This window comes from Oryzias latipes, chromosome 7 (genome assembly GCF_002234675.1).
Source record: "Oryzias latipes chromosome 7, ASM223467v1".
In the NCBI taxonomy this organism is placed as follows: domain Eukaryota; kingdom Metazoa; phylum Chordata; class Actinopteri; order Beloniformes; family Adrianichthyidae; genus Oryzias; species Oryzias latipes.
The window spans coordinates 25,194,158-25,329,875 of record NC_019865.2 but is presented as its reverse complement, the minus strand read 5'-3'; the positions used below and the strand labels follow the sequence as shown (position 1 = coordinate 25,329,875).

The window sequence follows — 135,718 nt, the reverse complement described above, 5'->3', positions numbered from 1 at the left end:
TTGTACCTCTTTTCTTTTGTAATTTATACTAAACGTTTTAAAATTAATTTCATTTGTAACAGTTTTTGTTGGACCGGACGAAAAAGAAAAGGAAGGAAGAAGAGAGAGAAATGTTAGAGGGGGGATAGGTGGGTGATTATAGAATGGGGGGGGGGGGTACAATAATAAAGCATCATAAAGCAACAAGTTGCTGGATGTTTATGGTCATTGGACTTAGGTTCAGATGTAATACAAGTCGGGGAGTTTGATTGGCTTACGGAGTTTTTAGAAGTACATTTTTTTGGGGGGTTATTTGTCTTTGCTGGCCGGCGATCTACCCTCATGTCCATGAAGATCGACCGATCGCAATCGGCGTAATGAGCACCCATGCCCTAAGTCCTTAAGTCTTTATGAGCTCTCCCAGCAAACAGGCTAGCATGGATTCAGTAGAGTGCAAGAAATCTGTGCGTTCTTACAGAATTGATGTTCCCCGCTGCGTTCTCACTGTCCGTCTGGTCGTCCTGTTCGGAGGAGTCCGTCTCCTCGAGGGACTGCAGTTCCAGCTCCGAGGGCAGAAGGGCGCTGAGGTACGGGATGACGCTGGGCCGGGCGGCGATCACTGACGGCGGTCAAGAGGACTCATTAGCGCCCGTGTAGGACCTAAGCGAGGTCACAGCGGAAGGTCAGAGAGGCTCACGTGGGAAGGCGGTGACGTCGTCCTTGAAGAGGCTTTGTGTTTCTCCCGTCTTGGCCATGAAGCGGGTGAGGGCTCGTTCCACGTCTCTCCTCTGGGAGGCGGCCTTCTCTCTGAGCACTTGGTAGTCGGACACTGGCTCCCTAAAAGTCTGCAGGACGGAAACGGGGGCTTTTAGAAAACAGCCTCCAAAGCAAACTGGCTGCTTTTTTGAGCTCAGGTGTGGGGGCTCACAGGAGTTTTGATGTAGGTGTGGGGGTCTGGGAACTCTGGCAAATGGCTGGGGATGTGAGATGGGTGTGTGCGTTTTTGTCCCGCCGATAGAGACTTGGGCGTCCCTGGAGCATTCGTCACCGGAGCTGGAAATAAAAAAATAAAAAATAAAAAACCACTGACTGCAGGTAACCATTTAAAGGGTGTTTTTAGCACAATCTTATAGCATCTTCCTTAAAAATGGAGGACTTTTATAAAGAATTTTCAGATTAAAAACTTCCTTTTTGAGTATATTTTTATTCGAATCATTGAGAATCAGGAGAAGACAAAAGTGTTCTTTGAAAAAGCCTACAGCAGTAATGTTGCACCGGTAATGTTAGTTTGAGGGGCTGTAAGCTAGCAGGAGAGAGTGTAGACAAAAGGAGGATGGGAAATGAGGGCAAGCTCACTCCCCACCAATTTTAAATAAGAAGAAACTGTAGAAGAAACTGTAGAACTGTAGAAACTTTGTCCTACAAAATGACAGGATGTTTCTGGTTTGGCCTAAAACACAACCATAAGAAAAAGAGCAGTGGAGACGCTTTTACAACAGATCAAAAGTTGATCGGCAAAGCAAGCAGCTTTGCGCTTGTAAAAGAAATTGGTCATGAGTGAAAATATGTGAAAAGCGAGAAAAGTTGTACTTTTTTATGTGAAATTTTCACAGATGTATCAGGCATGAACCATGTTAAAACCACGGAAGACAGATGAATAAACCACCAAAGAACACGTCAATCTACGTGAACTGTGCGTGATTATTGTGCTGTTTATATGCAATTTATTAGTGACTCATGTATCAGTTGAGTAATTTTAATGTGATATGTGCGCCTTATAAGTTATACAAAAAGTTATACATTGGTGGTACATGTGTGAATACTCCGTTAAACATACATGCAACTGTCGTGGAAACCCAAATATTTGTGTAAGCATCTCCTAAAATCACGCGCAATTGTGTTCGATTTACATAATAATTGTGCATAAACTATGTTAAATACGCATAAACTGCATTAGTCTCAACCAACCAAAAATTTTGAACAACTCAAAACCAAATTCACGTAAAGACCTGAGACCCTCGGCGGACATCGATGAATGACTAACACAAAAAAAACACATGAATTATGAATAGCATGCATGTATCACAAAAGACGGAAATTTCCTACGTAGAAAATACTTAAAATGTACGTAGTAACTGTGTGACACGGCGTTAAGATTTTCATCCTGACTGACCTGGCAGAGAAAAGGATCTCATGCCATGAAATGACATCACAGCTGGCCGTGTGAGGTTTTGGAGGAGTTCTCCTCAGACACGCCCCTTTCTCCCATGTAGGGAAGACACACGTGCAGATCAAGTTTACTTTTATTTGCAACAAAAGGCACCATGTTCCTCTCTGTAACATCAATAAATGTGTTTCAACGTTTCAACAGAAGCAAAAAGACTCAATGATTTAGTATTTTTAAGATTTTACCAAAAAAAAGAAAAAAAAAGTCTAAATTTCAAATTCCAAATGCATCGAGATTCTGAGTTTGATTTCAACGCACACCCAGACAATAGAAAGTTCATGTTCCGGATAGAGAAATCCCTTAAAACGGCACCAAACCTCTAGAGCCGATGAAAGGCGCATCTACTTACGAGCAGTTATGACCATCCTCTGCGACCGTTTGGCGTAAACCGGCAGCGTGTCCACATTGAAACCTGAAAACGATTGAAGCTCCGTCAATGGCGGCTCTAACAGGGGTGAGGGAGAGCAGCCCGTCATCTTACCCATTTCAATGAGAGTCAGCACCGCGTCTGACAGGGTGGGGACGCTTCTGGCTGTGTGCTCACAGTAGGCCTTGGCACACCGACCGATCTCTGTGATGTCTAGAAAAAAATCCTCATTTTTTACTTAATAAAGCAGTGACTCATCAGGAGAACATTTTTAATGTATATGAATAGTCAACAGTAAAGGCCTAACTGAGTCACATTTAAAATCAGTTTGTGACAAAAATACAAAAGTCACCTTAAAACATTCTAAAGGGAAAATTCATGATAAAAGTACAGAAATGAAGGAATCAAATGGAACCGATTTTTCTTTGGCTTTAAACGTTCCAGTTCAGGACTGTTACATACAGCTCTGCATCATCTCTGTGAGCGTCTCCACCGCCGCCTTTTCAGCGCTGTCAAAGCCGCTCTCAGTCAGCAGGGCGCTGACCACGACCTGCAGGGTGCGGCGCCGGGCCAGGTGGTAGTTCTCTGCAGGGCTTGAAGCTGCTTTGGCTCCAGACCCTCGCTAAAAGAAAAAAAAAAGTATGCAGACTATTTAGATGCAAGACAAAGATATCTATTCGATCATAACACAGACTTATACACCTTTCCTTTCGTTCTTGCTAACAATCTTGTCACACCTGAAACCTTCCTTCACCTGTCTTAACCTCCTTGGAATGGGAGGTTCCAAGGGGAAGAGATGAAGAGGGAGCTCTTCGTTTCCTTCCCACACTCTCTGTTGATCTGGACTGTTTGACCCAAAGAACTTAAAGTCCTCCACCTTTACTCCCTGTTCCACTCGAATTCCGCTCCTTCATTCATCTCATTTCCAGAGGAAACCTCCGCCTGCTACCTCTCACTATAGATCATAATGTCATCTGCAAACATCATGATCCACACAGATTCCTGTCCAACCTCATCCGTCAAGACTGTCCATCACCATGGAAACAAGAGGGTGCTCGAAGATGATCCCTGGTGCAGTCCCACCTCCACCTTGAACTCCTCTGTCGTGCCTACAGAACATTTTTTACCAACGTCTTCCAGCTCTCATCCATATCCTGCATAATTCCAACGTTCTTCTGTTCCTCCAGACTCCTCATCCAGACCGCAGCTCCTTTCTCTGTTTTCTGTCATACATTTTCTCTAGATCTACAAAGACACAATGCAGCTCCTTCTGACCTTCTCTGTTCCTCTCCAGAAGCGTCCTAAAAGCAAATGTTGGATCTGTGGTTCTCAGCCTTTGCATGAAACCATACTGTTGCTCACCAATGTTCCTTTCAGCCTAGCTTTCAGCGCCCTGCACATATCTTCACTGTGTGACGTGTCAGTTTCCTTCCTCTGTAGTGTCTACAAAACAGCAGCTCAAATCTAAAGTAAAACTTGTTCGTTTATCATAAACACAACAATGAAAAAAATCTGCAGCAGCTGCTTGTGTTTACAGTTCCTAAGAAATACTTATGCAGATGTTATCACTGAAACGGTCTCCAGACGTTTTGAATTTCATTTCACAGGAAGAGATTTTAATGTTGATGTAAATGATGCGTCATAACACAGACTGACATGTGGGATGCCACAAGGCTCCGTCCTTGGTTCTACACTTTTTAACCTGTACATGCTTCAACTTGGTGATGTCATCAGGAGACACTTGATGACTTGGGACCCACTGATGACCTTTTAAGTTGTTTTTTAGATGTTGAAACTTGGATTGGAGAGAACTTTCTTAAAGCTCAATACAGACAAAACAGACATTTCTTAAATCTTGGCCCTGAAGCTGAGAAGAGAGGGTCCATTTTTCCTTATAAACCCATTACTTATAAACTCAGAAATCTTGGTGGGATTTTTGATGCAGACTGCATTTTTTCATCTTAGAAATATTGTCTGAGTGAGACCCTTTCTCTCCAAAGCCAGCACTGAAATATGAATCCACACTTTTTTAACATCTAAAATAGATTATCTTTATCTTTATTGGCTGCAGCTTGTTCTAAACTCAACTGTGCACCTCTTAAGCAGAGTCAGAAAGAAGGAGCACATTACTGAAATGTTGAAATCTTGCACTGGCTCCCAGGGAGCATAAAGATCCATTTTAAGGTTCTTTTGTTAGTTTCTACAAGTCTCATGCTAATAAAAAAATGGAACTTCAGTTTTAATCAGAACTGCTTTTAGTTGATGACCCTCTCAGAGACCTTAGGTGCAGGTCTGCTGATGGTCCCAAAGGTCAGAACAGAAAGCGAGGCCACATTTCAGCACTGTGGATGTGAGGGCTTCATCCAATGTAGAGGCTTAAGACAGAACTCAAAACTTATCTGTGTAGCTTTCCAAGGAGTTTGGTACATTTCCTCATATTTTATTTTTTATTTTGGAGACTTGTAGATTGTGTATGTGTTAATCAATATTTATTATGTTAATGCTAATTTCATTTCATCTTCTAAACCCGTTAAGACCCTTTCGGAGTCACGGGGCTACAGAGCCCATCCCGGCCACTCGTTGGCGAAGGTAGGGAACATCCTGCACAGGTCGCCAGGAGGAAGCTGGAGTCCCCGGAGAAAACCCACTCATGGACGGGGAGAACATGCGAACTCCAAGCAGAAAGGTCCCGTTCTGTTTCAGGTTCCCACAGCCGGGACTTGAACCAGGGCGCAAGAGTCCTAACCACTGCGCCACCATGCAATTTATGTTAATGATTACCATTATACATTTTTTTCTTTGTATAAAGCACATCGAGGTGTTCTGTAGCAGGAAAAGCGCTCTATAAATAAGGGTGAATTTATATTTTGAATTGCTGTTAGGGCAGTACTAAAGAGTCCAGGAGGGCTCGGAGGTATTAAAGAGAGTTGCAACCTTCAGGAGGTTCAGAAAACTAAAAACCTCATCATCAAGAATAGTCGGCTTAGTTAGCATAGATATACTCCGTCCGAAACAATAGTCTCAACATGAAGAGAATCATTTACAGAGCATGTTGCACAAAAACACTAAAGCTAGCTCAGCTAGTCGTTCAAAACAAAGTGGAGTATAATCGTACTTGTTGCCATTTAACCCAAAATCAACGATGAAACCTTTCCGCATCCAGATGTGGCTGCTAGCAAGCTTTCCGATGCAAACCTGCAGCATTTACGACAAACACAAACGCTTTTCTTACCCCGCTGGAGTTTAACGCGCCTCCCGGCGTCACGGCGGGATCTGCCATTGGAAATAACTTCAAAAATGTCTCCTTTTTAGGTGTGAATTTTTTAAATTAAACAGATTTATTCGCTTAGACACGATAAGCCACCGCTAGTAAATAAGTTGTCCATGTATGACGACACTTCCGTCATTCAGACGGAAACGATTGTGAATGTCTTGAGTTTAGCCGACACTGCCCCCTAACGTCCGTCTACAGTACTGCGATTGTTTACATTGTCATTTTTATCCACTGGCAGATGGAAGAAAAGAAACGGCTTCATGACAAAAACAACATAAAATGCATTCAAATATCTGACTTTTTTTTTGAAAGTGTTAAGTTATCCTGAATAAATGTTATATTTTTTTCCAAAAAATTGAAAAAATAAAGAGAGAAAATATTGTGATTTTCAATTAAAAAACCCATTTTAATTCAGGCTTGTTGCACAGACATCTATTAAGTACCTCAATCACCAAATACTTGATGCCATCAAAGCAAGACTAAAAGAAAAAAGTTTTGTTCAATTTCTCACGATTTTTCAGTGCAGGAGCAGCAAATGTGCCTCTTTAAGTAGACACTATTTTCCTATAATCTGAGTACCAGTGGTTAGCACAACACCATTTTTATTAAAACACACAATAAATTGAATTGCACAATTCCCCTTTCCTTCCCATGGTATTTGATCCATATTAGAATCTGCTGCCCAGCAGCCTGAGGTCACTGTGTCCTGCAGTTTTTAGTGTATCACCACATCTGACATTCTGTTAAAAAAAGGGGCAGAAAACATTTTTACCAAAACTAAAATAAATTAGAAATTCATAAAAATAAAAAGGTCTGCCATTGTCCATTTCCGTTAAAGTGAGAAAGTCTTTTTAGGAAGCATGCAGGCGAGTGGCCGAGCTTCTCCTTGTGACCATGCCCAGATGTTTGGGCTTGACCTCAGGCACCACCACGCTCAGTATGTCCTCAGCTTCAGTGGGGATCTGGACATGGTGGGATTTCAGCAGCAGCCTCTCCCTTCTCTTCTTGTCCATGAAAAGCTCAGCAGTCTGTTTGCCATCAGCAGGGCTGTCCCCAGAAAAGGGCAGGAGAATCATTTCCACCATTCCGCCGACCATTCCCAGCAGGGTCAGAGCAGAGCCCAGCGCGTAGATCTTCACCATGTTCCTGCTGGGCCCCTCCTTCAGAACCTCCTTCATAAATGGTACAATGTCTCCACTGTTTTCCATGATGGCTCTGCAGAAAGAAAAAGGAACATTTTGGTCAGTTTTTTAACTTCATATGGAATCAAAGTCCTTTTTTTGCCAGGGCTCACCTTAAAGGGGATGCCAAAGAGTTCACTTTTCTCTGTGTATTGAGGACAATCATTGTACACTTGGGCAGACATCTCAATTTAAGGACAGCAGAAAGAAGCCAACCCCCACAGTGGAGGACACTCATGCATATTCATGAGTGTACTGTTCTGTTTTTTATAGATTACCACTTGTTTTGGGTTAAAGTGCAGGAGTTTGTGGGACAAGGAGTGAGACAGTTTTTTTCCTTATAGTGAGTATGTGACATCATTTGTTGCCCAACAGATCCAATAAACATATAACAACGTGCCAGAACCCATGACTCATGCTGGATGTGTTTATGACTTGTAATAATCCACAATGTTCCCAATGCGCCTATGGAATTTTTTTAGAGTGGAAATATAGGGCAATTGAAAATGTTAGAATATCTCAGAAAATGTGCATAATTTTTACATCAGTTTGGTCCAAATATGGCATTAGGACAAACCGTGATTCAGAAATCCAACATGTGTACATCACTTCTAGGCTGTGCAATTTTTTTTATTTGAATGTAAACACAACTTGATTTCCCTCAGAAATAATAGTCTATTTTAGTGTACTATAAGTATACTTCGTCTATGCTAAAAGTAAGGCAGTATACTTAAAGTTGATCTTTGATATACCATCCATATATTGTAAAATTAAAATGTTCCAGTTTAGTCTGAAAAATTATTTAGTTAGTATACTTCATACTCTGCATGTACATGGTCTATAGTGTGCTTTCTATACTTATATTTAAACTCAAGTATACTTTATAAATTAAAGTTAAAGTGTACCACTTTATGCTTAAGGAAGTATAATGAAAATGTCAGAATTTTGCTTTTTTTTGTGGTAATTTTTACATCAGTTTATCCCAAAGATGGTTGTTGGATATAAATGTGTGATTAAGACATATATAATTTCTAAGCTATGCAATCATCTTTTTCAATGTCAACACAACCTGGTTTATTTTTAAAATATTTTTCAATACCTAGGCAACAACTAAACGATTGGAATAAATTATTAACCCCTTAAAATAATTAGGGGGATTGTCGATATTTCAAATGTAATTTCGTTATTACAATGACAATGACAAATATCTTGCTAAATAAATAAAAATTTCATATTACTCTCTAAAAACATGTTTTCTTTTTATTTTTTTTAATAGCAAGACATAGCATCAAAAACGTATATTGTCTGCCCCACCACTAGATCAACAAAAGTAAATCAAAGTACTTTAAACTAAAAACTTGAGTCATATGTTATCACTTTAAAATATGACAATTAAGATTTAGCTTCTTTGATATTTTTCCTAATTTAAAATTCAAACTTGGTTGAAAAGATAATTCTAAGTAAAACACAACAACTACAACACAGATAGTGGTTATATTTAAAAAAAAGTTTTATGCAGACCTAAAAACGTTCATAAGGTCTTGGTTGTTTTCTTCTTCTATGGTTTTGGGAAAAACCTAAAGCAGTGTTGGTGCCCCCTGTAGGTGGAGGTTGGAATAATTTATTGCATTTCACTCAACCACCTAAATAATAATGTACGTTTTAGTTAATATCTATTGATTAACTCGTATGTAATACGTCAGTTGGGGGTTAAATTATCTCCCCATAGATGATAGTGATATTTTTAGTCTAAATTGACCACGTGCTATCAAGGATTGGGGGCTCCTCGGGGGGTTTGTCCCCCGTAATGGCGCCACCTCAATGATCTTCATCAGGAGATTTGTGTCCACGCAGATGATCCTCCCCTGCAGTAGCCTCGTCTGACAGCATGGAAGGGCTGGGGGAGATGAGGAGCAAAGGTTCAGATCTGCGCCGCAGTCATGCAGCTCCCAGCTGCCCCGCTCCTGCAGGCTGACTGACGCAGCGCCAGCGACGCCGCTGCTCGGACGTGAGTCCGCTGTACCCGAACTCTTTGGCCCGGACCTTTGACCCAAATCTTGCGCCGCTAGAGGAGCGCGGGTGAAGTCAGTGAGTTGGGAAATGTGTCTGATCTTTGCCACGGAGAGACGTGTCACGAGCGCTCGGTGAAAAAACGAGCGCACGTGAGGTCCGCAGACGGCACGCGCTTCTTGACTAGCACAGTCATTCTGTGCGGCTCCCACGGTCCTGAGAGCAGAGGCCCACGTGGCGCCCTACTAATGCTAATGAACCGCACGCGCGCTCCAAGATCAAATAAGCTAAACTATACAACTGGAAGAACAAAAACAAACTCTTTAAAAATTGTATTTATTCAATTTTTTATTCCTTTTTTATTGAACGTTTTGAAAAATACAACACGAAATACTTGCGACAAATTTAATGTTGACTTTGCAAGATGGAAAGAGAGGAGAGAGAGAGAGAAATAAAAAAGGGATATTAAAAACAAATAAACACCGTGCTGACCGGCCGTTGTCGGATGACGTCAGACGCACCTGTCCGAATTTCAAAGTAAAAATCAATACCATCTCTAAAAGCCTTAATCAGAAAGCTGTATGTTTGTATGAAAATTGTAGAACTTTGAATGTTTTTATGTAAAATACATTTAATATGTATGCTCCCCTGGCACATTTGAAGTTTATTTTGTAAAATTGTGTTTTGTACTGTACTTCCGTTTTGTACAATAAAGTTATAAAAATAAAGTAAAAATCAAGGACCAGACTTGGAGAACTGAAAACCCCCCTTTTTTTAAAACTAATTTTAGGGCAACTTTCACACCCTAAGGAATAAATTATTTAGACTTTGGAGATGTTAAAGTTTCTCATGTTTGAAATTAAGAAAACAATTAGAATTAAGTTAGCCATATAGATTTTCGTTAGTTAAATGTTTTTTTTTCCTATTTACTTGCTTTTTTATTCAATTTTACCATTTTGTAATTCTTTAACAGTACACAAAATCCAGTCTTACTTCCTAAAAGCCATTTATGCTAGGTTCTCCGGCTTACACTGTTTTTTGTTTACACATTGATATTTTAAATAAAGTTTTTTTTAAACATCAAGGATTCAAGCAAAACGTCATGTTAGCATAAAGAGTAAAGCTTTTGCTCCAATAATCCAAAACTAATCATAGGTTGGAGGCAAAAGTCATGGATTACTTCACAGAGCTTTTGCTCCATCTGAACCCAGCTGAAGTTCTTTCACCTTTGATACAAACAGAAACATCCTTAATAATGCTAGTTTTCTAATGAGTTATAAATAATAACAGTTAATAATAAATAAGTGCAAAATTATCATTCAGAAACCAAAGTTTTCTCAAACACTGAACCAAAATGAATCAAATTGTATTGCAATGTTTTGGGATTGTGAAGCATTTGACACACTGAAACTAGTGACATCTACTGGTCAGACTATTAAATTGCATCAGGATGGATCAAAATAGGACCAGTGTGTCATGAAAGACTGCAGTGTGTTAAATCATGTGTAGCAATAAAACGTTTGATTTCCAAAGTCTGTTTCTTTCATGAATAATCATAATGCAGTTGTGCCACACACATTTTATGTATAAAATATTGTAAAGCAAATATTGTTGTTTTTGCAAGATTAGTTTAAAAAAATTGATCTTTATGACACCAAATTTCATAAAGTATACACAATTTGCCATAAAAGAAATAGAACTGTGAAATCCTTGTGCTACTGCTTTTCTGTGCTGAATGTGTAGATAAATGTATTTATATGAAAAAATGTTAGGTTTGTGAATCAATGTCTGATTGCAAATCTCAGTAAATGAAATTTTTTTCCCGCATTGTTGCTATTGGCACATTGCTTTATAAACTGACCAAAATATTTTCCCCCAGTTTATAAAGCAATGTGCCAATAGCAACAATGCGGGAAAAAATCCCTCCGCTCTTATACTGATGGGAATTCCCATCGTATCCCAATCAGCTCTTCAGATTGTTTTATTGCTTTAATTTATTATGAACAATAATATACAAGTATGCACAAAGAGAACTGGTAATGCTGAAAAGTGTGTATCAATACGATTTTATTTATTCACTGCAGATAAAAATGTAAAAAAAGCTAAATAATTGTTTAAATCTTTTTCCTTTTAAACAAATTTAAAGTGAAACAAAACCCTGCAACCACCACAGCTCCCTTTCTGTGTCTGTCTCTTCTCCTTGTGCGAGTAAAACAAGCCTGCATCCACGACCAACCCATCACTACTCTCTAAACGCCACAAACACAGAATGAGTGATGTCTCTCTATAAGAACGGTCATATTGATAACCCTTCTCTGAATTCAAAACTGCAGAAAATGCTCGGCATTCGGTAATACGCGCGAGATGAAAGGAAGCTTCATTTGGAAAGTCACGTTATCAAACACAATCTGAATCGAGCGCTTTACACGCCACCGCTCGAGCAAGCTGGAAGCTTTTGTGGTCTGGTGAACTGTCCAGGGTGAACCCTGCCTTTGCCCTTTAGTTGCTGGCATGCAACTGGCTCCATTTACTTTTTGACTCCAAAAACGGGAACAAAGCAGGTTTAGAAGATGAATTTAAGCTTTTATCAAAACTTAATTTATTGAGTTTGCTTTTTTTTTAATCTATCATCCTTTACCTGGAGCTTTTTCTTCTGTTGACAAACATCACAGGTCAAAGAAGAGGGGCTAAATGAAACAGTAAAAGGAGATCTCTACATTTTCAATTAGATTCAATCTTTCCTCTAGCTTCATAAAAGATTCAGCAGCAAATAAATACTATAGTTGAGCTACAAATAAAGATGAACGTAACCCTTGTGCTATCCTAGGCACTTTACCATTGGGAGTTGGGTCATCTAGACCCACTAGTGCTCTGAACCTTTTTTCTTCAATGATTTGTGATCCTCACTGGTGTCCATGGATTACATGAAATCTTTCCACCTTTATCCACCTTTGTCTTGGTAGGGAGAACACGTCAATGGAAGGGTGGGGTCATCTAAGATAGCACAAGGGTTAAAGCTGCCCTCTGACTTGCTGTGGAAAAACACATTCAGACCATCAAACATCTGTAGGAATCTGCTGTTGCCCTCTAACACTCAATGCTACACCTGAAACTTGTGTTGAATGCAGACAGAACTAAAAATCTTGTGTTTTTTTTTAAACAAATAAAGTGGGCACTTACTACAACTGCAGCATTTCGTCTTGAGCGACGTCTTGATTCATGACTTTCATCTGGGGGAAGGTAAAAAAGTCAAAGCTGAAACTGCATTTTTATTTTTGTGTACTGTCAAAAACACAATTCAGACAAGGGGTTTTTCTGCACAGACATCTGGCCAGCAAAAACACTCAAATTAGGTTTCACTCAGATATTTCTTTGTGATGTAGTACAAACAAATACAAGCTGCATTTCTGTTTGGGGGAAAAATAAACTGCATCCACTGCATCTGGTGATCAAATTCCTTCAGCTATGTGAAACAATCATGCCATTCTTCACAGCCAAACATTTCTTCCCCATCCTGTGAAGAAGTCAAAGTTTTACTTCTCTGCAGTGCAGACTTCCAAAAGACATTGATTGTGTCACCCTGATTGCAGAGTCCACAATGTTTCTCTTTGAGCAACTCATTTCTGGGCATTGGTGCTGGCAGCTGGAGGGAAAAGGCCATGTCTGTTCCAGGACCTTTCCCCCACATTTCTCTATCCTCATCTTTCAATTGACAGTTTGTCTCTGCGCCGGGCTCTACCAGGTCAGCCATGTCACGTCTGAGGGGGGGTGAGAGCCGCCTATGTGGAGTCTGGATGTGAAAAGTCTTTCAGCCGGAGCTCAGCGGCACCGTGTGTGTGTTTGTGTCTCTGAAGTTTCAAAGAAAACAGCACAATAAGAACTGCAAACATGGCAATTCATCACATTCACAGGAACGCACAACACTTGGTGTTTCAGCAGAACTGTCACGCAATAAACATAAGCATTTACCTGAACTTTATGTCTGTGAAAGAAGCATAAAATAGGAGACATCCTAAAGGATCTAAAACTTTGTGTTTGTGATGGCTTCCTGTAATTCTCACCATCTTAAACCTTGTGCTATCTTAGATGACCCCACCCTTACATTGAAAACAAGGGATAGAGAAGTAAGAAGGCTTTTACTCACTTATTATAAATGTCAGAATAACCATTCTTGCTCAGATACCTTTTTTTAACATGCTTTTATTAATCCTAACTTTGTAACCCTTGTGCTATCCTCAGCACGTTAACATTGGGAGTTGGGTCATCTAGACCCACTAGACAGTGCTCTGAACCTTTTTTCTTCAATGATTTGGGATCTTCACTGGTGTCCATGGATTATATGAAATCCTTTTCACCTTTATCCACCTTTGTCATGGTAGGAATAACACGTCAATGTAAGGGAGGGTGGGGTCATCTAAGATAGCACAAGGGTTAATCTGGTTTCAAGTGGTACAGGTGTGACCTTCCAACAAGATCACTCCTGATTGGCTAAATCACCAATTCCTGCTCACTAACATCTGGCTCCTTCATGGCGGTATGCGTATTGTGAAAAAATGGCGAATGAATTGACTTGATATGGTTGGAGCCGGAAGTAAGACATTTTCTAAGGGTGACTTATGGGTAACTTAGTCCAGTGTCATATACAGCCAATTACAATAAAGAAGACATTTTTAATCAATAGTGGGGGGTAATAGATTACAAAGAATCGAATTATTGCAATTTAATTACTTTTGTCTGTCACAGGAATGTAATGAAGTACTGCACAAATTTTGGTAATTAATTAAAATCACTCAACAATAGAAACCCTCATTATTTTTTAACGTAGGTTTTGACATTTTCTCTTAGTTAAATAAGACAAAACAGAGGTTAAGTTAAAAAAAAAACAACTGAGTTACTGGCGTAGACGCGAACGCATGTACACACAGAATTGGAGATCGAGTAAAGCATGGACGTGCCCTCATTGCTGCAGTCACTTTACTTTCCAAACTGGCTCAAAGATGAGATGAAAAGAGAAGCTGCGAGGAGTCCTCCCATCCCCGAGGAGCAGCAGGTGAGCAGCAGAGCAGAGACCTGGCATCACAGGTCACTGAAGTCAAATTCCCTGTACATGCACTGTACTTGGCAAATTAAGTGATTCTGAATCTGATGTACTGATGTGGATGAAACAACTTTAATGTGCCTCATAGCACAAGGGATAAAGATATACATTTTTTTCACATCTGACAGTGGCATAGACCATATGTTGTCACTTATTTTTGTGTCATTTCTCACATTTTTGTCTGAATTCTAATGAAGCCAGGTCATTTCTTGGGTTCATCCTCTGCACAGTCATTGCTTTACAAATAAAGTTAAATAAAAGACAAAGGAATCTTGTGCTGTTTTCCCCTTGAGACTTTGTATGAGAGGAAAAAAAGTAATGAGTAGTGAATTACTTTTTCAAATAGGTAATGATTAAAGTAATCTAATTACAATTTTGATTCAGTAATTAGGTCAAGTAATCAATTACTTTTTAGAAGTAATTTACTCAATACTGTTTATAATAATGACACCACTCTGCAAAGTAAGTATTTTCAATGAAATAGTTCAGAGGGTCATTGTTGATAAAAAGAAAAACAAGTAATTCAGATTTACTTAAACTTTATTTCTAGACACACAGAATATCTGCATCCATAAAAGCAATATCTGTTCATGCCTCAACACAAAGCTGCCACAGCTGGGGAGGGGACAAACGCTTTGTGTTTCACTTCCAGCACACAAAAACAATATGTATTTCTGTCCAGTTAAAATACACTTCACATTGAAAGCCTGGCATTTGTATCTTGCATCAGTTCAAACAAAGAAAAAAAATGTTAGCATCTGCTAAAATCACACACGGTTGCTTATTCACAGCAGACGCATGGTTTTTATGTAAAGCACTAATTGGCCTCATCGTAACACTTTAAAATCAGTTGAAGAACAATAGTTTTATTTATTTTTTTAATATTTCTTTTCTGCAATATTCTAAAAAAATAAGGTGCAAATAAAGTTTTTAATTCTTTGTCTTTTTATCCAAATGACTAAAAAATAAAGTGCAAAATGCTTGAATAACTCCAACACTCTGAGTTATGATTAAAAATAAATAAAAACATAATATAACATAGAAAACTTGATTTAAAGCTTTTTAAAGAAGAGAGCTCAGGGTCCCCCCCTTTACCCCATTCCCAGCAGCAGGTGAGCCCGTCATAACTCTTCCAAAAACACAGAATACGTTTGGAAGTGAGAGTTTCGGTTGAATAAATGACTGTATGTGTTGGTTGGGAGGTTTCGTAGGCACATAAATCCTGTCGACTGCTGGGTCCACTGGAGGGTCCGCCGCCTCTTCCTGTGGGTTTAGACCAGGGGCTGACACAAAGCAGCAGTAGCAGCACTGACCTGCAGGGGGCAGCAGCACAGGGGGGTGAGATGCATGATAACCAGCTGGCAGTTCCAAAGAACAAAAATAGAGTTGCTTTAAAGACCCACTCTGATGAAAATGTTGTTTTTTAGCAAGTTTTAGCAGTAAAATTAAGACTAAAATTCCTGTTCCGAGTATTACTTTATTCAAATTGTTGTGAATCCGGAGCAGATGAAGAAATGCTGTTTATAAAAACATTGTATTTATGATGTAGAAAATATGCAGGGCGGGCCACAAGCTCCCATCTCCGCTCCAATGTGAGGTTTCGGGGCTGATAGCTAGCAGGAGGGAGGGTAAACAGAAGGGGGACTGGAAGGTGGCAGACTTACTCTGTGCCAACAGTTCCACCCACAACACAGAGGCCAACTTCTAAGGAACTTGGGCGACAGTGGCTCAGTGGGTTGAGCAGGTCGGCAGTTCGATCCCCACTCCCACCAGCCAACCCCCGCCGTGTCCCTGGGCAAGACACCTCACCCCCCTTGCCTCCAGTGTGGCTCCACACTGAATGTGTATGAATGTCCCGGTGATGGTCAGAGGGGCCGAAGGCGCGAACTGGCAGCCACGCCTCTGTCAGTCTGCCCCAGGGCAGCTGTGACTACATCAGTAGCTACCATCACCAAGAATGAATGAGGAGTGAATGAATAATGGACACATTGTAAGCGCTTTGAGCGTCTGGAAAAGCGCAGAAAAAGTCCAATCCATTAATATTATTAACTACTGCATCTCTTCATAAAGCATGTTCTACAAACCGACATAGGTTTTTTAATTTTTGCCTAAAATAATGATAATTAAAAGGCCACTGAGAAAGAGTTTCCAATAGACCAAAGGATGATTGGAGTGGGTCTTTAAATCCGAGTCTTGAAACCTACCACGTAAAATGCTTTTTGTTTTTCTTCCTTTTTTACATGACGGCACAAACTCCAGTTTGCAGAGGTTTCCCGCTGTGATTCTTGGTGTACCTAAAAGCAGAACACAACATTAAAATCGTGCATCAGCCGCATACGGGTTTCCAGTCAGTCGGGAGGTTTGACGGTGGCGGTACTGACCCGTTGAGGTTGGCCGGCTCTGAGTGGTATGCATGCTTTCCCTGCTCAGCCATGGAGGGTGCGTGGTGTGTGTCGCTTTGGCTCTGGCTGGCCTGCAGTGGATGGACGTGGCTCTTCAGGTCGACGTGGCTCGTGGGCAGAGACATGTGGTGCTTCCCTTTCTCGACCACCTCAGCGGCCCTGGGCTCCGGCCTGTCCAGGCCCAGGTGTTTGCGGTTTTTCGTGGGGGAGGACACATCAATGACTTTGATGTCAGGGATGCTGGTCTGCCTCAGAGGCAGCTCTGTGTGAGCCAGCTTCAGCTTCTTCATGTGGTTGATGGCAACAGCTGCATTATAGGCTTGCTAGAACACAAAGACAAGAGGAGATTCCATCTGTAGCCATGGTGACAACTATCTTTCCTGAATGGCAGAAACTATCACTAGATCAGTTTTCTTTGTCATTAGTCAAATGTTGTTCTTAATCTGGAGGATTAGGATCATTTAGCTTTAACAGATTTAGGCTTAAAACCAAATATGCAGTGTGGACTGACCTTCCATTTGGTCTGGGCAAAGTTCTTCTGGATCTGGGTGCTGACAGAATAGTAGATGTCGTTGCTGCGGGCGGTCTTCCCAATAATCCTGTGAAAGCAGAAACAGGAACAAAACTTTAAACTGAAATCATCCAACAAGATGGTGAAACCTGATGACAAATAGATTCCAAACTAAATCTTTTTTTCTTTATCTTGTGTCTGTTAAAAGCTAAAATGTTTAATATACTTGTAAAATATATCCTTTTGGATTTTTATCCCTTGCAAAATGCAGAACTGAGACTTCTGGGAAGTTTTTCTCCTTACCAAGGATGTCTGAGTGCTTGTTCTGTGCTGTACCGCATGCTAGGGGTCTTCTGCATCATGTTCCGTATGAAATCCTTCGCTGGGGATTAAGAAACAACATTTTAGGGGTAAAACGGTGTATCGCAGATGCTCAACAGACGTGTGTGAGGACTTTGTGTATTTACCAGATTCAGATATGTCATCCCAGAAAGGCGAGTCAAACTCGTACTGCGCCTTCATGATCTTGGAAAAGAGTTTCGTCTCGCTCTCTTCATAGAATGGGGGATATCCACAGAGCCTGCAATGACATGAAACTGATCAATGAGACGGGGACTAAGAGCACACACACATCGGTACATTTTTTTAGAGCGTTGCCTTTTACTTGTCTTGTCTACACAAGACAAGTCCTCAGAAAACCAGCTGAAGGCAGAATTTGTGCTGAAATTTTATATTTGTCTCGTTAAGTAAAAGTAAGAGAAGAAAGAACCTAAAAAATATCTAAAAAAAAAAACTAGGTTTTGCTGCTTCATGTTTGCATAGCTTCATGACGATTGTTGTCTGTAAATGATGTGAAAGTGCACACAAACTGATGGAAAGTTATGCAGCTTCAAAACCACATTTTCCTTTAAATCAGGTCAGATAAAGAAATTACTTTCTGCCGCTTTGACCGTGTGTAGACTCTTCTAAAAAACCTGAAATGGTTGCTTTAGTGTCATTTTGTGGATACAACCAAAGGTTAATTGTACTTAGCAGCCAAAATAGACACTTATCTGGTTTATTTTTTTATATTTTGCCCGTGTTGTTTTCTAATGGCAGCCTGAACTGTCCAAATAGTGTAAAGTCAATTATTTTTTCAATCTGATGTGAGTTAAAGTCATTAAAACCTGCAGCTTAAATGCAGCTTTATAGACGGTGATACACAATTGCATCTTTGGGAAACTCGATTTAACAACACAAACTAAGTTCTTATCTTTGAAATTAACTCACAATAAATAAACAAACAGGAACTTACAAGATGTAGGTGATGACTCCAATGGACCAGCAGTCTACTGCCTTGCTGTAGGGCTTCTGTGCAAGAACTTCAGGGGCTGTAAGGGATTCAAAGAGAGAAATCTTTACATTTGTTTGTAGAAAAAGAAAAAAAGAAAAAGGTTCCGGTTGATTTAGTAAAAAAAAAAAAAAAAGTCCCTTTGTTTTTTTTCCTCACCTACGTATCCTGGGGTCCCGCAGGCTGTGGACATGATGCCGGTGTCCGTCATCTTTGACAGTCCAAAGTCACTGATCATGATCTTGGAGTCTTCATCCTGACTGTAGTACAGAATGTTTTCCGGCTGCAAAGAGGTCAGAATGAATGAATGAATGAATGAATGAATGAATGAATGAATGAATGAATGAATGAATGAATGAATGAATGAATGAATGAAATGGGCTGAACATTGATATTTTTCAAATTCTTCTCGCTGATTCACACCTTGAGGTCGCGATGCACGATGCCGTTTTGGTGCAGATAGCTGACAGCCTGCAGCACCTGCTGGATCACTCTGCTGGCATCTTTCTCTGTGTACATCCCCCGGTCCAGAATGCGGTCAAAGAGCTCGCCCCCCGAAACACTGAACAAGAGGCGCAAACAATAAAAAACTGCAATTTTACTCAGATACTCTAATTATAAAGTTAGAAAAACTCACAGTTGCATGATAAGGTAGTAATGGGTCCGGCTTTCGTAGATATCCTCCAGCCCAACGACATTCTCATGTTTAATTCTGTATTAAAACGAAAACAGAAAAAGTTTTTGTAGCATAACTCGACGACAGAATAAAAGCAGTTTTAGAATATTAGTGATTTACCTTCTCAGAACTGCCATCTCATTTTCCAGGTTGATGTCCCTCTTCTTTTTCTTCTTGATGCACTTCATAGCAAACTTCTTTCCGGTCTTCCTCTCTCTGACCATGAAGACCTCTGAGAACGCCCCTCTGTTCACGGAAACAAGATGAAGAAGCAGCACTGTTACTCATGTCCTTTGCTGCTTCAAAGCAGAGATTTGCAGCGCCCCCTTAATCAAATAAAAATGTTTTTCTTATTCATGTAAAAAGACCACCAGGACTTCATCAGAACTGGTGTTCTGTTAGGTTTAAAGGATGCAAGTATTGAATGTATTAGGGAAGGCTCTTTAAAATCACTATTGCTGTCCCACTGCGAATGTCTTTTGATTTGTTTTCAAAGTGTTGTCTGTGGTTTTTGTCACTATAAATGTGACATTTTTAGCCACAAAAAGCAACTCCGCCCCCTGTCCCGCCACCCATAACTGAGAGCTTTCTGTCTACACTCTCTCCAGCTAGCTTTCAGCCCCTCACACCATCAATCTAACATCATCAGTGCAGTGCGGAGCTACGCATCTACAGATGGATGATGTATTTCCTACGTCACAAATACAATCTTTTTGCAATTGCATTTTTTCCCGTCTGCTCCTGATTTACAAGAATTTCGAAAAAGAAATACTCAGAAATGGAGTTCTAAGCTTAATTTTCTTTAAATATGTCCTCCACCATGAGAAATATGCTACAAGAACACATTAAAAACACCCAAAACACCATTTTCCTTCCTCTTTAAAGAATGCAAAGCAGTAGCTGGATTGCTTTAATTAGCATTACCGGTAATCTGAAAAGACTCCTAATTCCAAATTCTCTGAATAACTTCTTGAGTTTTGACCTGTGGCTTAACCATTTGCATGTCAGAAGCTCATTATTCTGCTCTGAAGCCATGCTATCTTCAGCACAGCCTTGGTTGTTCCACCAGGGGGATTAAAGCCTTTATCCCTGACGCAATGGAAGGAGCAGCGGGCTGCAGTCTCCAGGCGCACGGACTGAGCATGTGCGGCAGAGAAAAGGCCAGGTAACAGCAGGTGTCAAGGGCTTTGCATACATGGGACATTCTGTCTCCACCGTGACCCACATTTCTTTCGGAAAAACAGCACAACTAATTTATAGGAAGTTGATTCTGATTTTTTTCTCCATAGTCCTGATGGTAAAGACCTGAAAGTTGAACACTGACGGTACAACTGTTGTTTTTCCATATATTTTCATGGGTCTTTATTGCTTAGGAACCACTGGGATGTAATTTGCCTTCCGTGTGATGAGTCACAGTGGGGGAAACTTTGGGGACGTATGCAATCAGAAGTCCCTTCTGGATTCCCTTCACTTTTTTAACGGTAGAGGAAAGGAAAAGTCACGCCCGAGAGGCGTCGTGAAAACTCAGAGGGTTTGCTCTTTTATGAATGAAGGACTTCACAGGTGAGTCAGGAGATCCAGTCACCCTCCCAGCTGATCCTCTGAGTCAGTCTCAAAAGAGAAACCCATCGCCCGATGTCTCACACGTATCAACGTTTCCATCAAACCCCTTCCTTTGTGTGTTTTTCAAAAGCTGTTTGGGGAAATAAAATGTAATTGCTTCCGACTGACTGAGCTGTATGACGCTGTGAGATCAGGAGGGCCTCGCCTCCTTAACAACCCAATCATCCCGGACATCTTGGGATGAGAGCTTTTGGCAGCTGCTTCTGCTCCTGTTTTTAGCCTGCTGGAACATTGGCTTGTCTATTTTTTTTAATCATCTGCTCATTAGAAGCTTTACAGCAAGAGACGGTTTTCAGATTTCCGCAGCAGAAAGTAGGCCAGCACTGCTAAGGCTAAACACCTCAAAAGATGATTAACTGACTTTTAGAAAGTAATTGTTTTCTTTGCATCTTGCAAAACAATGACAGCACTACACTGCAAAGAACATGTTCTTTAAATTGTCAAAGAAAATCTCCCAAAGGGAAAAACGGTCTTATTACAAAGAATTCTTATTTTTAGACAACAATCCTAGTCACTAAGACATGTTTTCTGAAACTAACATTATTTTGCTTTTGAAAAACTTTATTGATAAGATTATTTTTCATGAAAGCTTTTATTGAACGTAAGACATTTTTACTTTAAGATTCCATTTTTTCAGTGTATTTTTGACAATGCAAAATTTTACATCCAACAAGCTTCACCAATGAGCATAAAATTAAGCACTAAACGTTTAAGATCGAGACAAAATTAAGAGAAATATGCAATAGAGAATAGATCTTGCAGAAATGTGGGTACCCTCTCTAAAACTGAGATGTAAAACGATCCTGGAGTGATGGACATATTGTGGTCAATTCCAAAGCTCTAAATAGTTTCAGATCAAATTAATTTTTAATTCTTTTTTTTTTTTAAACTAAAGTAAAAGAACAATATTTCCATATTTGGTATTATTTAACCCTGGAGACCACAAGAACAGTATTGTCTAGGCTCTGGAAGTAAACATGAGTTTATTTGTTTAGGTCTGTTTGCTCATTTTGGGTGGCAGCCAAAAAAAAAGGAAAATAATAAAATAAAGAATCACAGCAGCCAAAATTGACCCCATGGGTTCTGAGGAGACAAAGTACTCTTTAAGCCTTTTTGTGTGTGTAATGAAACAGTATGAGGTGGAAATCTGGGAAAAACGTCAATTTAATAGACTCAAAAGACCGCAGCCTTGTTTTTGTGCAAAGAAAATCCAGTCCGCTAGTTTGACTGTTGACTGATAGCTGCTGCAGTTATGATATTGCTACAGATGATCAATATGGATGTAAAAATGTCCCAAAGACCTTCTCTAACTAGGTAACTTCTTTAAATTTAATTTCCTTCAGAGACGAAAACATGTTATGAATGTTTTTACTTACTAAGTGTCTGTGATAACACTTAGATTTTTTTTAAGTCAAAAATTTAACTTTTGGATTTCTAGTCTACTTGTTAGATCTGCCAGTTTTAGTAGCTCTCTTAATAAATGTAGTGTTTGTGTTTTTGACCCGTTTGCAATCTGACAACGATTTTCAAGCTCCACTCTTGTGAAAATCGTGTTTTTGGTGTTTTTAACACGTTATTGGGGCATTTTCCTGATGATGGAGGAAACATATAGAGAAAATGAAGCTCAAAATTGTATTTCTGAGTCTTTTATTCAAATCACTGAGAATCAAGAAGAGATTTTAAAAAAATGCAGTTGGAAAAAGATTGTATTTGTGATGTAGAAAATGTGCTGGGCGGCAACATGGAGTCCTGCCCACAATGCAACTTTCTAATGAACTCCTGCTACTCTACAGAAACTTTTTTTTTTTTTTACTTTTAATTTAGTCAGTCTTTGAAAATATTAAATTGATTTCTGTGAATCACTGACTTTACTCTTGTTATTTTATTTTGACAGCAGTAACCTTGCAGTGGGACAACATTCATGAGAGCCTGGAGGTTTTTTATGAATGAACTTATCCTGTCTGCGGACTGTTGCTGTCTGAGCCTGTAAGTCGGCCTCCAGCCTCTTTGCTAATCTCTCTGCGACCTCCAGCTGTGCAGCACAAATGACCAAGTCTGTAAACAGCTGAGGAGAGGACTCCAGGGAAAGCGGGCCAGTGAAATGTACTTACGATCCCAGCTCCTCCATCAAATCAAAGATCTCCTGGATGTTTTCCGTGCTCTTCTTCCACATGTGGTCTGACTCCTGACGCCCCATGACTGCAGCTGCTTTAGCAGGGATTTCTGCAGGAGAAAACAGAGGAGCACAGGTGTCACACTCGACACCCCCGTTCCTGCTCGAGCATGCTGGGAAAGTCCAAACGTGCCGCAGTAGAATTAATCCCTGATTAATGTTCAGACTCCTTCATCATAAGCATGGACGGACAATATCTGGGGATTATATCTGCTGAGTTATCACAAAGTAGGTGTGAAGATTGGCGCGTCTGCGCTGCTCAGACTGTCTGGAGGTCGCCGCCGGTCATGTTTGCATGCCCGACAAAAGGGTTTAGGTGCTGCTCTGAGTCACCCAGACCGTCTGTGGACGCTTCAGAATCAAAGCCTGCAAACCCAAAACTGTCAAAGGAGAAACATACTTTTGTCAAAAAGGCAGTTCAGAGAACAAGTGAGGGCTGCACCGAGGTTTCCAGATCTCATGTTGAATCAGGTCAGAGCCGGAGAAGGAGCCACAGGCAGGAGAACAGGAGGCTCTGAGGCGGATTACAGGCACTTCAAATCAACAGGTTACCCACTTTGCTTTCCTGTCCTCTTTTTCTTATATAATGGATTAGTAACTCCTGATCTCAGGACCTGACCTCACAAATTCACAGGAACATCCTGAAACAAATCCCTGCAGGGTTCGAATAGACGTCTCATTTAAAACGCTGCAAATGAGCGTCCTGACGTGAACTTTAAGAGGAACTTTTGTGAATGAATTCACATGAGGCTGCAGCACGGTGGAGCACAATTCTCAAGGAGGAGCCCTTCAAAATAAGAGCTTTGGAGGCGTGTTGTTCCATCAGTGTTTCTAAACCCGTTATGTCCCTTTTGGGGTCACAGGGCTGCTGGAGCCTATCCCGGCCACTCATGGGTGAAGGCAGGGGACACCCTGGACAGGTTGCCAGTCTGTCGCAGGGCCACAGTCACACACCCATTCACTCTCACGTTCACACCTATAGGGGAAATTTAACCAATTAACCTATGAAGCATGTTTTTGGACATCAGTGATTTTCACATTTTGCAGTCAAATATGTTCAGAATAAAAAGCAAAAAAAGATGGATGCTGATCATATAACAGAAGGACTCCAGCATCCTCACAGCTCTCATTCTGAATCAATGTAAACACAACCTAAAAGCAAAGCTTGAAAAGGATTCATAGAGGAGATGCTGACTCACCGAGAAGCTGTGCGCTGACGGAGCTCCGCTCTGACTCTCCTGCCAAAAGCTCTGCGGCGTCAGGACGCGCGGCGCAGCGGGGAACGCTACATATAGTCCGCTGTCACGTCGGAGATTGAGGAGGCAACAGAGGGGCGGGGCCAACCGTCTCCAAGTGGACGCGGCAGAGTTTCAGCAGTCAGGAGGCGTGGCTTTAGGGCAGGTGTGCTGTGTGTCTGCGACACAGGTGGACTGTTTTATTGTTTATAGCTTCTTTACAATCCGTCAGGGATTACCTGCTGTTTACATGTGTTCTCCTCTTCATCATTCAATATTTAAGTGATTGGTAGGGGGTCAAAAAAAAGACACATTTTCAACCAATCCCGTTTGCGCCTTTGCCATGCCCCGCCCACATTGAGGACTGGACTTGTTTCAGTTCATTAAGGACCCACTCCAATTAAACATTGTGTTTTTGCTGTTTTTGTAGCAATTATCGCATGATGGATGACATATGAAAATCAAGATTAAAAGTAACCGTTGTTGTTGGACCGGACAGAAAAGAAGAGGAGGGAGAGACGGAGAGAGAAGGATGTTGGGTGGGGGGTAAAATCATAAATAAATGTAAAATCCTACAATAAATGTAAAAGGGGCGGGGACTGTTGCAGACTTGTCAACCACTTCTTTTGAATTTAACAACTCTAGCCAATCATGTACCTTTCCAGCCATTGTAGGCGGGGTTTTGTAAGAATGGGTGGAGTATTGAGGGTGAGGAATGAAGGAATGTGAAATATGCGTTTGATTCTGTTTGTGAGAAGATGGGGATGCAGAGCTGCAGTGACTATCAAGAATAATGAAACAAAGACACATATATGTGCTCTCCTTTACAGTGAGATGCTGAAAAAAAGAGCCTTTTTTGTTTGAAGCACCTGTTTCACCCTGTAACCCTTGTGCTATCCTAGGCACTTTAACATTGGGAGTTGGGTTGGTAATAATATTGTGAGATGTAAAAGTATTGCGTCATTTCTCCACAGTGCAGCTTCAGGTTTCTGCCTGTAGACAGGTTATAATGCAGTCCTCAGACTTCACCTTTAACAGGCTTATCTATTAATCTGCAGCAGGTGCTCATGTCACCTCTCAGTCACAGCAGTGGCAAAGGACACGTCGTGCTGAACAAACAGATGAGCCTCTCTGATCACGTATTTCAGACCGCTAACAGCACGGGAAAGTAAGCAACCATGTCCTGAGAACAACAGGTCTTAAGGCTGTGAGCACAACACTGAGTGGGGGAGTTACTCTCATGAAACTGTTTACAGCTTTAAGGAGGTCTCTGCAAATAAGAGTGAACAGAAAATGTTGTCTGGGTCATTGTGTTCCCATAGATGGATTGTCTTTTATTTGAATGAATGTAAATTTGCTATTAGGACTTCAATAAAAAATAAATAACCGCTCTGCCTGAAACAATCCAACGTTTAGTTTTTTTGTGTAGCTTTGGTTTGACTTTGCATTGCATTGTATTGTTTTTGTGTTCTTTTTCTTTTGTTTTGGTTCATTTTATTTTGTTTTGTGATGTGTTGTTGTTGTGTGTTGTTTTTTGTTTTGTTTTCCCTTGTTTTGTTTTATTATGTATTTTTTGTTTGGTTTGTTTTTTGGTGTTGTAATGTTTTGTGTGATTTGTTTTGTTTTTTATTGTTTTGTTCTGTTTTTGTTTGTTTTTTGTTGTTTTATTTTGCTTTTTGTATTTTAACGTTTTGTGCGTTTTGTTATATTTTTTTGATTTGTTGAGTTTAGTTGTGTTTCGGTTTGGTTTGTATTGATTTGTTTTGTTTTCATTTTTTTTAATTTGAGTGGCATTGTTCTTTTGCGTGTTTTTTTTTTTGTGTGTTGTTAAGATTAAGATTTAGATCAACTTAATTAATCCCCGTAGGTAAATTCAGTAGTAGCAGCACCATAAAATAAAATAAATACAAAATATACAGAGAGGCAAAATATACAGGCAAAACTCTTATTTTCATGTACACCCATGACTGACAGATGAATTGCTAAGTCAAATGGCTGATGGCAGGAATGACTTCCTGTACCGTTCCTTTGCACAGTGGGAGTGTAGGAGTCTACTGCTAAAGCTGCTTCTCAGGGGGGTATTCCAGAAAGCATGTTTAAACTACCCTGACTTTAACCCTGAACTCTGGCTGAAATCCGCCTGAACTTGCTTACTCTGGGTATGTCGGTTCCAAAAGACCGGATATGAGGTAGCGTAATTACGCTCAACTTGGTAACCCTGGGTTAATGCACGTGCACAGCAAGTACATGAAGACATTCTCAATGGATTTACGGAGTCACTATGGAAACCCGTGGAGAATAAAACAGAGTGCTATACTTCAGTGAGACGGAGTCTGAGATTTAAATGACGGCGTATGAAGATTATACGTCCATCAAAAAGTAACACGGCTGCATCATCAGCAAAAGAAAGAGTTTCTGCTTGGAGAAAAAGAACAGACAAAGTAAACGCACGAGTTTCTGATCTTATTTCCATTTTCCTTATGACGCATGTATATATATATCTTATCCAATTTTGCCACCTTAAATGAAATACTTCTATTGGTAAGTAAATGCGTTAAATTTATTCAACCTAATTTCTTACGTCAATAAAACTTAATTTGTGTTTATACAACTCAAATTTACTTATTTATCTAACAAAATGTCATATTACTCCAATTCAATTAATCTTTTTTCCATCTTAATTTATTGTAATTCTTGAACTCTCATATGTCTAAGTTTGAGCCGGCAGATATACTCATTTTTAAAACAATAAAAAGAAAGAAGTATTGAACACGGAGGGTTCACATTCACTTACCAACCTTCTGACATTGTCAATATGGTATTTGACAGTAGGGGTGCTATATAAATTCATCATCCTCTCCCTCCCTCTCACTCATGGTGCAGAGACTTGAGCATAGTAGGACAAAATAACCCGGCAAAACACAGTAAAACAGCTAAACAACTTAACACATTTGGTCAAAAACCCACACTTAAACCCAAATCCGTCCAGACAGGCAATAGGAATGGTATCCCACAATCCTTTGCGGTGCCGATCTAACGGCAGCACCAAAGTTACACCTACCTAATTGAATTAATTTGAATGTAAATAAAATAAATGTCTGATAACTACGTTCAGAGCATGAGTTGCCAGGGGAACTAAGCATACCTTGAAACATACCTCTGTTTTTGGAACCGAAAACACACTTCTTTAGCCTCAAACTTACCGTGGGAGCTAGCATAACCTGCTTTCTGGAATACCCCCCTGAACTTGCTTACTCTGGGTATGTCAGTTCTAAAAGATCGGATATGAGTTAGCGTAATTACGCTCGACTTGGTAACCCTGGGTTAATGCTCGTGCACAGCAAGTACATTAAGACATTCTTAATGGATCGCCGATTTCCGGAGTCACCATGGAAACGCGTGGACAAAAAAAGAAACTGCTATACTTCAGTGAGACGGGGTCTGAGATTTTAATGACGGCGTATGAAGATTATATGTCCATCAAAAAAGTAATACGGCTCCTAAGCAAAAGACAGAGTTTTTGCTTGGAGAAAATAAATAATGGACAAAGTAAACACATGAGTTTATATATATATATTAAACAAATCCGTCCAGACAGGCAAAGGAAATGGTATCCCACAATTCCTTCCACTGCCAATCTAACAGCAGCACCAAAGTTACACCTACTTAATTGAATTAATTTCAATGAAAGTAAAATAACTGTTTGAAAACTATGTGTTATTATTAAGTTGACTGAACTAAAAAAAATATTTATCTTAACTGAAGCAAATAATTAAGTTAGATCAAAGTAAAAAGGTTTATCTTTCCAACATCCATATGTGGTCTTATCATCCTGTCATGGTGGAAAAAGTATTGTCTGAGCTTCTTCATCCACTAAATCATCTTCAAATGGACATGTCATGCTGGTTCACCTCTCTGAAAACAAACTAACCTTCAACTAAACCTGCTCCAGACCAGGTTATGTTCATAGCATCAGTTGCTATGGCAACTTGACATACCCTGTAACATACCTCTGTTTTTGGAACCGAAAGCTGAGGTTATCTGCTTCCTTAGCCTCAAACTTACAGAGGTAACTCAAATAACCTGCTTTCTGGAACAGGGCCCAGTTTACAAAGGAGTGACTGCATAACAAGGCATTTCAAGGTTCTGGAGTGGTCCAGCCAATTTCTGGACCTGAATCTAACAAGGAATGTCAGGAGGATGTGGAAAGTCTCAAAAGCCCCAAAGGATCATAGTTTTTTGAGGAGATCTAAATGAAAGAAGGGAGCAATTCCCTAGCTTTAGTGCGTTCAAACCTGATAAGGACCTACAGGATGACCTCTTGTTATGTTTTTTTTACCTACCAAATGCTGATTCTCTGCACCTCTAAATTCTTTCAAATCCTACAATGTGATTTTCCTCAAACTGCCCAAGCTGTACCCTCCCAACAGGGGTTGGGATAGGCTCCAGCAACCAAGAAAGGGAGTAAATAGGTCCAGAAAATGGTTGAATGGATAATGGAATATTATGGATTTTTTACAGTGTTTTTATGATGATGATTACAAAACAAACTCCTCTTTTTCAGTGGGACGACCTGCACAATCAATGACTCATGAATACTTTTCTGCCCTAAACGTGTAGATAAAAAAAACAGTCCGCTAAAGATTAATTGAGGAAGTGTTTGCAGTGATGAGCATTGCTGAAACAAGTCTATGTCCGTCTTGTCTGTATGTACAAAAATACAAACATGTTTTTTTTTGTTTTTTATGACTTTTCCTGTCCAACAGCTGAGCAAACAGATAAGAGCTGAAGGCCTCTTGTGTTGGACCTAATTTTACTGTTGCTGTCCTGAATCTTCTGACACACAAGGTGTATATTTGAAAAAAACCCTTTTGTAATTCAGATTAAACTTTATTTATATCCATTATATTTCTATCAGTTTTTTGTTGGACTGGATGGAAAAGAAGACGTGTTAAACATGTTTGATTATAGAGCAACGGGGAAGGGAAGTGTGCTTTATTATCCTGGACCAAAGATGAACAAAATTAATGTCATTCATATTGTTTTTAAAATCCAGTCTTTCCATTTGTACAAATGTGTTTGTTTCCGTGAAGGTAAAGTCCATCTTTGAGCAGTAAGCCAATTAAAAGACAGCCAGCGGGAATCAAGAGGTTCAGTCCCACAGGTGTGTTTGCATGTTACCAAAGTTATATAAGGGATTACAGAGTAATTTAGTACTTTTATTTTGTATTCCCGTGTAGTACGAATTCACAAATAAAAACTCAAACCATTACGACTATCCTCCCAAAAATAAACATTTAAGCGATTGCAAGTTTTAAAAAGCTTTTTTATATACAGTAGTGGAACTAAGGGGGGGGCTTTTTGCCCCCCATGCAAAAAGCTTTGCCTCCCCACTCTCCCCCAAATTTTTGAGTCAATATTGATATCAATAGTGACAAAAATTAAGAAATCATCGATACAAGCTTCTTCAAGCATTAAAAAACTAACAAATGTTATATTTTTAACTGAAATCTTGAGCCCCCCCAAATAATTTGCTACACCCCTGTATCGTGTATGCCGGCCCTGCTGGGCTTTTAAGAGTTTCTACACTTAAAAAAAAGCATTTTTCTACTGCTATACATTAGTAAAATCGCCTCGCTTAAAAGAACAGCTGTTTTAGTATTAATAACAATAGTAAAACAGTTTGAAAAACGCATTTCATTTGCAATGGCCTTCCACTCTGCTCATTTGCCACCTTTCCGAACTGCTCTGCCCCCCTCTCGCCCCCCCCATGTAATATGTTCCAGTACCACAGACTTTAGATATTCAAATGACAAACTGTTAAAAAAGCACATGCCACCTTGCATGAACTCTAATTCCCCAAAAGAATAAACCAGGACTTAAGCTTTGATGGTCATTAAAGTGATGCAATAGAAGCTTGTTAGATAACCAAAAAAAAACCAGAGGGCTCCTCTGATCCCTGCTGCTGAATGAACCTTCTGGAGGATTAGACTGAATGGATCAGGGAAGTGTCTTATATAATGAGGCTTGCGGCTAAAAGAGGGACCACATTAGACCACATGGTCACCGGGATCAACAGACGCTCTTTGATAATCAACTCCAACAAATGTTCAACTCAGAGTGTTGGTTAATTAAAACTTAATTACGTCTGGGAGTAAATTAACTGTCGGTCAGAAACTCTGAAAAACTGGAGTAAACAAAAGACTTGAAACATTTTGCAGCCAAGAGTTTAATAATTGAACTTTTTCTTTCAATTTCTGTTAACAAAACATTTCTTTTGCAACTGCATCATAATAGTACCGTGTCCTGACATGGAAAAAATAAAACATATTTTGCTCCCACAAATTAAGTATTACTATTATATAGTGTTGCTATTAAATAACATGTCATTTCTAGTATAGTAAAGTTCAAAAGTAAATAGCTCAACAGTGGTGCAGCTCTAAAAAAAACTGTCAGTAGTGTTGTTTCCTTGTTCAGCTGTTCAATGAAAGAATACAAAAAACCCCAAAGAATTTCAGTCTAGTGTCTGAATAAATGATTACACTCGACAGAAGACTAAAGTAGGTTTTCAGTCATTTTTCAGTCAAATGTAATGACTTTTTGAAGACAAAAACATCGTCAATACTTTGAGAAATTTGATCTGGAAAACATCTGATTTTAGGCAAAATCTCTTTTCAGATTTTTAAGCAGAAGTTTTCTTTGTGAACGCTGGAGGGTTTGGTTTCCAGAAACAGATTTGCTTTATTTAAGGAAAAACTGGGACGTTTTATTTGACTTACGCCACCTTTTTAGGAAAAATATCCTAAAATGTGTCCATCTACACTTACCTTAGCATAATTACAGCCTAGAAATGAGGATAGTTGGACTTTATATTGGAGCACCTAAAATAGTATTTTATTTTGAAATTGTTTTTTTTTTAAATAAATATGTCTACTTTTAAGATATTATCTTAATGGTATTTTACTTTGTAAAGAAAGATAAAAAATTTCCCCTGTAGCTCTAAATATGTCATTCTTGAATAAAATGCTGAATGAATTAAGCAAAGGGAAGCATGGACGATAAACTGATCCACTTCATGGATTGAGATTGATTTAGATGTAATCTGCCCCCCTCAGGACAGACCTCTGAACTGCAGCAGAGGAAGACGCAACTGTTTCAATCTTCAGGTCATCTGACATTTTAGGGGGAAAAAAGTTTCATCTGCCACAACTCATTACAGCTTCTAAGTGTTAATTTAACATTTTCAGAAGTTCTAATTTTGTGTTTTTTAACCAAATATTTCTGTATTTCACTGAATGTATGAAACTCAATTGACATGAATTTAGTATTTTAACAGAAGAGATTTTCAATGTGTCAGTTTATTTTTAAGAACTGAAAAATACTTTAGAAATTCAAAGTAAGGTTTTCACAGTGGTACAGTGGCTAGGACTCTCACCTCATAGTGAGAAGGCTCGGGTTCAATTCCTGGCTGGGACCTTTCTGTGTGGAGTTTGCTTGTTTTCCTCGTGTACGTGGGTGTTTTCCTCAGACACTCCAGTTTACTCCCAAAGTCCAAAAACATGCTTTAGAGGTTAATTGGTAACTGTAAATTGTCTCTAGGTGTGCATGTGTGTGGTTGTGTCTCTGCAACAGACTGGAGACCTGTTCAGGGTCAACATTAAACTGGAAAGGCTCCAGCAACCATGGGAGGTATTCTGAGGGTTCAGAAGGATCTGATTAATTCAAACTTTAACATCTTTTTTTCTCTTGACACTTCAGTATTTTCCTTCTTAATTCATGACTGTGGGTGGGGTCCAAATGACCCCAAAGTGTGCTGTGAAGCCATCATCACACGGGCCTCAGCAACGCATCTTCAGGTGACCACTTTCAATGGAAACCTTATGTAAACATGCATCTTTGAGCATTTCAGGCTTCTGCTTTCAAAACTCACATTAACGTGTCCCTTCGAGCGTTTCAAACCGCCGTTCTTAGGCTCTACGTACAAAACACGGCGCCATTGGCTGCTGAAAGTTAAACCAGTTGAACTGTCACCAATCAGGGACTCTGATTTGGTAGTGACGTATGGATGGCGTCCTTTTCAAAACACGGAAGTGCTGACTGAAAATTGATCATGGGGGAGAAATGAAAAACTGCAGTTATCAGAATAGAGCTGTGAAAGAAAAAGCCTGGAGCAAAACTTCAAGAGATTTGTACCGCTTTGACATTTCACACCAAACCTCTTCCAGCTGTAGGTGCAGTAGAAAAAGAAGAAGAAGCCCCTCCCTGCTCGTTTAGTGTTAACGTATTTGAAGTGAGCACGAGCTGCAACACGCCTCCATACTAGCTGAAACATGCAAAGGAACACATCAAAGTGTGCGATTTTTATTTGACATGTGCTGTTGAGGCGGCACAGAACGGCAGGATGAGGATGAGTGCGGTTTAAGGCTCTTTCCAGTCTCTACATTAAGCTTCTTTTTTTTTTTGCTTATTTGCAGCAACACATGTAAACAAAAAATTATGGCATTTTAAAAATAGAAAATTCAGTTGTTTATGTTGATTCTCATTCATTCTGACTTCCCCACCGCCATCTCATGGTGGGTGGAGGTGAGGAAAATCCCACCCGCAACCTGTTGAAGGTCGTCAATAAAAAGAACTGAGCTCTGAACTTCTGCACCGTCGGTCCGAAAACGTCCAAAATTTGGAGAGAAAAAAAAACATGAAGCAGAAGGAAAAAAAAAAAAAGACCCAACATCTGATCGTTTGTCATGTTTGCTCAGTAAAAACTTAATTTAGAATCAAGATAAACATTTTCTACACGTTTCTGAGCGATACCGCTTCACGGGACGAGTCTGCTCAACATCATCCATCAATCATTTTCTAAAACTTAAAGCAGACGTCCTCCACCGCCACACGCCGCTTTCATGAGGTTGTTTGCACGCCATCCTCAGTTGCATCTGTTGGATCCTCTTTGGCTTTCTAAACTCAGCGTTCTGGAAGTGAAAGTCTCTGCTCTCACACGCCGGGGGCAACGCTTTCGTCCGTGTGAGCGGCGTCTCAAGCCCAGTGGACCTGAGACGCCATCTTTGAGTGGCGTTTGGCCTCCATGATGGTGAAAGCTTCCTGCTCCTCGCTCATCTCCTTCTGCCTCTTCTCGTCCAGAAAGGAAACCAGAGAGTCTCTCATGTCCACCACCTCGATCATCTCCTGGAGGATTTTCTCCTCCGCCGCCAGCTCGTCTGGCGTCTTGTCTGCGGGCCCGAAACACACTTTTGGTTAGAAAAGAACTTATTCAAACGGCACAAACGCACATTTAAACCCTTCTGTGTGTTCCTTTCGTTGGCTTCCTGGTTCATTTTTAAATACAGCAGATCAAATAAACCTCTCATAAACTTTCAAAGCTTCTAACTGTGCTACCTTACGGTTTTCCAAAATAAAAGCATGAACCCAGTTTGATCAGGGTTTCGTATACCTTTTTTTTTAGCTATGGTTTTCCGTGAGCTTTTCCATAACCCTTCACAGAATTTTCAAAAGCAAAAATAACACTGAACACTGTTCAGTCAGACTATTGTAGCTGGTGGCGCTAAATCAAACCAAGACATGCAATGATAAATCCCCGTTTGTCTGCCTTGGCGTTAAAGGTGCAGCCGCCGTATGAACGGCCGTTTGTGTTGGTATGGAGGAAACTGCAGTAATGTGTGCAAGCGTGCTGCTTTTAATTTAAAAAACAAAATAAAGATGGGTGATCTTTGTTCGATTGTTTTTCTGATTTTCGTTTTAATATTTCTAAGAACTCATATTCTTGACAGTTGGGACAAAAAAACCATCACAATAACGGTATCTGACAAACTGACTGGTCGGCAGGACAAATTCACAAAGACTTTTATGGATCGTTTTAATCAGGCAAAAACCCAGCCTCTCACCTGATGACTACTGTTTACCTTTCTTTGAATTCTCGGGACGAATCCTTCTGTGTTGTTGCTGAATGTGGGTATTTATGCTGTGTTTCTCAATGGTACACTGGAAGTGTTTGTGTTGTGTGTGTTTAAAACTTTGTTAAAAAAGCAATAAAAAGAAATTAAAAAAGAAAAACGGAATCTGTTCCGTTTACTGTTTGGATTTTCATGATTTTGTTTTATATATTTTTAAGTAATTATCTAGGCTAAAACATAACACCAGTTTTCACATTTCTTTAGATCGAACATAGTGAGACAATCCATATGAAATGAATGATTTTTCTCCATTAAAATATTTATGTGGAACATGTTTTGTCCCGACTCTTAAGAATCAGTGAACTTCACAAGCAAAGGAACTACAAACTAACTAAACTCGTCTGATCATGAAAACTACAAGATGAGCTGCAATTAAAAGCAGAAAAGCCACAAAGTGTCCGTGTCACAGACATGATATGTTTTGTTGATGTGTTTGTGACGACATCACAGGCCTGTTATTCCTACTTTATCCACAAATATTACAGAATAAAACAGAAACCAGCATGAATGGTTTCTTTTTGTCTGTGGTGATGCAGAAAATGAGTTGCAGCCGGAGTTTGCCTTGAGCTGCAGAGGCAGGCAGGGACCGTCAATAAAGTAGATGAAAGCACCCCAAACAAACAACAGCAGTTTGTCAGTAACTCACCCTAAATAATCTCTAAAACATCACAAGAACTCAATATTGTTAAAGCAAACTCCACAGAAATCCATAATATTATTACTCGTTCTCCTAGAGGGAACCGGCGCGTTCAGTAATGCGTGTTGTAGACGTGTCCTTATCTCTTGTGCTATCCTATGGGGTCCAGATGACCCCACCCTTTCATTGACGTGTTCTCCCTACCATGACAAAGGTGGATAAAGGTGGAAAGATTTCATGTAATCCATGGACACCAGTGAAGATCACAAATCATTGAAGAAAAAAGGTTCAGAGCACTGTCTAGTGGGTCTAGATGACCCAACTCCCAATGTTAAAGTGCCTCCAAGGCACAGGGTCATCTGGACCCCACAAGACAAGCAGATACTGGTTATCTCCTCGCTTTAGGACTCCAACTGTTGTAGTCCTAAAAATTATTAAAGCGAATTCGGAAAAAAATGATAACAGAATAATTTATGGCAGAGTTGACAAAGTTGACCACACCCACAACGTGAGCGTCCAGCAGGTCAGCCACAGACTTTACTGCTTTGCTCCCAATAGTCGACAGGGTTGACTCCTAAAATAAATAAACAGTTCATGCTGGTCAATATTTAAAACCTAACCAGAGGTTTTTCTCTATGTTTGTGGATAAACTAGGAAGAACATAAACAGACAGACAGGTGACATAAAGACAAGGACATACACTAAACGGATCCTGTCTATGACACGCACACTTTGTGGCTTTTTTTTTAGGTTTTTATTGCAGCTCATCCTATAGTTTTCATGAGCAGTTTGGAGTTCTTTGCTCTTGAAGTTCCTAAAAAAATATAACAAAAACCCCAGAAAAGATTTGAACTAAAAATACTTGTTTTTGTTTTTAATACATGAAAATTTTAGAACGAACATCACCATTTTTTTTTTTTTTTAAATTGAATGCAATACGCCTCCATAGTAACGTCATCATTAGCCATTTTAAAAGGTTCTGGCGGACTGGCCTCTGCAGCGTTCAGCAGCTGTCCTTGTCCCCCCCCCCTTCATGAAGCTTTGATGCTCTCATGCTGCTGATGTCGGAGGACTTGGAGCAAAGTCTGCATTTTGCACATTTCTGGAGCAAAATGTGTTTTAGGGTCTTTCATTGTTAAAGCTAATCTGAAATGTAAAACATGTTTCTAAACATGGAAAAACAGAATGAAAGTTTTTCTTTGAAAGTTTGAAAAGAATTTCAAACACTTTCCCTATGGTGGAGCTGTGTGTTCAGCATAGGGGGGGGCAATGTTCCAGTGTGAAAGAATGTGAACCCTTCAACAAAAATGACACAAAACAGGCCAGTTTGACAGAACGTTAAGGTTAAGTTAAGCTGTCAAACACTAGATGGCAGTGCAGGTCTTTATGTAGCTGGAGATGACAGCATCACCAGGTGTGTCTTAAACATTTGCCTTTTGCTCTGAAGAGTTCGCCGCCACAACTTGAGTCTGATTTAAAGACTCCACCATGAACTCCTGGGTAAATCAGACCCCTGGGGCATCCACACAACAGTTTGGTCAAACTCATATGTGTGCATAATTTCATGATGTGTGCTTAAATAACCTTCTTAACAGCGAAGATGTCGCCAGTGATACCAAAATGACACCCATTCTTTAATCTTCCCTAACTCTTCAACCATTAATGCATAAACGAATTTCCAATGCATGCTGTTGTGACGTTTCTCCGCCTCGGAATCTGCTGGCAATACATTAAATGCGTAAGCGGTTACGGTAGTCAACTAAATGTCAAATTGTAGGGGCATTTGGAGGGATAGGGCTGTCCAAAATGGTTTTCTGAATGGGAAACCCTCGCAGTGGGGGGCTCTGGATCCGGCACAGCGGATTGGATGTGTCTGAGGCACAGAAGTTTACATGTAAATGTAAGCAATGACTTTGAAGTTTCAAAACTGATGATATGCATTTTTCAAGCGCTGGCAGCTTCTCGCTAATGTGAATAACTGGCGACTCTTGGTGACATCATCGAGTGGGAGTAACGTCCAGTAACTATTTTTCTATAACTATCCGTCTGGAGGGCTAAATATAGGGGTAGGGAGAAGCCATAAGGGTAGCGAAAGAATTCTGATTCGGCTTAAATGTAGTCGAAGGAACAATGAGGATGGAAAGACTGTGGAGAATATTTTCAGTATTTGTTAAAGGATTATACAACAGTGATGTTTAGGTTTTGTTTACTGCTGAAATTAACCAAGAAGTGTGGATAAACACCGTTTCTTTTTCTAAACCTTGGTGTTTTTATCTGTTCTGTATTGTTGATTCTGATCCGCTGTTCTAAATAAAAGGTATAAATGTTTTATTTTCCTCCATACAGTAAAGACACACACATGTATATATGAAAGCAACCATTTATACATTTTATATAGTAAGAATCGTGCTTTTAGCCCCAAGTGTCCCTTATGAAACTTTTGTGTCTGATTTAAACTCTTTAGGAAAACATCCACTGGTACAAACCTTTCAGATCCATGTACTTCCTGAGCTCCAGCTCCAACATACTCTGCTTGTCTTCCAGTTCCAGCTGGCGGGACCTGAGAGACAAACAGAGACTCAGTCAACCTGCTGAATCAGCAGCAGCTGCTGAAAACTCTGCTGATGCAACGGTGTGTGGTTGACCACGCAAGCGAGACGGCAGTGACTTACGCCACCATGAGGTCCGACTCCTCAGACACCAGGGCGTTCTTCTCATGGACAAGCTGGATCCACTGTTCGATCATGTCTGGAGCGCCTCCGCTGGCTGGAGGAGGAGAGGAGACCGCATGAATGAATGAATGAATGAATGAATGAATAATGGCAGGAGGAGGGGAAAGGAGAAACATGAGTGAAGCTCTGGATCGTAAACTGTTGCCGTCTGTGAGACAAAAGTCATGTGAGAAGCAGAGGAACTTCACGATGTCAGCTGAGAGGTTAGATTTGACTCCACCTGCTTCACCTGCCATGATGGAGAGGAGAGCGCAGAGGAGTTTCCTCTAAACTCCTCCTCTCCTTACAACCTAACAAGTCCACCCGACAAAAGCCATGGGTTACACCGAAACAGAAAATGAGTTTCCCCCTTTTTCCCGTTAGTGAGAGTGGAACAAACGAGAAGGAGCATCAGAAAGTCAGGAGCTGGACCTGGGTCTGGGCCTGCAGCTGGAAGGACTTCAGGCTCCTCATGAGGTTCAGACTCTTCAGCAGGCGAGTCACTGTCGTGTCCTACCAGTTACATTGCATGTAAACAAAAGAAAAAGTTTCACACCGGAAGTTAATGTGATGTTTGAATAATTGCACTGAGTTTTGCGCTAGCAGCCGCCTGCAAGTCCTCCAACAACAAAGAAGCTTCTTAGAGTTTTTGTTTTTCTGCAAACGCAGAGTGAGCACTAGAAAACAGTAAAGATTCACAAACAGCATCAATGTGTCAGCGCTTTTAAGAACTCCAGTCATTGAAACCAAAACAACTGAGATCCAGGTAACGTAAAGATTTATGGGATCATTTATTTGATGTGGAACAAACTCAATTTCGTCCTCTTTCTTCCTAATTTCCAGGATGTGTCTGTGTATTTTCTTTGATAAAAGCAGTGAGAACATTTAACCCAAAGAAGGAGCAGTTTGTACAAACTTCCCCCTCCCACAGCTACAGCTCTGTGCTGCCCAATGATGTGCCTGACTGTAATTCAGCTTCATCTATTCAGAAGCAGCTTGTCATATTAGATGGTAAAAATAAAATCAGATAATATCTACTATGGTCTGTTTCTAAATCCGGGCTCTAGCAAACTGAGGCAGAACCGATGGTCAAGCTCCATCCGGAGTTGTTTTTTTTAGATTTCATAAACCCAAAAGCAAACCAGATTTTGTGGCTTTATCTAAGCGGACAAAGCATTTTTGCAACAGTTTAGTTATTCAGATTGGGTTATATGTGAAACAAAGCGTCTCAGCAGTGTCCCACAATTCAAACTGCTAGAGTTAAGTGGTACTCCCTGATCATTCTGATTGGTTTCTACTTGAAACCATGTTTTAAAACAGCTTTGCTGTAGATTAAAACGTTCAGCACAACAGAACAGAGAAGAGCGACTCCGGTGAAACTTGGGAACCTTAACAGAACCAGAACGTAAAAATCTGCCGTCTCTGGTTTCTAAAGGAATGACCGATGTTGATTCTTACCAGCCTCTCCTCGCAGACGTTTCTCCAGATCCACACCTTTGTGCTCCAGGTCCTTAAAGGTCACCTCGATCTCCTCTAGTCTTCTCTGGATGGACTGTGGAACAGAGAACAATAAAGAAAGCATTGTTAAAAATGTTTAGCCTCGTTTTCAGCAGGATCCTGCAGTGGCATGGGTACCTAAACTTGTTCCCAAGTTGGTAATGGCACCAATAAATACAGAGCTACCAGTACAAACGCGTACAGTTCTAGCGGTACACATGGAACTGATGTATGTATATGTAATGTTACTATTCTAGTAACAGTACAGATGTACAGTACAGAACTACCTGTTCAGATGTAGACTGTACCAATGGTACTGATGTATACGGAACTACAGGTACAGACGTAAACGGTACTAACGGTACCAACGTATACGAGTAACGCCTGTATCGACCTATACTTGTCATGATGTATATGGCTAATGCCAGTACTGACCTATGCGGTACTACTAGTACTGACCCATACGGTACTACCACTACTTGTGGGCGGGAAGATATCAGAATGGGTGTGGCCATGAGGGTGCGCAGAGCTTCAGCCAAAATGCCAAATGTGAGGCGAGTGAAGGTTAGGTTGTACATTACAGCAATGTGACACGTACAATGCTCCGACAGTGCAGACCGTCAGAAAGAAGGAAATGAAGCTTCTCAGGCACATTCAAGCGCTCTCCTTCACCGTGTCACGCTGCTCTGCCACTTCGCCACTCAACCCCTTGAATATAATTATTTGACAAAAGAAGTCATTTCCCCTCAAGGAGACCAGAGAGTCCTCTAAAGGGAAGTGTTGGATAAAAGAAATCACCGGTATCTTTGTTAAATTCAGTTCATCACAAACTATTGAAGACACTTCTCCTTGGTGGTGACTTTTCAGTGGAAACTGATTGTAATCTTTGCAGCGGGCACAACAGAGTCATAGTTGCTCACGTACATTTCCATCGACTTCTTATCTCCAGGAAGAAACACAAAGTACCAGCACTTCTTAAGCCTTGATAAGCTGGACAGACAGACTGTTCTTGTTGCATCAGTTTCTCCTGCAGACTGATGAGATGTTTTCCAGATTAAAGTCTGATCCTGCAGAAGTCATGAAACTTTACACTATTTCTTTACTCATCGTATTTAGACTATTCCTACCACATCAGACATGGTTTACAAATAGCAGAACATGACTTTCTTTACTCTAAAAAGTCCATCATGTGTTGTGCAGAGAGCAAAAACTTTAGTTTCCTAAGCAAAACCAGCTCCTGAGGAGATCTGGATCAGAAATCTTGAAAGTATGCAGACGGACAGCGGCCTGCGTTTCTGCCAACATTTCACCTGCTGTTCAGACAACAGGCTGGGTTGGTTGGTTGTTTTTTTTAATCGTCTCACACGCTGATTTCTATTCCTGCAAAGCTCCATAAAAAGCATGATGGGGAAAAAAAAAAAAAAAGGAAGCGCAGACATTTTAAAGTCCCACGTATTGCAGTGAAGGCCAGACAAAGAGCTGATTATGATTTGTAGTCTTCTGCTGAACATAATATTCCTGCTTACATGTTTTTGGATGTTTTTATTTATAACATTATTAACGACAGATGATATAACGCAAGTTAAACCAGACCCTCCCATTAAGATCAAGGTTAAAACAGGAAAAAGAAACACCAACTGAAGACATGTGTATCATAAACTTCTCTATTAGCAAAAACAAACCACTTCTCCCCATATTAGGAATTAAAGAGTCAATATTGAAAGATTTTTTGTTGTTATTTTCTATTTGTCAGACATATAGACCAAAAAAGGAGCCAGTTTAGCTCGTGCTGCGGGCTGCTCCCTATTCCCTTCTCTGCTTCTGTGCCGGGCCCCAGCCCGCATAAATTGAGAGGGTTGCGTCAGGAAGGGCATCCGGCGTGAAACATTGCCAAGTTAACCATGCGACTCATCCTCGAACAAGAGGCTGTTTCGCTGTGGCGACCCCTGATGGGAAAAACCGAAAGAGAAAGAAGATAGACCAAAAAAAAGGCTCTTTCTCTCCTAGAACAGACTTTAGCCAATTTCACTTTAAGTTTTGCTTATTTATTTTAGCGCAAGTTTGCATATTTGTTTTCACAGTGCATTGTGTTCTGCGTCCTGATTGGCTGTAGAATGTTGTCAATCAGCCTCCGTTGTGGCGTTTCAGAATGCATCCACTTTGCAAAGATTATTATCTTTGTTTTCATTCTCTAAAACTGGCTTTTTTCTTACTATGAAGGTTTGAACTTTGAGAGTTTAAACCTGAGAGAAAACTTCACATTTGTCTGAGAAACGTGTAGAAAGTGTGTAGTGAGGTGTTACCTTAAAGAAATCTGGAGTTATAGTAGAAAAATAAATCATGCTGAAACTGCTCGTCATTTTCAGAACATAACTACCGCGATAACAAGGGAATACTGTATTGAAGTAAATACATGAATGACTACACATCAGGAGCGTTTGGATAAAAGCTGAAGCTGAAGCTAGAGGGGAAAATTCCAGCCAGTTTTGAGGACAAATGTTTCAATATTTGAAACAAAATAAATTCCTCTTGATCTTGACCTTCACATGTTTTACTCCACAAACATTCTTTTTCCTCTCAGAAAAAAATAACTTTTATGTGTAGCATTCTAATGACATTAAAATGGAATTCATGTAAACACAGTCACTGGAGAATAGATCACACAAAATGAAGATCAGAACTTTTTAAAGAAGTTCTGGGCGGCAGTCGTAGCACCACAGAGTGTTTATCTGCACAGCCTTCTGATCTTATCCTGAATGAGACATCACCATGACAACATGCTTCGCTGATGGTTTGTGATGAAATTAGGTCGTATTTGGGATAAGTGTAGCGAGATCAGATGAATGCACAGAAACACGCTGCACTGGAAGACGCACAGCAGATCAGACTGATCGTTTTACACCAGTTTTCTTCTGTTTGCCGTCTGCAAACACGAATCCATTAAAAGCATGCTCACAACCCTCCAGTGTCTCATTTGGAAGAAGAGTTTAGGGTAAAATACTGATTTATAAAAAAAAACAAGACTCCCACTCGAGGAAAGCATCCACGATCCTAGAAATAACAACAGAGAATGTGAGTGCTTTCCTAATGAGAGCAGCCAGGGTCCCTGTGTCTGCTCTAGCATTCCACTGAGAGATTCCCATCCCAACCAACATGACCGTCTCTGCAGAAAGAGGAGGTGCTGCTTCATCAGGTCATTGCTATCTAAATCTGGAAACTCTGGATGGAAAATATTTTGTTCAAACAAATATTTTATCTAAAACAGTTGCTAATCCAAGGGGGAAGGGTAGCTAGTGATGACATTTGTGCTTTTAACTTGTTACTGATGCAAAATCCCCCAGAACTGAACTGAACCTGAAGAAGAAAAAAAGGCTCACTGAGCCGTCTTCGATCTTAAAATGTCCTGCGGGGCACCTGCGTGTTCTGTACAGATTTGCCCTTTGATTGACCGCAGAGAGCGTGTATCCACCTGTAAGGGAAGTTGTGACCAACGACAAGAGTGCAGCACAAAGCCATCATATGATAGCATCACCTATACAACTTAAGTGCATGTAAAATCCATGATCCTTACAGATACTTCATATTACACTGACCACATGCATGACAATCGAATATTCCCAATTTGATGACATCTCTCATGCTAGGTTCCCACCGGCATCTGCAACACGCATTTAAGCAACCACTTCCAATGACAGGTTTGTGTCAAAACGCTCACGCTTGCGCGTTGATGCGAAAGTTTTTAAGCCTGTTTCCAACTTTATGTACAGAATACAAAATAATTGAACACACTTTGAAAGGATAATGATAAATCATGTAATCAAATGGTTACGGTATAACGGGGTGGAATTATATACGTTCGCTTCCTTCCACTCCCTTTCAAGCAATATTTATTGATATGTCTAATTCATTCAATATCCTAAGTTTGATTCGTCATTGTCTGAATGGATAACTGATGATTGTTGTGTATTATTCTTATTTGATTGCTTGAAATAAACCATTTCAAATCAAATCAAAGTTAAACCAGTTTAACTTTGACCAATCAGGGACAGATTTGGTAGTGGCATATGGATGGCTTCCTTTTTATGTCATGGAAGTACCAACCGTTTGAGAATTGATCATGAAAATAAAAATGAATAAATGCAGGAATTCTGCGACACCAAGACTGAAAAGTCTGAATCAAAATAGAGCTGTGAAAGAAAAAGACCGGAGTAAAATTCATGAGATTTGCACCCCTTCAACATTTCTCACCAAACTTCTTCCCACTGTGAGTACATGCGCTTCTATCCGGTATTGACAGTCCAGTGTGAACACTGTATGCTACAAGCACGTTTAGGAGCCTGGTGTGAACGAAGCCTTAAGGGAACTCCAAGACACTCCTGTGCTCCCTTTAGGATGCAGCCCCTCCACAGACCCGGACACCCAAACAGGTTAACCCCCTGTAGGGGTGCATCTGACTAATGCTTTTGTTACATAGATTACATAGATTGACTGACCTGAGCTTGACGGAATCGCTGTAATTCACTCATCCTGGCGCGGCGCTCCAAAGTCCTCGTCTTCTTCCGCTCCAGCTTCTGGGCCTGAAGAGGGTTGGTCGGCACCTCGAACTGGAAGACAGGTTTTGTTATTGGAAGGTAAACGACGGCAGTGTTTTTGCCATCGCTCTCAGCTCACCATCTCAAACTGGTCATCGTCATCTTGTTCAAACATGTCATCCTCGTCATCGTCGTCGTCATCTCCATCGATGCCCTTCTCCGAGGTGACGTGTGCAAAGGTCCCATCTGCTGCAGGAGAGGCAAATGTGAGCTGAAAGGAACCCAAACGGAGAACAAAAAACGCAAAGAGCTGGTTTTCACCGTCGCTCCCTGGATGACCGACATGGACGCTAAGCCTCGGGTCTCGGCTGATCCTCGGGGAGGAGAGATTCCAGGGGGAGAACTTGGACCGGGGTCTGCTCTGACCGTTCAGCATCTCCTTCTTTCTGAGGCAGCGTCGAGTCTTCTTCTCCCGGAAGTGGCTGGCAGTGCTCCCACTCCAGTAGCCCTCCTCCTCCTGCCCGTCCAGTCCCGGTTTGAGAGGTCCTCCTGCATTAGCTGAGGAGGAAGAGCAGGAGGAGGATCCGCCATGGGTCTCGGAGTCAGAGTCAGCACTGAAGCTCTGCAGGTTTCCCAGAGCACTTCTCTCCTCGGTGCTCAACTGAAGCTTGCGAAGGGACTGCTTTGGATGGGAGTCCGACCCGGGCTTTGGGCCGTCTTCCAGTAGGGAAGGAGGCGGAGCTTTTTCAGGCATGGAGGGGCTCTGGATGTGGATCGTACGCGGCTTTGCCACTGGGGGGGACGGAACAGAGTCCGGAGTGATCTGCCGGGAAAGGCGTGGCTTTGGGACCGGACACGGTGACTCCTCCACCTCATCAGTTGCTGGAGGATCTGTGGACGATTCGGACACAAGAGGCTCTTCCGAGCTGTCTTTAGACTCAAAAATGTGCTGACTTTGCTCCTCTGGAGCACATGGAAGTGCGCCGGTGTGTTGGGGGCATTCATAGTCCTCGTCCGATGGTGATGGGCTGTAATCGTCACTGAAGAGCTCCGTCTCTTTATCATCCTAAATGAAAACAGAAGACCAATAAACCAAATACTCTTAGGCAACAGAATAGAGTCTGAAGTCAGCTGCTCTGCTCAGTGACCCACCTCACAAGACGCTTCAACCCCATTCGCAAGCATCAGCTCCTCAGAGTGCAGCTCGCAGTAAAACGTCCCTGCAGGCAGAAAAGGAAGAACAATGCGGCTCCCTTGAGTGAAAACTCTGTGATACAGCAGAAGACCTGCATGACACATTCTCAGAGCACCAGACCCCGAGTGTTTTAATCAGTTTGTTCCTTGTGATGTTGGAAAGCTCGTGGCGTTTTTTTTTTTTAAATTATTGACTCTGATGCAACAGCGTGAAAGCAGCATGTTGGAGTGGCAGCTATACAATTTAAGGAAAACATACAAGACGCATGAGAGAAACACACTTTACTGTGTGTGGTTCAAGTTCAGCAAAGCTGAAAAGGAAGGCATGATTATCGTGATTTAATAATGAATAATATGCAATATATCCTGTAAACCCAACATTTAATGTTAACTACAGTTTTTTCCAGACTTTCCAACAGTTGCACCAACCGAATAAACGACCTTCGATTTGACGTTTCTTCTAGAGGCAGGAAGAGAAACCCCACAGCTGTGTGTCTGGTTTTTTTGACTGCCTGACATGACGGCGGGGAGTTTTTCCTGACCTGTGTTCTCGTCGAAGGTGTATCCTCCCAGCCTGAGTGTGATGCCGCACTTGTGGCAGGTGAAGCAGCTCCGGTGGAAGAACTTCCCCTCGGCGCTGATGCGCTCCAGCACGTACACCCTGTGACCACAGAAGTAGCACTCCTCGCTGTTGGCCATCATCACGGAGGCGGTGGGCTTCGGTTTCAGAGTAGGGCGACGAGGAGCCTTTGGGGGGGCGGGTTCAGGCGCTGGAGGGGGGGCTGGAATCGGATCCTGGGTTGAATCAAAACAAGACAATCGTACTGCAAGTGTGTCTTTTTCCCCTTCTCCTTCAACTGATCAAGCTTTTTCTGTAGATGGTGACTTTAAATGAGGAGAAAAAATGAACAGTTTGTTTTTAAACACACCCTGTCCTCATCTTCCATCCCTCTCTGCATGGCTGGAGCTCGTCGTTGAGACATCAGTTTGTCCTACAAAGATAACAGGAAATGAGAAAACAAACATTTTCAACGGAACAGTTTGCCTTATCACAGATGAAGCTGAAGGCCACGACCTTCAGCTCCAGTGACTGGCAGCTGTGGGTGTGCGGTGTCGCGGGTGAGGGGAGGGGAGGTACCTTGCGTCTTTGCAGAGAGTTGTGCTTCAGTTTGCTCAGGAAAAACACAGCCGATTGGGTTCGAGAGAAAGTTGCAGCCTTGGACAACGGCAGGGAATCCAACGGTTCTGTCACAACCAGGAGAAACAAGAAAACATCCTCTGATAATTACCGCCCGTTTTACGGTTTACCCTCTCTTCACAGGCTATTCTTCTTTTAATCTTTTCTTTTTTAGTAATGGGGGGACTTAAGTGGAACTTGGGAGCCCTAAAACTCCTCAGCTGCTGCTGTGAGCGTCACTCCCACTCCCATCCCTCAGAGGAGGTTACCGGAGACTGACAGCTCCCTCCTGCCTGAACATCATTCAGTGGATCCTGAGCGGAGCAGCATCACACCCACTTCAGCGTCCTCCAAGCCCCGAACGCCGCAGCCTCCTCGAGCAGAAAACAAAGCTCTGTGCTGCCGACAGCTCAGAGTTAATCCCAACCTTAGCCGAGAAATAATGGCCCCCCTTCAGGACACGACAGCCCCACGCTGACCGCTCTCCCCCCTCTGCTGCTCAGCTCAGCGCAGCAGAGCAGCACAACCAGCAGAGGCTGGCTAAGACCCAGTGGATTGTGGGTAAATTGCTCTTAAAGGGACAGCTCACTGAGTTCAGAATTTAACACCTAACATATTCCAAGCAGGTGTCAGAGCTGTCGGAGTATGCATGCAGGTTTGATTCTCTAACATCAGGCGCAGACTTCTACGTGTTGCTTTAGCCCTTGTGCTATCTAATGGGGTCAAAATGACCCCACCCTTACATTGAGATGTTATCCCTACCATGACAAAGGTGGATAAAGGTGGAAAGATTTCATGTAATCCATGGACACCAGTGAAGATCACAAATCATTGAATAAAAAAGGTTCAGAGCACTGTCTCGTGGGTCTAGATGACCCAACTCCCAATGTTGAAGTGCCTAGGATAGCACAAGGGTTAGAGACGCCTGGACTCATTCAAGTGTTTACCTTTAGGTGGCAGCGTGAAGGCGTCTTTGATCTGGGTGAGGTACAGCACCATGGACAACTTGTCTATCTGACCGCTGTTGGCCAAGTCAGTGGGAGACATGACCGGAGGGATGCCCAGCTCCTTCTGCAGGACGCTGAAGGCCAGCTGGTTGTTGTGAACGCAGCTGGATTCATCCAGGGACGACATGTCACTGTGGGGGGAGGATCACGGTTCAGAGTTAATCTCATTGTGTCTCAACAAAGATCATCAAAAACTCCTTATAAAAATCGTCTAAGATTCTTTTGCTGTTTTTCACACTTTGCTGTGTGAAGAAAATACATTTGTTTATCTTGTTGAAGCAGGTTGAGGTTTGAGTACAAAACAATCCAACATTTCAGCCTTTGACCACAAAATAGTTTTTTTTTTTTTTTAACTATCTCAAAAACAGATTTTGTGTCCGTATGTCCAAATCTGACGGCCACAAACAAACCGGTGTGGGTCAATAGTAAATGGCATATACTTATATAGCGCCTTTCTTCCTACAAGGACAAAGCGCTTTACAGTCACAGACCCATTCACCCAGTCACACACACACACATTCACACACTGGTGGCCGCTCCACTGCCAAACACAGGCGCCCGCCTACCACCAGAAGCAAGGTGGGGTTCAGTGTCTTGCCCAAGGACACTTCGACTCATGGACGTGCAAGGCGGGAATCGAACCTGCAATCTTACGATTATGGGTCGACCGCCCTACCGCTGCACCACAGAGGTAAAGAAGTGTTTTTCTGACATAAAATTATTTCCACACATGTAAACACAATTTCTGTATTTATTAAAAAAAAAACTTTTATCACCTTTGATCTATTTTTACAGCGTTCCCAGCGGTCTTTTAAATAGGATTAAGCTGTTTTTAGGCAAAATTCTCAAACCGGTGTCGTTTAATTTCTAGGACATGTTTGTCTGCTTTTTTACGTGTTGCATAAAACGTTGGGAGTTCGCTAATGTGGCTAACGCTTCTAATGTAGCTAACCTGTAGCGTGTTTCAAAGAAGTTCTATAGTTACTGTGAACACAGTTAAAGTCTGACTTATGGACTTCTCTCTGACTCTTTTGAACATGTCAAAAACATCAAAAACACCATTTTAATCATAATGGTCTAAAATAATTAAAGTCTTTTCCTCAAGAAAATATTTTGTAAAAACAGAAACTCTCTGAAGCAATACTCAATATTCAATTCTCAAATCCAAGTGACTTTAATTCTTTATTTTAATTTAATTAAAAAAAGTTCTTGATGACATGATCCAGCATAAGTATCATCTACCCGATTTGAACAACAGGATGACTAAAAGCTTAACAGCTGGAGAGGGTTCAGTGGTCAGATCCACTCACATGAGATGAGGTCTGAAGTGGTGGATCAGAGCGCACAGGGCCAGCCCCGACCTCCACGACTGGCTAAAATCCTTCACCTTCACATTCTTGTAACTGCTGGTGTGTTGCTGGCACCACTTCAGCAGTTCCTCAAAACCGCTGACTAAATCTGAAAACGCAAGCAGACCGTCACAAAAGGAAGTCGAATGAATGTTTGCCTAAAACAATGTTGAGGGTCACTGATTCTATAACCGATCACACATCTCTGCTGGCTGTAAAATCTGCTTGGATGAAGGCTTACCTTGTGTTCCGTGGGAAGGTTTATCCTTAGGCGTCTTGCTCATGGGATGCGATTTATCCACATCATATAGGTTCTGCACCTTCAGTTAGAAATAGGACGCTTACTTTAAAATAACACATTTAAAATAATTGTTTAACTCTTCCGTGTTTAACTGAAGCCTTCATAGATTCTATTTCAGACAAAATTAAAATGCCGTCTTTCCGGCTCCAGATCTTTGCTATTCTTTAAGTAGATGAACGTCTGTGGCTGTCACAAAATACTTAAAGCTTCGTCTGCAGAACAAATCTGCCTCTCTGTTTGAGCCATCATGGCGACTGGCTGCAGTGTGGGTCAACACAGAGTACTTCTGACCTGGTTGGGTTGAATGGAGGACAGGTTGAGTCTCTGGTATCGGGTTTTGGGATCGAGGCTGTAGCCGGCGTACTTTTTGCTGGTGTTTTCCGGCGTGGTCTGGGAGAGCAGCTGGTAGACGCTCTCGCTGAAAGTGAGACAGAATCAATTGATCCACAAAAGTTCTGATGAGACTGAGATTTCAGTGCCTCTGCAAAGACAGCAAAGAACAGCGATCTCCAATCATGCAGTGCTTCTCATGACACCAATTGAGATTGAGAGCAATAATTATCAGTTTCCTGTGCACCTTAGAGCTTTCAGAAAATTGAATTACCGCTCAGCTAGGACCTTGAGGGGCGGGGCTCCCATGCCCCAGCTCCTAACCATCCATGCTGCATCAAAGGAAGCCAGAAAGCCACGGGCAATGCCGGTCCCCAGAGGCCAGAAGGGCTGCAAGGACAGGAGCACAAGAAGGCGCTTTAGAGCATCAACAAACCTCAGTAGTCAAAGAGGCAGAGTATCAGGAATCTCGCCCATGAGGACAATCACCACTGCTTCGCTCCTTCGGTTTTATTCTAGTAATTTTAAACAGGAAGACACAAGTCTGGTATCCACAGTCATGGACAGATGTTTAAGCTAAATATAAACACGGAGGAAAGTAGGGTTTTTGCTAATGCTAATAAGAAAGAAGATGAAGAGATGTTGACTTAATGCTAAAACTATAAACACATCTAGCATCTAAACTGAAGCCTTAGGCTACGTTCACACTGCAGGCTGAAACGACCCAATTCCTAATTTTTTGCCCCTAAGCGGCCCAATTCCGATCTTTTCATGACAGTCTGAATGACACAGATCCGATCTTTTCAATTGCGACCCAGGCCCCGTGGGTTGCCGTCCTGATTCCGAATTGTAGCCGTTCTTTTCAAATGCGACCGCCGTCTGACCGGCCAGGCGACTTGATTCCGAACCGTACGTCATCGACACGCAACAAACGTCATCATTTTGCGTTGAAGTAGGCGGGAACGAGAACGTAAACATCAACCATGGTGGACGATGCTGCTGAGACCAGTCAGTGGAAGGGAAGGGAGGTCACTGATTGGATTAATATTTGGGGTGATCGCTCTTTTCAGGCCAAACTCCAGGGCTCTTATCGCAACTGGGCGGTTTTTGAAAAAATTTCCAGATAAATGGCAGAGCGTGGTGTTGAACCTTTACCGCGATAACTTTTTTTTTCTTTCTCCCCTTTGACCGTGCTCAAGCGCGGGGGACCCGAGGCGATCCTCCTCCTCCTCCCTGTTCTGATCCTTAGATTCTCCAGAACGGGTTAATAAAGAGTCCATAGCATTTATTCTGGGGGAAACCTTCTTTTATTACCGTCATCCTTCCTCCGTAACACACAACATGAATGCGCGCCCACACTGCCCCCCCCTATTCTCTATCGCGGCACGCGCTTGCACACACACACACGCAGGCGCGCGGCCCCAACACATGCACATTTCCTTTCTTCAACAGTGGGTACTGACGATCCCGACTCCATTGCCTTCTTAAAATGAGAATTTGTAATTGTGCTGCTCCTTCGTGAAAATAAATTTAATATTACAAAAAGAGCTCCGCTTTTGACAACACTGTTGTTGACATCCATTGTTAACGTTGGCTCCGCAAACAACAAGTGACGTCGTTCACCGTTGAGTATTCTTCTGGCTTCTGCGCATGCGGGTCTCGTTTGGGTCGTGTCACGGTCACACTGGAGATCACAAAAGTACACTCGTCTAATTTCCTCATTTCTAACAGTCATGCAAGCGCACACTTATCAAGTGAACGGCACTAAGGTGTGCAGTCCACACGATTTAGAAAAAATAATAAATTTGTACAATGCGCCTGTATTTCATCTACTTTCCCCTTACATGTGGTATTAGGAAAAGTGTTTACTATGACCTGTTCTCTGCAGCATGCTCATTGAAAACCCCCCACACATGACTGTTTTCAGGCTACGGGCTCACTGAGCAGTCTACTACCTTGATACTTTGTGCAGGCCCTATGCAGGTTTGACCATTTTTCACTTGCAGACTGCCTATATCCACCCGTAAGCGTTGTTGTGACTTAAGCTTAACGTTTTGTTTCAGGATTGCACTAAAAATGGTTGTTTTTAGCTTAAACCTCAAACTTGAACTCTGGAAAACAACAGAACAACAGTTACTGTACAAAGAACTGGTCCGTTCCTGTGGATCCTGTAACTTTTCTATAAACGTAACAAAGAGTTCCTCAGCTTTAGTGCTGATTGCAGATCCTGTAGAAACAGACCATGATGCATTGAATCAATGCAGAAGAGCATTCTTCTTTTAAAATGGTCCTGTTCAAACATTTTTGGGGCGTCCCTCAAGGATCAGCTCTGGGACTGCTTATTTTTCCTCAAATGAAGTTTAGATTTAATAAATTCATTAAGATAAAAAACATTATAAAAGGTTAGTTGTAGAAAACTACTATCAACTTATATTCATAGTTATATTTTAAGACGATATGTAAATGGAGAAATAAGTATTTGTGTAAATATATGTCTATGTGAGCACATTTAAATTACTGCGCAGAGATAAACACCAATCAATATTGAACTAAATCCTTCTGCAGTTATTCATCTGGCATTTTTAAGCTGTTTTTTTGTAGATCATTAGCTGTTGCTACATTGGTAAATAATTGATATAGCTTTAAATGAACTTTATTTCAAACTTTAAACACTTAATTTTTAACTAATCATAGCCCTACAAACACAAATAAAAAGTCAATGATAAATAAGTCAAAGATTCCAACCCCACTGGTAAATTAAATCTAAAGAAAATCTAAGAAAAGTGGTCTTACCAAAAATTCTTATTTTAGGAAAAAATTCTAGTCACTAAGACATGTTTTTGTCTAAACTTAGATTATTTTGCTATTGAAAAACTATATCATTTTTCTTGCAAAACAGAAAATAAGACATTTTTCTTTCTTTTTACTTTCTTAATGATTCAGCTTTTGCAGTTTGCCACAAAAGATTCTGAAAAAAACAAACAAACAAACAAAGTTGCCCAAAATTGGGCCCAAAATTTCGAACAAAAGCGTCCGCTAAATGACAAAAAAATATAAAATATACAAAAGCCATGTTGTGGAGCAAAACTCTGTGTTTTTTCTCTCATTCAATTCCTTTGAATCCTGTTTTCAGAAACGGCAAATGCTAAGATGGAGACTTGAAAACCAGTGTGGTCACATTTACTTCTCCTTTACAGTTTCTAGCCTGGTCCGAGCAGAATAGATTTTCTTAGTCAAAAGTGTTGGTTTTTTAAGAAAAAAGCAAAACAGTCAGTGGAAAAATGGAAAATGTGCTTAAAATAACTTGTAAACGCATTTTCCTACCTCCACCAGACAGTCTCCCACAAGACCCATCAACAGCCTCTTGTTCCTCCTTTCCCTGACCAGAGATGCATTCTCGGCACGGTGCATGCACGTAAAGTCAAACATCGCCACGTCTGGCTTCCCTGAAGGAGTCCTGGCAAACTCCAGGTCAGACAGGTTGCCTCCAGTGGAGAAGTGGGCAGCCTCTTTGGCATAGCGGTGCAAAGCGCTGTCATCCACGTTTGCTGGAGCCAGCAGCTGCAGCACGTCGCTGCTGTCCTGCAGACAAAACAGATGACTCACGACACACCGTCTGACATGGCGCAGCATCCATTATGCCAGCTCTTTGCCCCCAGGTTGGCAAGAGAAGCCGACTTGATTGACACTTTATCTGCTGCTTGCCTTTAAAGCCAAGAGGCAAAAGCTCATGCCAAGAAGAAGAAGCTCTCCAAAGCTTTTTTTTTTTCCTTCCTTGTTTTTAATAATGGATGAGTTGTTCTCACCTGCTTAATGACCCCCTTTTCCAGCAAACTCTTCCTCTTGGCAGTCATGACAAAGTAGTGGGTGTCGTCTTTGTAGTAGACAATATTCTCCAAATCAATACCTGGAAAGAAAGGAAGAAAGAAAGGCCGTCAGGCCAAGCAGATGCAATGGAAAAATCAAAGCAGGGGGAGACAAAAATTGGATCCAGCAAGAACAGAAACAGTTTTTAAAGCTGTGACCGCGGTTTCCTTGGATTGGATCGCTTGGAAAGGTTAAATGAAACGGGGAAAGAAAACTGAAATGGAGCCCTTTTGGGTCACTGGGTCATTTGAACACAATGTAAACAAAGTGAATCCATTATAAAGGATTTATCCTTTACCTTTGATGTACGCTGACATGCGACACTTAATGTTTAGTAAACACTTTGCATTTTCTGTCCATATGCAACACTTTAAGTAAATGCTCGACACTCAGCGCTAATATGAAACACTTTGTTAGTAAAGCGTTACAAATTAGCAAAGAGCTGCTTTTCTTAGTTTCAGAATCTCTTGACGATTCTGTCAATTCCATAAATATTTGAAGAGTTATGGTAATTAAAAGATCGTCAACACTGGAGCTAAAGTTCAGAGGTTAAAGGGTTGAAGAAGCAACATATTTTTGTACTGGAACCTACTATTTAAACATGGCCCTAGATCATGGATTCGTTTTCCAATTGTTTTGATGTGAATTGCTGCATATCGGCCTGCATTCATACTGTAGTGGACTGCACCAGGATTCACTTGCAAATACACAAGACCGAAGGGGCAGGGAAGCTGTTGGGATTTGGCCTAACTCTGGTGTGGACCAAGCAGTTCGCTGTGGAAGTGCCCTTAAATGAAGCGTTTGTACCCGTCTGGGTCAGCAGATCCTTGAAGAACTTTTGGTTATAGATGCGGGCCACGCCGCTGATCTCTGGCACTTTGACCTCGGCTGCTGTGTTTCTGTTGATGAAGTTGGCGGTGATGCCGATAGCCAGCTTTCCTCTCAGCTCTTTGCGCTTAAAACCTACAAGTTTGAAAAAAAAAAGAAAAGAAAAGAGTGCTATAAAAGGAAAACAGTCATTATGAACAATCAAAAGAAAAAGTCAACCTGTCTGTTCATGCAAGCCCTTTCAACACTGATGTGTTCCTTAGCAAATAAGGGGAAGTGACTGAGTTTAAGGCCATATAAGTGTTTGTCTCACCATTGGGGACAAACCTGCCCCCCCCAGCAGAAATAAAGACATCAAACTGAAAGGCTGCAGCAGGATGGGACTCAGGCTGCAGTTTGGCCATCCAACCTAAGAGACAGACAGCAGAGAGCGTGTTCTTTATCCCAAACAACCTTACTGCCTTTCTTTGGAACTACAAAACCACAAGGAAAAATGTTTAAGGCATTCGATTTTAAAGGTGCTACCATTCTCTCCAGAGGGTTCTATGAAGCCTTGAAAGTCCACTCCGGTGTGCACCTCCACCCCGAGGAGGAGAGACACTTTCAGAAGTATTAACTGCAGCTGACGAATACCTGAAAACACACATTATAAACATGACTGGTTTTGATTTTGCTATGGAGTTTCGGTGGTCTGGAAGAACTTCCGTTCTCACCACAGCCTCAAATAACCTGTTCATGCTTTCCTTCTGAACGTTTGACACTTGACTTTCAAAGCCACCTACTGATGTGGTCCAGAGATCCGGAGCAGAATTTGCCGTAGAACTTTTTGGCTCCGAGCTCGCGGAGGTCGTAGATTGTGAAGGGCCACAGGTGGAGAACATTGTTCCTGGAGAAGTCCTCCCTTTTCTCCACCAGCACCACCTGGGCTCCCAGCAGAGAGAGCTCAATGGCTGTTCTCAGCCCACAAGGTCCAGCACCCAACACCAGACACTGGAGGGGGGACAACAGGAACAAACATGTAAAAGGAAAAAACAAGCAAAGAAAAAAATGACATTAATAGAAAATTGTAAAATCAATTTGATTGATTGGTAGATTTGGTGTATTTCTAACAATTTTGGTCAAAAAACAAAAGGGAAAAGGCAAGGTAAGGGTTAATGGGAGACGAAGTACGCATTATCACTTTTTAACGCACGCCGTGGAAGCCTAAACCGTCCTCCGCGTTGCTTCAGCGAAGTGCGTTAAAAAGTGATAATGCATACTTCGAAGGCCATTAACCCGCTTATACCATGGTCACTTACAAAAGAAATAAATAGTAACGCGTTTTTAGTCCTTAATTCTTGTTTTTTTTTTCCAATTTGGATCGCTTTTCTCACAAAAAACAGAAGTGGTGCGGCGAGCCGCGCGGCACCACGCAACAAATAGTTCGCGTTGTGCCGCACTACCACTGCAGTCAAGTTTTGGCGCTATATATATATATATATATATATATATATATATATATATATATATATATATATATATATATATATATATATATATATATATATATATATATAAATAAATTGATGCTTTTTTCAACCCATCGGAAAGATCAGCATATATATATATGATTTCCGATGGGTTAAATAAAGCATCAGTTCAGAGAGAAAGTTCTCCTCTTACCGCTTGTTTTTGTCCAAATGATGAAGCAAAAGGTTGTTTTAAAGAAGCCGTCGCAGTGATACAAAAAAATTTAAGCTAGGTGACTGGAACTTCTTTTTTCACCGTTAGGTTATCCTGTGGTTTATCATGTGGTTTATCACTTTTTAATGCACACCAAGCAGCCAATTAGAATCGAGTATTCACCCAGACCATGGTATAAAACGATATATTAACTCTTTTTAAAATATTAATTGATAAATTGACTAGAAAATAAAAGAAAAAATGCCTATTTTCATTTATCTTATTTAACTTTTTTTTTTAAAATCTTATTTAAAAAAAAATTTTAACCAGGAGGAACAGTTGAGGACAAATTTTCATTTCCATGTTTGCACCTCTACACACAGGACACCATCAATCCAGGAAATAGATTGATTGTTAAACAAAGTTTGATTAATAGCTGAAGATCTACCGATAAATATGTTTTGCTATGGAAAATGACCCTGTAACTTTTGGCCCGTCTATTCAGAGAGCCGTGTATGGGAACAAATAAGGATCAGCTCAAAGTGAATGAAAAACCAGACTGTAGATGTGAAAAAAGAATTTAAATTTGAAGAAAAACAGAAAACTTAATTAAAAAAACAAAACTATCAACCTAAAACTGGTACCAAATGAAAATCATGTTTTTTTTGCAAACCCTTTTTATTTTGTTTAACTTTTGTTTTTTCCATTTCTCTCCATCTTTGTTTTTAGTTTGTAATTTACATTTTCAATTTCAACTTTTGATTTTCTGAGTTCAGCCTTTCTAATTCTAAGAAAAGAAAAACAAAGTGCAGTTAAACACATAAGATGTTCGATTGGCCTTTCCGAGTGTCAATCAAGTGACGTATTTCATGGGGAGGGTGATGATCCATCTAGATGTTTTCGAAATACATTCTTATTTTTTGTTTATTTATCTTTGATGGCCTGAGATCTACCGTCACATCTCGATGTAATGAGCAGCAACCTGTTCTAGATCAACTGGGCATTACTGTGAACCTGGTTCCTCCTTTTGGGAAATGTTCTTTTGAACGACCTCTGACTGGCTCAGACCAGGTCAACACAAAACAAAAGACACGCAACACCACATGCTTATTTTCCCATCGACCTCAATGACCTCATCCAGAAATGTTTGCACTTCCAGAACCTCAGAGATAAAATATTTGCATAAGTAAAAGATAAAAAAAAAGAAATGAATGTTTTTACAATCAGTTCAGATGTTGTTTGACAAACTCTCTGATAGGAAAGCAACTAAGACAACCACCAACTCTGTTTATACATAACAGTGATTGTATGTTATGCTTGGATCACTGCTGCTTTACAATCATTGTGAAAAAGCAGGTTTATTGTGTGTCTGAGGTTTAAAAGAAACCCTTCACAGGGCAGCCATGCTGAATTTAGCTGCAGACACACTGAAACCTTTACGGTCTTTGTGCTGCTCATGGCCACGTTAGCCAATGTTAACACTAGCTGCATTTACATGGACAAAAGTAATCGGAATAAACGCCTGATCAGAATAAAAATGTGTCATGGAAACACGCAAATCGGAATAGATAGATAAAACTTTATTAATCTCACAAGGGAGAAATTCAGGTGTCTGGCAGCAAAACACACACAGTAAATAACAATAAAATAACAGTTACGTCCTCTGCCCCGATTAGATTCACTGGTGGGTTATGCTTATTGCTGATCCGATCGTGGTGTATATATACAGTTTTTTCCCCGATTGTAGGCCACTACTGCGCTGGTTTTACGTCATGCATAGACAGTGTGACACTCCAGAGGAGGCTTTGGAGCAGGGGGCCAATGGTGCCCCGCGGGAAGATTTTTTGTGGCCCTCAATAAAAGAGCCAGAGCGGGTTCCTTTGAGGAAAACGTTGTGTTAGCGAGAAGAAAAGGCGCTTTCAAGCTAAGTGGACAAATGTTTACTTTGTTGTTCCTAAAAGGCTGGATAAAGTCATGTACTTTATTTGCAAGCAGGTAAATGCAATGCTCAAAGAATTCAATAAAAATCATCACTATGTTACAAAACATAAGAACTATGACAAAGGAGCACAACGATAAGATCCAACAACTACAACGAGGCTATGCTGTACAGCAGATGTTTACAAAAATGGCTAAATCCAGTGAAGCTGTGACAGAAGCTAGCTACGTTGTGGCTTTGGAAATGGTCCGGCGTAGCAAGCCCTTAAGTGACGGGGAGTTTGTAAAAAGAATGTATGCTGAAAGTAGCTGACATTGTTTGTCCAGAACAAAAGAAAAAGTTTGAAGAAATAGGTCTATCAAATGATACAATTAGTAGACGAGTAGAAGATCTGGACAGCAACTGGGAAAACATCTGGTTAACTGTACAAATGACACTTGGTCATTAAAGTTATCAAAAACAACGTTGTCTGTTTATCCTTTTTTTTCCCCCAAAAGAATTGGCCCCCAGCTTAATGTCGGGTTCCTAATTTGGCCCTCCGCTACAAAAACGTTGAGAACCCCTGCTATGGAGTAACCGCAGCTAATGATCTTTTTATTCGGCTACGTTATCATGCACCTCCATGTAAAAGCTTCACTGATACCTAAAACAGACTCGGTAGTGTGGTAACATTTACCGTCTGCTGTCACTCAGAGGGCTGTCATTTATTATCTAAGGTCAAAAGGGACAATCCTTAAAAAAAAGCCATAAAAATGTGAACTTTTATGGGCAAACCATCCATAATTATGTGACATGCCTTTAAAAATGAAAGTTTGGAATTGTCCCGCCCCCTAAGAATGATTGGAAAAACCTGTTCTTCCACCTGATATCATCTCTGTCGTATTTATTTACAGTTAATCTCAAGATGGTGTGGATTTTCCTGAAAAACAGTCTCAGTAATATCATCAAATAGGGAAAAAAAAAGCTTAAAGATAAAATCACTGATATTTTTAGTCTCACCTTCAAAATAAAATAAAACTAAAAAAAGGCTAATGAAGGTGAAAAAAAAGACAGTACCTTGTTGTTGCTGCAGGCCTTCCCTTGCTGGTAATCTTCATGGGAAGCTCTTTTGTCCAGCTTGGTCCACAAAGCTTTGGCCTTCCAGTAGTTCAGTCTCTCTTTTAACTTGCTGTAGAAACTCCTGTAGTCTTTGGGATCGAGCTTCAGCTGCACACACAGATCGCTGAAGTGCTGCTTCACCTCCTGACACGTCTTGGCTTGGATGAAAAGGTCAAACGTAGCATGGGAAGCGTTGGCAGACTCCTGGTTGGCCATGGCGTCTTTTTCAGGAGGCCTCAGCGTTCAGTAGAAAACTGTGAAGGAGGGAGATAGATGAAGGTGTTAGTACCTCCCACCTTGATTAACCTCCCTGTGGGGTGTGTTGACTGTAAATGATCAAAGTCTTGTTTGCACTTTTACAGGTTCCTGACAGCAGTTCCACCTCCTGTGCTGCAGAAAGTCCCCGTTCTCACGTCTCCTAAATATAGTCATAGAGCTCGAGCGCCGACTAGTCACCTGGCCCGCTGCGTCATTATCAACCCCCTGGTAAGTTGCTTTGGTGGTTTCCTGTGTTTTTCTTTTATGACTTGTTTGTGCCGAGCAGTCCGCCCCGAGCTGATGACTCACTCACTTCTCATCCACAGCTGACTCGCAGGAGGAGAAGGCAAAGGGTCCAAACTGGACTCCATGTCATCAGCTAGAGCCACGGGATTTGACTGAAACAGTGTTGAGAGGAATCATGCTGTACTTTCCTTTTCATCCTGTCTCACATCTTTTCACAGCAACTTGATGATTTTATCTCCAAAACTTCCCACCATTGTTCTAATTTAGAAGACTGTAATACCATTTACATAGTCTGCCATGTCTTTTTTTTTTAAAAGTTGATTAATTTCTGCTCTTTTTTTTTTAAACCTTTTTAATCCTCAGCTCTGTGAACTTGGGTTTTGTCAAATCATGAAGGAGAAGTTGTTCATTTCTTTACTTTAGTGAGACTCCAAATCCATCTTTCAGTGAAACATTTGCGACAGTCAGCTTAAAAAGCTTCTGGCCTTACAAACTCCACATCATCTAGGACAGTGTTTTTCAAGCCGAGCTACCCTTCATCAAAAGGAACACCACCAAACAAAAATTAAAAAAACCAAACAACTCCAAGTCTGCATTAACCACATACAGTCATTCATATCAAAGTTTCTTAAAGAAGAATCAAACAAACAAAGAAAACAGTTTTTTTTTTTTATCTTTCTACCAACTCAGTGTGAAACCTGGTCCTGTTTGGATGATCAAAGTTGATGTAAAAGATAAAGATACGTACCGAAAAATCTATCTAGTTCCAGAAGTAACGACAGTATTGGTTGAAAAACACAAATACCAAAAATATACTGTGGGTAAAAAAAGTATAAAATCACCCAGGAAGTAAATGACTGAATGATTTCTGGTCAATTTTGCCAGAGTCTCTTCCTGTTGTGGCTCTACTGTCTTTGCCTTTTTATGAACGTGTGATGCAAACAAAAAGACGTCCAATCACAAGCTCGCTTCTACCAAGTTGGGTGAAGGTGAACCAAAGTGAAGCATGTGTCGTGTTCACTAATCAACATATACCCCTTTTTTTTTTACAGCCCTTCATACCTGAATAAATTAACATGAGACACTTTTTTAACCACAAAACACCAAACAGGTTTAAAGACCCCAAATGTCAGGTTTTAATGTTTGACGCTCTTTTGCTAGATATTTGGTTTTTGTTGCTTAAAGTGCCAGTAGGAAGGAAAAATGACTTTGTGTTAAAATGCATTTTCATTTATAATCTTTAATGCCAAATGAATAATAACATATCTAGATTGTATCCATTTAGGTAAAAGAACTGGACTGTATTGTGTCGCCACAAAGGTAGTTGAATCTTTTATGGATGGGTTCATGCACCGTCTATTGAGATGATGGTGGGCGATGCAGTCAGGTTTTCTACCAACAAACATGTACCGGTAGTTGTGTGAGGGGTAAACCAGGGTCGGCTTCTGGGGTTTTATTTTGAAACATCACTGGTTTTTCTTGTCTGTTGCATCTCTCAACAGTTTTGTATTCACAGAAACAAATAGAGAATCCACTGGTCAGAGTTCTGAGTCTGATCTTAAACTTTTCCCCTTTGCAGCATCATCAGTCAGTGAGCTTTCACATCACAGCCTGTAGAGCTCCACTACACCTCTAGAAATCCTCACAGACTTTAACAACATGACAAAAACTAGCTAAACAACCAGATTATCAAATAAAAAGCAGCACCCCTGTGTTTCGGTGTCAGATTCAAGAAACAAGCTGGTAACCAAAAATATCTAAGTTACTGCTCCCCGTACCTTATCTACTGTAATGAAGTTTGAGTGAAAGATTACAATTTTCATTACATCCATTTTACATTATTCTCCGCAGAGAAATCCTCCTGAAGAAAATACAACTGAATTGAAGCAGCAGAGCTTTCAGTGGTTAATGAACCCGTTTCACACCATGTCCAAAGAGCAGGAACCATAAAAGTGAGACTGTTTACCCTATTAAGTCAGATACCAACAAGAACTCCAGATGATTCAATAGAGAAGCGGTTTAGTTGTGCAAACTTGTGTCAACTTTAGTCTCCTGGTGTTATTTTAGCATCTTTTATTTGGGGCCTTCGTCCAGATAAAAAAAATCAGCATTTTCATAATTCTGGCATCTTTGAGGTCCCACTTTACTCCTGATAAACTTTGGGCCCAAATGATAAATAGATATTTATGGCGTGGTCCGGGTGAATCCTCGATTCTGATTGGCTACTGGGTGTGCATTAAAAAAATGATAACACATTAGTTATCTGGCAGGTTCAGTCCAGCTGCACAGCACCTTCTCCATCACCAAAGAAAAAGCCCTACATAAATGCAAAACATTCACTGGTGAATAACATAATAAATGAAAACTAATCCAAATGTTTTTGCTCTAAAAGAAATATGTTACTTTGTTTTTTGGTAATTTGCTGTAGAAAAGATAGGATTACTGTAAACATTCAACATTACATCCATCCTGTTCTTCACTTCATGCAAATGAAAAAGCACCACATTTTGCACTTCCTCCAATGACCACAAGAAAGGCTTCAGACAAGAGCAATTCTGCTTTTACTCTAATGTTTAAAAGTCTAACTTCAACCCAACAATGAACCATCAACATTCTAGTCCTTTTAAAAAAATGTTTAATGCTTTTTATTTATTTTTTATTGAGAAACTAGGAAATTCCACTTGCTGCAGTTCCTCTAGTGACCACTAGAAGAAGGCTTCAAAAGAGATCAATTCTTCATTTACCCCAAAATTAAACCAAACCTTAAAAGTTTCAAAAACCTTTTAAAAGTGTTAATTGCTTAAAATGTGGTTAAACTGCCCCCCCACTTCCGGTTTCATTTTCGGCATGCAGAACTCGATGGAAACGATCCGTCCATCAAACATCGATGTCGAAACAAGTGTGGACCTGCAGAGCGTGAGCAGCAGAGCTCAGGAAACCCACTGTGTGAGCCACAGCTGACCGCCGATGGCACGTTACGCAACTCGATTCTACATCTGATGCTTTGTCATCCTGTCAAATGTAAACACACGCGACTGTGCGTCTGTGTGCCGAGTTTAAAGAGTCTGCCGATCCAATGTGGAAACAACCTTTGAGGAATAGAACGATGCAAACATCTTCATGTTACGGCTATTTGATAATATGAAACGAGGACACCTTAAAAATCTCCAACTAAAATAACATTTTTAGATGAAAACTGACTTGGGTATAATTATTCAATAAGGTTTTCCATTAAATGCTGTTGGGGATGGTGCAGAGAAGCTCTAAGGAATCAAATATGGAAACAAAAAATATTTTATCTTAAAAGACAAATCACATCAACAGAACAGATAATAACTGACTGAATTTCTGCACGCTTCACTACAGTAACTGTATTTAGCTTCAATAAACATCGGAGGAATCTAGCAACATGTGAACAACAATAAAGATAGTATAAAGAAAATGCTAACAAGTCTAAAATCTTTAAAATCACTGGAAATGACTAAACCCTTGAACTCTTAGTCATCCGTGTCGATTTGGAACAATTATGCCAAGCCCAACATGAGACTGAGCGCTGCTTCTTCTTCTGCATTGCTGTCAGTAGCAAATACTGATGCACACATTTAGAGTGCCCCCTAGTGGTTGGTGCCATTTATTTCTTTCTTTATTTAAATCACAAACAAGATGCACCTCCAGCCAAACTATGCAGAAAAAAATAAAATAAAAGAGTGATTTATACTCTGAAAAATACGGTAGTTCTTTATTCAAATTGTTGGTAACCAGGAAGAGTAAAAAAAAAACAAAAAATTCTGATGCATCCACCTATAGACAAATAGATCCGTGTACGTCCTTGTTTTCCTCCCGTCATCTGGCATCTGGATCAAAACTGAACGGCTGGATAGCTCCGATATTGCTCGCCATTTTTGTTGCCCCGCTAATGTTAGTTTGAGGGTGTGAGGAGCAACAGTCAGAGGTGAATGTCTAATGAACTACTGCCGCTCTGCAGAAACTATGTCTTCTGTTCTTTCATTTTAGCTAAAAAAAAAAAAACAGCAGCTCAACCATAACTAAAAGACCACAGGGAATGCTTTGAAAACAGATCAAAAGATGACCGGACTCAGACTTTAAGAAATAAAAGGAGCAAAATGTTGATTGAACGCAGCATTTCACAGCAGCTCAGACACATAAACTGTTAATAGCACCTTTCAACGTTTGGCCACTTTTCACAGCCAGAACTCTAGTTTTGCAATCAACACACGCTGCCATTTCCTCCTGACACGTTTCTCTACCAAAGCTCTCTCTCATGTTAGCAAACAGGTCATTGCATGTGCGTGCATACCTTGTTTTAGTGCACTGTTGGATGTGGAATTCTTTCCTTGCATAATAACCGTTCATGTGTAGCTCTTTACTGAAACAGAGCTACTAATGCAGCTCAAAGGAACCCAAGAGGAAGTTTTGGTGCATTTCAGTCATTACAGTTAGACTTGATGAGCTAAAATTAGCAACTGAAAGAAAAGCAGCTGTATGTTTAAAAAAAAAAGTCTTCATGGAGAGATCAATGATAACCACCACAAATGTATAGAAACTACAACCAAAAGACAAGAATTTTGTATCTAAATCAATCACGATGAGACCTTTCTCCAATAGCATTCTCACATTTTGAACTTTGATCAAATAAAGGTGAACACACCTTGATGCAGTCTTGCGTTAGGACTGCAAGTACCACAAGGATACTGTTCTAAAAAAAAATAAAACAATAACAATGAGCCAGTGAGAGGTGGTGCTGAGTGTGAATATAAAACAGGCTGTCAACTAAAAATATCCCATCTGGTTGATCTTTTTCTGAACCAACTTGTCAAACAGGCTTGGCAAAAATGTTGAGACAACAGTAACTCTTAGGGGATTAGAAGTTCAAGCAGAATGCTTGAACTTCGCCAGGACCGGAAGTGGTAACACATCAAGGTGAGGTGACCCATTTTTTCCTTCTCCAGGTGGAGGACTGACCCACCTTATGGCTCTAGAGGGGGACGTGCCAGATCAGCTGTTACTGGACGTGGTCTCAAACCTTCACCCTCATCCCAGCCGGTCTCACAAGGACGACTTTAAAACCGAACAAAATAAATATCATTTTATATTTCATATTTTTATAAGAACCATATAAGAGAAAATTGAATGACTCAAAGACCACACATAAAAGTAGGTATTTGAAAAATTTTCACATGACAAAAACAAACTAGGAAAAGAAAAGTACTGGGACTGCACAATGTTAGGAAGCTGAAAAAAATCAGCAGGAAGGCAGAATAAATATCAACCCGGGCTGCGGGCTTCACATGCTGAGATACATTTAAAGTGACTCTTCTGTTGAAAGCGGCACAACTGACACAAACAAACAAACAGCCCATTTCGCTTACCTTCCAGCTCTGAGGCGCTGCTGGAAGCGGCTCTTTGTGACGCTGTGTCCCACTTTTCACGCGTTCTCTGCCCACCTTTGTCTGCGAGTAAAGGGAGCGCGTGCAGGCTTTTACCTGCGCTCGCGCACAAACTGCTGCAGAGAAGTCTCTTCCGGCACTTTCTGACACAGCTGCTAGCGGGGAGCGCGAGCGCACGTGACTCGCCAACCCGGCTGTGTTAGCTAGCTGTTCAAAAAGGGAGTTTAAAGTTTTTTTCTTTTCATTTGCCAAGACGGAATTTTGCTTAAATAATATTTACAAATTGAAACTCGACACCACCTTAAAGTTATATAATGGCAAACATGACACTAACTAAGGTATTTTTGTATTTTACGACCAATTATTTTTGACTGTAAAATAAAAAAAAAAACAATCTGACGAACAAGGAAGCAATCAGCACTGAAGATAAAATAATTTTAAAATACTTAAAGACTATAAAACAAACTAGACACGGGAAAATAAAGAAATAATATACGAATCTGATATACGTGCTGACATGAAAGACAAGTGTGAAAGCACACACTTATTAAAGACAATGTAATTTTCTCTAAATTTGTGGGGAAAATACTCAGAAAACCACTAAAAGACGGCAAATAGAAAACAAATATTACTACTCAGTTTGACATTTCTATAGATACTTCTTAGAAGCAGGTGAAATATTTGCAGATTAATTTACTTTGTAATTAATTGCTGTCAGTCGAGCTCTTTTCTCATTTGTCAAACCATCAAAGTTGTTAAACAAACCCGCAGCAAAAAGTAGTTTACTGCAAATATACTTAGTCTATACTAAAAGTGAGGCACTATACTTGAAGTTTACTTTTTATTTACTATCTATATATCATAAACTTTAAATGTTCCAATTTAGTCTGAGGAAGTATTATAGTATACTTCCTACACATATATATACATGGCCAAGTATACTTGCTGTACTTATTCTAAAGTATACTTATTAAAATTAACTTTGAGTGTACAGTTGAAACAAGATACTTACATCTACCACATAAAAACACACCTGCTTTTTGTTTCTCACTGTCAGACATGAATTAAAAAGAAACTTTTCCTGTTTTCCTGTACAAACTGGTGAGCGTATTTCAAATGTGCCCTAACATATATTATATATCCACAGGTGAGTTTCTCAGTAACTCAAATACTGTCAATAAACTTCCAAAGACGCTTCCAAAGAGATGACATCATCATCTGGTGTTACCCAAATTGTTTAAAAGCATAGTGAGCTTAGCGTATGTAAACTTTTCATTGAAGAAAGTAATAAAAACTGGTCTAAAAATGTAATTTTTCTGAAATTGAGCAAATAGAAATAATTTGTCTATTTGTAATTGACCTAAAACATGAAAAGTTGACTTTATTTTTTGTCTGATGGTGAAAAAAAAGCAAATGTGTGTTTTTATGTGGTGTATGTGGTCAACTGTACTACTTTTTGCTAAGGGAAGCCTTTCATAGGAATGAGTAACCTTTTTTCTAATCAATTTCAGATTTTAACACATCGAAAATGGAATGTCATCTGCAGTTGGTAGATTAAATCTGACGTGGCTTGACGGTAAACTTTTGAATGCTGTTCTGGGTATGTGCAGAACTTACTGTGTAGTTATATTAGGGTTGTGTGTCTCTATGATTATGATTTGATACATTTGTTTATACATGGTCCATGAATCCATGGTGAAACCATACGGTCCAATTCTTTTATATAAATGGGATACAATCTAGATATTTATTATTCATTTGACATTTACAACCATAAATGAAAATACCTCGTCACCTATAGAAATTCTTTTCTTACTGGCACTTTTAAAATTTTATTTTAGGCAATAAAAACAATTTGACATAACAGCGTCAAACATGAAAATTTGACATTTTGCGACGGTTTGTCTTTTTTGTGTAGATAAATTGAAAAAAGTGTGACATTATTTTATTCAGGTATTGTTTGAAGTGTGGGGGAAAAAAGGGGTTATAAAATGCACACAACACATATATACCTTTAGCCAATCAGAATGGACCCAACTTGGTGGAAGCGACCTTGTGATTGGACGTCATTTTGTTTGCATCACACGTACATAAAAAAGTAAAGTCAGTACAAAGCAATGCAACACTATACAACAGAAAGAGACACTGACAAAGTTTACCAGAAATGATTTACTTCCTCATGCCTTTTATCAACATTCTCTTGTTTGTATCTGTGGTTTTCAACAGATATTCTTGTTACTCTCACTCTCGATTCTTTGATAGGTGTCTAATGCTTTTTAACATTTACATGCTTCCTCTGGGGAATGTCATCAGGAGCCACAACATCAGTTTTCATAGCTATGCTGATGATACCCAGCTGTATATAGCTATGTCTCCTGATGACACAAGACCAATAGAAGCACTTTTTAACTGTATTTTAGATGTAAAATTATGGATGGCAAATAATTTTCTGCAGCTCAACCAGGAAAAAACTGAAATTTTAGTTATTGGTCCTGAAGCCAAGAGAGAGGAACAGTTTCTGAAGCTACAGGAACTTTCCTTAAGTCATTCGGAAGCAGTCAGAAACCTGGGTGTTATTTTTGACTCTAAGCTGACTTTTATCCCCCACATAAAACAGGTGGTTAAAACTGGTTTTTATCATCTCAAAAATCTGGTTAGAGTCCGCCCACTACTCTCTCTTGCTAATATGGAGATGCTAATGCATGCTTTTATCATGAGTAAAATTGATTATTGTAACACCGTGCTTGCTGGTCTTCCAAAAACCAACATTAGGAACCTTCAGCTTTTCCAAAATTCTGCTGCTCGAGTTCTCACAAAGACCAGGAGGCGGGCTCACATCACCCCAATTTTAAAATCCCTGCATTGGCTCCCCATATGCTTCAGGATTGATTTTAAGATACTTTTAACCGTTTTTAAATGTCTTAACGGTCTTGTGACTTCTTATTTATCAGATCTTTTAGTAAGATATGAACCCTCGTGGACCCTGAGATCCTCTGGCACTGGTCTGTTAACCATTCCAACTGTAAAAACTAAAACCTGTGGAGAAGCTGCATTTCAGCACTATGGTCCCCGCTTATGGAACAGTCTGCCAGAGGACCTGAGAGCCGCAGAGAGCATCGATACTTTTAAGAAAAGGCTCAAGACCCATCTTTTTAACCTGGCTTTTAGCTAATTTTTATTTATTATTCATTTATTTTACTACTTTTATTTATTTATTCAGTTATTTATCTATATGTATTTTCTATTTTTATTTTATTTCTTTATCCATTTTATCTTGTTTTATGAACTTGAACCTGATTTTTAACGTGTTATTTTAATTTACCTTATTTCAATGTTTTATCGTTTTTATCAATATGTTTACTTTTTGATTCTCAATTTTTATTCATTTTTATTTCCGGTGCTTCCTCAGCTGGAACCTTTCCCTCTGGGACGGCTGCTGTTCAGCCTCTGCGGCTCTGGGTGGGGACCTGCATCACCGCTTAGCTGTGGTGGAGCGGTCCCCGCCTGTGATGTTGCATTTGGCTGTCTATGCGGCTGTTCACAGGGGGGGAGGTTCCAATTACTAGCGTTTCCCGCATCATGTTTTTGTGCTCAGCATATGTTTTACAGCCTATTTTTCATTGTCAATTTCCATCAGTTAGAGAGTGGGAGGTGTGAAAGGCGTGGGGGGCTAGGTACGGGGAGGGGGGCCCTATTATTTATTTATTTATTTATTAATGCTTGCTTGTTTTTATATTTTGTTGTTTTAATGTAAAGCACTTTGTGTTATATTTTTATATGAAAAGTGCTTTATAAATAAAGTTTGATTTGATTTGATTTTGATTTGTATCAATTACGTCCCTACCGTATAGAGACTGCCATCTTCCCTGGTCCTGAGGGCAAATATTCCAAACTCAACTAAAATCTGACTGAGAGCAGCTTCAGTCTGAAACCAGGTTGACTTTCCTGAAAGAAGTGTAGTTTTTTAAATTCTTTGTTGTTTTAGCTGACAGCTCTCTTTGTTCAGGTCAAATAGCTCAGCTCCTCAGTACAGTCTCACCTGCATGTTCTAACACGCAACAATGTCTATTAGGAATTCTTCCTGAGAAGAGTGCATGTGTTTTACAAGGAAATGGTTGACTGTTGAGTCATACTTTAATATATATATTTATTTGGATGTTTTATAGCTATAGGAGTTTCAAAGTTCCATTTTCAAAGTTAAAAAATTCCTAAAACTTGAAGGATAATTACAGAGCAGAAATTAAAATACATAAAAGATCTTGCGGAGCTGAAAAGCAGCACCAAACCTGCTCCCTAATAATGTATTTTTGAAGAGTTATTGCTCTACTCTTAATGTAAATTCCCCCTTTCTCTGCCATCCTTTGTTGTTCTGCGAGAATACTTGAGAAATTTCCAATAATTTCATTTCCAATAAGATCAAATTTTAGGAAAAACCGAACTGCAGTTGTGGCCAAAACTACATGAGCTGTAAGTACAGAAAATATCAGCTTAGAAAAAAAAAAGCAAAAACAAGGAGAAGCTTTTCAATATACAAATTTTAATGCCGCTATTCAAACCTTGACAGTATTCAGAGGAGTTTAACAAAGAGTCATTGATGAGAAAATACTCATTGAATATGATAGAAAAGTGTATATTTTTATAGGAATATCACAGGTTTTAAAAATATCTGCATAGCCAGACGTGCAGAAAAATCACAGGAAATGTCCTTTCAGGTTAAAAAGCAAGGCTGCATACAGATGATGTGACCTTTTCTGTGTCGCTCACCCGCCATGGTGGTACAGTCCACAGCGAACATAGTAACCAATCTCCTCCTATGGGCTGCAAATGCTGCTGTTTGATTGAAATCAGCAGTGCATAATGAAATCCAGGCTAAGGAGGCTCCAAAAAATGCTCCAGACGATGGCATACTCTTTGATTTCCAGCCTCTAATCCACACCGTGAAGTGGATTATATCGTTTAGAAAATAAAAGGATTAAACTATTGTGGTGTTGGATGCAGGTCTCACTACAAATGTGGGAAAACTTGGTGCCGCATCCCCTCCCCAGTTCCATCAGTCATTCACAAAATATAATCCACACAAAGAAAGAAACATGTAACAAAGAGTACTTTTCATAATTTATGTTTGCCTCGGAATCAGCTGTTATTGAACCCGTCAAATGACCACAAAAAAGAACCGTGGAGCTGGAAACCAAACTTAAAAAAATAAAAGGGTTAAAAGAAATAAATTAGAAAGACTGTATGTACAAACTATTAGTATTATTGGGGATATTTACATGTAAATTTCAGAATGTTTTTTTTTTCTACACAAGCTTAAAGTGTGCAGAAATGCTTTGTTGTCTGCCCTCTGCTGGTCAAAAGTAGGCACAACCTGATGTGCACACAAAAACAGTAACTCCAGTGTAAAGTCAAAAGGTGCACCACTTGAAAAAAAAGATAATGCAGACTTAAAAAAAAGGGAGGGGGATTATCTCAATGAATGTCAGTGCTGGAAGCAGACATGGACTTTTTTTTTAGTTTAAATGCTTTAAAAACTCCTCAAACCCACACAGGTTGCTGCAGCAACTCCAAACAGTGGCTGATCCTTGCAGGAATAAAACATCATATTAGAAAGTTAATAAAATAAACTTTAGTGCAGATGAATAGAAAACATGATTGGCCCAAAAACAGAGGCATTTTCCCGCTCAAAAAATAGTTGTTGTTTTTTTTACCTGAAGTGATTAAAAAAAAACAGCCTCTGTCTCCTCTTTGCGATAGATGAATGTCGGCCAAAACCAAAACTATGTGCGACTGATCAGTGAAACTTTACCGACTCTAGATTGGGAATTATGAGATTCACTCTGGTGGAAAAGTGTTGCAAAGTTGTCTGTGAGTCATAATAAAAACAGAAAAGTTTCCCATAAAAGTACTGTTGCCCCCGGAAGCATCCATCGGATGACTGTGTATCCAGGACGGAGGAGCATCCTATCATGCAGCCTCGATCCCAGCACAATGACAGCAGAAAGACGACAGAGTAAGTGATTATCCACGTCACATCTGACATTTGGAAATGGAATTAAACGGCTTCAGCGAGGATCCAAAGACAGTGTGGTTTATTCTCAGCAGGTCAAGACTTGCCATGTTTCTCCACCAGTTCCATGAGTCGTACCATCACGTTCTAAGACATTTCAGCAATCTGTGGGATTTTTTTTTTTTTTTTGTCGGGAGACTTTAAAAACCAGGTATGACAAACGACCTGTTTGCTCGTTAGAACAGAAAACAGCAACACGGAATTGGGATTTGGAGTTCTGCAGCGGTCCGGTTACAGGTTTTCTCCCGGCTGGTACTGTGGCTCCGTCGAGGTGAAGTAGTCCTCCAGAAAGCTCTGCAGGTACTCAAAGGTGGGTCTCTCCTCCGCCTCTTTCCTCCAGCAGGTCAGCATCAGCTCATGTAGCGACTCGGGACAATCCGCCGGGCATGGCATCCGGTAGCCGCGGTCCACCTGGTCCAACACCTCCCGGTTCACCATCCCTGGAAGACGAAGCAGCACAGAAAGATGACATGAAAGCAGCCTTTTAGTGACACCTTTGAGTTTCCCCACTGTGGAGGGAAAAAAAGGCTCCTGCCTGGATAGGGAACTCTGCCTTTGGTGGCCAGCTCGGTCAGCAGGATCCCGAACGACCAGACGTCGGATTTGATGGTGAAGCGGCCGTAGAGCGCCGCCTCGGGGGCCGTCCACTTGATGGGAAACTTTGCTCCTGTGTAAAAATAAGTTATAAAACACATCAAAAACAGAATTTACCTTCCTATCCAGGAGGCATTGGGTCCAGTTTTTAGTCTATAGATTTGAAACGTGTTGTCATGCACCTGTTCTTTCTCAACCAGTGAAGGAAAGTGGTGTATGCGCTAAACGTCATCTTAAGTGAAACAAAACTTTGTTTCAGAGAGAAAGTTCACCTCTGTTTGATTGTTTTTGTCCAGAAGATGAACACAGGAGCTTCCTATCGATCGCTTTTTTAAAGAAATATCCCCCATCGACTCTGATCATTAAATGTGCATCAACAATTTTCTTTCGTTAATTAATAATTAAAATATTTATCAATGCATATTCACTCTGGATCAAGCAATAGGGTACGCAAGAAAGAAGGACAGGCAACGAACACGTTAAAATGAAAGACAACTTTGCGTTGATGGTAAAATTTGACAGAACTACTGTCACGTCCATCATAGAGATATTTGAAGGAAAGAAACCTTTTCTACTGTCTTGTTGTTGTAGTGATAACCTGTGGAATAACACCTGTTGTTCTAGTAACTAAATGGCCGGAACTTCTTTTATAGGTGTGCATTATCACTTCTTATTGGACACCTTGCGGCCAGTCAGAACCAAGTATTCACATGGACCATGGTATAAAGCATTTTAAAGATGTTGTATGGGAACCAAATGTAGCTCCACCCAGGATTTTAGTTTTCAGGTGAATGGTATCCGGTCATGGTCTTACCTTGTCTGGCGGTGTATTCATTGTCCTCAATAAGGCGAGCCAGACCGAAGTCTGCCACTTTGCAAACCAGGTTGTCTCCCACCAGGATGTTGGCGGCCCGAAGGTCTCTGTGCACGTAGTTCATCCTCTCCACGTAGGCCATCCCTGAGGCGATCTGAGCGAGAAGCAACGGTTCTTTGAACGCCTCACAAACAGCAGAGCAAGCGCGCCCAGCGGACGATCACCACTGACCTGGGAGGCCATGTCCACCAGCTGAGGGAGGCGGAGCATCTTACCCATGTCCCCTTTCAGGAAATCCAGCAGGCTGCCTGTCAGCGGGGACAGATGCTGCAGTTAGTGAGAGCCCAGTGGAGCTTCTTTAAAGTTTGTTTCCAGAAACTTCCAGCAGGAATGGGGCACTTTGAGGATTTCAAATCAGGAATTTAGACCTCCCTCGTAGCTTTATGTGATGTAAGTAGGTAAACATTTCAGGGCTAAAAATAATTCCCAGATCTGCAGAAAGCAATGAAAAAATTCTGCGATGTGCGCTTGAAGTCCTGTGACAGGAAGTCAAACTTTAAAGAACTGTTATCAATTTAACCTAGAAGATGCAGAGAATAATAAAAAAAAGCTTATTAAGCCTACATTCATTTTTATTTTACACCAACAAGACTAACATCAAATGATCCTTTTCCCATTCTGTGGGAAAATTTGTCGCCATATTTCACATCCATAGATCCTGTGGCCATCCCATAATAATTTCAAAACCTACTTTGGATATCCATGACATGTTTTTTTTTGGTTTGGTGGATTTTAAAGCATATCTTCAACCACATAGGAGATTTTTGCTTCTTTTCTTTTTGGCGGTTACTCCCACTGTGAGCGTGGGGGGAGAATGCTCACTATGCCCAAAATATTTTCACCGGGTACTAGGTGTGTGCAGCTTTTGGTATATTTTTCAGTATTTTTGAACTTCTGTTCAAAAGTCTAATAAGAAAGAAGAATTGAGAAAGAAAGAAACATGGTCCTTGCAAACCAGGACTGCTGTGGGCCAAAATGAGAATAAGGAGAATACAACAGAAATGTAAGAAATTTAACGTAGATTTGGTTTTTTCAACACTGAATCCTGAAGTATAAATGATTTTTTTTTCAGAATTTGTGAATTCTCTGTGCGGACAAAATGCTGAATACACTTTATATTTCTAGAATGTAAAGAAAAAAACAACTGAGGGTTGATTCTCACCCTGGCTCATGTACTCTGTGACGATGTAGATGGGCTCTTCCGACACCACGGCGTAGAGCTGGACCAGCTTTTCGTGCCTGAGTTTCTTCATGACCTGGGCTTCCTGCAGGAAGGCCTCGGGGGACATGGTACCTGGCTTCAGGGTCTTGATTGCCACCCGCGTAGTACCGTTCCACGTTCCTGTAATGAGGGAGAGCCCTTTAACTTCCGCATTGAAGCTCATTTGAAAACCAAATTGCATAAAACGTTGTAAGTTCATCACTCGGGGCCTGATATGCAAACAGTAGATTTTTCATTAACTCTGACCTAAACTAGATCAATTTTATAACAAATGAAGTAAACAGTCTAGGTTCAAAAGTATTTGTAATCCTCATTGTTTATATTTTATATTTATTTGCCACAGTGGTTATGATTGTGGAAATGTATACTTTTATTTCCTTTTTAGTCTTTAGGAACCTGCAGGGTGTTTCTGGTTTGTCCTTTTTTGTTCTTCTCCACCGCGTTTCAGTTCCTGTCAAATCTTCAGCTCTGCAGCAGCTCTAATTTGTGCATTTAAAACAAAAATCAAGTTTGTCTATCCCATATACTTTCCCCTTCTCGGACAGGGAAGGTTACAGGATGGTAATGTCCTTACAAATCAAAAGAGATTTAAAAAAAAAATCACTATAGAAATTGGCTAGGTTCAGTTCAAGACAGAAATATATTTTATATTATATAACTATAAAAGTAGGTCAATGAACCATTTTCATGGACAAAAATGAAGAAACTTCATAAAAATGTAGCATCTGATGATGAAGGCTGTGGTGAAATATAACAAACACTTTGGTGAACGTGTAAAAATAAGATTAAAATGTAATCATGTAAGGACAAATGGTGAAGACATCCAATAAAAACGCTGTAAGATTTACGTAATAATTGCAGATAAATGACATAAAATATGCTTAACCTGTGTAATTCCCAACCCACCAAACATTTTGAACAACTCAAAACTGTATTCATGTAAAGACCCGTTGGCTGAAACCCTCGACGGACATCTGTGCAAATGGACAAATGACGAACACAAGAAACACGTATGAATGACGTGTATCATGCATGTATCACGAAAGGCAAAATTTCATGCATGGAAAATGCGCAAAATGTACACAGTGGCTGTGGGACACGGCCTTTATGTAATCTTGTCAATCAAACTTAGACTAAGGCTCTGTCCTTACTACTCCTAAGAACTAATAAGTATGAATATTTGGGAAGACTGTTTATGAACTCAGTATGTCCAGATGATGAAAATCTGGATAGTTTACAAAAATAATATTTAAATCCATTTTTTCGCATGAAAAAGGGGTTCAAACACAATGCATTGTGGTCTATATTAGCTAATCCAGTGCACAACACTAGTTTTTTGCAGAGTCTTATTGAACATTACCATGGGGATTGGATTGGGACGAAATGGGGAACGTCCTAAATAGTACACTAACTCAGTGAGAGAATTCAGACACAACCAAAGACTAAACGATTTCAGATGACTAACATAAGACTGAAGGCTATTAATCCAAAGACTAAGACTAAATCAGAATTTGTAATTTACACTGGAACCTATCAGTGATCTCAACAGTCCAGCCCATTCCTCTATTTTATGTTGAGTCGGGTGGAATCAACATGTATATAATGTGTGTAATAATAGTCAGGTGTCTATGAAACAGAAAAAGTGTCACGTGACCCAATTGCCTCTTCATGCACGTGACAGGCGTTCAAGAACACGCTAAATCTTGAACGCACTCTTGGTGTCATCTAAATCCATCCGGGCACAAACAGCAAATACTCCATTCTCCTTCATGATCAATTTTCAACAGGTTGTCCCTTTTGTGTATTTAAAGGGACGCCATCCCTACGTCGCTACCAAATCCAAGTCCCTGTTTGGTCAAAGTTCAAGGTGGTTTGAATAGCAACCCACATTCCACAGACTAATAAAATGTGTATTTTATGTTGGTTTACATAGACTTTTCATTGGACATGGTCACTTGAACGTGCAAACAAAATAGGAAAAAAATACACGAGATCGCTCTGAGATCAGCTTGATCCATGAGCGTGTGAAGTATCAGCCAAACCACTTTACCAATTGCAAGTTTTTCTCATTTAATATATAACTTTATGCACAGAATTCATCCGTAGATTTTCTATTCCCACAGTGTGTTTCAAGAAATGGAGCCAAGCAGGACTTACCCATCCAGACCTCCCCAAAGCAGCCTTGCCCGAGCTTGACGTCCAGACGCAGGGACTCTCTGGGGATCTCCCAAGCGTCCTTGGCCAAACCCTGAGTCTGGGGCTTCAGTACTGGGCAAATGTCCGTCAGACTGTGACACAGTCCGTCGGCATGCTCTGCAGAGGGAGGACAGGGGGAGTTCTTCAAAGCGGCTGCAGGAAAGTAGCGGGAAAGTCTATCAAGTGCATCAAGGCTCACTGCGGTAGTGGTTGACGAGGGGCTGCAGGCCGCTGAACTGTGTGCGCGAGGTGATGTAGAAGCCTCCGCTGTCCAGCTTCCTGATCTTGTAGTGCTTCACGTTCAGCCCTTTGGTGTTGTCGTAGTCCAGGACGGACAGACAGTAGGCACCTGGGAGGACACAACACGGCTTAGGCATGCAGACAGGAAAAGGATCGCATTCGTTGTCTTCTAGTAAAAAGGAAAGCACACGTATGACGACACGCTCAGCCTGCCACCAGAGGGAGCAGTGGTTCAGAGAAAACAGCCGCTCAAGGCCATGCTTCCTTGCTTTTGATATGTATCCTTGCTGATGTGGCCTGTGGTGGTGCAGCCCTCCGCCTCATCTCACTCTGACCTAATTCCGCCTCCAATCCCCTCCTCCCCACCCATCTAGAAGCTATCCGTATCCCCACCTTGACCCTTTTTCTCGCTTGATTCAGAGCTTTCACACACACATCCCACCACACACACACGCCGCCGTGACCGTCCCGTTAACCCGTCGGTCCCACATGCGTCTCACTCATCTGCCTGATTCTGTTAGAGCTCAGCGGGGCGGCTGCTTTTTACTGCCACAAGTTTGCTTTCTTCTCCACCGCGTTTCTGTTTTAGTGAGATTTCAAACTGAGCTTCCTGCGTGGTGGTCTCAACGTTTTACAGGTCTATAAAAAAAAAAGAACAAATGAGGAGGTCTCCATAACTCCAGGAGAACAACAAATGAAAGGATCATGTACAGCGTCAAGCTCAATTTCACTTTAACCCTTTCGAGTCCCAAAACTGAGCAGTCAATAGTCTTTTTTTCTACATTATCAAGGTAAACTGGCATCAAGGGAGCAAAGATCACGAAAGTTAGCTTTTCTTTGGATCATCAACTGACAGAAAATCATTTTAAAGTTGCTTTAAAAAAAGTTATTTTTGGCTCAGGGGAAAAATGAATTGGTCTGATTGAAACTTGGGTTAAAGGGGTTTGTGTCTCCGTTTCCTGCGCCCTCTGACCTCCAGGCAGATGTTATCCCAACAGAAACTGATTTCAGGAGATTTAAGCCTAAAATTTAAATCCGTTTGACACTTAAGGACTGCAAAAAAAAACCTCAGTTTGTCCTAAATGGACAAAGCTGGACAGAATGACATCACAGCATGAGTGAAAGCTTTTCTGTTTGTTTTTCCTTCATTCTTTTGAAAACACTTTCCATAAAGTCCGTTTTTCAGTGCTTGAGTCAAATCCTTGCAGACAAGGTCCAGCGTTTGGTGACGCAAACCTTCCTTTCCATTCAAGAAATCTTTTTTTTTTTAAACAATCTTCATGCTTCATTTTTCCAGCACAAATCAAGTAATGTGATGATCTCAGAAGCTTCAAACTTATTGTGTGTTCTGTCAGCCTTCTAGGAAAAAACAAAAGGTAATGTGGTTTAAGGACAAATGTGAACGTCAAAATCAGGATTGAACCTTCCCTAACCAACTGTTGTTTTTCCCTCATTCATAATTTAATATGTGAAAGAGAAGTGCATATTTTTATATTACTGACTTTTTGTTTGAAGCAGAAAAGCATCTTTAATTTGAGTCTTTTTCTTATGAACGTAAACTGAAAAGCTTAGCTTCTACAATTTTGTGTTATAAAAATGCACATTTAAAGAATATATTTGGACATAGATTGAGTCATATAGTTGATGGAGACGTGAATGAAATTAACTTAATTTATACACCAGGTCTTTAGATATAAAAGAAGGATGGTAAATAAAGTACGTTAAAAGGTTAACGGTAACTAAAACACGACATAACATTAATATAATTGATTAAGAAATGAGAATAAAGTAATCTATTTTTTCATAAATAACACATCCATCCATCTTCCTAACCCGCTATATCCCTTTCGAGGTCACGGGGTTGCTGGAGCCTAACCGGGCTAATGGTGAGCGAAGGCGGGGTCCATCCGGAACAGAAAAATAATCAACGATTGACGAATCTTTCTGGACGGTGAGATGAAGGCTGGAGTCCCCGGAGAAAACCCGCACATGCACGGGGAGAACATGCAAACTTCATTCAGAAAAGTCTCAGCCGGGTATTGAGCCAGGGCCTTCTCTCTGGGAGGTGAGCGCTCACCATTGCACAGCCCCATTTACAGCACAATTCAATGAATTCAAAGCTTTCCTGAGAATAACTTCTTCATTTACTAACAGTTCATTATTATTGGACTCACACGTGTTCTGAGTGAAGCTTCAACACACACACACACACACCGACACACACATAATTTTCTTACCTTTGAAAATGATTTATGACTTTTTAGGACTGAATGTACTTTGAAACAATACTATTTTTTTAAGCAAGATGCAGTTTTTATATTTATAAAAGGAAATGATCCACGACAGAACACCTTTTGTTTTTAACCTTTTAAATTAGATTTTAAACCTTAATCTCCCAAAAATAACCGGGAGTGAAAGCAAAAGGAACTTTGTTTTTGCAGCTGTGCAAGTCTTCTTTAGCAGGATGGAGAAAGGCGGATGTTAAACGGCCCTCAAAAATGCGTGAGATGTCAGGTTGTTGAGCTATGAGGATGCATAAAATGATTCTTTTTCAAGTAAAAGAGAAAGTTACCCTACAGAGGAAACACCAATCCAGAAGCAGTGCAGATTCACTGTAGTTTTACATACATGTAAAAAAACAACAACATCATTTTCTCCAATAATCTGTTTTCTTAAAAGTCTTGGTTTCTCGAACGACTTGTCATGTTGAGGTAAATGAATGAGTAAAAGTTTTATAGTTACAGGAAACCTTTAGCCACTTCCTGCTTGTCTGAGGAGAGGAGTGAAAGGTAATGCGCTCACCTTTGGTGGTCTCGCTCTCTCTAACCAGGAACGTGCCTCTCCTGTTCTCCAAACTGAGCAGCAGCCTCTCTGAATCGCGGCGGGTGATTTTGCCAAAATACCATCTGGAGGGAAAAAAAAGAAGAAGAAAAAAAAAATCGGCAAAAATATAAGGTGAGACTGGTGAGGTAAGAAATGTGTGTAAAAAAAAAAAAAAAAAAAGGTTTTCAGAAAGTTCCATGCAAGGGTTTTTAAAGTTTCAGTCTACAGGCCTTCTTTGGTAACTCAAGAAACTCTTTTTTTGTCCTTGGAGAACCCACAGAGTCACATTTTCCCAGTTAATTTCTTTTTTCAAATGTTATCCGTCTATATTTTTATGTTTCATTTCTTTGACCGTTGTTATTGCTGTTACCCAAAATGAAACAAAAAAAAAAGGTCAAATTAGCTTTAAAAGCCCAAAAGACAGTTGTTCTTGGGTTCTCCAGGGTTTTTCTTCTCCAACAAATGGATTTGCTCAGCTCCTGAATGTGACTGGAATGTAAACGAGCCATACTAAGACTATAGGTTCAGTACTTTCCCAGCATTTTAACCCGCTCAAACACATTTCCTTAAACACCCACTCTAATGAAAACCATGTTTTTAACATGTTCTTCTGGCATTTTTCTCATGATGGAGGACATAGACAAAAAAAATTGAGATTAAAATTGCATTTCTAAGTATTTCTTTATTTAAATCGTTATAAACCAGGAGCAGGTGAAAAACTGCCGTTTGAAAAAGCGTGTAGTCGTCCTGCAGAAACTAGAATCAGGATGCCACAAGCACTCCGCTCTGCTCCATTCTGATGCATCCACTTACAGCTAAATAGATCCATGAACGTCTTTGTTTTCCTCGTCTGAGCTGGAATCTGGATCTAAACTGTACGTCTGGATGGCTACGATATTGCTCGCCATTTCTGTTGCACCGCTAATGTTAGGTTGGGGGTGTGAGGGGCTGTAAGCTAGTGGGAGAATGTAGATGTCAGCAATAGGAGGGGGAAGACAACGATACCGTTTTTTAAAATTTAATTTAGGCTAAAAACAGACTCATGATGATTAAAAGTCTGCTGGGAACGCTTTAAAAATAGATTAAAAGATGAGCAGAGTGGGACTTTGAAAATGCTCAAGATTTGCAAAAAGAGAAGAGAAAACTTAACACTGACAAATATTTCAAAATTCTGTCGTATAATAATAATCAGGAGCTGAACGTGGTGGATGTGCTCTATTACGGTAAGGCCTTTTACTTTAAAAAACCCCTTGGTTTCATGATTTTCCAGAACATGCTAATGCCTCCAGAGCAACAGCTGCTTACCTGGAGTCTAGAGTCAGTTTGAGATCACTGGAGGAGCAGGAGGCAGAAAGTGAGAAATAAAGTTGTTACACAAGGTCAGCTTGTGAGATTTACTGTAAGCAAGCAGGTCAGCATGAGCATGCAGTCAATGTTGCACAGAGGGGATACATTTTTGTCTTTTGGCAAAGTTTTTGGGACCAATTTGTTTTTCTTGTAGTGTAGCTGCTCCAAGGACTAATTCTTTAGCCTATAGCGTAAAAAGTTAATTCATAACTGGTTTGTTGGTTCTAAAGTCAACAACATGCTGTGTATTTTTGCTGTCTGTCTGGCTTGTTGCAAAGCCATAGACAACTTTCTTCCCTTAATAGAACTAGCTTTTAGAAACGGCAAAAAAGACACAAAGGTAGTTACTGTTTTGTCAGCCCAACAGCCTCCGTGCAGCTCCACATCATTGCACATGCAGCAGCTCTGCATGGCATGTGAGCTGCAGGGCGACTGCTGGCAGCTTGTCGTGCAGAGTCACAGTGCATGCACTTATGGGGAGCAACACAGATGCTCTTCAGATTAGAAAACAGGGCAACACTGACTGATCCCAATGTAGAGTTAGGTCAAATATGAATAAAGTCCCGAGCAAATCATCTTATTTAATCTTTTAGGCTTTTTTCCCAACTGTCTTGTTTCAAAAAACCTAATTAAACTTTAAACCATGGTTGCACTGAGGTGAAAGCATATCATTTCTTTAGATGTCTAGCTTTCCAATCATCCATCAAGGCTTCACTTGTGTTTTCTAGAAAAATAAACATGTTTTTTGGTATATTTAAACAAGAAATATGTTGTAAACAGTGTCTAGTAGGGCTGGATTTCAATGGATTTCTTTCAAAAAACTGATTTTATCAATAAATGTATGTTTCTTAACATCTATTTGTTGGGGGATATACCGGTACATTTCTGAGACCTCGATTTCATTAGCACGATCCAAACTTTCCTTTAAATCCCAATCCATGTTTGGTCAATGTTTTCTGTCCTGTAGTTCATCGTCATTCCACTAGGGGCAGTAAAATGGCTTTTCCTAGTTATTTCAAACTGGCTGCTTCCATGAAATCTCAAAAACACTTGGCGAAAGATTTTTTGACAAATTTTCTCAACTTTGTGGTGATAATAACTTATTCATTCGTTGTTCATTTAAAAAAAAACACTTGTCTGTATTAAAAGATTGCTAAATTTGATAATTATTAATAAAGCAGTTACACCATGTTAATAATCTGATAATCAAATTTGAAACAGTGGGTTAATAAGGTGCCTGAACACTCATGTCAATATTTTTGCATCTTAAACAACATTTTTGTGAGCAAAAATATTTTAAATCAACATATAATAATTGATGCAATCTACATATTATGAAAACAGGATACTGCAATTTTTTTTCTTTGTGTGTTTTTTTATATACATTGAGATATATTTAAAAAAATATCTCAGTTTATTTTTTGTCAATTCTATATTGTGGCTTTTACTGGGTAGTAGGTAATTAAATCCTTCAAGCCATTTTTTAAAGCATTAGCTATAGCACACTGTCAGATTTTTACAGATGTGGCAAACAAGGTTGAGAGTTACAGTTATCGTCAACATGCCAGCGCGACTAACACTTCTTACGTTGATAACGTGTAGTAATCAATAAAATAAAGTCCTAGAGTTAACTTGGTTAATGAAATTGGACTGACGGACTTATCGCATCATGCGCCACAAAGTTGGTGCGCCTCATATGAGACATAATTTCCAAAATAGATCATTCATTTATGGTGTGCCTTGTTGTGCAGAAAATACGGCAGGCCAAAAGTGACTTTGTCTCTTTGTCTAACGAAATTTGGGACTTTTTAGTTTTGGCAGAATAAAACTCATTTTAAAAAATTGTTTACCCTTTTGACAAACATATTTTAGGGTCAAAGAAGTTTTCTATTTGTATTTTAATTAAAAAAAATCCAGCATGCCAAACTAGTCCACAAAGAAGATGTTTGAAACTGATGTAAAGTAATAAGAAAAGAGTTAAAAAATGCAAGTTGATTCTTCATTGCTCACAAATACAAGAAGCAAAGCAAGAAAGAAAAAAACAGAAAAATTTACTCTTCTGCCTGGATGGACTCGGATGGAGCCACATAATTGCTGGGGATGTAGCCGCTCTCTCCAGTGGCCAGGGACCGGGCCAGCCACCAATCCCCTTCTCTGCAAAGATAAAATGATAAGACATGGCTTCACCAGAGCTCATTTCACAGCCAAAACCAAAATGTCAATTTTAGGCCTTTTATCAAGCTCCTCAAAGCACAGAGCTCTGCTCAAATGTATCTTTGCCTTTGGCAACCACTAAAAAACGAATCAGTGTAAAACTCTTGGCTGGAGAAGCTTGATAAACATAGACCTTTGTTGCAGTTTGGTTAAAACGGCATAAATGTTAGGTGATACACACAAATGTTTATGGACAAAAGGCAATATGGAAGCGCATTTGTGCCATTAGGGCTGCTGCAGCTTTGCAGAGTGATATTCAGTCATACAACTTTGAGAGTGAAAGAAAAAATATTCATTTATTGCATCTAGTTGATTGGTTATGATTAGAGAGCTGCAAGGATCTGGCAACAACTCCTCTTCATCACTTTAGCATGGGATTCATGGGTAAGTGCAAAGCTGCGCAATGAAATGACAAAATGTTGTGTAATTATTGTGCAATATATATACTGCATATGGTGCGTGATGCAAAAGCACATTGACAAATTCCGTTCAGAAAAAGAAGGCTGAGATGTTTCACAAACCTGCAGTTCACCTTCCTCCTATAAAGAAAAATGATGGATTGTGATGCAGAAATGGGAGATATGAAAGGAAAACAGTGAAAAGAGAAGAGGTTAAAGAAAGAACTAGCAGAGTCCACTGTTGACTTCTAATGAAACTGTATAACTTAATAGTTTAACAACAACATAAAGGCAGCTGAAAGTACAGTCATGAGGCCTGGGGTACAGATGTGTAAACGGTAAAAAAAAACTAAAAATCTCATTGAGTCAATTGTGTATAAATGATGTGTGACACCTTATTTGACAACCTGCAAATGTTAGAGTGCTCATGGCGGTTGGGTGAACTTGGCCATTTATGACTCAAGTTTTGGGCTAAAGGGGCCAGATGCAGAGATAATCCAGTATTGTTACGTGCCTTCTAGGTCATTCATTTGTTAGTGAGCAATTGGACTGTGCACGGTACATGGTTCACTGCACCTCTTTAAGGTCTGTGCATAGAAAAGCAATATTGTTTAAACAGGTTAAGCCCCCATTGGAGTGGGTCTCAGTAAGTAGTAAGTACCGATAGGTCTTACTGTGACGTTGGCTATGTCCGAATTCCCTCCCCTACTGCTTAACAACTAAAAAACTAAATAGTGCGGGAAAATCTGGCACCCTGAAATTTTAAAAGCAATTCAGGTTTTCCTTTTTTTTATTTTTAAAACGGCAAATACGACGTCACCATTTTCACGAAGTGAAAACTTAATCAATACGAACATTTTATGACAACTATTTATGAGTTCACTGTGTCCTGAAGATGAAAAGGTTCATTGTTTATTTAAATAGTACATTTAAACACTTGAGAATTGAAGGTATTTGGACACGGCCTTTGAGACAAATGGAAGACAAATCTCTTTATTGTCTCCAGTCAGTCTCATTTTTGTCAATGTTCTCCAAAGTCTCCCAGAGCTGACTTACATTCTTCACACATTCTGTCTCTGATCTCGCTTGGGATTTGTTAAAAACAACTTTGAGATGGTTGCGAGACAGTTTTGAGACACCTTAGAGAATTCTGTTTCGTCATAGTATTGAGGCTGCGTTCACACTGAATGGATTCACATGGCTAATTCATGTCCACCTCTTCATTGACGCGCTCCAAATTTGCTGCTTGACGGGTTCATAATTTTACTGTCCAAAGTTTTTTTAGCCTTATTGCTACATAGAAGACGCTGATTTTTTTTTTACATTTTTTTATTATTTTCTTGATAGAAATAAGAAAAATATCATGAAGTTCTGGAGGAGAACAAACTCCAACAAGTCTGCCTCTCCTCCATGCTGGCTATAGACTCCACCTACTGCTTTCATCATCAAAGCATCACAGGCAAAATTTGATTTCCTGATAGGTTGATGCAATGCAAATCCTTAGGCAAAGTACATCATTGGCACGCCGCTCCAAGGGCACTGCTGCTGGACCACAGTGCCACAAATGCCTATGCCGCAGGACTTCTGACCATGTCTATGCATTGACTTAACATTGAAAATGCCCAAAGAATTGCATTCAGAGTGAAAGTAGCTTTAGAAGGCTGTTTAAAAAAAAAAAAGTTTGACATTTTTGTAACTTGAGAGCTAGACCCCAAAAATGACATGAAGGCTGATTGCAATATTAGCTATGTTAGCATGACAATAAACCATAAAAAAACATTTTGTGACATTCTGGAAGCAAGTTGGTGTTCTTAAATGATTCATCCTAAGTTCATTGGGATGAAAGCTTAAGAGTTGTTTAATAGCAGGCTGCAACTGCAAACAGACCCTACAAAAATGCAGGATTTTCGAAAAAAGGTTTAAATTTTCTTGTATAAGTTGCAAAACCTTGTTTCTCTGTCAAAAGAGTTTTGAGACTTTCTGGAGTGCAGCATGTATGCCAACTGCACCAAGTTTGCAGAGAGGACCTTAGGGAAACTTTGGGCAACATTTGTGAAAAAACTAGTTTAATTGTCTCTAATTCGATTAACTTTTCATCATTTATTTTTTTCGACATATTGTATAAGGATGCAGTTAAGAATAAAAATGGCTTTGTATGTTCAACAGCGTAGCGAAAATAGACATATTTTTTTAGGGAGATCAAAATTTAAACAAGGCTAACAGACTACATGCTAAACGTTTAGCATAAGCAACAAAAGTTTGTAGCATGGCTATGTCCGCATTCCTTCACTACTCACATAGTGTCACGGCTGTGGCCGTATTTGGTTTTGGTTTATTTGTTTGTTCTGTGTGTTTTGTGTTTTCTTTTTGTATCGGAGTAACACATAGCGCCATATATAGTACGCCATTTTGTAGTGCTGTCCAAATCTACAATTCCAATATCGAGTGCCCTAAAAACTTCTAAAAAGTCTCTACGAAAGTCCATTGGCGTTGATTGGCAAACATGGACCACAATACATTGCGTTTATACAATTTTCCCAAAGAACACATATTTAAATGTATTTTGTTTGATAAAATATCAACATTTTCATCTTCATAACACAATTGATTCATAAATGGTCATCAAAACGCTCATATCAATGAGATTTTCACTTCGTGTAATCGCCGTTTAAAAAAAAACAAAAGTTGTGAACATGGTGTCTGAATTAAAATCCAGGGAGCCACATAGTCCCGTAATGTATAGTTCCTTAGTAGTTAGGGTTTAGGGTGGGAATTCGGACATAGCCTATGAGTTTGGAGCTTATTTTGTATATACGGCCTGAAGAGCAAATCACAACAACAACAAATCACTCCACGCAAAGACTTTTTAAAGTTCACAATAGCCGCGGTTACATGGGCAGAATATCTTGATCGGATCAATGGTCGGGTTAAAATTCACCCGTGCACATGGGCACAGAAAACCTTTTTCCGATTAGAACAAACGTTCCCATGGCTCACACTCATGTTCGGAATGAATCATTTGGGCATGCGCAGTAGTGTAAAAATCACCCGGATGCGGATATAGGTCCCGTTGTAAACAAACCGCTTCCACAGACATTTATACAGCAGCTCGGTAACATACGAGACGATCTTCCAAACGTGCTTTTATTAATGTCATGAATATTATGAATTGCCTGTTCGCTCATCGTTATATTTAATCTGTGTGGTCAGTGCTTTTTTTGTGGAAGAATTAAGCTGGACGAAAGCTTAGGACAGACTAACACGGGCTAACATCATTAGCCTGATGGATGGACACAAAATCCAGGACCGTGCAAGAAACGCAGCAATCTGCAGCTTTCTAAGGACTGAGCAACATTTATTTCTGCTCTGAAAACTTCACACAGACCGCCCCAAAACCACTCTGTGAGCTAGCGGTTCCTCCTGAGTCCTGCTGCCGCTAACCCAGAGCGGCGGGACGGCTCGCAGTCTGAATTCTCACACACATAACAAAACAACAACAAAACGCACACGTAAAAAAGCCCCCCCCCCCGACACAAAATTATTAATCCAGCTGCTCTGCTCACTCGGGTGCCAGTGGACCTAGTGAGCGTCAGGGGGCACGAAGCGCTCCTCCTCCGAATCTCCCCCGTGAGGGGTGAAAGAGAGGGGAGAGCCAGCGGGGCGAGAGCGGAGCGGCGCTTTAACGGGGCGTCCACAGAGCAGCTGGCCGGTCCCGTATGCGCTCCAAAGCTTTCTCACAGCGAAACACCTTCTATGCGTGACGTAAACCAGAGCAGCAGTGACACACGATCGGAATGACCGTTTACATACTCCACGATCGGATAAACGATCGGTATAACCCACCTATCTCGATCGGAAAGAAATTCTGATCCGAATGAGTCTGACCGGGGCAGAGTATTCCGAACGGCGCGTTTACATGACGCATTTTCTTTCCGATCAGGCGTTCATTCCGATTACTTTTGCCCATGTAAACGCGGCTAATGACAATTAAAAAAGCAAAACCAAATATTTTCAAAAACAGCATTACATTTTAGAAAACAAAACAAATTTTCAGAAACCAAAGTATATAAAAAAAATAAATAAAATAAAAACATTTTGGAAAACAAAAGTAAATTCCAGAAACCCCCCCCCCCCCGAAATATTAGAACAACGAAACACAATGAAAAACCAGAAAATGTAGGTACTATGAGACATCGCTGATTGAATGATGACATTTGTCCATCATTTGAACCAAGAGTTTTTTGGCATGAAGCGATACTGGCGAGGTTTTTCTTTTTTTTTTAATTGGCGATGTGATTCTTAAAATGTTTTGCGTTGACTGATTAGTTGATGTGATTTGCACGTCAGGGCAAAAAGTCCTAATATCAAAGCAAACAACAAAATTTGATACTTCAGTATCAATATGTAATAGATGTTTTTATCAGGCATACTCAAAGAGTAAAAAAGTGTTAGCATACTGTTTTCTACATTAGCATGCCATGCTAGCTTCAGTATTAAGAGAAATGCCTACAATAATTGGGTATTACATTAATATTTTACTTATTGCTGTAACTAAGTGGTGTAGGGCATTAATCAACATTTTAATCATTACATGCTAAATAACTCTTCCATTACAATAAAGCATTTGCTCAAAATGTAACAGGAAGACCACAAAGAAGGAACTGATAGAAAATTACTTATACTTTTATCCAAATAAATTTTTTTCCTACTTGTCATCAGTCATTTAAAATTGTAAAATTTATTTTGACTCAAATTACAGAGTAACATTTTACTGTAAGGCTTTAAGGACAAAAACATTAGTTTTTGTGTTCCTGGTAAGCGTTTTTAATCCTCTTTCATTTGGGCCAATCCGTTCTGCAGTTGTGGAATTGGGGAATTTATTTAATCTTCTTTTATTATCATGTCTGAAGGCACACAGGAGTCAAATTTTCTATTTGTTTTTTCTAAGTAAATTGCCTATTCTTTAATTTTTTATGATCTCAACTTGCCAAAGAAATCATTCTTCTGTACTTGAACAAAAATAAAAATAAATCATTAGGAATAATCTTTGCATCATATCACCCCTGTATGGAAGTTTAAAATAATTTGTATCAGTACATGTCTACCTTTATATTCTTGTGCTCCAAAGTAATACAGGACTCATGAAATGTAATTCTGAGACAGTAACACTGTTTTAAACAACAGCAACACCTATTAGCTGTAACGTCAACCAAAAAATAACCCTAACCCCAGCTAGAATTTAATACGCCAGTAATGGAGCAACACAAAGAAAGTTTGGATGCTAAGAAAGGTACATTACTCTAAACAAGGACAGAATGACCCAGAGGAAAGCCATAAAATAAGCTTTACAGTAATAGAAAATACTGTGAGATTCTCCTGAAATTTGCTTAAAAACAAAGGTTTTGACATGAGACAGAAGAGTGTGAATGTTCTCTTCATCTTCCTTACGTATTGTTCACTATCTGGAGGCGTTCTCCCTTCCTGAAAGACAAATCTGAAGCTGTTCGAGACTCATAGTCGTACAGAGCCACAAACGTCGTCACGCCACCTGCAAGAACAAAAGAGTTAGGATTTTACCAGGAGAATCAGTGTGTTCGGTGAAACCAGCCACAAATCAGGGCCGTAGGATTTCAGAGGAACCAAGCGTCTCACCTGCTAGAGTGATTCTAGTGGAAGACGAAACAATGTTGTTGTCCACACCTCCAAAGAGGGTCATCTCTGCGTTAGAGGCCGCCGACTGATTGTTCAGACCTGTGTCGGCTGTGGGGTTTCGGTTTGGAGTCAGGGACTGCTGACCAGAATTGAGGTGATGGCTGCCAGCCCCTCCCCCAGAGCTGGGGTTACCATCGAGGCTGCGGGTTCGCTGGCCGACATCCTTGGGCTTACTCTTGGTTGCCCCCATAGCCAAACCCTTCAGCACAGTTAAGGAAAGAGAAACATCTTAGAGATTTCAGTTAAAAAATACAACAAAAAAGATGTCAAAGCACTGTAAAAAAACAAAAAAACAAACTGCATCAGAGCAATTTAAAGAAAGAAACTAGATCTATGGAAAAAACAAATCTTATCTCTTCTGCAAAAGCTTGCTACAGAAACCAGAGACAGGCTGGAGCCTGCTGCTAAATTCACAGACTCATGCAGACCACATGAAACGCATTTCCCCTCAAATAGAGAGGCAGCTGTAGCGCTTTGGTTTCTGTGCAAACAGGAGACCCACTGCACCCTGCTGGCAAACAGACATGCCTAAACGCACATGTCTCAGACACACAAGTGCAACATCCAACTTCCCAACATTTGTTATTCCACGTCGACTTCTCGTCCAGGGAGACTCTTGGACACGTTTTTGGATAGAACTGAACTGCTGCAAAGGGCAGATTTAGGTGGTGGCAGCTTTTTCTCCGACTTATGAAGTTACTTGAAGTGATGCTTTACCGCGGGGAAATAATTACACTAATCCTAGAAAATTTCAGTGAGTCAAGCCGCTGCTATAGAGGATAGATAAAACCACAGGGGGTCCAGCAGCGAATTCTAATTTCACAGAAAACACAAAGAAGGGTTGAGTAGGGGTGGCAATCCTTCTGATCGACAGTTGAGGGTGAAAGTGCAAGTGGGTAGAGTTAAGCGATCCTCCCCACCCCCTCTCTGACTGTTAACATTTGACGCCGAACTCCGAGGGGGCTAAGCATCTGTTGGATACACCAGTGCGAAAAGCTTCTCTGATCCACATGCGACAGGTTTAATCCCAAAAGAATCGGGCGACGATGCTCATATCAGTCATAGTGACAGATGACATACGGCAGAAAGAATCCAGCAATAAAAAAACACAGCATGACGCCTCACCTCTTACCAGGATGGATGTCTGTCAATGATCAACTGCATAATATCTGGGTCAAAGCTTTGATTGGCATCATTAGAAGAAAATATTGAGGGCTCAATGAGTCGGACAGTACAGATGTAGCATGTGTACCCTTTTAGACATGCAGCAAGAAAGACTAAAGGCTAAAGGACCTGCTCTGGTTTGGGTCCCCTCCAGACAGACTGGTTAATAAATCATTTGAGGAAGAGCAGAGATGGGACCTCTCATCTTCAGTTGTCTGTCAAATAAAAGCCATTACACACAGAAAAAGGCTTCCTGTCAAAGAGCATTGCCCTAATGGCCTTTGGATGGTACTTAAAAGGGGAACATTTTGGAAAAGAAGTTGGCTGTTCTTGATTTGAGAGCATTTGGGTGATATATTAGTGGTGTATTTGGGACCATAGTGGTCTGCAAATATCTCAGTGAGCAGATTTGCAGAGGATTGTGGCCAGGGGAGTGTTTTGGCAACAATCAGCGGAAAGAAATGTATCACGATACACACGTCACAATATTGTCATGATCCATGGGCCACTCCACCTTGGCACCTCAACTCGGCAGTGCAATCAGCTACTTTACTTCTGTTTGCCTGCCATTATTACGAGTTGCAGCACTTCAGTCAGTGTCAGGTTGTCTTCACTTCTGTTTGGTTGCCAAGCTCCTGAGCTGCCTTCCCATTCCAAGTTTGCTTTCCACCGGTGCTGACCTGTCGCCTCTCTAAGAAGTGTTTGGAGTTGTGAATCTGTTTTGTTCCCCACAGGTTTTCAAGAGGAGAGACTTGCTGAAAAAAAGCAAAACCCCAACAAGATAATCCTCAGTCTGTGGTCTGCCCTCATGCAGTCCTTCAGTTTCTCCTGCTGCCATGAGCATCCCTCGCACAGGACGGTAAACCCCCCGTCATTATCCACTATTGTGGTTGGACATATAACTTGCTTCTCTTGTGCAGAAACTGCTGCTCCACCTGCTGGCCTATTACCATGTTGCTCCCAGAGGCTCCCTTTTATTGTCCTACCTGAATCCCAAAATAAACCTTTTTGTGCTTTAGCCGGTTGGTTTTCTTAGGGTTCATATCCAAATCCCTGACAGATATGATGTATCCCAAGACTATCAGAGACAAAACATCCCAATTTTTGAAAGAGTGTGTTCACCTTTCTGTACATCCCGTCAGGGTTCGCCACAGGGAATCAGCTTTCACGGATTTGCATATTTGATTTCGCAAAGATATTTATGCCAGGTGCCCTTCCTGACACAACCCTGTATTGATCCGGGCTGGGGAACGGCACAGGGAGACCCAGACTTCGGCCTCCTGATGGCTACTCAGACCTCTGGAGTAAACACCAAACCGTGCTTACTCCAGACCTAAGGAAAGTAGGCAAGTAAGGAAAAAGGACATGTTTTTTTGTTTTTTGGGGGGTAAAACAATATCTGTGACAAAAAAATCTAATTAGTATAGAGAAAAGATTAAACTTTCTAGCAAATTTCCTCAGAGAAATCCTAAAATTCATCTCTTTTATTCAATTAATACGTTCTTGGTTGTTCTTTGCTCTACAACTTCTAAGAAGCCATTCCCTTATGTTGCCTCACACCAAGAAACATGAAGAAGGCACAGAAGAGGTATGAGCCTTTGAGCTCATCAGATCTATGAACGCTTTTGCCACAAGAAAAATAGACATAAATGAAGTCGCAAAGCCGGACAGGTTTGGCTGGACAATCAGGTGAATCGTGTGAGAAGAAAAAGGAAACGAGAAGCATATCCTGCTTGGAAGAAGGGAAGTCAACGATTCTGGCCTCAAACATCTAAGTTACTGTAAAAAAAAACAAAAAAAAAAAAACAACTGTCAGAGCATGAAACTCCCTGAAGCAAGGCAGGAGGATGAAGAGTGCAGAGGAGGGGGGTTGTTAATTATGCATAAGATCTTGCAATGAATTCCAAATCCCTCAAGTCTCCAGAGCTTTGGGTAATGGGAATAGTCTTTTAATATTGCTGCTGGGCATACTATTCTCCACAGAATTCTTCTGTTTTGCAGCATTTTTTCATTGGAGGAGACTAAAAAGCAATTCCGGTCCTTTCATAGCATCCTCTCACTTAAACGATGGACCAAGTGTCAGCATCTACTGTTTGAATGGACAAGAAAGTGGTATTTAATGCCAAGAATATTCTTTGGGTTCTCAAACAAAAAAAAAGAAGTATGAATCTTACCAAATCAAACCAAATCCAGAAGGCTTTGATTGTTCAGTTTGCAGGTTTAATGAAGGCTTTGCTGCAATGACGATACAAACAAACTCAGTGGATGATAGACTACAAAGAGATGGGGCATAAATAATTAAGTTGGATCAAATCATAGCTACAGTAGACTCATAGTTGAAGTTTAAAGTTCCATTTACAAATTGATCAGATTTCAATAATGCTACTGAGAAAATATTTACTTATTTTTTTACCCCTCAAAGCTCACAATTATACTGTTCTTGTTTTTAGGCTTAAAGAAATGTAAAAATACTACAACAAATTTATTTTCCATTCAAGTGAATGGCGCCAATTTACAACAAATGACACCTAAAGAAGCCGTTTATATACAACCAACACTGAATGAAGCAAAAATGAGACTTAATTACAATGGTAAGGATTAAAAAACTCCAACCAATTCAAAGATCCCTAGCTAAAAATTGTCAAAAATAGTAAACTCTAAGTAGGTTTTGATTGTTTTCACACATGGTGATCTCAGACACAAACTTAAAGACTGAAAACTGCGTCACACAGGCACTACGAACATTTTGAACATTTTCCATGAATGAAATTTCGGTCTTTATGCGTATTTTACGTAGTTTATATTTCAGAATTGACAAAGTCTTTTTTTGGTAGAGGTGAAACGTTTTCAACTTTAAAAACCAAGTCCACATGACAATTTTTAAACCTACTACTGCAATTGAATCAACCTGGATGAATGAGAGTCTTCACAAACGTAGTTTATATACAATTGTTACATAAATCGAATGCAATAGTGCGTGAATTTTGCGAGATACATACGCAAATTTGGGGCTTCCAAGACTGTACCATGTATGTCCCTGTATGTCTAATGGACTTTTTACACGTGTACCAGCGATGTAAAACTTTTATATTGCATTTAGGGTGTACACATCCCGTTAAAATTATTTAATTGATGCACGAATCACTAATAAATTGCTTAAAAACATGTTTTTTGTGTGGTTTCTTCGTACTTCTTCCATGTCTTTATCATGGTTCATTCACGATACATCTGTGAAAATTTCACGTAAAGACCTAAACTTTTCTCCCTTTCTCCGCGTATATTCTAGTTTTAATCGGTGCAATATGAGCAAAATGTTTGTAGTGGCTGTGTGACAGGGGCTTAAAAGCTGCCCTTAAAAAAATGAAAAAATGCGCAGTTCCAAAAACTGCTCTACAAAAGGCAGTGTTGCAAAGCATTAAAATTGACCAAAAACAAGAAATAAAACAGCTAAACCTGGTAGTCCACCGACAAGTACTTTACTTAAACAGCATCTGCACCTCCTCACTGCAACATGTTCACTAACGCACAAATGCTTTTGTTGCTCGTACTGGTCCGCTTCTGACTTATCTCTGGTTAGGAGCTTGTGCAGTCAAACTGAAGTGAACTGCACCAGGGTTCACTTGCAAGTGAACTGAGACATCTGTGCATTTAAATGACCAGCAGGTTACACTGGAGTGCTCTACATGAAATCCCCAAATGCTGAGAGTGTAACTGAGAAAAATAGAAACTGATAGGAATGGAAAGAAACTTCCCACAACCCCCCCACGAGAAATACTTCACATTTCTTAACAAGGTGTAGTTCAGGAATTTACGCTAAATTACTCCACATTTTGCTATAGCTACACTGCCTGTGCTTTACTCTGTAAATCACCACTACATTTTTTTTTTTGTAAATCAAGATGTTTTTTAAAACCTTTTTATGAGATAAATAAATAAATGGAAATAACTGTAATCTAACTGATACTAGATGGAATTTTTACTTGTGAATGGATAAAAATTATATTAGCTAGAGTTTAGATTCTGTTTGGGTTTGGACTGATTTGGATGGAAAAAATGTAAAAATATATAGATTATTGCGATGTGCATTGGAAACATTCGTCGTGTCCATAAGTCGTTTAACTCTGCCAACAAACAATGATGACTCTTTTTCATTTAATCAGACTCTGACAGATGAGCCTGATAAGCTGAAAGGCAGAGGTTCCGGATGAGGACGGTTCCTGTGAAATGAAGCGATGCGCCTCTGAACCCTGTTGGACATATCCCACACACTGTAACCGAGACAGATTAACATTAAGTTGCCGCGGGCAGGCCTCCTCCGCAAGCCCTCTTAAGAGAGCTGAGTGAGCAGCAGCTGCCAGACTACAGGAAAATACCCGCCTGTTTTTATTGCATTTACATAAGCAGTACATAATGCCTTTGCAGCAGCGTGTGCACGAGTATGCTGCTCGCATGCATTGGGCAGAGCTAAGTGGGCCACTCATGGAAACACAGCATCATTCTGGATCAGCGTCCTGAGGATGCTCACGTTCGTCTTAACGTTCAAATTACCGGGGAAGCGGAGGGAGAAAGGGGCTTTTGAGCTCTCAGGTCACGAGTTTGCCAATTCTACCATAATCCAGCGCTGCTTGTTCAATCCAGATTATCAACATCCGCTCCCAAATCGAGTTCGCCAAACGCAGCACTGACATTCCATCTGTGCCCTGTAAACTGAATGGGTGTTGCACTGACAAAACCAGACCCACCGGTTTAACCAAAACTGCTGCTGCCGCTAGCCCTTCAACACATCCCTACACAAGAGAAGAGCACAGAAAGACTGGTTTCTGATTCCGAACAAACACTGGAGATGGAGCCTTGCTGTAACGTCAACAAACATGAAGGCAGGAAATGGCCGTTTGGGTTTGTTTGCACATGTTCACTGTCCCTTTCCATGTTAAACAGACACCTCCTGTTTCCTTTTGTGTTGATTATTACAAAGTGTTAAGCTGGAACAACACATGGAAGTCCATAGTTGCCTAAAAACCAGTGTTCCTCTATGTAAACAACCCCCCCACATCACCACCAGCACCACCTTCATAGCAGGAGTCCGCTGAGTCCTGCATAAAGTGTGTACAAACTCCCCCGCCCTGCACACCCATCACGGGCGGACACAGGGGAGAGGGGGGTGGTGGAGTCAATATTTACGCTGCATGCACACATCCACTCAGCAGACCCGGCTGCAGCCGTGGAGGTGATTCCAGGCATTCCACAGAGCAACACGGTGCACATTTGCAGAGGAGCTGCACACAACGCCGTCTCTGCCAAAAACCCCTCCGAGAGCGCCGCGTGCCTGTCTGATGAAGAAAGAGGCCAGATTAGCTGGAATCTGGGACTCGTGCAAGAGACACCCGTCACTCATTTGCCAGAGCAAATGAAACAACGCGCTGTGGGATGAAGCCAGACAGACAGGAGGAACATGTGAGGTCATCCGGTGAACGGTTTATGTTTTCTGCTATGCTTGCCCCTATAAAAACAGGACGCTTATTAATTTCCACCAGCCTCCAAGGAGCCTACAGTGGTTTGGGCTTCTATAATAGGATCAGGGGCCGGGGGCCCTTCTCCCCTTCACTTAGCAAAATGTACATATTTCTCTGCAGCAGCATTGTTTTAGACAGGAGGAAAAGAACAAAATCCTTGTGATTGCATTGAGCCCCGTCCAATCAGGCCTTAGACTCCTGACATCTCTCTCCTGGTGGACCCGAGCGACTGGCCTGATTTACTCTGGTCCGTCTGTAGTGCGTCTCCCGTGCGTTGTGCGGGGGATCCGTCAGTTAGTTTACATCGTCTTTGTTGGGTCGCTGGATCAACACAACGGAGATGGACAGTCAACAGGTGGACCAGCCTCCATGCTTACCCTATAAGCTGTATAAAAGGACTGGACTGAGCGCATGTCACATCACCCATAGAAGAATGCCTTACTTCCAGCTTCAGCGATTTGAAACCAATTCAGTCGCTATATTTCCACGATGCGTGATTGGAATATGTTATGCTACAAGTACGCATAACATATTCAGAGCAAGTATGTTATGCCGACTTGTGTCAATGGTCTCGCACCGCCATTTTGGAGCCAGATGACAGTGATTGGTCCGAATCATCTGAGTCAAGGTTTCTATGGCAACTACTGTCGCCAACCAGGAGTGAGCATGTTCAATGTCCACACCCCTTCCACTAATGGCGGTTCAGGAGAATCTGTCAATAAAACATTCGAGGTAGGGTCCACATGATTTTACTGAGGCATCAGATTGGTCAGTTTATAACTTGAATTTTCAAGAAGGTATAAAAGAGCAAGAATGGTTATTCTGAATTATAGAGCAATTGACTTTTACAGTAGCTATTTACTGTATTATGACTCACTGCAGGAAGAAATGACCTAAATCCAAATTCACAGCAGCTTAAAACAGCATGAATGACATAAATCTTTTACTTTAATCGGAACCTTGTGTCAAATTCATTTTAAGAGAAGACAAAACCTTCAAAGCTGCATTTCTGGATAAAACATAAACTGCATCCACTGCTGATTTCATAAGACTGGTGAATTGTGAAATCTTATTATTTGGTCATTTAGGGAAAATTTTAAATCTGTTTTATGGACAATCTTTAGGTAAATATTTAACCCTTTAACACCTGAGCTTCAGCGTTGACATTATTTAAACAACCATAAATCTTCAACCATTAACACAATTTCTGTCATTCCAATGGATTCTGATGGTGATAAGGCAGCTTTCCGCTGATATACAACAATTTACAGCAGTGATGTATTTACACACCCAATGTAAATCAGCTGATTCTGATAGGGATAAGCAACACATTTCTCAGCGTCAGGATCTTTTGGACTTACAGAAATTATGTTAATGGTCAAAGAGTTACGGTAGTCTGAAGAGCTGGTTTTATTTGCCGTTGAAAGTGACAGCTCCAGTAATAAAGACTTAACGCAGCTCTCTGTAATATGTCTCTACTTGGGTACAACATATTTGGTGATGACAGATTTATTCTCAGAAAAAACAGAGCAGTTTCATCGTGCTGAATGTAGAAAAATGGAAAAAGGCCAAACCTTAATGGAGACTTTTTCCCCCCCTGAAGAGAACACACTTTGGTGTTTTCCATCTTTCCGGTTCGGCTCGGCAACAATTTTATATACTGCAGCCACGTCACCGTGGGACAGATCTGAACATGTCAAACCGAAAAAATGTAATCTTTTCCACTGATACACGCAGTGAATCCACTGTCACAGTTTCCATCAGTCACAGGGGAATTCTACCTGCAAGCACGATTTTAGTCATTCTGATTTTTTTACAGTGCGGTCACCTTTTATCTTAGCTCTCGTCTCAGTGACTGTTATACTGCAGACTTTTCACCTGCTCTGATTTCAAATACTGGGTGTGGCAGCTCCCAGTATTTGATGACACAAACACAGGAAGTCCATGTATTCAAACCTTGGATTTTCTTTTTGCAAACTACCAAGAATCATCTTATTTTGACAACCAACCGTCGGTTTTTGGTTGATTAAAGTAAGTCGGTGGTGAGGTTTTTCTTTGAGCTCATTCTCTGCTTTTGTGTCACTTCCAACAGCAGATTTGATTTTTTATTCCACATGCAGATGAGATCTGCAGCATTTGTTCAATCACTCATATTGACTGTATATGGACTAAGTGACCCCTCCCCCCTCGCATTCCAAACAGGAAGTACCTGCTGGTTGCAAAAAGCCAAAATCCCATACTTCTATCGAAAAGCGCAAAATTTTTGCTGTACTGAAAGTTTTTCGCGTCATAAACTGACCAATTAAATGTTTCTAAAAACACACGTGGTCACATGTTAAACGTTCGAAACGTTTGAATGATAGATTCTCCTGAGCCCGCTTTCCAGTGGAAGGGGTGTAGCCTTCTTACAAGCTTGCTCCTGGTTGGAGAGAGTGGTTGGCATAGATGCGATGCCTCAGACCAGTTCAGACCAATCATTTGCTGATGACGTCTGCCTCCAATGTAAAGGCGATTCATATCACAAAAAAAATGGTGACCGAATCAACATAATTTGGTTGGATCCTGAAGTAAGCCATTTTTTATGAGAGACACAACACTTGCTCGCCCATTAACAGACAATGATGACTCAGAGACCAATAAGTGGAACCCCTTTGCTGACTCAAACGCCAACAGTAAAAAGCAGTTAACTAGATTTACTATTAACATACTATGGGATGTCCTCCCACATAAGGCATGAAATGACATCATTAGGTTGGATCCAGAAGTCAAATATTTTCTATAAAGGACGCCCATTGACTGTGAATGTGAGATGGCTAGCTCCACCAATGCAAGTTATTATAGTGCTAGTCATTAACTGGCCAATCAGATGCTTCAATAAACAGATGTGGTCTCACTTCAAACAATGGGAACATTTGATTGACAGATTCTCCAAAGCCCCCATTCAAATGGTAGGGGTGTGGCCTTCCAACAAGCTAACTCCTGATTGGCAAAAGTGGTCGCCATAGAAATTATTTCTGACTGACTTGGAACCATCACTGCTCACTGACGATTTCTGGCTCCAACATGGAGGCGTTCATATCGCAAAAAAATGGAGACTGAATCAACTTAGTTTTATTGGATTCTGAAGTAAGCCATTCTCTATAAGTGACGTCACACTCACTTGGTCCAGTTTTCATTTATAGACAATGATGACTCAGAGACCAACAAGTCCAACCCCTTTGCTGACTCAAACGCCAAAAGTGAGAAACTAGTTTTTACTAAACTTACGACTAACTGTCTTTCGGATTTCCTCCCACATGAGGCTCAAATCCTTTCGATCTGCACCCTGCTCTCAGCCGCTCGTCTAAATATGGTCATTATATGAGCTGAAATTATTAACTCAACTGGAGCCACGAAGGAGAGGGAGGTTGGGAAGAGACGCTGAAGATAATCCGCAATCTGCTCTCCTCCTCCAACCCCCTGCCTTCTATAGAATACTTCCCGACGCTTGCAGTCAATCTCCATTCACTATTTGAGTCGTTTTTCGCTTCCAACCAAACAAAAGCTTTGATGTGTCAGCTGAATGTCACACAGGTTAAAAGATGCTCTGAAGATCTGGAGGAGGTGTGCAGGAGCAAATGGCAAAATCAGAAAAAAAAGAAACGTCAACCAGAGAGGACTGACAAGCCATTGAAGAGCACGCGGGCTACGGGGAACTGAAGCGCTGCGGCAGCACCACCTCAGATTCACCCCCTCTCATCACATTTCAAAGAAGCAGCATTTTAGCTGCTCAATTCCACAGAGACTCCTGTGTGCCTCGTGCCTCAGTGAGCCAGAGCTTTTTTAGGGCATCTATCGTTTAGCTTCTCATCTGCACAGCAAGGGGGGGAAATAGGGACCCCTGCAGCTCTAAAATCTAAAGCAGAGTCCCACCTGAGGAAGAAATTACACATATATATTTAGGTTTTATGAAACAAAGTCAAGCTTCTAGCCTATGCAACCTTAAATAACTGAGTAAATTCTCCCTTTTTTTGTTTTCTTCATACTTTTCTTCAATTTCTGGTTTGATTTCTGAAGTTTGTGGAAAATCCTTTTGGCACAGTGCTGTGAAACTCCTTTCACTGAGTTGAGGACTTCTAAAACCTATGTTCCTGTTTGAAATTGTTGTAGAGAACGGCTGCAAGATCCAACCTTAACCAATGGAAACTAAATTAGATCAAATTATCAAACTTCCACCACCATGCTTGGCTTTTCAATTGAAAAATTTGTGTAGATGAAGTCTTTGTTTTTGCCCCAAATGGCGCAGGAAATCAAAGTCAAGCATTTCCACTTTGCTCTCGTCTGTACAAAAGACACCTAACCCTTCAATACCTTCAGTGTTTACGTTCTTTTTACAACCGAAACTCTTCAACCGTTTATATAACAAACGCAAGTCCAGCGCTTTCTGAAGTGGAGAAAAGCACCGAAATGCAACACTTTACAGTAGTGAAGTGCTTACGTGATCAATGGAAATCAGCTGATTCTGTTGCAGAGAAGAGCATCTTTGCACCGTTATGCAACACTTTACGTTAGCAAAATGTTGCACATCAGTGCGAAGCGATATGAAGAGACGCTTTTCTCTGCTCAGCTTATTCATGTTGATCGTTTAAACCATCAAAGAGGTACAGCATGTCAAAGAGCGTGTGTTATTTATGTGTTGCTGACAACATTATTCCACATTCCACTGTGTTTTCATTGTTAGGCGACATTGTGATTTATTTGTTCCAGCTGTAAAACTGTTACAAATTTATTGTTCTTCAAAAAGAGACAGTTTTTTCTATACCATACTTATGGTTTCTTGCAGCTGTTCCATAATAATCTCTATTATTTTGATTGGTAACTAATGCCTGTTGAGACGAGATGAGGCTCTTGACTAATTCTTATACTAAAAAAAAAAAAATCTACCTTTGGGGCCACGTTTTTGCTGATGTTCCAGCAAACACAATTTTCTTTTCGAAGATGTTGCATTAACAAACATTTATCATAGAACCACACATTTGCTGAACAACGACTGTGGCTGTAAGATTTAACTTACTTAAAGTTAAGTCTAAGTTGGTGTTTGTTATTTCTAAATTAATCTAAAGCGATGGGATGAGAACTAATTTTAACATTTTTTCTTAGATCTCATTAAATAAAATACTAAATAGAGTAATCAAAACATTTATAAAAGCTTATAACACATTCATTGACTTTGATTTAAACTCACAATTTACCGTTTTCTTCTCAGTATGACCCCAGATATCTGGAACTCTCAGAGCATAATTATCTGGGAAAAACCCAGCAAAGTCGGCTGTCTCAGCACACACCCAGAGAAATCTGTGTCTGCTGTAAGAAAATGCTGGGAAGAAGGTTGGAGTCTATCGAGATCCTCAGAAAGTTTGTGGGAAGATCCAACAGAGATGTGCATACCAGCCAGCAGTGGATGCAGTTTATTGTTCCTTAATGATGTAATAGACCAGAGGTTTGGTTATTTTGTGCTACTTCATGGAGACTATCTTCAAGAACACATTACCACTGACTGTATTTGAGAACTGGACGGAGTGACCCCTCCCCCCAGCATTCCAAACAGGAAGTACACGCTGGCTCCAGTGAGGCCAAAATTCCATAGACTTCTATTGAGAAACAAACAACTATTACTCAGTCTATGTTATTTCAGTTAACATGTTCTAGCTAATCATAATTTCAATTTTCACAACAAGGCAACATCTGTATCATGAAAAAAAGCAAATGAATTGGCTTCCCTTTGTTGGAGCCAGAAGTAAGCCCTTTTCTACGGGTGACATCACACTACCTCAGTCCAGTTCACATATACAGTCAATGATCAGCAAAGACCTCGATTTATTACAAAGCTGCTTTTCAAAATCAGGAAACGGTTAAATTATCCAAATGTTTGCTAAAAATAAAACCACTAAAAAAAAGAACAGGTTTGCTTGAAATGAGCAGTTTCAGTAGAGTTCTGTCTTCAAAATCACCTGGAGTGAATAAGTCTTTGTTAAGATCACTGTTCCACCTTTACCTTGTACCAAATATAATATAATTTCTTAGTGATGTGTTCTAACGAGCACTTGAACATAGTTTTAGCTAAAGCCTCTGAAATGAAAATACTTTTGATGCGTTTACAGAACCATCCTCCTCAATCCGGAGGGTTCCACTTTTAAAATTAAGCCAATAAAAAGCCAGCTGTCGTGATATAACCAATCAGGAGAGGCTTGTCTTTAAGATGGACGTGTTATCACACTTTATCCATAACGTTTCTGCTGTAAATTTATGTGACCATGTTAGCAGCTTGTGAGGACCAAAACATTTGGACACACATCCTTTAAAGTCCCTCTCCAATATTCTTGTGATCCACTTTTTTTGGCCAAAATAGAAAAAAAGGTCGTTTTCTAGGACAGTCTCTGCAGAGCAACTTTAGTTCATTAGATATTTTGCCTCTAAGTTGTGGAGGGACTGTTGGCAAAGAGCAACCCCACCTCCTGATTCACAACGATTTAAATTCAAACGATAATATTAATATTTGTCCTCAATCATGAGAAAAATGCTACAAGCACATGTTAAAAACCCGATTCTCATCAGAGTAGGTCTTTAAAGAATATAACAATATCATATATTATAATAAAGAAAATTTTTTTTAGTATTCATATCAACTAAAAGCACAAAGCGTGAGTATAACAGGCGGTCCAGGTGAGTCAGGAGCAAATTGTAGCATTTGTGGCTTTCCTGCAGGCAGCAGTGTGGCTGAGCTAAGTCATAGCTGTGGAATGCAGAGCAGAGAACAAGGCGAGTTGGAACTGCTCACCTGCTCTGACAGCCCGGAGCAGGAATGTGTGAGGAGCAGGTAGAGACAGTCAGTCCAGGTTGTTGTTCCGATGCATACAGTGGCCCCAGGCTACACATACAACCCGCCCCCAAACTTTCCCTTTCTGCAGCCTGTCAGACTGCAGGGAGATTATAGCAGGTAGGCCTGGACAAGGAATCACAAATGTATCCTCATCGTGATACCAGCCTGTTGTTGGAAGCTCATCCGTAATGGATAAATTGTTACTTTACATGTTTACACACATGCTCTCATGGCAGCTTGAAGTATTTAACAGGTCAAATACCAATCATGACAACCCCCTTCACATCCCTAACCAATCAATTGAAGCCTGCCTCTTATGTAGACGAGACTCATTTGGAGTATAACTTGTGTTGACTTTTATTTAAATAAAATAATGTATTAGTTGTTTTTTGTTTTGCTATTTTTTCATGTATTCCAAGTCAGAATTTTTACCATTAATATCAGTTAATGCCCCCTACAGAGGCCTCAACCAGTGAATGAGGAGCAGACCCTGCTTAGGTTGGACTCAAAGGCTTTTGTAGTTCTTCGTCGTCAACTGACACACATTTCTGTCCTCTCCTGTTTTAGTCTTTATAGTTTCATTTTTACTAGTGAGGCTGCTGAATATTTGAGGATGGATACAATCACAGGCGCTTCCAAATCTGTGCCAGCTCTTTCTGCCTTCCTCCAGCTGCTGTGGAAACTCTCACAGTGGAGTCCTGATCGCAGCGCTGATCCCTGCTTCATCAGAGATAGACAAATAAGAAGGGTGGACATGCATTAAAATATTAAAATGCCTTTGTGTCACGCTTCATCGTCCAAACATAACTGCTCTCTGCCGTAACATTTCCATAACAGATTGCAGGGCAGAGCCCCCCCCCCAACACAAAAATGATTTCCTCCATTTCTCTTTAACCAGCCTTTGTTCCGAAGGCCCTGATTTCAATATTCAAATCCCGCTCGGCGGCGGGGTGAAGCTGTGAACGCCGGTCGGTCTGATAACGCTGCTCTTTTCTGCTAAGAGAGGTCCTGCTCTGCAGAACATCTGGTCCTTCATTAGAAACCCCAGCTCAGGATTACAAACGCTGACAGACTGGTGGCCCAGACTCGCTGCAGACGCCTTTCAAAGTGGAGATGAACACGGTAACTGCAAGGCGAGACAAAAATGACAGGATTCCTGAGTATTACAGGTTCAGCACCTAACAATCAAACGCCGGCAAAGAATCAGGCAGACCGTAAGGCACCAATGGTGCAGCGAGTCAAAGCTGACGGAGAAAACCAAAACATTTGGCAAAACCCGAACTGCATCAGCGTTTAAGCAAATAACACTTAAGCTACTCACACACACACCCCTGAGCAATGCGTGTTCCAGCGGCAACTTCCAGTGGAAAGTCTATGTAAACACATGTAAACGTGTGCTTGGGGTTTTTTGGGGCGTTTTTACAACAGTTTTCGAGCTCTCCATCCAAAATGCCCGGCTCCTGAACCCATGTTGCCAGCTAAACCAGGTCGAACTTTGACCAATCAGGGACTCGGATTTGGTGGTGACATAGGGAGCAGGTGGTGCAGCTCACCAAACTCAGAGCGTAGCTGGTTTATCTGGTGAACCCAGACACGGCGATGAGCCCGACGACATCTGCGTTTGTTTTTAAAATAAATATATGCCAAGGCCACTCTCCTGACATGATGGTAATCCATATTTGCCATGGCGACGGCGCTTTGCACCACGCCTCTTCCAAATGTAGGTGGTGGACATGCGCTGGTAAAAAGTAGAAAAAGAAGAAGCCCCTCCCTGCTTGTCCAGTGTGAACACCATGGGCTGAATGTACACATGTACGTACACACCAGTGTGCAGCTTTACTGTGCTACTATTGTAGGTCTGGTATGAAGCTACTTCATCTTTGAAGAAGAGGAACCAGAACTGTGGGCTGCACAATGGTGTACTGGTTTCAGTGAGAAAGCCCTGGTTCCGGTCCCACTGACCCTTCTGTGAGGAGTTTGCATGTTCTCACCGTGCATGTGTGGGTTTTCTCCAGGCTCTTCGGTTTCCTCCCACAGTCCAAAAACATGTTTATTGTTTAATTGTTGACTCTAAATTGTTCCTAGGTGTGTAAGTAACTATGCGTGTGGCCGTATATCCCACCTTTACCCACCAGTAGCTGGGATAGGCTCCAGCAACCCTACAGCTGGTTCTGAAGATGGATGGAACCAGGAGTGAAAATGGTTCCACAGAAGTTCATAAGAAAACAAAGATGACGTGGTTTTCAGAGGATTAGAAGTGAATATCTAAAGCAAAGGCTGTCCAATCCCAGTCCTTAAAGGCCTACATGAATGGTATGCTAATCACATCAACAAATTACTCAGTGGAAAAAAACTAGTAAAGATCTAAATTAAACATTAAAACAAAAGATAGATAAAACGTTATTAATCTTCCAAGGGAGAAATTCAGGAATGAATGATATGATATGTAATGTATGAAATATGAAATGATAATAAAACAACATCACATTTTAGAAATAAAAACCAAAATGTGAAAAAATAAACATTTTTGCGGAAAAAAAAGGAATTTCTAGAAATCAAAATGAAATGTAAAAAGAAATAAAACAAAATAAGAAAATGATGCTGTTTGAGGTTTGAAGAAGGGAGAAAGCAGAAAAAGGTTTCGGCCAAACGTTAGTATAGAGTCGATTGATCAATCACTGAAATTTTGCAGTGGGTGTGGCCTAAATCTTGGTGAACAAAAGTCATCCTCCAATCCAATTTTCCGTTTTTGTATCACTTTCATCTTGAGTTCTGGAAATTGCTTTTGTTTACCGAAATGTTTAATTTTTTATTTTGTTGTTTTGGCATTACGTTTTAGTTTTCTGGAATTTTGTTTTGATTTCCAAAAATGCTATTTTTTGTTTGTTTTGCTTCTTTCGTTGGGATCTTTGATATGTTTTTGCATTAGGTGATTTGTTGGTGTGATTTGCACTTCAGGGCCACCGTACTGGAGGTGAGTCCGGTAATCACCTCCAGTTGGGGCAGAGACAATCTAAAAAAACAATTTGGACACCATCTTTCGTGGGCTGAGGTTGACCGTTAAAAGATGGCCGATCATGTGACACATCAGCATCACAAAAGAAAATCTGCCACCAGTTCTAATCATTATTTGTATGTTGTAAGTTTGGCACTTTTCTTTTTTCTAGCATCAGAGTAAATGGAGACTGACTTTCTTAAAAAAACCCTCTAACTGACTTACCTGGCTCCAGTTGCTTTCTGTTTTCAGCACAAGCTTCAACCCGGAAGTCAGCTAGCTGCACCATGTTTTAACTCAACAATGGGAATACCATCTGATTACTCTGTCGTTATCCTGAACCACAATCTGTTATTTTGCTTGAAGACTGGAGCTGCACATGCAAATCCAGAGACAGTGATGATAAATCAGAAATCTGGATGTGCCGGGGATGGCGGACCAGTGCACCTCTGGTTAAACTGGACTTCTCCCTAAAATTACATTTATACTTTATAGTATTTTAGATAAAGACCATGAAAGGCTGAGATTCATTCTATCGTCTTTAGTTACCTTTGTTTTAAGGTTTTGGAAGACGTTTCATGCCGCAGTCGTAGTGGTTTTACTAGTTTATGTGAAAATAACAGCTGCCGGAGAAAATCAAAGAAGGAGAAAAAAAATTGTTCAAGTCAGGAGATCATGTGGGGAATCCGGCATTAAACGTCTGCCATCAATTTGACCCAAAGCGCATTGTTGATAAACTCCATATGTGAGAGTTTTTGCAGGAATTAGGATAAATAAAAAGCAGAATTTCTACTTTTATAATGAATGAATATAATGAACATGTCAGTTCAGGCTACAGTGACTCCCAGAGCAAAGAGAACATGGTGTTTTTTTGAAAGAATGAAGGATCTGGGGGTGGGTGGGGGGTGTAGATGTACACGTTTCCCAGCATCCCATCCTTCTGACTGGGCTCCCACAGCTGCAGCGACACAAAAGCATCCTTCTAAAATGCCAAAGATGCTTTTTCCTGTCACAAGAAGAGTGTGTGGAGCGATGGAAACGAGGGTGTGAGGGGCCATCGCTTTTCCACAGAGACAACAGTGGTGGGATTGAGCAGAGATGGGCGGCCTAGGTCACCCTGGCCCGCTCCCAGAGCCCGGCCACAGGAAGCGGTCTGGGATCCTGGGAGGACACAAACCCTGCTCTGTTTGTCCGCATCAAACCACTATCAGATACTTCATTCAAAAGTCCAGGCTCCTCTGATATGGGGGGGGGGGGTTTAGTGGCGACTGTTCAAGCAGCGCGCAAGCGAACTATAAAGAGGGACGTGTGAGCGAAGTCCAAAAACACATCCAAACTGGGCCAGTGAGGGATGGATATGGACGAAAAACAGGAGTGAACAGGTGGAGCTGGCATTCCCACACTCAGCCATATGGCCTCATGTACGCGGGACACTAATTAGGATCAAATCTGGACCGCAGCGACAGACGTTTAGAGTCCATAACATCAAAAATTCAAAAGCCTTAGTCAACGGGAAGCCACATGCGAGTTTGGTCCTCTTGTGATTCTTTTTGGGGAGTGTCACATCCCTCTATCCTCCTGACTACCGGAGAAAAGACAATTTAGCTAAATCCACCAAAAAGTACAACTCCCAGAGCTCCGCCACTTCCCAGTTGGTACCACTAAAAAAGCCCCAAATGTCCTTTGTAGATACTAGCGATGCAACGATACGCTTTCTTCAAAATCGAGTTCCAGCCTTGTTTTTTGGGTCATGGTTTTGTTTTGGTTCCATTATGATGTTTATTACAAAACAACAACGAAAAATTAGAAAAATCCTTTTTTAATTTGCTAATAAGCAAGTATCAATGACAAAATGCACCAGGCTTATACACTAACCCTGGTGTAATGTAATACCATAATAAATACTAAATACTTTCAACGTAGACCTAAATGTATCAATTAAGGACGTTCAATACACTTCCCAGACGATTCGGTTCAACGGTGTAACACATGGTTCTGTTTAAAACTGAGAGATGGGACAGGTACCAAAAAGAGTTCATTCAGTAATACGCAGTGGTAGGGAGGTATTCCGGTTTAGAAGTGTCCACTACAAAAGGACAAATCAGCATTGTTAGTAGTTTGGAGGACACAGGCAGAATGAGAAGAGGTTTGATGGAACGGCTCTTCTCGTTGCAAGGAAAGTTCTGCAAACATCGCTACATGTTACAACCTAAATATCAGAGGGATTAAAGACTAATTTGTTCTGAAAACGATGGCTTAGTTTGAGCATTGGCAGCTGCTCTGAGAGCCAGATGTGGCTCATATGTCATAAGCTGACTTTGATAGGACCGAAGCCAGTCCACGGGCCCAAAAAGGTTCACGAGGAGCAGATTTGGTTCACATCTAGTGATTTTTTTTCTGATTTACTTCTGAGTCAATGCGGTCCTTAAGGGCCGCACTTGGGCCCAAAATGAAATGTGTCAAGTTCCATCTTGGATATGAAAGCCAATCAATGCTCCCCTGACATCAGGGGAAAGCGGGGCACTCGCTTAAACCAAACTCGGCTAGTGGGAGTGGAGTCTGCCAGTGCTTCCTTCACGTCTGCGACCAGGTCGCCTCTGACGGCAGAAGTGACCTGTCCCGAAGCACTGGATTCGCCGCGAGCGGATCAAGCACTGATGCCGGGGCCCGGCCTGAGGCGCACACTGTGCGGGAGAACAAAGGGGGCAGTTCCGCAGATGTGCTGCCGATTAGCAAGAATTTCACCCTCAAAAGCCCCTTTCCACCGATCCCATGGACTCTGACTTTTGACTAGAAGGCATTCATTGGATTCCAAGGAGCACTAGGTCTCCTTTGTAGACCCTGAGGTCTGGAGAGCACAATGGACCGTCAACACAGCAAGCACAGAAGGTCTTTCATCTCGACTTGATGGAGGATTCTTCAAGAACATCATATGTTGGGTCACTGTCCAGAAACAGATGTGACATTAAACTCAGATGACGAAACAAAAAAGTATCTAAATCCAGGATTATATCCAACATTGCTACAATTAACAGTCAACTCAGGGCTCCGCCGCCCCAAATGCTGATGCGACTCATGAGATCGCTGTACGTTGGTGTCATAAAGTCTGTGGTGCTTTCCAAAAGATAAACTGACAGATCCAGACCGGGAGAGTGTTGCTGTGTACACTATAGACAGACTGGTGTTTTAGTCACAATATCCTTAAAACCCAGAAATCATGACGGCCTGGCTCCTTGTGCAACACTTGACCTCTGCAGATCCCATCACAGTCAGCGTTTTGACCTTTGAGTTACTGAGAACATCATGAGACCACAGTGGAGCTCCAGGAAATCTACCGTCAAAATCAGCAAAAAAGAAACAAAACAAAAAAATAAAAAAATAAACGACTTTTTGTTTTATGAGCAGTTCTGCCTAAATTTTAGAGTTGAGATCTTCCTATGGATCTGACTGTCTGTTGGAAGACCGGACCCTAAGGTGTGGTCACCAGAGGATCACTAAGAAAGAGGTCAGACTAAAGTAAAAATCTCAACAGTGGATCACTGTTGTAACTAAATACAGATGTGGAGGTCTACAGTCAGAAGACAGAGAAGTGAGGCTTTTGTCCTCAAAGACCGCGCGTGCCCACCCTCCTGAATTATTGACAACCGTGAGTCTGTCTGGCTTTGCCAGCACTCAAGTCTCGCTTCCTCACCCTGAAAGGCTGCCGGAGTCTCAGCGGCAGGACTCTCCCGTCAATCCCAGTGTCTGCTTCCGCGTTAGACCATCAACTCCTCCGCCGGACGACTCCGTTAAAAAAAAAATAGTAAGCAGAATTATTGGAGGGTGGAGGCGGATCGGTGCCTCTGCGCCGGCAGCAGCGACCCGGTTCCGGCCGGGATCAGGACGGGAGGACGCTTCGCGACCGAGGAGGCATTCTGATGATCAGAAGAGGTGCTGGAACATGGGGACACCCGGGAGTTCCGCGAGGCTCCACAGCGACACCGGGACCGGATCCGAACGGCAGAGCGGGATGAGTGAGGGGGGCGGAGACTCCCGGGGATCCTCCCGCTCTGATTGGTTTGCGTCTTTAATGCATAATTGAGCTGTGATTTGGTTGAATGGGGCGCCGCGGGGGTGGGGGGCGTGACTCACCTGACACAGGTCCAAACATGCGCGCGTGCACAGGGTTTGATGAGGTCAATACTTTCTGATTTGCACCAACTAGCACATTCTTGACGTTTTCGCTCAAAATATAAATTAATTACACCCAAAAAAGATTAAATAAAATAACAATTTCTGTTCAAGACGACGAAAAGACTCGATAAAGCTCATGCAAAGTGAAAAAAACTATAATAAATGAAGAATCTCATATTTCGGCGATCAAACCTTTTTTCTTGTTTGACACATTGCTGCCATCTAGCGTTCGAACAGAGTAAAAGCCAAACTGTTTTTCCATTTTTTTATACATTTTTTTAAAACCCCGAATTTTATGAACAATACAAACGTAAATAAGTGATCACATCTTCAACAGGATTTTCAATTTGTCATCATATTAAGTAGCAAAGGAAGAACAGTTATGCTGAAAAATAGAATGACCGAGTTGTAGTTCACCTTTTGGCAGATCCTTTCAGAGGTCAACACAGCAAATCCTCTTTCACTGATACACAGAGTCTGAAGTGAAATGACATTTGATGCAGCGGTGTAGGACCTTTGACCCACTGCATGTTCCATAGAGCACTCCACTCTGAATTACAAATTTCAAAAATCTGAAAGCCAATCAAAAAAAACCTTAATCAGGATATGTATGCTCCTTTAAAAGTACTTTTCTTCCAATTTTAAAATGGAAATGCGAATTAAATAAAGCCCGTCCGGGTTTGGCATGCCCGTTTCCTGCTCAAGCTCTCTATGAAGACGAGGTAAAACTTCCTTGAAAGCCAGAGTAAATTCAGGAAGAACCCTCGGGAAAGGCATTTCAAAGAGAGATCTCCTTTCCACAGAAGGCAGGGTGGGTTAAAGGTGCTGCAGAAAAAGTGTGTCAACAACACACTGAGAAGCACACACTGCAGCACCAAGTTCTGAATAAAAGAAAAGAAAGGCGTGTTACTAAATGGCACTGTGTCCAGGAGGAACATCGAACTTGGGGTGAAGTCAGAGTCTTGTGATGTAAGGCGTATACTTTTATTGGCAGGACAGTGGAGCGCTGTTGTCCTCCCTGTGACTTGGACAGTGCTTAACATGGCTGTCTGCACACTTATGAAGCTGGAACTAAAGGCCGTGTCACACAGCCACCACTTACATTTGGAGCATATTGCACTGATGAAAACTGTTCATACGTGGAAAAAGTGAGAAAAGTTGTGGTCTTTACATGACATTTTCACAGATGTATCACCAATGAACCACATAAGAACCACGAAATAAATAAACCACACGGAGGACATCAATCTATGTAGAGCATTAACCATGCGTGATCATTGAGCTGTTTATATGCAATTCATTAGTTATTAGGGTGTCAATGATGTAATATGATAAGCCGTGTAACCCTTGTGCTATCCTAGGCACTTTACCATTGGGAGTTGGGTCATCTAGACCCACTAGACAGTGCTCTGAACCTTTTTTCCTCAATGATTTGTGATCTTCACTGGTGTCCATGGATTACATGAAATCTTTCTACCTTTATCCACCTTTGTCATGGTAGGGAGAACACGTCAATGTAAGGGGTGGGGTCATCTAAGATAGCACAAGGGATACATGATCAAAAAGTTATCCATCAGTGGTAAATGCATGAAAAGTTGTGGAAAGGCACAATCTTGTGTATGCATCTCGCTGCAGTCACGCACAGTTGTGTATGATTTACGTAATAGTTGCGTACGAACTATGTCAAATACATGTAAACTCTGTGATTGTCAACCGACCCAAAAATTTGAAAACCAAAAAACCGAAACCACGTAAAGACCCGGCGGCCAAAACCCACAAAGGACATCTGCGTACATCGACGAATGATGAACGCCAGAAACACTAATAAATTACGTGTCCCCTGCCTTCGCCCACAAGTGTCCGGGATAGGCTCCAGCAGCCCTGGGACCCGGAAAGGGACAAAACGGGTTTAGAAAATGAATAAATGAATCACGAAAGACCAAACCTTTATACCTAGAAAATGTTGTGTGTTGTGTGACACAGCCTTTAGAAGAAGGTGAAAAAGTGAGGTAAACATGTGCCGACCAGTCTCCCCCACTTCTGGAATTCTGGAGAGGCTCAGCACTCGAGGGGAAGGACCAGAATCAGCACCACAGGGACATGGACCCCCCTCAGGCTCAGATGTGATGTGGTCTGGCCAGGGAACTCAGGGATCCCTCTCCCTGTGTGGAGAGCGAGCCGCCGATGCAGTTACATTGTGAAAATGAAAAAGCAATTCTGTTCATCCATTTTAATTGTCGAATTAGATATTTTTAATTGAATTTTGTTACACATTTACTAGAAAACCTTTTAAAAAAATGAAATGTCAAAAACTACTTTCTTTATCAAGTGACAGAATAAGCGGTGTTGAAGAAGAAGAAAAAGATAAAGCGATTTGGCGGATTAATTTATTTTATTTTATTTTTGAGTCAACGAACGCAGCTTTATTGTGAAAATGAAAAACCATTTCTGGTATTGACTTTTATTTTAAATTATGAGACAGAAATGCTTCCATAGAACAGCTGCAGCAAAATGAAGGACTTGATGGAAAGAGTTTTGCAAAAGAACATCAGATCCCACCCAGACTCCTTTGACACACTTATTTACCAAGCCCTTTTTTTTAACCAAATGTCTTGTTGTCCAGACGGAGCCCAGATTAGATTAGTTTAGATGAAAAAGCCGGATGTGTGTGTTTCTTCTCAGCGTCACTACGACAAAGTGAAAAGTTTGACAGAAACAAAAACCTAACACTCAAAAGACACGTTTACCTCCAGATCAACCAGAAGGAGAGATGTCCTTTATAGACAGCAAAGGCTGTGATCACAAGCAGGACAGCACAGAAAGAAGAACATAGTTATTCAAATGAACTTGGGATTGTTGACAGTAACAGACACCAGCTTTATTTTGATATATTTTTGAAACATCTGTGCTTCTTTTGTTCAGACAAAAAAAAATGAGGCTTCAGCATCTCACTGATTTATTCCCAGGAGCAGAAACAGGGATGAATGTGGCAACTCAAAGCAAAGAGGAGCTCAAAATGCTCTTTTGTGACTTTTCTTTTTTGATTAAAAACACAGCTGAACAGCCCCCCCCCCCGTGTTTTGTATTTTGTGGAACTGGTGCATTGTGGGTTTTTTGTTGTTGTTGTTGCCCGTTTTGAGCTGAAACAACCTTCATCTTTGTGTTTACATGAATGTTGCTACACAGCAAGTGGCTTTTCTGGGCAGAAAATAAAAGCTCCTCTTTTATTTTGGCACTTCCCCTCTGACTCAAAATTCATAATCTGTTGTCTTTCCACATCTGAGAACCTGGACAGTGTCCAAAATACAGAAGAAGTAAAGCTAAACTTTATTGCAGCAAACATGAATACTTTAGCAATCCCATAATGAAAAGTTATTTTCTTTTTTTTACATCTTGTTCCATGCTGGCGGTCTCAGTCATCCAGGTCCCTGGGGTCAGATGGACCCATGGGGAAGATCACGTCGCTCTCCAGGGAGAGGTTGTTGCCGAGGCCGGCCATGCGGCTGCGCAGCAGGAAGTGAGTCCTCCTCTGCAGGAGCCGCTGCTGCTCCTGCTTCAGTTCCACGTACGAGCGCGAGAACGTGTGGAAGATGGAGGTGACGGGGAAGGCCATGAGCAGGATGCCGCTCAGGATGCTGCTCAGGGCCACCACCTGGCCCGGGATGCTCCTTGGCACCATGTCGCCGTATCCCACTGTTGTCATGGTGATGACCGCCCACCAGTAGGTGGCGGGGATGCTGGTGAACTCCTGCGTGCCGGCCACTTCGTTCTCGATCAAGTAAAGCAAGGGGGAGTACAGCGCGATGGCCACGCACAGGAAGAGGAGGAGCAGCCCGAACTCCCGCGTGCAACGGCGGGCCGTCAGCCCGAGGGTCTGCAGGCCCAGCGAGTGGCGGGCCAGCCGCATCACGTAGAGGATGCGCAGCGCTCGGAGAACGCGCAGCACCAAGCCCACTTTGTCCAGGTAGGTGTTGGTGGACACCTCCTTGGAGGTGTTGTCCACCAGCAGGGTGATGTAGTACGGCAGGATGGCCACCACGTCGATCAGGTTGAGCGGCTTCCTGAGGAAGGCCAGCTTGCTGCGGTCCTGGATGAAGCGCAGGGTGAACTCTAGGGAGAACCAGGCCACGCACACCGTCTCCACGATGAAGATGTTGTAGCACATCTGGGAGCATGTGCCCTGTGGGAGACACAAGCAGAGAGTTAGCAGCAAACGCCGCCGCAGTGTGTAACCCTGGAGCTGGGGCTGCAGTCCAGAACGCCTCCATAAAATGTGCTGCTCCTCATGTGCTTTGAATTACTTTAGAGAATCATGTTAAAAGCTGAAGTTCACCTTTTTCTTTGCACAGGTTCGGTTTGCGTTTTCTTTTCTGACTTGAATCTGGTTTGTGGTGTTGGATGAGATCAAAATTGTTTCTTTCATCAGCCAAAAGAAATCCCTTTAAAAAGTCAGTATAGGTGTTGTGCATGTCTGCTTCTGCTTGGAATTCCTCTTTGACCAAAACAAACAAAATAAAAAGGGGCTTTAAGACTTTTATTTGTAACTTTGATAGAAAATGTTCTAGTTTTTTTAACCTAAAACGAAGAAGTAATCTGGGTTAAGACTATAGAAGCATTCACATCATCATTTGATACACATATTTCAAAGACCCCTGACTCGTTAGCCTGACCGAAACTTTCCTTAAAAATCCATTGCATAATGTAACAAATAAATAAAAAATGATAAAAAACAAAAAGTGGAATATATACATTTACACTTTGGTTTTCAAAAACATATAACCTCTTTTTGTAATAGTAAAACCTGTCCAACACAAAAGGCCTTCAGCTCTAATCTGTTTGCTCAGCTGTTGGACAGAACGAGATATTAAAAAAAAAATCCATTGGATATTAACTGTTACACTTTTTCTGCCCTGTAGTTTGATATAATTCCACTAGAGGGCAGTAGAACAGCTTTTTCATCCTATTTCAGAAAGGCCTCCATGAAATCTCCAAAACACTTTTGATAGTGAAAGTTTAACAAATTTTCAAAACCTTATGGTGAGAATAACTCATCTAAAGGTATTTATTTTTGTAAATAATTACTTCCTGTATTGACAGAATGTAAAATTTGGTCATAATTCATTTCAATTGTTACATCGTGTTAAAAATGTATTAAAAATTTGAGACAGCGGGTAAATACAGCGTTTCTATTTTATGTCGATATTTTTGCATCTTAGATTAATGTTGTTGTGAGAAAAAAATGTACTAAATCAAACAACAAATCATTATATAAGATCTATAAATCATAAAAAAAGTATATTGCATTTTTTTTGTTGATTTCATCTAGGGGTTTAAATTTTTTTATTTTAATAAACCTATTTTTTTTTAAATAACCTTATTTTATTGTTTTTATTTTATTTTATTATATTTTATTGTTTTTATCAATATGTTTTGATTCTCATTTTTATTTCCGGTGCTTCCTCAGCTGGAACCTCTCCTTCTGGGTCGGCTGCTATTCAGCCTCTGCGGCTCTGGATGGGAAACTGCATTACCACTTAGCTGTGGTGGAGCGGTCCCCGCCTGTGTTGCCTTGGTTATGCAGCTGTTCACAGAGAGGGAGGTTCCATTTATAAGCATTTCCAACATCTTGTTTTCGTGCCTAGCCTATTTCTCATTGCCTTTCCCCATCAGTTAGGGGGTGGGGGGCTAGGTAAGGGGAGGGGGGGCCTATTTTAATTTTTTTTATTTTATTTTTTTGTGCTTGTTTATTTTAATCGTCATGCTTGTTTTTATATTTCTTGTGTTTCAATGTAAAGCACTTTGTGTTATGTTTTCATGTGAAAAGTGCTTTATAAATAAAGTTTTGATTGATTGATAGAAAAAAACCATTAAAATAAAATGGAATTTTCTTTCAATTTTTTGATGCCGTGGGCTTTATTGGATTAATTTGCATAGATTTCTGAAGATCATTACTTTTTACTCGTGTCGTTCCTCGTATTCTGGTATGTATGAGGTTATTTTACCAAGTTTTGAGAAGCGGTTCCTTTGGGTCACACCTACAGCTGTTTCTGTTTTCAGGTGGTTAGCATCCTCAGAAGATTCAGGTTCTTGGTTTTCTGTTAGTCTCCATAAAATGTCAAGTTTGTCCTCCTTTTAGAGCTTCAGCATCTAGTCCAGGCTCAGAGCTTAAAGACCCACCTCAGGTGTTTTTAACCTGTTCTTGTAGCCTTTTTCTGATGACGTCTCCATGTACGTCTTTGTTCTCCTCGTCTGAACTGACGTGACTCATAACTGTACGGCTGGATAGCTCCAGTGTTGCATTTTTTTTGAAACAGTAATGTTAGACTTGGGGCGTGAGGGGTCCTTCTAATTTAGTTATTTTTGAGTGAATAGTTGCTTTTTAATTATATAAATACCCGAGTACTTTCGTTCCTGGGGTCTTTGTGGGAGTTTTTGACTTGTTAGGGCATTTAATTTGTTTTGTTTTTCTCTTTAGAGACTGACTGGGGTGAAGAACAATCCAGGGGAAAATGTGTGGATGAGCTAAGAGCTAAACAAAACTCTTCCTCTTTTTTCACCTAACTGGGATTAAGCCATGAAAATAAAAGCTTTTCTGATCTATTTTGTAAAGAGATCCATAAAAAACAAGTTTCTCTTTTTGTCTTTTTTCTGTTTTTTTTTAAAAAGGGACATCGTTATGTCCTGAAACCCTAAAGCTGGAGCAAACAGATGGAAAAATTGCTGCACCTTAACACGGCGGCAAATTAGATGCAGCGGTGCTGTTAGAAAGTAATTATTGGCACTTTTAATTAAACTGCTTCCAGCAGACATAATTAGAACGGAGCACGGAGAGAGATCGGGAACTCTGAGCCTCCATTAACTCAAGAGAAGTCATTGGATGTCTTTTTGTTTTTCCTTTCTTTGGAACATTGCTGGTGATGAGTTCAGTAAAGTAACCTTAAAGCTGCATAAAAGTCCTGTTCACCTCCGTTAGATATGCAGAGAAGAGCCGGAGCGCCTGACGGAGAAGGATCTCCTGGAGGTAAAGATCTCCACCTGGACCGTCAGTGGCTGCAGAAATCCTCAGAAATCTGATTCTTTTTTCAAAATCTGTTTGTGGGAACTTTTGATCGATTCAATTCTACTTAACCCTCCTGTTCGTTTGTGAGGAACAGAGATGATGTTCCTGGGTCAAATTGACCCGGTGAAGGTTTTATTAATTAAAAGATGTCTGAAACCCAAAAAATCCTAACAAGCAGTGTGAATATTTCAGTACTAACTTAATTACTAATTATTCTATCAAAACTTAGTGATATGGTGTTCCTTACCTCTAACAGGAAGTGGTTCAATTATTAGATAATTCACTAGTTTTTCTTAAAAATATACATGTTCAAACCTTTTTTAAAAATTTCACTACTGTATTACTTTTGAATGACCACCATATAAAATACAATAGTTTTACAAAACATTGAAACATAATCTTGAAATTTTGTTTTGCATACATGCACTGTGAAACAGAAAAAAACTAAATCACAATACAACAGACAAGCAATTTCATTATGAAGTTGTGTGTATGTGTACAAATACACAGCACAAGAGTGACCAGTCATCACACTGTGCTTTGTGCAAATTAATTTTGCACATTTCGCACAGGTCATGCTGGTCTTGAACTGGATCCTGTCTCCGGCTCGACTGGCGCCCCTGGCCGACCCCCCAACTCCATCTGAATGATTCACGTCTGCTGGACTTTAAATATGTAGTTGTAGCGTTAGATAAGCTAATTATTCTCTATGAGTTCTGGTAAATCGCCAGTCCGTCCTGGGGGAGGATCCCTCCTTCATGTGGGCACCCCTAAGGTTTCTTGGTTTTTTCCGGAATCCGTTTTTTTTAGGAGCTTTACCTTACCACGAAGGGGGGTCTAAGGGCAGGGATGGCAGCTTTGTTTAGTCAGTTTGTTAGTTCAATTTAGTATTTTCCTATTGAATTCTATGCATTCATGATTCTTTTTGATTTTATGTTTAACTTTTTCAATTACCGATACGAAGCCCATCGAGACGTGTGTCTATGTGTGTGATTGGGGTGAAATATGTCTCACAGCTGCAAATAAAGGAATACTACTAATAATAAGACATCCTTGTACCTCCAGTTTGACTGCCGGGTCAAATTGACCCGAACAGTATCTATGTAATATAAATATGCAGGGGGGGGTTGCATATATGTGAGATGAACCAAATTCATAATATATGTTGATTACCCTAATTAAGGCAAGCAGAAGAAGCTTCATGCTGAAAAAATATTTTTAACAATTTTTCCATGATGTTTAAACTTTAAAACGGGTCAATTTGACCCGCAACATAACAGGAGGGTTAAATAGAATTGGACTTAACTGGATTATTTTGTCCTGCAGCAGTCCTGGACTGCAACAACCATTTTGTCGTACCAGCTACAAATTTTGAACTCCTCTTAGGGATTTTATATCTATTGCCTTCTAACTTCTCGAGCATCGTTGGGAAGCTACTTGGGGAAAAAATGTTGGAATTAAAAGTCGTACATTTTGTGTGGCGAGCTCACAGGAGTGGCGTTCCCCTGTTACTCGCACATGTTTTGCCGAAATACTGTAAAAATGTAACACACGAATGAATGCCCTGGCTCAAGCTGATCAGAACAATATGACATATGATTAGGAATGTCGGCGTGGTTAAAAAAAACTTCAGTTGCCAAGGAAACCGAAAAGGTTACTTTTGGTGATTCCTCTAGAAATGACATAGACCTTTTTCGTCACCCCCAGGTGACCAAAAATGGTTGCTATGGAGATAAAGTGAACAGAATATGGTGTTTTTCCATGAATTTGTCCATGGTTGCAGAGGCAAAGACGAGAGAGTGAAGGGCCTGCTGCAGCTGCTTACCCACTGAGGTCAGGTCAAAGGTGAAGACAAGTAGCGGATGCCTACGGTATACAGGCCCTACAACGTCACTCAAGACTTTAAAACTTGTTACTTTCTGCAGTAAAATGAGGGAATAAATGCTCTTTTTTTGGATAAATCTCCCACTTACCGCCTCCTCCTCCTCCCTCATGGCCGGTAAGGTGCTGATGGAGAGGTTGATGGCAGTGATGGTGACAAACAGCACTGACAAGCAAGCGAAGATCTTCCCCGGGAGGCCGGACTGCGGCCTCTCCACCATGTCCCTCAGCCTGCTCATGCACTTCCCCACTCTGGACTCGCCGGAGCGCTCCCTGCGGCCGCCCTCTGAGTCCAGCAGGTCCTCCAGGAGCTCCTCCTCCTCCTGGGCTCTCTCCATGGCCTCAAACTCCTCCACGCGCTGCAGCAGACGCCGCCGACAGCACCACTCCATGCTCTCCTCGGGAACCCCCCAGTAGAGGAGCTCCTCTCGGAAGGAGAGGGCACACATCTCCCTGAGGGAGCGCAGCTTGCCCGCCCGGAGGTAGGTCAGGATGGTGCGGAAGGCGCAGGGGCTGCGGTCGAAGAAGAACTCGTTGTGCGTGACGTCGTAGTCGTCGCAGACGCGCATGATCTCATCGAAGCTGCTGCAGAGGCGCAGCTGGCCCAGGCGGGACAGAGGGAAGTCCTCCAAGGTGGTCCAGGGCAGCTGGTAGCGCAGGCCGCCCACATTGATGATGGCGTGCAGTTTACGCTTGCCGGACAGGGGCGCGTTGTCCGAGACGAGCTGGGGGAGAGGCTGGGCCCGCTTGTAGAAGGCCCCCTTCCGGGCCTCCTCCTCCTGATGGGGAGGCTGGTTGAGGGAGGTGTCAGAAGCACAGCTCAGGGCGCTGTAGTCGTAGTCCGAGCCATCGCCTGCCAGCAGGGTCATCTTTACTGATCCGCTCACATCCCTGTGCCCAGGACGCCGTCTCCACGCTCTCACCTGGGGAGGAGAGACTCAGTCAACAGATGCATCGCTCTGATAGAAACACATGCATCCATGCAGCAGAGCATGTGGGGTCAGGGCAGGACGTCCGTGCAAAAAGCATCGAACAAGCAATTTCTGGTAGAGGAAAACTGCAGCAATCGTAAAAGCAAACAGCATGACGACCATGATTCCCGCTGCAGGAGGCGCCCAGACTTTGTGCACTTCTGACTTTGCTTGTTGTCATCAGAAGATGTGAGGCACTGTGAAGAAACAAATCCAGAAACGCCAAAAAAGTAAAATAAAAAAAAGTTTGAAAAGTTCCAACAAGTTCAAATGAATCTCCAATATTCCTCTGTTGCTTCGGGGCAACTTTTAGGAGAAACAGATCTTGCGGATCTTAAAGACCCACTCAGATGGAAATCATATTTTATGTTCTTGTGGTATTTCAGAATCAGAATCAGAATCAGAATCTTTTATTATCATTCTGCAGTGCACAATGAAATTTTTTCCAGCAACTCTCGTCCAACAATATAAAAAGGTAGAATAAAATAAAATAGGAATAAAGAGCTATATAAGGCATAAATACATAAATACTGTACAGTAGAGTGGGGTGAATATTGCACATGAGTGGGTATTCCACATTAGAATGGATATTGCACATCATAGAGGACAAGTTCAAATTAAAATTGCCCTTCTGAGAATTGTTTTATTTAAATTGATGTGAATCAGGAGCAGACAAAAAAAATCCAGTTTGGAGGTGTGAGGGGCTGTAAGCTAGCAGGAGAGTGTGTAAACAAAGAGCTCTCAGGTGTAGGTGATGGGAAGAGGGGGGGGGGGGGGTTGCTCTGTGCTATCAGTATTGCCCACAACTCAGAGACAAACTTCTAATGAACTCCTGCCACTCTGCAGAAACTATGTCCTAGAAAACAACACAAGTTTTTAGATTTTGGCTAAAAAAGGCATAATTATAATTGAAAGATCACTGGGAACATTTTAAAAATAAATGAAAAGTTGACCGGAGATGGTAACTATCAGTTATCTTTTTACCTACGATGGTCTTTTTCCTTTTTGAGCCCCTCCCAGCTCTCATTGATTTTGCTCTGAAGCTACCAAGGACAGGAAACCCAATAACGGGTATTTTCCAGCCTCTGCTTTCTTTATTTTTCCATTTTTTGGATAATTTATGCAATTTTTTCCAATATTTACAACATTTGTGTCCTTTTTAAAAAAGTTGACTCCAAATTTAAATTCATTTTAATACTAAGCAATGTTTATGATAGACATAAAGTAAAGTTGGAAGCACAGAAAACCAGTGTGGGGATTGGGGCTAAACACATTGTTCTTCCATAGTTCCAGACTCATCTGTATGAAAACCCAAAGCGCTGACTGACTCAGCCCGAAGAATCAAGCAGCGCAAAGCAGATGTTGACCAACAGGGGGCAGCGTACCCCAAAACAAACAACCACGAAACTTTCATGCTCTCACAAACATCCAAAACATTCCAGTTTACTCCAAAAATTTGGCAGATTGTGTTTATATTCCCAAAACATTGATTGTACCCTAGTCTTGTTGACGTAGACCTGCTTCTTACTACTTTGAATACTACAGATGAAAGAACTGAAAACACCATTTAAATACACATCGTCAGTTTATATAATATCACTAATAAGATTTTTATATTTATATAACAAGTACTGTTATATTTGAACTATTTAAGTCAAAAAGAATCTATTTGAAATTCAAATTCACATGAAAAATAAAAAAAAGTGAAAATACAACGGCAATGATGACCATTTTACTGTATCACTGTTATTTATTAGGAACATTTATTCTAATACATTTCAACAACAGAATTCTAATGTTAAAGAATTGTGGTAAGATTCTGTCACAAATGTAAACAAAAATATTAATAAAGTCTAAAGTGTGTTAAAGGAATGACTTGAAAACTTATTGCTGAAATGGAAGACATCTGGCTGTAAAGTAAGTTTATTATATTTCAAAAGAAAAAAACTGTCAAACTATTTGAAAACATGTGTTTGGTCAAGTTATTAGATGGTTAACTTGTATTACCCTGCTTTAGTAACATTTTACTTAAAATTAAAGTTTAAAAAAGCATTAAAAGGTTTTTTTTTTACTGTGAAAAAATGGGAAATTTTTTGATTTGTTGGATTAAGCCACCAAAACCTGTATGACATCCATAATCTCCTTTTTTATTTTATTGTAGTGCAAACCTATTCATTTATTTCAAATAAAAAAATTAAAAATTTCAACGTATTTGTTCTAAAAATGATTTCATCTCCGTGTATTTATGGCTGAAAAGTGATGCAATGTCTAATTTTTTTCTTTCTCAGAACGCATTCAGAGAAATCGGAACAAACGTTGAAGGAAAATACTGATTTAAAGTTCTGAGGCAAACATTTATTTAAAAAAAAAACGTTTTATTTGTCTTCAACGCATCACCCAGGCGAGAACAGAGAAATGCTTTAGAGAACAGACAGACGGTTTCCTCATCTACCCAAACAATTTATGTCCCGACAAAAATAAAATCCTCTGAATTGGCAGCAACATTTTGACAAGCTGAGCGCACTTTCACCTGAACACACGCTTTCCCATCCTATCAGCAGCAAATATGCTGCTCGTGCATCTCACACGCTCACCCCTCACAGCTGTGCACGCACACGTCTGCTGGAACGACGACCACGGCTGCTCGCCCTATTTACACACCGAGTTGATCGCCTCTATTTATAAGAGATCTTATGTCATGATCTCCTTTACATGTTTACATTCAGGAGACTGGAAATAGAATCGCATGACTGAGCAGTGTTTGGCAAAAAATCTCTGCCTATAAGACACATCCTATTGTTTGTCCACATGACTTTGATGTGAATTCGCTGCACATCTATGCTAAGTTTTTCTGCATTTCCGAACTGCATTAACGTCTGACTTCCCCTCTCATTAGCAGTAACAGTTATAGCGCTTCACAGATGCTGAGCGATCAAATGAGTGGATTATCTCAACACATTAATGGGGAAGGAAACTGAGCAGCGTCAACAGAAATATAACTTTAACAGAAAGTGCACATCAGGGTTTGAAGAACCGCTACGTAATTTAATAAAAGACAAAAGCATTGGGTCCCTTTTTGTCCGGCTGGAACCCGTTAGCCTCTGCAGATCCTGCACAATTGTAGTGTTGGATCTTGAAAGCTACTGAAAAGGATTCATAGAGAAAAAAACTTAGGAAAAAAGAAACATTTGTGTTATATTTTATTTGCTTGAATGCAGAATAGACTAAGCAAAAGACAAAAACAAACTGGGAATCTAACTAAATGTTGCAGCCACAAATGTAACTCCGTTTATCTGGCTTAACTAACTTGGCAAAAGAGTAAAATGTCAAAATACATTAAGAAAATTGAGGAAATTTCTCCTGTAATGCAGGGAAGGACTTGTGGCCTCCGTTCAAACTAATTTAATCAATTACAATGATTTAGAAGAAGCCTCCTGCGAATTCAGCTGTCAGTGCTGCGATGCAAATGTGGGGTTAGCAGGAGGCCCTTGGCTGTAAAAACGCAGATGTGTGTCGCCTAAGCGGTTATTAGGCACCTGCTTTGTGGGCTTTTGTCAGCAGATGATTACAGTTGGCCCTAAAGTCGCACTGAGCTCCACTCCTTTACCCTAAGAGGTTAGGTTTAAGACATTCCTGTCATGAAAAACTGGCTTAATCAGTTCACTCAATAGAAATACAGCTCCAAAAGGATTTTATAAAAATCAAGAACACATATTAAAGTGTCTTGAATTCTCTCCTTTTATCCTTCTGATGGCCAAACCTGCGCAAAGCAGAGTCGGAGTGGATTTGCAGAAGCCTCCGCCACTTTCCTGCTGGCTTAAATCACACTTAACCTCCCGAGGCTGTTCGATTTCTCACTTTTCCTCGAACCTGTTGTGCATGACCTAAGAGGCAGACACGAGACTTTCCTAGGCTTTCTCTTTTCATGTCTGCTCTGAGATGAACGCTCATGGACACAAAGTCCCTTAAAGACCCCCTCTAATGAAAATTGTGTGTTTTTTACGTGTTCTTGCAGCATTTTTTGATAATCTAAAATAACATTGAGTTCAAAATTGCTTTTCTGAGTATTTATTTATTCAAATTGTTGTGAATCAAAAGAAGATGAAAAAAATGTTGTGCGTTGTGTGTTATGTAAAAAATACGCTGGGCGGGCCACAAGCTCTCTTCGTACTCCGCTCCATTCGGATGCCTCCACAAACAGATCCATGTACGTCTTCACTGTCATTTTTAATATTCTTTCAAAATCAGCAATTGCCCCAAAGTTTTTTCCTTATGTCTGGGTTTAGTACCACTTGCAGCTGCAATAACATGAAGTCATCATATTCTGTCTGTCCATATCAATCTCATGTATCGCTGTGGGGAAATCTGAGGCCGTTTTCCAACGAGAGATCCCTCAACTGCTGTGAAACCAGGCTGAGGTCTGTAGTAAACTTCCCACCCCTCTCTTTTTCTTTCATTCACTTTGTTGTGAGTCCATAAACGCAGCACTTTAGCTGTCAGCCAGCTGCCCGCACATCTAAATCCTAAAAAAACCCCAATGCCTGTCGATGCCATAAGCCACGCAACCTAATAGTTTTTATAGAACAGTTTATGGTCCTGAAGTCGTTGAGGTCTCGACTAGATGTGATGTCACTAAATACTGCTTGCAAAAAATAGGATTGTGATCAGTGAGGGTTTTAGTGCCACTTGTTAACCAAAGGAACAAAAAACCCTCCCACGCTTAAGATGTTATGGATTTTTGATCTGGTTACAAAGGTTTTAAATCTTTGTTCTGACTGAGAGTTTAAATTTCTGTGCTACAGTTGAACACTTTACACTGAAGTGATGAGAACTGCCATGCTTGAGATCCCAGCCCCCTTGTGGTTATTTGATGAACACACCCCGCTCCAGCATTCAACTTCAAATGAGCGTCACATGGTGCTATTTACAAAAATAATCCTGGTTCGGAGTTTTTGGAGCTTTTGGTAATGGTAAATATTGTATACTTATCTAGAGCTTTTCTAGCTTGATTTGATGGCCAATCAATGTGCATTCACACACTGATGGTGGCTCTGCTGCCCAACACTGGCACTAACCTATGACCACCAGGAGCAATGTAGAGTTTATTGTCTTGCCCAAGGACACTTCGACACGCGGGCGTGCAAGGTGGGAACTGAACCTGCGATCTTCCAATCAGAGGTGGACCGCTCTACCTCTGCACCATGTATAAATGAGAAAGAAGATGATTGCACTGCAATGTGTGTGCTTTTTCTATGTCATTGAAGTGTCTCTGGTTGCAAAAATGAAGAAGACCATCATAGGCGAAAAGTGTTTTTTTTAAACCCTTATACTATCCAAAGCACTTTAACATTGGGAGTGGGGTCATCTAGACCCACTAGACAGTTCGCTGAACATTTTTTCTTCAATGATTTGTGATCTTCACTGGTTTCCATGGATTACATGAAATCTTTCCACCTTTATCCACCTTTGTCATGGTAGGAATAAGACGTCAATGGTCATGTTGACCCATAGGATAGTCAAGGGTTTAGTCCCACTCTGATCATGTCTTGATCTAATTTTGAAGTGTTCCCAGTGGTGTTTTCATTATGATTATGCAATTTTTGGCTTAAAACTAAAAACCTGTGTGGTTTTCAAGGACATCGCAACTGCAGAGCGGCAGTATTTCATCTGTCACCGTAATGCAACTTCGCTTTTTTTCCTTGTAAGGATGAACTGATTCGCATTAATCGTGTAAATGGTTGAAGAGTTATAGTAGTCAAAGAGCGTCTGTTACTTAGGCGTTGCTGGCGGCTTCTCTGGTTTTAAAGAGTTGAACCTTTTCTGTTTAATGTAGTTTTTGTCTTTTTCATTTATCCCACTTGATCTTTAGGTGTGTATGATCGGACACGCAAACTGAAGCCTGTAGACTCTGAGATGCAGCTGTTTGAATCTGTACATTTTCTAAGCAAATTAAAAAAAAACATTGTAACATTTTCCATTTAAGAAAACTTTTTTACATACATTTTGTCAACATTTTCTACCAAACTTATGTACAAATGCGGTTTCTCCTTGATATTTTTTAGTGATGTTAGCCTTACTGGGAGTTATGTTAGCATTATAGTCACCAAAACCTTGATTTTATTATCAGCACTTTCCACTAAAAACAAGGGTCAACTTTGTGTTTTCCCCCACTTTCCTCATTTTACTCTAGAAACAACAGCACTGAAATATGTTGTCATCATTTAGTCAGGTTGTTTAACCCCTTTTTCATATTCCAGTTCAAAATGACCTATGCCTGCTTTAGCGCTTCTATAAAACCTTAGAAGGCGGTGCACGCTGTTTTGACTGGATCTCGGGCAGAGAGATGAAACGCTGCAGAAACGAAGAAGGCTGTTCCCTCCACCAGATCGGTTGAGGTCTGGCCTCTCCCTGTGCCAGCGCTATCACAGCTAAGCCACAGGGCATGTTCTCCAGATTGCATGGTGAGTCACTGGCTTGTGGGTCTCTGTTTCCTCGCTACCATGTGCAAGCATTTCCCACAATCCTCCCTAAAAGAACGATCAATGGAAGCTGTATTGATCAGCACGGTACTGTGAAATGGTATTCTGTCATTCGACTGCAGACTTGTGTTGTTGTTGTGTTGTTGGCTGCATATCTGCATGCAGCAGAGCTGGACGTGTTATATAAGACAGATTGTGTCAATCTGTCTGTGAGTCAAGGTTTGCAATCCAGCTTGACTCATCCAGAAAATCACGCGCACATGGCATTTTTATCACCAACAATTTTTGCCAAAATTTCTGGACTTCGTAGACAGAAAGTAAATTGTGTTTCCGGTGTCACTGTTTATGCTATATTGATGAAGCAGTTGACTAAATTAATAAATCAATTTATATTCCGATGATCCAACGAAAACGATCTGTCGAGGGCAAGTTGTTAATGGAATTGACCTTTACTATCATAAAATCTTTTCAAAATGAAATAAATCAATTATAATTGATGTTAGATCCATTTAGATTGAGGCTCTGTAGGTTCATTTTACTATAAAAAATTACCAAGTGCATCACAGCATACAACACATGTGATGTCAGCAAAAACTGATCAGTCCATCGTTCAATGTGTGGAAAAACTATGAATTTAGCAAAGTCATGTGACCATACAGTAAGCTAGAATGTTCTAAGAATGTTCGCTTTGGATTATTTGGATGTGGAAGAACAACAGTGGGCTGAACTTTATCAAACTAAAATGTGAATGGATTTTCCATTAATTCTTGTTTATTTATTTTAATTTTTTTTGTACACATATTAAATTTACACTTGATTATCTTAAAGAAATACAAGGAATCTGGAAAACTTCATCTGCACTGTTCAGTACCAGCCATTTATCTCTGATGCTTTGTTCACGCCGCGCTCGGAAACGCGTTAGAGGCGATGAAAAGTCTATGGAAGTGTATTTGCATTTCGGGCTTCAAGACTTCCACGTTTATGCGTAGTTATATGCAAGATTTTAAGTCAATTTTCAGGCTCTAGATACAAAAACATGTGCCCATCGAAAGCGCGTTGAAAGTTAAACCAGTTGAATTTTGACCAGTGACTCTGATTTGGTAGTGACGTATGGATGGCGTTCTTTCAATTCATTGAAGTGCCAACTATTTGAAAATTGATCATGGAGAAATTAATAATTGTGGGTTGTGTCCGGCCGGAATTCTATGACAGCAAGTCTTTCATATATCGGAATCGATCTGTAAAAAGAAAAAGTCTGAAGGGAGATTTGCACCACTTTACCATTTCGCACCAGACTTCCTCCAGCTGTGAGTACAGTAGTATCAGGAATCCACAGTGCATTCTATAATCTGCCACACAAGTCCCTTGTGTACGCAGTATGAGCCACACTGGTTAAATTTTTGGCTAAAGATGTCCTGGATCGTTTTTAGGTCAGTGAATCGGATCAAAACGGATCCCCATTTCAACTATCAATCGTGTTGTCAATGACAAATTATGATATGAATCAAGTTGTTGTTTAAATGAATCATTGTAGCCCCATAAAGCAGCTAAAAGTGGAGTCCAGTTGTGTCCATTCTGCCTTCCAGACCATTCTGGTCCTCCGTGGTTCCTTTCACAACAACCATTTATCTCCCCGTTTTCTCTACAGCTCCCTGTTTTTTTAATGGACTGTACGAGGTGTTTCTAGAAATGGACCACGGAAGCCGGCGAGGCGAGGCGAGGCGAGGGGAAGCTGCCTCTCCTCATCTCACTTCACCCCACTCTGAAATCTGGTTGAAGCAGCCGGGCGTGCCAGAAGCGGTTCTCCCCTGCAAGACCTCTCCTTACAGTGATTCCAGCGGGAACGCTTGTAAACAAAAGAGTTTTCCTTTGTGCTGGAGGTGGGCGGTGTTGAGTGAACACCCTGGATGGAGCGGTTTTAGCTGCGGGGCAGTAATTGTCTCCATAACTCTGTGGTCCTGTGCAGAGTGCTGCTGCCTGTTTCTGAGAGAACCACGCTGTGTGGACAATCCCCTATGCTCACACGGACGTCTGCTTTTGTTTCCACTCTGATTTCAGGAAAAAAAGTGCACCCTTTAAGTATTTATGCACACTTTTTTGCATATTTCCCTCTATCAAAATAAATAAATAAATAAGTGCACCAGTCTGCTTCCTAAGAAGCAGCCCAACAAATCCCCCCCTTTCTGCCTCTCTGCACTGCCTCACCTCTCCTTGCAACAAAACAACCCCCAAACTTGACATCCATTCCCTCTGTAACTACATTAAGGTATTTCCTCCATTTTTCTCTACTGAGTAGATGATTGCACCCGCTCCCTATTTGAAAGTGCTCATCTAACTTGATTACATAAATCTTGCATAACATTAGGTCCTCTCTGTGCATCCATTCTCATCATTTTGACGCCTCTGTCCTGTGCCTGAGCGGCCATCACCCGACCACCGGACTGCTCTGGCTGGACTGTCTCTGATGGGCTGCAGGCGTCTGTCGCCTCGGAGGAGGTGTGGGGTGAGACCTAAGGGGTGCCCAGAGCAGCTCCCCGCAAGGCAGATGTGACAGCGGTTGCGAACACAGGTCGATTAAATGTTGTTTTGGGAAAAAGAAAAAAGAAAAAAAAATGCTGTTGTCGAAACCCCATCACTGAAAAAGTACTTTAGCTGAAGAGATGGAACAAACGGAGCAGACAAATGACCGCAGTTATTTTCAGTGTGTTCTTAGTGTTTTGAACATGTTTTTGTGGCATTTCTACAGACAATTAAGCTTAAAGGTGCATGTCTGATTATGTCCTAGGAAATGACACAGGTTTTTTGATTTGGCTAAACCATCATCATCATCATTAAAGAGCCTATTTCCTGCTTTTCTTAAGTCTTTCATAGTATTCTATATCCATTAATATGATCATATATCACCTTTGATACAGTAAAGAACATTTTATAAATGAAATGAGTTTAGTTTTTTGCAGCATATTTTTCTACCCAGAAGTAAAATGACTCGATCTCTGAGGCTCCGCCTTTCCGCTCCGTCTGGGTGCCGCCCATTTTATGACGTCAACCCAGAGTCAGCCTCAGCAGCGTGTCTGTGTTTCTACCATGAAAACAAACAACACCCGAACTTCTGCAAAGATGGATGTGCATATAAAAGGAAAGCGTTTAACTGTTCACCACAAGCCCGCAGAGAAAGTGTGTGTGTGTGTTAGCCTGGGGGTCTTCCTGGAAGGGGCTGTTCTTCACTTATCTGTGTCTTAGTGTCAGAACCCATTTGCTGTCGGGGTTTGGGAGGAGCTGGTACCCAGGGAGCAGGGTTTTAGAGGAATGTTCTGAAATAAAAATCTGTGAATGGTTCAAAATACCACTTTGGGTTGTTTTTCATTAGAAATTAATATCATAACATACTTTAAGGATGGAGCTGCCTGGCAGGAGGGCAAGAGGACGGCCAAAGAGGAGATATATGGATGTCTTAACAGAGGACATGAAGTTGGCTAATGTTAGGGTAGAAGATGTTCATGATAGAGTGAGGTGGAAAAGGATGATTCGCTGTGGCGAAAAGCCGAAAGAGAAAGAAGAAGAAGATCATGACACAATTTAAAGCTCAAAAAGTATATTTTGCATGATATAAGCACTTTAAAAGACCACTGAGAACACCATTACAGTTGGTTAAAAAGATGACTGGAGTGGGACTTTAAGCAAATATTTAAATTGGTTATTTGTTGGTGCTCATGGGTAAAAGAAGAGCAGCAGTCAGAAATAAAACATTTTTTAGTTTTTGTTTTGTTTTGTTCTTTAGAAAATAGTGCAAAAACCCACCTATAATGTGTATAGCTTGTTTTAGTGCACAATAGATAAAAAATTACAATTGGATTCCTAACCTAGACTCAGACTTGTTTTATGAACACTGTATTTCTGCATATGACAGATTCTATTATGCTTTTTGAATTCTCCACTGAAAGAGTCTATTCAGTCAACATGTGTGAGGTGTTTACGGATTTCTTTTTTAAAACTCTATCTGCGTCTAGAACACAAAAGCAGCAGAGTAAAGGCAATTAAAACGGCTTTGTCGGCCTATCTTTGTACGCGGCTCCATTAAGACAGGAAAAAAGTAATTAGTACATCTCATTACAGTTCTAGTAACCTGGAGGAGGAAGAGACAATGATGTATGACATATTATGGTGTATTACTCATATCAAAGACTGGGACAGACGTCTACATTGCGGGGTCCTAACCGCATTACGGGAGCCGACTGAACATCAGGTTAAAAGCTGCTCCGATACGGTCTCTGACTCACACAATGTTAGCTGGCGTTCTGCGCTTCGAGGACTCCGAGTGGCTTTCAGGCGGATGAGTTTCAATCTGATCAATGGAGGGAATTAGATTTGAAAAGTTACACCCAGAGTTTTTCTTTCTTTCTTTTTTTTTAAAGGTATTGCTGAAAGAAAAACAGTTCCCCTCCCCATCCATGACCCCTGTCTTACAGACCGTCATTCAAATGTTTACAGATCACAACACTGATGAAGCTGCAGCCTTGTTACCATGGTGTGCATGCAGAGAGTATGCAAATGACTGTTATCTGTGAAAGACGTGTAGTAGATGGGCTAAATGATGGCAGATAAACGGCAGAATTCAGAGGAAGTCTCTCATCTGCTTTAAAGAAGCATAGTACTTTTTTCGTTTGGGGGCAAAAAGCCATGTTTTTTAGATTTAAAAGGAGGGAAACAGACTCTCCAAACAGATTTCTTACATTGACCTCAGATCAGCTGCAGTTTTTTTTAGGAAATAGATCCCTTTGGAATCAAACCCCCAAAAGCATCACCATGAGACGTGGTGGTTCACTCTGAAAGCTGAACTTTAAAAGGAGACATACTCACTCTTGCTTGAGCTCCTCAACAGCTTTTGTCAAACTGAAGATGATGAGAGGCGCGCATGGAGACAGAAAGGAAAAGCGCTCTCCAGCCTGTGCCGTCGGCTCTTTTAACTCTGCTCCATCTGTGCGAAAGGCGCCCGGGCTCCTGGAGTACGAGGAGGCTGTTTGATGATCAGGAGCAACAGGCTGCCTCCCTTGTTTCCTCCTCCCCTTCCCTTTCTCCGACATCCCTCGCTCTTTCTCTGAACTCCTTCTCCCTCCACTCCACACCCCATCGTTCTCCAGCACTGACATCAGGAGTGGGACGTGCCGTTTTAACCAAAAGCTTTGGAGAGAAATCCATGGCAACTGGCACGGAAAGAGCTTCAGTTTCCCTTCACATGAGCGGAAAACCTCCTTTTAACTGTTGATTCACGTGGAGCTTTTGTCCATTTGGGTTATTTGGCTAAAAGCTGAGGTAGAGAAAGAGAGGGGGGGGGTCGGAATCAAACAGGGTATCCAAATTTAGTCGAGTAGTGTGGTTGAAGGATGATGATGAAGAGGAAGGCAGGGTTCATACGGTGGATGTTTATGACCAGAACATAAAGCTTTGGCTCCTCTCTTATCTTCATTGTTTGCTGACATCCATGAAAAAACATACCGGTATCTAAAGTCATGAAATATGTGTAGTTTATGGGACAGAGTATAGTTAAACAAACTCCTCCCTGGAAGGCAGAAACTAAAGTCTATTCACATCATGCACCGGTAGAGCTTTACTCTTCCTGACTCCCTGATGGTGTGCACTCACCATCATCAGTATGGAAAACCACTAATATGTGCACCCAAATACACTACATGTACTGTTAAATTAGGACTTCAAGGATATAAAAGGGACTGTGCAAGAGATTACAGGTGGAAACATTGGTTTTTCAACAATGACTTGGCGTGAAGCTACATTTCACATGAGTATTCAAGAACCAGCGTTCAGTACATTCTCGAACATGCTTTTAGCAGATGGTGTTCACATGAGAGTGTCGCTACCTGATACTAGCAAATGTACATGTTGGAAGAGGCTTGGTGTGAAATGTCGAAGTGGTGAAAATCTTGGTAATCTTGCTTTTTCTTTCACAGCTCTATCCCAATATATGAAAGACTTGGTGTCATAGAATTCCAGCCAGACACAAACTGCACTTAGACAGTTTTTCCTCTGTGATCAATTTTCAAATAGTTGTTGCCTCCGTGTATTAAAATGGATGCCATCCATTCGTCACTACCTAATTCGAGACCCTGATTGGTTAAAGTTCAGCCTGGTTTAACTTTCAACGTTCATTGGCTACACGTTTTGTATGTAGAAGCAGGAAACTGACTTAAAGTCTTGCGTAGCGGCACATGAAGATGGAACCAGAAAGGTGCGTAAACACGTGTTACATAGTTACACTACGTTACATAGTTATAATGCTTTTAACGCTTATGTATACGGAATTGTTTTAATAACTGATGCACTTTTATCTGGCAAGAATTTCATTTAATTTCCTGATTTTAGTGACCAAATGATGCAATATTTATGTATTTTTATGTATCATTTATTATTTTTAGTAATTATTATTTATTTATTATTAAAAGATAATTAGATGGATGGAATTTCAATTCAATTAAATTTAGTTCAATTCAATTTTATTTATACAGCCCAATATTACAACAATAGTTGTCTCAATGGGCTTCATACCGGTAATTGTATAAGAACACTCAATCATAAAGAACATGAAGTTGTCAGGTTGGGAGGGCTGGGGAGCATGAAGGACCCAGAATGCAGAGACGGAGGCACACGGTTCCAGGGCAAGGGGTTTATTAATTTAACAAAAAGCGCTGCAGAGCAGGGTAACAAAACCCAAACTAAACTTGCTGTGGGCATAGCACAAACACATGGGAAGGGAGTCAGGGAAGAGACGTTACATTAGAGACGTTACATGAGAGACATTACATGAGAGACATTGAAGACATTACTGGACCAGCACAAGAGAAAGGTAGAGACAAGACTTAAATACAGACAGGACAGACAAGACACAGGTGAACATGATCAGGAGAGATTGGAACCAGGGAAGTAAAACTTAAAACCATGACATAACAGTAACCCTTTCAAAATAAAACAGGAAACAGAACTCAAACATGACAGAAACAAGACTGAAAGCAAAAATCAATACAAAGAAACCCAAACCATGACAGAAGTCATAGAATTCAACAGGTAATGGCTAAACCAAAATAAACAGACTAAGCTAAACTGGGCATCCCTGCCCTTAAGCCCTCATCTCTGCATGGAAAAACTCCTAAAATAACGGATTCTGAGAAAAAAAAGAAGAAACCTCAGAGATGTCCACATGAATGAGGGATCCTCCCCCAGGACGGACAGGTGATGTACCAGAACTCTTGGAGAAGAATAAGCTTATCTAACTCTACAACTGCATCTTTAAATAGTTAGCTTGTGTTCTATACATTTAAAAAACAAACAGTTGTTTTGAAAAATCTTTCAATTTAATTCCTAAAATGCTTTTTGAAAGACTTTGCTGGCTGTCCAATGACAAACAGGCATGTGAATACTATTCTCACTGTTTAACAGATGCATTCTGGGATTCTTGTTTTTTCACTCATTGTCAATTTTGCACAGAAATCTTGTGCAACTGCAGAACCACCATTTTCTGGATTTGCTACGCCGCTCATACACACTGTCTGACAGTCTTTGTCAGTCCTGTCTAATGTTAGCACAGATTTTTAGCTTATGTTGTTTCTTTTGACTGGCAATAAAACCACATGTGAACCATTAATATTAAACTGACTGTTAAACAGATCATTGTTCAGAAGATGGACCCAGGATACGTTAAAAGCACAGAAAAGAGGCAGATGGAAAATTTGATTGCACACAAAAAACTGAGTATAAATTGTTTTGCAGCTTCGGGCTGCAGCTCTTGTTTAATTAACAATCAATTTTTTTTATTTTCCGTGTCAATAAAATGATAAAAAAGCACACATTTTCATGGCACACAGATGTGTTTCCAACAAAATCTTTTTTCTCAGTCCAGGAGCATGCAGTGCTGCTTCTAAATCGCCTCACAAACACAGTGATATGTGTCTGGTGACAATACACAACAAGTGTGTGCACCTCAGCATAAACCGCAGCCTTTGTCCGGTGTCTCAGGGTGTTTAGCTGGAAGAAACCTTTGCAGGAAAAGTGTCCGTCTCGGGGAAAAATATGTCTGTGGAGTTTGAGTTCTAGTTTTGCTTTTGTTGCATCACAGTAAAGCTAAGCTGTTCCTGCCTAGTGCAGGCTCACAGATGACAGGGGTTGATATCAAAGCTTTGCAATATTGCATTTTAGCAGATCAACTGATCACACTAGATTTGTGTTTTGGCCAACTTTATCCCAGCAGCCAAGTTAGAGCTTTGCTGAGCTGAAATCAATTGGAAAAAAAGCAAAATGGAGAAAAGTATTAACCCATAATCAGGCAAATGACTGTTGCAATAAATACACCTCCATTATTAAAGGCATGTTCGACAAGTGTTTTCAGCAAAAGAAAGCACCAAGAAAACCTCAACTGCCATGGATATCTGTTCAGATTCGTCTGTTAATGAAAAAACGGGATCATGCTCTAAAAACCTTTCATAAACAACACTGACATGCTCATCTTCAAAAGTCTGAGGAATCTAGTGATAAACGAAATGTGTAAATCAAAGTCTGGATATTATGAAAATCTGAAGTAAAAAGAAATGGAAAAGTCATCTGGAAACAGCTGAACTTCTTGATAAGTCCCAATACCACCTCTGATTTCAAATCTGGACTAAAGCATGCAGGGAAAACTATCTCTGACCCTGATAAAGTGGTTGTAGTCTTTGATAATTTTTTTTAATTAACTGAATCAACATCAGAGAAATAATTGGAAACAGACATTATAACAGCAACAGAAAATGATCTGTTTGAGATTAGGAAAGTGTTGTGTGTTATTGTTGTGCTGTTGCCTCTTGGCCAAGACGCTCTTGCAAAAGAGATTTTTACTCTCAATGATTTTTTTTATCCTGGTTAAATAAAAGTGAAAAAAAAAATAAAAATAAAAAAAATCACTGTCAGGAATACTATAAATAATTTAAGTAGCTAAATTGCCAAAGACATATACAACTTAGATGCTTTATTTTTGGAAGAGAACTGCGATACCTTGACAGAACCTCTTACACATATAAAATTCCAGCCGGTCAGTTTTCAGACGACTGGAAAAAGACTTCTTGACCAACCCATTCTTAAATCTGGAGACGCACAAAAAGTTTTCAATTACAGGAACATTAGTTTTCTTCTGGTCCTGTCTAAAGTTTTAGAATAAATTGTTTCTGACCAGCTCTTAGATTTCCGAGAAGATAAAAAGCTCCAACATCCTTTTCAATTTAGCTTCAGACACAATCACATATAATCACACAACTGAAACAGCCACATGCTTGATAAAGGAAATGTTGTGGGTGATGTATTCCTTGATTTAAAAACAGCCTTCGACACTGTGAACCATGCATGCTCATTTCAAGCCTCTCCTCTTTTCATTTGTCATGGCGCTCTTTGTCTTAGTTTCAGTCATACTCACTAAATCAATAAACATGGCCTTGTATTTAATAATTCTAAATCGAGTTTTCACAAAATTGGAATTAAAGTTCTGCAAAGAAGCGTTCTTGGCCCAATTCTCTTGAGCCTGAACATAAACAATCTCCCAGAAGTTTGCCCCAGCATCAAAAGTCCAGATGTATGCTGACGACATGGTTGGTCATGTATACGTGTCATGTAAGACTTTAATGTAGTAAGCGAAAAGTTAACCAATAGTAAAAAGTATATCGACTTGGCTGAAAAAGTCTTTTTTAACTCAGTTTCTCCATAAAAAATAACACTGAAATGTTTTTTTTCCAAAAAAAAATTCATTGAAGTTCAGCCAGAAAAATATCTTGGAATAATTTTAGACTCCCAATTAAAATTTAAAAACCACATTAAAAAAGTCTGCAAGCTGGTCAGGTTAAACATGACCTGTTTTAATTAATAAGACAATGCCTGACTCCAGAATGTTCTTGGATATTTTTAAACTCTATGATCTTCTCCCACTTGTGTTATGGAATCACCGTTTGGTCTCAATCAGACCTCAAACCTGTGGAGAGGCTTTCTAATCTGGCACTAAAGATATTTGACATAAAAAACAATTAAGTATCACCACTGTCAAATTAAAAACACAAAAACAACATCTTAACTTTTACTGATTGTATTAATTGACGTTCTTTAAAATGATCTTCAAATGTCTCCATGACCTGGCAGCTACTCCTTTCAGGACTTTCATCTGTAAATTAGAGACTTGCAGCTGATCAAGCCGAGACTTCTCCAGTGGAAATTGTGAGAACCCTTTTTGCAAAACTTGTTTTGCTGAGACGGCCCTCTGGGTGAAAGGGGCAAGACTTTGGAACTCACTTCCCACTGATTTGAAGTCTGTGACCAGTTTTAGTCTCTTTAAAACCAAAGTCTTGGTTGCATCAGCATTTCTGCCTGCTTGTTTTCACAGGCTGATGTGGTGTTTGTTTTTTATCCTTTTGATGTGATAAACTGGTTTAATGTCATTTTAACAATGACTATTTTCTGTTTTGCTTATAGTATTTTATTCTAATTTTTTGTAATTGTAAAGCAAAAAAAGCCCAGCTCAGGACAAATGCTGCACACTAGCTTCTGCTGAAAGCATTATGATATGAGCATGGGACTGCTGTTTGTAGTATGTTCTTATGTCTCTGTCCCTATGCAATAAATAAATTCAATTCAACCTGAGTCAAAGGGATTGGAATTTTGGGTCCAGTGTGCTCCAACAGGCTGTCTGCTGTGAGTCAGGTCAAAAGACACCCGTCACAGGGAGCACAGGTTGACATGTCAATCTCATCATATTATTTTCATCCTTAATCTGCACATTTTCTCTCACTTTTGTCAGCAATTGAAAACATCTATTGATTTTG

At 40.6% G+C, this 135,718-nt stretch overlaps 5 protein-coding genes across 14 annotated transcripts in view; all 5 read right to left on the bottom strand.

Moving 5' to 3' along the window:
- Window positions 1–5,993, bottom strand: part of taf8 (TATA-box binding protein associated factor 8) — a 9,746-nt gene extending 3,753 nt beyond the window's left edge. For all 3 annotated transcript variants that reach the window (XR_002873542.1, XM_023956908.1, XM_023956909.1), the window contains exons 1-7: window positions 5,806–5,993; window positions 3,036–3,195; window positions 2,688–2,786; window positions 2,556–2,618; window positions 908–1,032; window positions 677–824; window positions 456–598 (exon numbers count right to left, since the gene is read on the bottom strand). Coding sequence is in view for 2 of the 3 variants with exons in the window: in XM_023956908.1 (XP_023812676.1) it covers window positions 456–598; window positions 677–824; window positions 908–1,032; window positions 2,556–2,618; window positions 2,688–2,786; window positions 3,036–3,195; window positions 5,806–5,853 (786 nt within the window). In the remaining variant the exon portion in view is untranslated. The remainder of the gene's footprint in view (window positions 1–455; window positions 599–676; window positions 825–907; window positions 1,033–2,555; window positions 2,619–2,687; window positions 2,787–3,035; window positions 3,196–5,805) is intronic.
- Window positions 5,994–14,658: 8,665 nt separating this feature from the next.
- LOC101164726 (calcium/calmodulin-dependent protein kinase type 1D) lies at window positions 14,659–24,175 on the bottom strand. The gene is made up of 13 exons (XM_004071001.4): window positions 24,051–24,175; window positions 22,790–22,901; window positions 19,176–19,301; window positions 19,017–19,091; window positions 18,803–18,941; window positions 18,539–18,662; window positions 18,344–18,419; window positions 17,517–17,629; window positions 17,353–17,431; window positions 17,050–17,137; window positions 16,518–16,861; window positions 16,341–16,430; window positions 14,659–15,449 (listed from the first exon to the last, which is right to left on the bottom strand). Exons 2-12 carry the CDS (start codon window positions 22,873–22,875, stop codon window positions 16,373–16,375), a joined length of 1,308 nt encoding a protein of 435 aa, XP_004071049.1. The 5' UTR covers window positions 22,876–22,901; window positions 24,051–24,175; the 3' UTR covers window positions 14,659–15,449; window positions 16,341–16,372.
- Window positions 24,176–32,430: 8,255 nt separating this feature from the next.
- On the bottom strand, window positions 32,431–64,281 carry LOC101171492 (F-actin-monooxygenase mical1). Of its 5 annotated transcripts, none has more exons than XM_011477605.3 (26): window positions 64,078–64,281; window positions 63,675–63,766; window positions 58,142–58,437; window positions 54,267–54,474; window positions 54,010–54,117; window positions 53,798–53,893; window positions 53,464–53,619; window positions 52,596–52,696; window positions 52,114–52,371; window positions 49,064–49,179; window positions 48,751–48,877; window positions 48,400–48,478; window positions 48,120–48,267; window positions 46,750–46,940; window positions 45,764–45,870; window positions 45,555–45,617; window positions 45,168–45,420; window positions 44,584–44,651; window positions 43,753–44,497; window positions 43,571–43,677; window positions 43,393–43,503; window positions 38,861–38,954; window positions 37,835–37,915; window positions 37,364–37,457; window positions 37,178–37,251; window positions 32,431–33,313 (listed from the first exon to the last, which is right to left on the bottom strand). In XM_011477605.3, exons 3-26 carry the CDS (start codon window positions 58,397–58,399, stop codon window positions 33,120–33,122), a joined length of 3,837 nt encoding a protein of 1,278 aa, XP_011475907.1. In that variant the 5' UTR covers window positions 58,400–58,437; window positions 63,675–63,766; window positions 64,078–64,281; the 3' UTR covers window positions 32,431–33,119. The 5 variants fall into 5 exon arrangements, with proteins under 5 accessions (XP_011475907.1, XP_023812673.1, XP_020560558.1 ...); XM_023956905.1 differs by having other exon boundaries at window positions 43,571–43,680; window positions 64,078–64,280; XM_020704899.2 differs by having other exon boundaries at window positions 43,571–43,680; window positions 45,561–45,617; window positions 64,078–64,280.
- Window positions 64,282–68,611: 4,330 nt separating this feature from the next.
- On the bottom strand, window positions 68,612–108,332 carry LOC101164480 (proto-oncogene tyrosine-protein kinase Src). 4 transcript variants are annotated; one of them, XM_011477600.3, is made up of 14 exons: window positions 108,005–108,332; window positions 87,723–87,981; window positions 87,519–87,618; window positions 82,194–82,211; window positions 81,514–81,612; window positions 79,417–79,443; window positions 78,091–78,194; window positions 75,248–75,397; window positions 75,010–75,165; window positions 72,793–72,972; window positions 71,802–71,878; window positions 71,571–71,724; window positions 70,698–70,829; window positions 68,612–70,602 (listed from the first exon to the last, which is right to left on the bottom strand). In XM_011477600.3, the coding sequence occupies exons 2-14, from the start codon at window positions 87,970–87,972 to the stop codon at window positions 70,394–70,396; spliced, it is 1,656 nt and encodes a 551-aa protein (XP_011475902.1). In that variant the 5' UTR covers window positions 87,973–87,981; window positions 108,005–108,332; the 3' UTR covers window positions 68,612–70,393. The 4 variants fall into 4 exon arrangements, with proteins under 4 accessions (XP_011475902.1, XP_011475903.1, XP_011475904.1 ...); XM_011477601.3 differs by lacking the exon at window positions 82,194–82,211; XM_011477602.3 differs by lacking the exon at window positions 79,417–79,443 and having other exon boundaries at window positions 108,005–108,331.
- A 3,458-nt stretch (window positions 108,333–111,790) lies between these two features.
- kcng1 (potassium voltage-gated channel modifier subfamily G member 1) lies at window positions 111,791–130,076 on the bottom strand. Its single transcript, XM_004071027.4, has 3 exons — window positions 129,735–130,076; window positions 117,520–118,350; window positions 111,791–112,666 (listed from the first exon to the last, which is right to left on the bottom strand). The coding sequence occupies exons 2-3, from the start codon at window positions 118,294–118,296 to the stop codon at window positions 111,899–111,901; spliced, it is 1,545 nt and encodes a 514-aa protein (XP_004071075.1). The 5' UTR covers window positions 118,297–118,350; window positions 129,735–130,076; the 3' UTR covers window positions 111,791–111,898.
- Between the last annotated feature and the right edge of the window lie 5,642 nt (window positions 130,077–135,718).

What these genes read in the sequence shown, in the direction of transcription:
- LOC101164480 (XM_011477600.3), bottom strand. Translation starts at nt 87,972, where the DNA reads ATGGGGGCAACCAAGAGTAAGCCCAAGGATGTCGGCCAGCGAACCCGC. An exon ending in AAACTGACTCTAGACTCCAG is followed by an intron (nt 78,195 to 79,416) that starts GTAAGCAGCTGT and finishes TTTTCCCTCCAG; the next exon opens with ATGGTATTTTGGCAAAATCA. An exon ending in TGAATACACCGCCAGACAAG is followed by an intron (nt 70,830 to 71,570) that starts GTAAGACCATGA and finishes ATTTTTACACAG; the next exon opens with GAGCAAAGTTTCCCATCAAG.
- kcng1 (XM_004071027.4), bottom strand. Translation starts at nt 118,296, where the DNA reads ATGACCCTGCTGGCAGGCGATGGCTCGGACTACGACTACAGCGCCCTG. An exon ending in TGAGGGAGGAGGAGGAGGCG is followed by an intron (nt 112,667 to 117,519) that starts GTAAGTGGGAGA and finishes TGTCTCCCACAG; the next exon opens with GGCACATGCTCCCAGATGTG.
- LOC101164726 (XM_004071001.4), bottom strand. Translation starts at nt 22,875, where the DNA reads ATGGGGCGTCAGGAGTCAGACCACATGTGGAAGAAGAGCACGGAAAAC. An exon ending in TACTACCTTATCATGCAACT is followed by an intron (nt 18,942 to 19,016) that starts GTGAGTTTTTCT and finishes CCTCTTGTTCAG; the next exon opens with TGTTTCGGGGGGCGAGCTCT. An exon ending in GGATGACATATCTGAATCTG is followed by an intron (nt 17,432 to 17,516) that starts GTAAATACACAA and finishes CTTAATCCCCAG; the next exon opens with CGAAGGATTTCATACGGAAC.
- LOC101171492 (XM_023956905.1), bottom strand. Translation starts at nt 58,399, where the DNA reads ATGGCCAACCAGGAGTCTGCCAACGCTTCCCATGCTACGTTTGACCTT. An exon ending in GGATGGAAGATGAGGACAGG is followed by an intron (nt 45,421 to 45,554) that starts GTGTGTTTAAAA and finishes GATTCAACCCAG; the next exon opens with GATCCGATTCCAGCCCCCCC. An exon ending in GGGTTGAAGCGTCTTGTGAG is followed by an intron (nt 44,498 to 44,583) that starts GTGGGTCACTGA and finishes GTTTTCATTTAG; the next exon opens with GATGATAAAGAGACGGAGCT.